This window comes from Balaenoptera borealis (assembly GCF_965194805.1).
Source record: "Balaenoptera borealis genome assembly, chromosome: X".
Classification (NCBI taxonomy): Eukaryota; Metazoa; Chordata; class Mammalia; order Artiodactyla; family Balaenopteridae; genus Balaenoptera; species Balaenoptera borealis.
In genome coordinates this window covers 108,285,327-108,429,505 of record NC_138881.1, presented here as the reverse complement: position 1 = coordinate 108,429,505, position 144,179 = coordinate 108,285,327, and the positions used below count along the sequence as shown (strand labels likewise).

The 144,179-nt window shown below is 45.6% G+C and overlaps 2 protein-coding genes across 5 annotated transcripts; one reads left to right on the top strand and one right to left on the bottom strand.

Moving 5' to 3' along the window:
- The first annotated feature begins 22,119 nt into the window (after nucleotides 1–22,119).
- Nucleotides 22,120–31,646, top strand: APLN (apelin). The gene is made up of 3 exons (XM_082376262.1): nucleotides 22,120–22,557; nucleotides 28,524–28,695; nucleotides 29,249–31,646. Exons 1-2 carry the CDS (start codon nucleotides 22,491–22,493, stop codon nucleotides 28,688–28,690), a joined length of 234 nt encoding a protein of 77 aa, XP_082232388.1. The 5' UTR covers nucleotides 22,120–22,490; the 3' UTR covers nucleotides 28,691–28,695; nucleotides 29,249–31,646.
- Nucleotides 31,647–74,796: 43,150 nt separating this feature from the next.
- On the bottom strand, nucleotides 74,797–139,374 carry OCRL (OCRL inositol polyphosphate-5-phosphatase). 4 transcript variants are annotated; one of them, XM_082377101.1, is made up of 25 exons: nucleotides 139,115–139,374; nucleotides 138,769–138,839; nucleotides 133,470–133,549; nucleotides 130,761–130,799; nucleotides 117,079–117,189; nucleotides 116,580–116,669; nucleotides 115,758–115,878; nucleotides 115,501–115,662; nucleotides 114,203–114,304; nucleotides 113,562–113,676; nucleotides 112,331–112,447; nucleotides 112,039–112,226; nucleotides 109,214–109,325; nucleotides 107,471–107,580; nucleotides 105,800–105,935; nucleotides 101,415–101,525; nucleotides 100,618–100,783; nucleotides 100,130–100,365; nucleotides 92,118–92,141; nucleotides 89,190–89,306; nucleotides 88,163–88,247; nucleotides 87,444–87,571; nucleotides 86,578–86,689; nucleotides 82,984–86,364; nucleotides 74,797–78,527 (listed from the first exon to the last, which is right to left on the bottom strand). In XM_082377101.1, exons 1-24 carry the CDS (start codon nucleotides 139,151–139,153, stop codon nucleotides 86,240–86,242), a joined length of 2,697 nt encoding a protein of 898 aa, XP_082233227.1. In that variant the 5' UTR covers nucleotides 139,154–139,374; the 3' UTR covers nucleotides 74,797–78,527; nucleotides 82,984–86,239. The 4 variants fall into 4 exon arrangements, with proteins under 4 accessions (XP_082233227.1, XP_082233229.1, XP_082233228.1 ...); XM_082377103.1 differs by having other exon boundaries at nucleotides 116,580–116,645; XM_082377102.1 differs by lacking the exon at nucleotides 92,118–92,141.
- Nucleotides 139,375–144,179: the final 4,805 nt, after the last annotated feature.

The window sequence follows — 144,179 nt, the reverse complement described above, 5'->3', positions numbered from 1 at the left end:
CCGATTACAGGTAATTAATTGTCACTTCCCTGTCCCCTTCCCATGTACACTTTAAATCAGATTCTTCCTAGCAGTCATCCAATCGTACATTTGCATTTATTTCAGTGGTTATTTGATTACTGTCCATATTCACCACTAAACTGTCAGCTCCGTGTCTGTCATTCACTGCTGAATCCTTACTAGCTAGCACAGTGCCCAGCACAATATAATGGCTCAAGAAGTATTTGATGATTGAATGAATGGCAGGTAAGATGAGGTATATGAAACCGTATGAACTAATTATGTCCTTTGATCACAATCTGAATTCCTAATCTAGGTCATGGACGGAACCCTACAGTTGGGCCCAGTATGGAATCAATATCCTTGACTACAGCCTAAGTCCCTCTTCGCAGCTACTTCCACAAGTGGCTCTCATTCCTGGCTGCCCAGAGAGAGAGAATAGAAAATAATGATCACATATTTAACAAATATGAAAAAATACAAAAAGAAAAATCCTGGCTGCCCATTATAATCACTGGAGAAGCTTAATTCAAAAAAAAAAAAAAAAAAGGCTGGCCTCACCCCAGACCATTTAAATCAGAATATCTAGGGGTGGGGCCTGGCCTAATTTGTTTTTCTTCCCCTAGCTTTATTGAGGTATGATTGACAACTTAAAATTGTGTATAGTTTGGTTGTACAATATGATGCTTTTTTAAAGGTGTGCATCACGATGATTTGATATATGTATACAATGCAAAATGATTACACAATGGAGTTGACAAATCCATCGCTTCACATAGTTACCTTCTTTTTGTGGCGAGAACACTTACGATTCCTCTCTTAGCGAAGTTCAAGTGTTTTGGGCCCCTCAGGTGATTTTAATGTGCAGCTGTAGTTGAGAGCAATGCTCTACCCCTTGCTCCCCCTGGTGTGGTCCAGGGCAGCAGCTGCATCACCCGGGAAGCTTGTTAGGAATGCAGAACCTCAGGCCCCACCCAGCTCTTCTAAATCAGAATCTGCACTTTAACAAGGACCCCAAGTGATCTGTCCAAGTGATAATGTCTGAAAAGCAATGTCAAGGAGCCAGGCAGGACGGTGTGGACTTCCGGATGCCCCCAGTTTCCAGGGGAGTGCGTGGCTGCCTGGGGGGCAGCACGTCTCCACTCCTCCGCAAGTCCACTTAATGGCTGCCTCAGCGTTTTGCCGGGCTGCTGGGTCGACATCCTAGTGTAATACTGTAAATAAGGTCTTAGCGTGGACAAAAAACCCATCCTGGATAACGACGGCAAAGCAGAGCTCTCCATTTCGTGGGGAAAGCTGGGACTAGCAGACTACGTTTGCTAGGAGCCCTTTCTGATGAGTGGGAACAATAGAATAAAGGACCATCCCTCCCGGTCCCGTCACGTCCCTGCACCCAGCTAACCGCGGGGCTGGGCCTAGCGACGACTGCTCGCGTTGCTTGCGCGGGGGAACGGCTCTCGAAGAGACAGCTGCCTGCAACTCTCCCCCAGCCCCCGCCCCGCCCCAAAGCGATCAAATGGGTTCTGAATGTCCGCTCTGTTTTGGCCAGGAGCCCCGATTCTCGGGATGGGCCGGGTGGGTGGAGCCGGGACCCCCTCGTCGCAGGGCTCCGGGCTTCGGGCGTCGGGGGCGGGACCCGGGGTCACGCTGCCCACGCCCACGCCCCCGCCCGGCGTGGGAGACTTGGGCCCGGAGCTGCGGCTGCAGCGCGGGGAACCGATCCGCGGCCCGGCGCGCCACGAGGGGGAGGCTGCAGGCCCGAGGGCGCCGGCGGGCGCTGCACTGGCCCCCGGGGACGGAGCGCGTGGCTTCCCGGGCTGGCTGGCACTGCTTGCGCCGCCGCCACCCGCCCGCCCGCCTGTCCGGGTGCCCAGCCAGGAAATGTCTTCTTACTGGAAAGACCGCTGCTGTCTGCTGCAGCGGGTGGCGGAGTCTGAAACCAATTTGCACATGCACCTGGTGACAAAAAACTTTGTGTTCGTTTTGGGGAGTGTTCCGCTAGAACCAGCGTTTTAAAAAGCCACCTGTCGGGTCCCTGTTCGTAAATGAGCCCACCCCCAACCCCACCGGAGGAGGATGAGAGTGGAGGAAGCATGTTCACGGTGAGGCTTAAACATCACTGGAGCCGCCGAGTCGCAGCGCCCAGGACGCAGCCCCTCCAAAGCCAGCTGTTTGCTGTGTAACTCAGAGCCCGAGTCCTCTGAGTACACTGGGGCCATTGCGTAAACACTCTCCTTGTCTCTCCAGCAGCTGGGGGAAGCCAGGGCACCCAGCTGTTGCCCAGCCAAAGAGCCAAGTTGCCTCCTTCCAAAAGCCACAGGCACTGGGTCCTTTCCTGGAGGACACATAGTTTCTGAGAAAAGCAGACTGTGGCCCCTTTAGGGGGAAAACATATCGATAAAATCCTGTGCCTGGATGCTCAACACTGGCTCTGGGGCCTGTACCCACCCGCCTCCATCTTGGCAGTGGTTCCCTGGGCATGGGCATGGTCTCCACTGAGAAACTGGCTCCCTTGTCAGCTCACTCCCACCCTCTGCCTTCTTTCTCCTGTTTCCTTAAGTTTTTCTTATTCTTCTCTTGTTGTCTGCAGCTTTCTTACTTCATCATCTCTCCCCATTCATCCCATCTCTCCTTCTCTCCCTTCCTCCCTTCCTTCCTTTTAAAAATGCATTCATCACGTATTAAGCACTGTAGTAGTCAGCTCAGGTTGCCATAACAACATACCATGGACTGGGTGGCTTAAATAACAGAAATTTATTTGTCACAGTCAGTCCTGGAGGCTGGAAGTCTGAGATCAGAGTGGTAAGGTCCTGGTGAGACTCTCTCCCTGGCTTGCAGACTTTTGCGCTGTGTCCTCATGTGGCTGAGGGGAGGGGGATATTTCTCTCTCTCTTCCTCTTCTTATTAGGCCACAGTACTATGGGATTAGGGCCCCGCCCTTATGACCTCATTTAACCAGATGTGACCAGTATTGTTAACAAAGTGTGAACAGAATGCCACAGGAGAGTGGAGGGGCAGGAGTGAATAGATGCCTCAAGAAATCAAGGAGGGCTTGACAGAAGAGCTGACTTTTGAGGTGGCATAAGAAGGAGTTTGCCAGACAAAGAAGGGAGGAACTATATTTCAGGCAAAGAAAGTAGCATGTGCAAAAGCATAGAGTTGTGAAAGGGCATGGCCTGCTTGATGCAGCGAAAATTTTTGTGGCACTGGAGATGAGAGTGTGTAGGAGGCGTGGCAGGGGATGCTGGAGATGCAAGTTGGAACTCTCCTGTGATGGGTTCAAGCAAGAGATGATGATGGCCCAAGCTAGGGTAGGGATGGAAAGTAAGAACAGAATGCAGGAGACATTGGCAAGACCAAATTGGCTGATTGAATGGTGGAGTGAAGAGGCAGGAGTGGAGGGTGACTCCCGGATTTCGAACTTAGGAGGCTGGCATCATTCACTGAGATATGGAAGGAGGAGTAGGTCTGAGGTGGGGATGAGCGTAGAAATAGTGACTGTGAGGTATCTCTAGGACATCCTGCAGAGGTAGGCTGGGTGCTGGGGGTGAAGTGGGGATGGAACAAACTCTATGTATGTTCGTGAGCATGTGTGAGGAAACTATCTGATGTTGGGGAGAGAACCACACCAAATGATTAGGGGGAACAGTGCTCAGAACTCACACAGGGCTGGGAATAGTGCCGGTTCCCAAGCAGCTAAAATTGAGGCATTAGGTAGAGTACACAGAAGGGTCTGGCCTTGGTATTAGGGAATAATTAGCCCTAGACTGAGCACTGCTCTTGTCTCATCTAACAAAGCTTAACAGCAAGACCCAAAGGAATCAAACAATTTCCAAGAAACTTAACTAAGTGACGAAAGTTCAAGAGTATTTATAGCAGGGTTTCTCAACTTCAGAACAGCTGACATTTTGAGCTGGATAACTCTTTGTTGTGGGGACTGTCCTATGCATGTAGGATGTTTACCATCACACCTGGCCTCTACTTACTGGATGCCAATACCACTGTTCAGTTGTAACAATCAATACTGTTTCCAGACAAACAAAATCATCCCTGGTTGGAAACCACTGATTATAGGAATGCAGGCCTGTTAAAGAACCCAACAAGGTAGGATTCACAATGTCTGGCATCCAATGAAAAATTACCTGGCATTGACAGAGCAGGAAACTATGGCCCATAAGAAGGTAATAAATCAATAACTGAAATCAAACCAGAACTGACACAGATGTTAGAATTAGTAAACAAGGATACTAAAACAGTTATTATAACTGTATTCCAGATGCATTCCAGATGTTCAGAAAGTTAAATAGAGCCATGGAAGATATTTTTTAAATACCCAAATCAAACTTATAGAGGAGAAAACTACAACATGTGAGGTGAAAAATACATTGGATGTGATTAATGGCAGATTAGACACTGCAGAAAAAAGCCTAGTGAACTTGAACACAGAGCAATAGAAAGGATTCAAAATAAAATATACACAGAAAAGAGAATGAAAAAAAAATGAACAGAACATCAGTGAGCTGTAGGAAAAATTCAGGTGGCCTAGTCTAAATATAATTGGAGTCCCTGAGGGAGAAAAAGAGACAGGAGGGAACAGAAAAATATTTGAAGAAATAATGGCCAAAAATTTTCCAAATTTGATGAAAATTATAAACCCAGAGACCCAAGGAACTCAGCAAACTCCAAGTAGAAGAAATATGAAGAAAATGACACCAAGGCACATCATAATCAAATTTCTCAAAATCAGTGATAAAGAGAACATCTTAACAGCAGCCAGAGAGAAAGGGCATTTTATGTACAGAGAAACAAAGATAAGACTTCTCATTGTAAACAATGCAAATGAGAATACTGTAGAGCAAAATCTTTTAAAAACAAAGAAAAAAAAAACGCTATCAAGCAGGGATTCTATATCAGGCAAAAATATCTTTCAAAAAGGAAGACCAAGGTAGTCCCTGGTGGTCCAGTGGTTAGGACTTGGTGGTTTCACTGCTGTGGGCCCGGGTTCTATCCCCAGTTGGGGAACTAAGATACCGCAAGCTGCCCAGCATGGCCAAAAAAAGAAGGAAGGCCAAACAAAGAAATTTCAGTTATACAAAAGTTGAAAGAGGGGCTTCTCTGGTGGCGCAGTGGTTAAGAATCTGCCTGCCAATGCAGGGGACATGGGTTCGAGCCCTGGTCCGGGAAGATCCCACGTGCAGCGGAGCAGCTAAGCCCATACGCCACAACTACTGAGCCTGTGCTCTAGAGCCTGGGAGCCACAACTACTAAAGCCTGCATGCCTAGAGACCGTGCTCTGCAACAAGAGAAGCCACCGCAATGAGAAGCCCGCGCACCGCAATGAAGAGTAGCCCCTGCTCACCGTGACTAGAGAAAGCCTGTGCGCGCCAACAAAGACCCAACGCAGCCAAAAATAAATAAATTTATTTATTTAAAAAAAAGTTGAAAGAATTCATCACCAGCAGACACATACTACAAGAAATGGAAGGAAGATGATAACAGATGAAAATATGGATCTACACAAAGGAAGGAAGAAATAGTAACTACATGGGTAAATATACAACATTTAAAAAAATTATTTAAGTATCTTTGATAGTGGACTGTTTAAACAAAAATAATAATAATGCAGTGTGGAATTTATAACATACATAAATGTAAAATGTATGACAACAGTAGCACAAAGATTGGGAGGGGAGAAAAGGGCATATACTATCCTAAATATGTTTTTAGAGTATAGGTTATGTGGTATATACCACTTGAAGATCAACTGAGATAAGTTAAAGATGTTTACTATAAACCTAAAAGTAATCACTAAAATAATAAAACAAAGAGTCATAGCTGATAAACAAATAAATGAGATAAAATGGAACCATAAAAAATATTCAATCAGTCCCAAAGAAGACAGGAAAAAAAAAAGAAAAAAGGAAACAAAGAACAGAGGGGACAAATAGAAAACAGATAACAAAATGATAGATTTAAACCTAACTATATCAATAATCAATTGAAATGTAAATGGTTTAAATATCCAAATAAAAGGCAGAGATTGTCAGATTGGATATAAAATCAAGAACCAATTATATGCTGCCTACAAGTACAGATCTTCCTCTACTCACTTTGGGGTTATGTCCCAATAAACCAATCATAAGTTGAAAATATTGTGAGTTGAGTTTGGGAAGGGAGTCTGGGGGAGAATGAATACATGTATACGTATGGCTGAGTCACTTTGCTGTGTATCTGAAACTGTCACAACATTGTTAATTGGCTATACTCCAATGTAAAATAAAAAGTTTAAAAAAAATGGAGACAAAAAAAAGAAAATATTGTGAGTTGAAATTTCATTTAATACACCTCACCTACTGAACATCATGGCTTAGACAAGCCTCCCTTAAACATGGTCAGAACACTTACATTATTAGCCTACAGTTGGGCAAAAATCATCTAACACAAAGCCTATTTTGTAATAAAGTGTTAAATATCATGTAATTCACTGAATACTGTACTGAAAGTGACAGGCATTATGGTTGTCTGGATACAGAATGGTTCTAAGTGTATCAGTTGTTTATTCTCGTGATCACATAGCTGACTGGGAGCTGTGGCTCAGTGCCACCACCCAGCATCACAAGAGAGTATGATACCATATATTGCTAGCCTAGGAAAAAATCAAAATTCAAAATTCGAGGTATGGTTTCTACTGAATGTGTATGTATTGCTTTACACCATTGTAAGGTTGAAAATCATAAGTTGAACCACTGTAAGTCAGGGACTGTCTGTAAAGCATTTTAACTACAAAGTTTAAAGTAGGTTAAAAAAGTAAAAGTATGGAAAAAAGATATACCATGCTAACACTAATCAAAAGATATACCATGCTAACACTAATATTGGAACAGCAGTATTAAATGAGATAAGTAGATATTAAGCAAAAGTTACTACCAGAGATAGAGGCCATTTCATAGCGATAAATGGGCCAATTCATCAAGAGGACATAACAATCCTAAACATTTATGCACCTCATAACAGAGCTTCAAAATACATGAAGCAATAGCTGACAGAACTACAAGTAGAATCAGAAAAGTCCACAATTATAGTAGAAGATTTTGACTCTCGTCTTTCAATAATTAACAGAATAAGTAGGCAGAAAATCAGCAGCAAGGATATACAAGATAAAAATAACACTATCAACCAACTTGATCTAATTGACACTTATAGAACATTCCATCCAACAACAGCAGAGTACATACTCTTTTCAAGAGCATACAGCACATTCACCAAGCTAGGTAGATCATATTCTGGGCCGTAAAACAAGTCTCAAAAAATTTAAAAGGATCCAAGTTATACAAAGTATATTCTCTGACTACAATGAATTTAAATTAGAAACCAATAACAGAATAATCTCTGCAAATTTCTCAAATATCTTGAAACTAAATCACACACTTCTAAATAATCCACAAGGCAAAGAAGAAATAAAAAATTAGGGAATATTTTGAAATGGATAAAAATGAAAACACAACATAGCAGAATTTGTGAGATGCCACTAAATGTCTATATTAGAAAAGAAGAAAGGTCTCAAATCAGTGATTTTCAGCTTTCATCATAAGGAACTAGAGAAAGATGAACAAGACTTCCCTGGTGGCACAGTGGTTAAGAATCTGCCTGCTAATGCAGGAGACACGGGTTCGAGCCCTGGTCCGGGAAGATCCCACATGCCGCGGAGCAACGAAGCCCGTGTGCCACAACTACTGAGCCTGCATGCCACAACTACTGAAGCCTGCCCACTTAGGGCCCATGCTCTGCAACAAGAGAAGCCACCGCAACGAGAAGCCTGCGCACCGCAACGAAGAGTAGCCCCTGAGTAGCCCCCGCTCGCCGCAACTAGAGAAAGCCTGCGCGCAGCAACAAAGCCCCAACACAGCCAAAAATTAATTAATTAATTAATTTAAAAAAGATGAACAAATCAAATCCAAAGTAAGTAGAAGAAAGGAAATAATAAAGATAAGAATAGAAATAGAAAAGAAATAAACAATAGAGAAAATAAATGAAACCAAAAGCTGGTTCTTTGAGAAGATCAATCAAATTGTTAATCTCTAGCCAGTCTGATCAGAAAAAGGAGAAAGAAGATACAAATTACCAATATGAGGAATGGCAGAGGTGATATAACTACAGATTCTACAGATATTAAAAGGATACTAAGGGAATGTTATGAACAACTTTCTGACAATAAATTTGCCAACTTAGATGAAATGGACAGGTCTCTTGGAAGACACGAAACACAAAAGCTCACTCAAGAAGAAATGGGCACTGTGCATAGCCCTCCATAAGGGAAATTGAATTTATAGTTAAACACTTACTACAAAGATAACTTCTTGGCCAGATGGCTTCACTAGTGAATTCTATAAAACATTTAAAGAAGTAATACCAATTTTATACAAAGTTTTCCAGAAAGTTGAAAAGGAAAGCATACTTCCCCATTAATTCTATTTGTGTTTATTATCAGCATTACCACAATAACAAAACCAGAAAAAAAATAACAAGAAGACTACAGACCAATATCTCTCATAAATATGATGCAAAATTTTAACAAATTAATGTAATAATATATATTAAAAAAAGAATACAGGGCTTCCCCGGCGGCGCAGTGGTTGAGAATCTGCCTGCTAACGCGAGGGACACGGGTTCGAGCCCTGGTCTGGGAAGATCCCACATGCCGCGGAGCAACTAGGCCCGTGAGCCACAACTACTGAGCCTGCGCGTCTAGAGCCTGTGCTCCTCAACAAGAGAGGCCACGATAGTGAGAGGCCCGCGCACCGCGATGAAGAGTGGCCCCCACTTGCCGCAACTAGAGAAAGCCCTTGCACAGAAACGAAGACCCAACACAGCCAAAAATAAATTAAATAAATAAATAAATTTATTAAAAAAAAAAAAAAAAAGAATACAGCCACGATCAAGTGGGGTTTATCTCAGCAAGGCAAATTTGGTTTACCATTAGAAAATCAAGCAATTGTAATTCACCATATTAATGAACAAAAAAACTCCACACCATATGATTATCTCAATAGATGCAGAAAAAGGGATTTGACAAAATCCAACATCTATTCCTAAGGAAAACTCTCAGCAAGCTAGAAATAGAAGGAAACTTCCTCAACTTGATGAAAGGTATTATGAAAAACCTACAGTTAACATAACCTTTAATGGTCAACTACTGAATTCTTTCCCTCTAAGATCAGGAGCAATATAAGGATGTCTGCCCTTATTCAACATTTTATTGGAAGTTCTAGCCAATGCAAATAGTCAAGAAAATGAAACAAAAAGCATCTGGATAGGAAAGGAAGACGTAAAACTTTATTTGCAGATGACATGATCATCTATGTAGAAAATCTAATGGGATCTACAAGAAAGCTGCTAGAACTAATAAGTGACTTCAGCAAGGTTTCAGACTATGTGATCACTTTATTTCTATATACTAGCAACAAAAATAATTGGAGGGACTTCCCTGGTGGTCCAGTGGCTACGAATCTGCCTTCCAATGCAGGGGACGCGGGTTCGAACCCCAGTCGGGGAACTAAGATCCCACATGCTGTGGGGCAGCTAAGCTCGTGGGCACCACAACTACTGAGCCCGTGCTCTCTGGAGCCCACGCGCCACAACTAGAGAGAAGCCCGCGCTCCTCAACGCAACGAAAGATCCTGCGTGCCACAACTAAGACCCGATGCAGCCAAAAATAAATAAATAAATAAATATTTTAAAAAAAAACTTGGAAACTGAAGTTTTAAAACAATGCTGTTTACAATTCAATGGGGGGAAGAATAGCCTTTTCAACAAATGGTGCTGGAACAAATGGGTAGCCACATGCAAAAGAATGAAGTTGTTCTCCTTCCTAACACCACACATAAAAGTTAACTCAAAATAGATCATAGATCTAAATGTAAGAGAGGTGAAACTGTAAAATTCTTAAAAGGAAACATAGTTGTAAATCTGTGTGCCCTTGGATTAGGCAATTGTTTCTTAGATATGACACCGAAAGCAAAAGCAGCCAAAGAAAATATAGACACATTGGATTTAATAAAAATTTAAAACTTTTGTGTATCAAAGGATACTCTGAAGAAAGTGAAAAGACAGTGCACAGAATGGGAGAAAATATTTGCAAATCATATATCTGATAAGGGTCTAGTATCCCACAATGTAAAATAATTCTTACAACTCAACAATGAAACGACAAAAAACTCAAGTAAAGAATGGACAAAGGATCTGAATAGACAGTTCTCCAAAGAAGGTATATAAATGGTTACACATGAAAACATCATTAGTCATTAGGGACATGCAAATCAAAACCACAATGAGATACCACCTCACATGCACTAGGATGGTTATAATAAAAACAAAAATGGAAAATATGTGTTGGGGGAGAATGTGAAATTGGAACCCTTGTACATTGCTGGTGGGAATGTAAAATGGGGCAGGTGCTGTGGAAAACGCTTTGGCAGTTCCTCACAAAGTTAATCATAGAGTTCCTATATGACCCAATGATTCCACTCCTAGGTAGATACAGACATGAGAGACCCGAAAACATGTTCACACAGAAACTGGTACACAAACATTTATAGCATCATTTAGTAGTCCAAAAGTGATAACGACTAAAATGTCTATCAACTGATAAACAAAAGTGGTTATGTCCATGCAATGGAATATTGTTCAGTCATAAAAAGAAATGAAGTACTGAAATGAGCTACCACATGGATGAACCTTGAAAACATGATGCTTAGTGAAAGAAGCCATTCATAAAAGGTCACATAGTATACGATTCCATTTATATGAAATGTATGGAAGAGGCAAATCCACAGATATGTAAGTAAATTAGTGGTTGCTAGGAGATGGAGGCAGGGGTGAACTGACTGCTTATATTGGTTTGGGTGAAAAGTTCGTTCGGGTTTTTCTGTAACATCTTAACATCTCACGGAGATGTTAAGATGTTACAGAAAAACCCGAACGAACTTTTCGCCCAACCCAATAGATACGGAGTTTCTTTTTAGGGTGGTGGAAATGTTCTGGAATTAGATAGTGGTGATGGTTGCACAACTTAGTGAATATACTAACAATCACTGAGTTGTACACTATAAAATGGCGAATTTTATGTTATGTGAATTATATCCCAGTTTTTATTTAAAAAACTTTTTTTTAAATTATTTTTTTGGCCATGCTGTGCAGCTTGCAGGATCTTAGTTACCCGACCAGGGACTGAACCTGGGCCCCAGCAGTGAAAGCGCAGAGTCCTAACCAATGGACCACCAGGGAATTCCCTATCCCAATTTTTAAAATGGGATAGATTTGAATAGATATTTCTACAAAGAAGATGTATAAAAGGTCAGCCAATAAGCACATTAAAAGATGCTCAATATCAGTAGTCATTAGGGAAGTCAAATCAAAACCACAATGAGATATCACTTTACATCGCTAGGATGGCTCAAATAAAAAAAGACGTAGAATAAGATGGCAAGATGAGGAAAAGTAGGAACCCCATGCACTGCTGGTGGGTTTGTAAAATGGGACAGGTGCTTTGGAAAATAGTTTGGTAGTTCCTCAAAAGGTTAAATATAGTTACCGTATGAAGGTAAAAGCTCATAGGCATATACCCAAGAGAACTGAAGACATACATATATGCAAAAATTTGTACATGAGTGTTCATAGCAGCATTTTTCACAATAGCCAAAAAGCAGAAACAACCTACTGATACATATGACACTATTAATGCATACACCAACATGAATGAATCTCAGAATAATTCTGCCAAGTGAAGGAAACCAGCAAAAAAAAAAAAATGCATACTGTGTTATTCCATTTATATAAAATTCTAGAAAATCCAAACTATACAGTAACAGAAAGCAGATCAGTGGTTGCCTGGGGACGGGGGACTGGGGAGGGGATGGAGTGAGCAATTACAGTGGGGCAGAATGAAATTTTAGGGAGTGATGGAAACGTGACAGTGGTGATGGTTTCATGGAGGTACATGTATGTCAGAACAGCAAATTGCACACTTTTTGTATGGCATGCAAATGTGCAGGTTACTGTATGTCGATTATATCTCAAAAAAGCTATAAACAAAAAAAGGAGCAGGTTTTTGAACAGATGAACTGCAAGGTCCCTTCCAGCTCTGGTTCTGTGACACCTATTAGAGGGATTTATCCTAAAGCCTTGTACCAAAATGGTGCTTTGTAATAGGATACCCAAATCTTTGAGATAAAACAGGATTTTGCTTGAATTACTGAGAGACAGGTCTTGTTCTTTACCTTTCTGGGACTGTGTAGACAGAGCCTCAAAGCCCAGTGGAACGACGGGGCAGGGAAGTGCACCATCCAACCAGTGGGAAGACGTCCAGGTCAGAGGAGGAAACTGGGGAAACGACAGCCTAATGAGCTCTGCTCTTTCCAATTTCTTTAAGTCTATGATTCAGAGGATCGGCTCGCCATGGACATTCCAGACCAGTGAGGCATCTCAGGGCCATGAATGCATAGACATCCCAGGGGAAAAAACAATGGAAGACAAGATGGAAATGAGAAATGGCCTTTTTAGGTCTCTTGACCCAAATGCAAAGACCTGAGAGGATATGGAGGAAGAGGTGGAAGTGTCCCTTCCCTGCAGGAAAGGAGATTATGACTTGACGGGGTCTGGGGAAATCAAATGCAAGACACCGAAGAGCAGGAATGTTAGGCCTCCAGCGATGCCTCCTAGATGGACGTGCCAGAGGAGCAGGAGGAAGGAGGTGATCCCCTCCCCGCCCGTTGGCAGTGAAAGCCAAGAAGGCAAGGAAGGGAAAGAATGAAAAGCTAAGAGGCACGCTTCAAAGTCATTTGTCAGCTGGGCAGCGCCTTAAGCCAGTGCCATGGCTGATGGATCACCTCGTGGAAAGTACCTGCGGAGATAGACCCAGCCCAGAAGGCTGTCACCTTCTCCTCAGCCTGCACCTGGAGCAGATGCTTTAAAAGAAGACAAACAAAACCCTAAGTGCCCTGGGTGACTTGGGGCAATATTTATACTTGAGGAGAGTGGCATTTTCTTTTGATCCAGAGGGTGATAAGTTAGGAGCTTCAAGTCTGAAGCAGAGGAATTGAGTGTGCTTGTAATCTTATCCTACACAGCAGAGTTCCTACAGGAGTTTCTTATCCGGAGGAATGTTGACCTCAAGGATCCTTTCTCACCTCCACCCTTGCTTCTCCTGCTGCCCCAGGCCCTCGGCAGTGTACTTCCCTGGCTCCCAAAAGGCTGATGACATCGGTCAGTATCATCATGATTCCTTAAATTAGTAAGCCATCTCATGGTTTATAAAGCTCCTTACCCCTCCATGATCTCATTTTGATTATTATTCAACCCTGTGAGATAGGCATTGCTTCTCTTATTTTTAGGAGAGGAACATGAGTGATCAGAACACAGATGTTTGGGTTAATTAACTAATTCATTCATTCATATAGTCATTCAAATAATGATTGAACACCTACTATGTGTCAGACACTGCTTAGGTGCTGAGGACACAGTGATGAAACCAGACAGCCACAGGCCTTGCCCTTCTGGAGCTTAGTCTAATGGGATTGGGGGACAGGTAGGTGGGGAGAGGCATTAATACAACGCAAATCTAACCGCGAACTATGAGGGATGCTATTACTGGGGAATCTCAGCTGGCCTGGGGGCGAGGGAAAGCATCCCTTGAGGAAGTGTTATTTGACCTTAGAGCTGAGCTGGTGCATGATGGATGTTAGCTGAGAAGATGGGGCGGGGTAGAGAGTTCTCCAAGAGGAGGGAAGAGTATTGAGAAGGCATTGTGGCAGGAAGGGACTTGGCCTTGCAGAGAGAAAGAGGGAGAGAGGCAAGAGAGGAGACTGGCGAGGTGGGTGGGGCCTTGCAGGCCACGGCCAAGAGTTGGGTCTTGACCCTCAGAGCCACAGAAGGCTTGCAAGCAGAGTGGGGCCGGCCTGACCATTCTGGTTGCTTTGGAGAATGATGTGTGAGGAATGACGGGTCTTGAATGAGGATGGGGCAGCAGAAACATAGAGAAGTGTACATATTTGAGAGATATTTGGAGGCAAAATGGGCAGAAAGTTCAGGCTCTTACGATTCCAGCGTGCTAGGGATGCGAACGGAGGTAGTGCGGTGCAGTGGGTCGAATGGGAGTGCCCAAAAGATGTGTCTGTGTCTTAACCCCCTAGAACCAGTGAATGTAACCTTACTTGGAAAAAGGTCTTTGCCGATGTAATGAAGTTACGGATCCCAAGATGAGATCATCCTGGATTATTCAGGTGAGCCCTAAATCCAATGACAATTGTCCTTACAAGAGAGAGAGGCAGAGGGAGGTCACACAGACAGAAGGGAAGGCCATGTGAAAACGATGCAGCCCCAAGCCAAGGGATGCCTGGAGCCATCAGAAGCTGAAAGAGGCAAGGAAGGACTCCCCCCTAGAGCCTTCTTGATTTCGGACTTCTAGCCTCCAGAGCTGTAAGAGAATAAGTTTCTGCTGTTTTAAGCCAGCCAGTTTGTGGTAGTTTGTTACAGAGGCCTTGGGAAACTAATATGTGGGATTTTGCTGTGAAGTGGCTACTTTTCTTTTACTTCTTTTTTTCTTTTTTCAAAAGTGTTACCTTTTTAAGGTTAGTACATTACTGGGCTCTCTCTTTATGTGTTCAGGAAATGTATGAAAGATGAAGGAGTGAGAAGCCAAGAAGATCTCAGTCTGTGGTCGGGGTTAAGACCCATGCGGTGATGGTGCCAATCTCTGATCAACGTAGGGGTACAAACTTGGATCTGGGATGGAGCAAAGCTGACCGAGGTGATCTCTCTGACTTAACCTCCTTATCTCAGAGCTCTAAGCTCACAGCCAGACTGGCAATAGACTCAACACCTGGTCCCCACCAGTCTTTACTCTGTCTCAGCACACAAAGGAACCAGATTTGAGATCATATAATATCCCACCTGATGTAAGTCCAGATTAGATTAGCCAGCAAAGCAAGAAGAAAAAAGGTTCAATGGTCCACTGGACCTTGGAGATAAACCTGCTCATTAGGGAGTGGCCATCCTAGTTCACAGGGCTTTGCTGCCTGAGGAAGGAATTCACAGGCCTCTCCTGGGGGACCAGTGTATTTATAGACCCTAGAGGAGAGGAAGGATGGAGGCTCCTGGGAGACGTCATAGAGGATGTTCAGAGGAAATGAAACTGCTCTGAAAGACCAACGGGAGGAACGGGGACCTGCGTGGCTCTGGGCGAGGCCAAAGGATCAGAAGGAAATGGGCAGGAGGCAGGGAAAAGGGGGCAACTCCGTGGGGCTGGGGTGGCGGCGGGGGCGGAAGAGCAGTTCTTTACCTTCTTGGAGGAGCCCCCTTAGGACCGATCCCTCTAGTGAACAGTCAACCCGTCAAAAACATTTGAAATATGGCTGGTTATCTGAATTCCATTGCCATAATACCTTTCAGGGACGTAGTTATGTGTCAAGTGAGGTGTATCTGTGAGGGAACCCCGGATCTCTTAAATATATAAGAGAAGCTGAGAATGTATGTAGTTTGCAAAGAAGCTGGAAGAAATGTATAAGTAGAATAAACATTTCCGGGACATTTGGAACCCATTTGGGAATGGCCGAAGTATGCCCTGTGGAAGGATTTAGCACGCTGGGGTCTGAGGTATGGTATTAAATGCCAGGGATGTGAATAGAAGTAGTGTGGTTATGCTGCAAAATGGCTACTTCTCTAATTTTTGCAAAAGTGATACCTTATAATGGTTAGTATTTGACTTTGCATGCTTGGGGAAAGGGCAGGTGTGAGAGGCAAGATCTTAGTATGTGGCCGGGGTTAGGATCCAGTTGGTGATAAGGATTGGGAGGCAATGGACACCAAAGCGAGGGGAGAATCATACAGCTAGCTGAAGAAGAAACCCCAACAATGTCCCCAAATCCCGACGACCAGGTTTCTTCCTCCAAATGGTCATTAGCGTCTTTTGATTTATAGAGCAAGTTTCAGGCTAGTTTCCATGTAATTAACATGATGGTCTCACACTCAAAGTGGGAAAGTTAATCCCTGAGGATGTCTTAAGCATCTACTCTATGGCAAACATTGTGCTGGCTGCTCTGGGGCATATAGATGAGTTAGAAAGCTCAGTTCTAGCCAATGGAATTCGAAAGACAAATACTTAGTAATGAGACAGTGAAAATTCATGTCCTCTGCTGGTGCTTAGCCAAGCAAAGATCATTTGTCAAGGAGCTAGTTAGTGAGGCATCAACCAGCAGCTGGCCTTTTCTGCTGTTTTTCAAGTTCCTGTTAAGTAGCTTCAGAGACAGGGGAAGCTTTGAGGCTCTTCTTAAAGACTTTTCACCAAGGTTGCTGCTACTGAACTTCTTTGATCATTAATTTAGCTTATGTCTTAGGGAACAAATTGGATGAGTGATACTGGGAAGGTTCATTATTATGATGTGATCCAGCAGGCCTGATCGTGGAGAGAGTCCATGCCTAACCACAGCCATTCTGAGTGCCTTCACAGTCAGCTGGGGCACTGCTCAGCAGCGACACCTGTATGCGGGAAGGCACTGAGGGAAACACAGGAGACAGGAGTTAATGAAACCTAGCTCTCTGTCCTGACTTTGCCACTCGCTTTCTGTGTAACCTTGGGCAAGTCACTATTCCTTTCTGGGCCTCAGTTTCTCCATCTGCATAATGAGGCATTTGGGACTCTTTCTGTTATGAGATTTCTGTGATTACCGACCAGGCTCATCATTCTCCGGATGTCCACTCCCCATTCAACTTTTTATATTACTCCAGTCAAAACAGCCACTACCAATTGGGAGCAGGGGGAGTTCCCATCTTTGTGTTATTTCTGCTAACTCTTGGTGTTGACCCATCTGAGCACCTGTTGGACAAGCTGTGATGATTTTACCCAAATAAGGATACTTGATATGTATCATAAACCCAGATTGACTATTAACATGACTATACAATTCCTTTCTGCATTCAATGAATATTTATTGAGTATTTGCTTTGGGCATTAGCACTGCTGGTGAGAACACAAAAATGAGCAAGACATAGCTTTACTATCTCATAGTATTGGTAAGACATACACAAGTACCTATGAGAATATATAACACTTATACAATGCTTGCCTTACTAGGAGAGCCAAGCACTGTACCAAGTACTTCCTAGGTATTGATTGGTTTAATCCTTCCAATAACCCAGTGAGCTAAGCCCCCCCCCCTTTTTTTTTCAGATGAGGAATCTAAGGCTCAGAAATCTTAAATAATTTGCCCATTTATCTATTTAGTAAGTGAGAGAGCGGCCTTATTCCAGAACCCATGTGCTTAACCACTGTGCTTCACTGCCTCCTAATTTGATTCAAGACAGTTTGAGTTCAGTATTAGAAGTGCAAATAAAGTGGTATATGGGCTCAAACAAGTGAGAATTTGCTTCTCAAGGTTCAGTGAGGGAAGTGTGTGGGCTTTCAGGTTAGGCAGACCTGGGAAAATTACTTAACTTCTGTTAGCCTCAGTTGCCTCATCTGTAAAATGGGGATGATGAGGAGTAGGACTACTTCATAGGTGTGAGGATTAAATGAGTTAATGCATGTGAAGCATTTAGAACAGTGCTTGACACGCAGCACATGCTCGATAAATTTTAACGACATCCTCCTCCTCCTCTTCCTCCTCCTCCTCCTCCTCCTCTATGGGGACAGGAAGAGAGGAATGGGCTGCAACAGGATTGCACTTTGAGTCTTCGGTGGCTGAACCTGCAGGCTGAAAGTTGGGTTTTAATGAAAACACTAATTCTAAGAGTTATGTGCACCCCACTGTTCATAGCAGCACTATTTACAAATGCCAAGATATGGAAGCAAGCTAAGTGTCCATCAACAGATGAACAGACAAAGAAGCTGTGATATATATAGACAATGGAATATTATTTAGCCATAAAAAGGAATGAAATCTTGCCATTTGCAACAACAGGGATGGTCCTGGAGGGTGTTACACTTAGTGAAATAAGTCAGACAGGGAAAGACAAATACTGTATGATATCACTTATGTGTGAAATCTAAAAAATAAATGAATATATGTAGCAAAACAGAAACAGACTCACAGATATAAAGAACAAACTAGCGGTTACCAGTGGGGGGTGGAGGGGCAAGATAGGGGTAGGGAATTAAGAGGCACCAACTACTGGGTATAAAATAAATAAACTACAAGGATATATTGTACAGCACAGGGAATATAGCCAATATTTTATAAGTTTAAATGGAGTATAACCTATAAAAATGTTGAATCACTATGTTGTACACCTGAAACTAATATAATACTGTAAATTAACTATACCTCAACAAAAAATTTTAAAAAAAAGAAGGTTCGGTTGTAAATTGCCAGAGGGGATCCCTTTTTGAGTTGACTTTGAAGCAAGGTGAGCTCTATGTAGCGCAGCCAAATGAAAGTCACTAAAATATCTCCTTGCTTGAAAGGGTGGCGCTTGATATTACTTTGGGGAATAGGACATACCTCATAGGACTACTATCATAATACCATAACTGGAAGGCAAAACCTCAAAGTACTATCATGCATTAACTCCCTGGATCAAGTGCATTCATCAGATTAGCCCCAGCAGAGATTGGTGCTTTGGGGGAATAAGATAGTGAACAGTTCTGATGGCTACTAAGAAGACAGGTGTAGATGGAACAGGGCAAAGACAGAGCCGTTCCTTCCTGATCAGTTCCAAGAGGTCAGAGGCCAGAGCCCAAAGGTGGGTGGGTGGGGGAACATATCAGGAAGAGGAGAAAATTAACCCTGAATGAGCAACTACCGTGGGCTGGGACCTGTGCTAAGTACTTTACGTGCATTATTTTGTTTAATCTCCCAACATAATAAGGTAGGTACTATTATTACCCTCACTTAGTAACTGAAGAAACTTAGGCTCAGAGAGGTTAGATAACTTGCCCAAAGTCACACAGCTGAGGACTGAGATTGAGGGGCAGGATTTGAATTCAGTTATTTGAAATTCCAAAAGTTGAGTTCTTTCTAATACACCACACTGCTCATTCAAACCCAGAGGACAGGGAGCCAGACGAGTCAACCAAGCAGCAGTGGCTGGTGGTGATGACATACATAGGACACGAAGCAGAACTGAATAGCTTGTGCACAGCGCCAATGAGGGCAACAAGTCACAGGCTGGCTTCACATAGGTCAGCTATCTCACCTCTGTCCCCAGCAGTACACTGAATTCTACCCCTTGTCCCCAGAATTGCCCCTGAACTTGACTGGAAACTGAGTCTTGCCCCTCACCACAGGCCTGAGCCCCAAGTGCAGCAAGGCACTTTACAGCCACTGCTGCCTCAGGGCAGGAAGGTGCGGATGGCTTCCTGCACCTCCTCCCCACTCTTGGAGACACACCTTTAAACGTTGATTCTGCTAATATTAACTCAACAGTGTCATCTTCCTGAACAAAAGACAGCACACAGTTCTACCAACAGTTACTTATCTCTTCAACAGGCAGTCTCCAAGTGCCAACTTTGTGCCAGGCACTGTGCGAGTTGCTATCATTCCTGTGACCTTCAAGTCTAGCGGGTGGAGACAAGTATAAAAACCGGTCATTTGAATATGCTATTGAGATATACGGGAGCCCACAGGGATTTCAGAGTGACCAATCAGGGTTGCATCCCTTGCCTCACAGGCCTTGGTTCTGGAATGGGTACCCTGGTGGTGGACGCTCTCTACAGGCCCACAGAACATGGCGTGCAGATACAAAAGTGCAGGCCAGAATCACTGCCAATGAAAGTTACAGCCATAGCTGTTATGAGGAAGACAAAGTCACCATGGGCAAGAGCAGCCTGAGAAAGGAGAAAGATGAGATCTTGGATCTAGGACTGGAAAAATGGATGCAGTTTGGTTAAATGGAGAGAAGGATTAGATTAAAACATAATTCTCCCACGTGGTCAGCTCTTTAAATCTTGTTTTAAATACATGCCTTCTGTTTACTAAGAGTTGCTTGCCGTAAATTTGTATTGGGTTTGCCTTTGTATGTTGTTCCCTTGCACATTTTGAAAACTAAGTAAGGTGGGAAAAAGAATTACAGAAAAAAGAATGACCAGGGTGCTCTCCCCCAGCACTGTCCAATAGAACTTCGTGCAATAATCGAAAGGTTCTATTCTGTGCTGTCCAATTCAGTGGCCCCTAGCTGCAGGTGGCTACTGAGCAATTGAAATGTGGCCAGTGCAGCGGAGGAAATGAAGTTTTCATTTTATTTTAAATGTTGTTAGTATCAGTCGTATTGGAAAGGGCAGCCCTTAAACCACTTAGCAAATAGCCCATGCACACCCTGGTAAAGGAGCGATTAAATATGAACGCTTCTAGGAACCTACTTATGGGGGCACTCATTTGCAAATGTATGGGCTTGTTCAGTCAGGGGGTGGAGGATCATGGTTCCTAAAAACCATCCCGCAAGGGTTGATACCTTATTTACACAGTGCCTTCAGATACATTATCCCATTCAATCCCATAACAACCCTGAAGGGGGTAGCTCAGAGATCATCATCCCCAGGAGATACAGCAAATTTAGGTGACAACAGCAAGGCCCTGAGGCAGGTGAGGGTGGAGACTAGAGGTCCGGTGTTTCTCCTCCTGGGTGGAAGACTCTTTCCAGGGGGCAGCAGAGGGGGAATGACCTCACGCTACTAATGCCCACTGCTCACCGCCTGGGCCTCACGGATGAAGGGAGGTGCTCTGCCTTCCATGTCGCTGCCTTTTTCCTACTGGACTGGGGCTAATGCGGACATAGGCTATGAACAAGAACCCTATTTATCCCCTTCCCACTACCTTGATTTAGGCAATAGGAATGGTTTTGAAAAGTTCATTTATATATTCACAACTATGTCGGGAGCGCCAACCATGCCCCAGACATTGGTCTAGTTGTGGGGATACAGCTGTGAACAAAGCAGAGACCCCCTGCTATGGAGACTGATAAAAAATTGTGCATATGCTGGATTGTTGTAACATTTCAAAAACATGTTAAGTCTACTGTGGTCTCTCACATCTTTAATGGTACACACACACCGTCCAGTGTATTTTTTGTGTAAATCTGGACTCGCACTTCAAGCAAACTGCCTGGCTGGCTGCAATGTGGAAACACCTTTCGATTCGGTCTTTTAACATGTGTTGAGTGCCACCTATGTGCAGAGCCCGATATTGGGGACTTTAGAGAGAGGCAGAAGAATGAGAAGACAAGGTCCTATCTCAGGGGGTTCCCCGTGCGGTGAAAGAGGCAGCTCCTTCTCTTGGGAGCTCCCAGGCTGTAGGAGCTGACAGCCTAGTCTGGGGAGGCAAACAACTTCAGGACCCACTTTCAGAGGGGAATCCCAAGTACATGCAAAATGAATCCAGCCTAGACTGTTTGGAGTTGGGTAAATGGTCCCTTGTGGTGATGATGGGGAACAAGAGAGGGGATGCCGTAGGAGCTGTTGCAGGTCCCGACAGCAAGGAGGAACCCAGGAGCGGCCTCTCCTGGATTACTGTTATCCTGGCAAGTCTTCTGGATGAGATGGGGTTGGAGGTGCTGCTGTAAGAATGAAGAACTCTGTGGAAGGATGGGGTGGGGTGGGGGCATTCCAGGTAGAGGGTGCCTCCTGGGGGATGGTAGGAGAAATGGGGGCGCTGGGCACAGTTCAAACCCAGCTGAAGATGCAGAGGAGAGAGGAGGGCCAGTGTGTGAGGGTCTTGGCCAAGTCCCTGCGGCTGCGGAGTGGCGGTGGGGAAGGACCGGGTCAGAGGTAGCGGGGGTGAGTGGGGGCAGCGCCCAGGTTTCTTGACAGCTGTTAAGGAAGCGTGGCGACAAAGGGTTAAGTGTGCCCCTCCACCGCCCCAAATGTTTCCTGTGTTTGAAATCCTTCAGGTATCCGAAACCCTCTGGCCCCCGGCCAGGCCGGCATTGTCCGGGGAGCGCTTGTGGGCTGTCAGAGTGGCCTCGCAGCCTTTGTTGTGGGACCACCTCGAGGTTCCCTCTCGCGCCCTGGCTGCGGCTGCCCAGTGCGCGCCGGGAGGGGGGCGGTGCGGGAGGCTTGCTCCCTCTCCCTCTTCCCGGCCCCCCCTCCAGCCCTCCCGATGACCACATGACCAAGTGGGCTCGCGGCCAAGCCACAGGCTACAAAATGCAGCCCCTGGAGTGAGCGGGGCGCATTCCCGCTGGCAGCCTGAGCCACGGGCCGTTGGAGCCGCAGCCGAGCCGCCAGCCACTTGGAACGAGCTCGCCGCCGCCCCCGGAGCCGCCGAGGCCAGCTGGGCGGCGCTGCCCCGCGGCGGGAGAGAGGAGGCTGCGGGAGAGAGGAGGCGGCGGCCGGCCAGCCCGCGGCGCGGCTCGGGGCGTACCGTCTCGCGGCCCGGGAGCCACGCGAGCTCCGCGCCCGCACGCACGAGCCGCGACTCGCGCCTCCCTCGGCCTCCGGCCTCTCCGCCCCCACCCCCGCCCCCTGGCCAGGGCCGCGCAGCGGCGGCGGCGGCCAGAGGAGCAGCATGAATCTGCGGCTCTGCGTGCAGGCGCTCCTGCTGCTCTGGCTCTCCCTGAGCGCGGTGTGTGGAGGTGAGTGCGCGCCCTCCCGCTCGCCCGCGGCCCCCTCGCCGCTCTCCAGGGCTGCAGCCCGCGCGCTCCCCGCCCTCCGCCCCGAAGATCGCGCTCTCTCCGCCTCCCGGGAGCCGGGCGCGAGCCGTGCAGGAGCTGCCACGCGCCGGGCCGCCGACGGACAGGGCGCCCGGGGCCAGGGACCCGCCGGCCGCGGGCACCGCTCCCTCCGGGGGGCTCGGCTCGGCTCGGCCTGGGGCATCACCCTCCGGCGCCTGGCCCCTCCCGGCCGCCCCTCGCAGTCCGAGGAGCTCAGGGCCGCAGGCGTGCGCCCCGTGTCCCGCGCCCCGCTCCCCACGTGGTGGAGGGTACGGGGGGGGGGACGTCCTGCTCCCCTCGTGGATCCTTGGAGGGAACTGACCTGAGGCCGGTGGGTTGGGCTCCTGCGTGGAAAGTTAGGGGCCGCCGCCGGCCGGTCCGTGGGCGCGGGCCACTGGGGGACGATGATGTGCCAAGATGCAGACGTGACACTTGTTGCATAGGCAGGAGCGCGCGGCAGGGGAGGCGGCGTGGAGCCCAGCTGTGGTTCCTTTCAGCCTGCAAGTGAGCAGAGGCAGCCTCCCCCGGGCCGGGCCGGGCCGGGCCAGGCTGGGTCACGCTGGCCTCCTCCCTCGCCCCCAAGTCCTGTCTGGTCTGCTCTCCTCCCACGCAGAAGGCTCGGCCTGCGTCCCACCCCAGGGACTTGGTTCCTCGAGATCCTGGCTCCGGTCCCCCCTCTGCCCCAGGCATGCTCATGCTTCACCTCAGTCCCCCTGTCTCCAGGCACCAAACCAGGAAACAGCGCCTGACCCGATACCTCCATGCAGCTGGCCCCCACCTGCACCACACCCCCACCTGGCATACTTGGCACTGACTGGTGCTCCCTTGCCCTCCCCACACCTGGTCCCCACCCACATCCCAGCAGTCCCAGTCCGGGCTGCCTGTCTTCTGTGCGTCAGTGTCTCCTGGGGCTGCCAGCTCCCACCTCCAGCTGCCACAGTCCTGTGATCTGGCTGTCACTGCTGCCTGCCAGGCAACACAGAATAGGAAGGCCAAGACCAGGTGGACTAATGCCAGTGCCAGGCTTGGAGTTACGGGGAGGTGGGAGCAGGGGGAAGGAGAGAGCAGGGCAGCAAGTTTCCTAGAGGAAGGGCCCAAGGCCCTACTTTGTTCCAGATCCTCCAGAACAGGATGCAGCCCGGGAGCCTCTGAGGGGCCTGGCAGGGCTTCCACCTCTCTCTTTGTAGGTCACCTCCTTTCTCTGCTCTTGCCTTTGGCACTGCCCTGGCCCGGGGAGCCCTGCCCGGCTTCTCGGGAGGGCGCATTGGCTGGATCTGGCACTACCTGCCTTTAGCTAGCTGTCCAGTGACCTCTCTCTTCAGGGCCCGAGCCCTGGCTGAGCCACCTCACTGGTAAGAAGGGAGCAGGCTTTTTCCTCAGGAACTCCTGTCAGGCAGGCAATGGCAGAAAGAGAGCAAAAGATATGAATGAAGGACACCGCACGGGGCTGCCCTCCTGGAGCCTGCCGTCCAGGGCATCTGGCGAGATCAGACACCCACGGGACACCACCACTGGCAAACAGTGGTGCAGAGAGGGCATCCCAGAGGAAGCTGGGCCTACCCGATCTGCACACTTGGGGCTCCCCCAGAGCCTACGGGGAGACCCTTGGCTAACTGACCAGCACTCGGACCCTTTCAGGGTCCAGCTGTTGGGGCATTACCGGTAAAGGGAGAGCCGGTTTCAAGGGGAGGGAACGCTGCATCTGGCTCAGACCTTACCACGTCCTGCTTCAATTAATCCTTTTGCATTAGGTCACCTATCTCCACAGCCTGATTTGGGTAAACTCGTTGCCCTCACATTTTGCTTAAGCCTAGCACTGGAAACTTCCAAAGCTCCCCCTGCCTCTCCACCTCCCCCTGCCACGTCCCCCCACCCCACCCCCGTCCTCTCCTGGGGCCAAGGGGGCCACCTCTGTGCAGGCGGCCACCAGCCCAGGGTCTGGGGACCCATGTCCTGCTCCTCCTGCCTCCTGTCCTGGGTCAGAAAAAGGGGCCTTTTCTGAACCACCTTGCCCTTGGCCCAGACTTGCATGCTCTCCCCAGCCAGAGTCCCCAGTCAGCTCCAGGCCTGGAATCCATGCTTCCTTCACAACACACCGTGTCCTGACTTGGAATGCACTCCCGCCACCGCACAGCAGACTCTTCCACTGCCTCCTGACCTGGGATACACTTTGCTCTTCTGAGTCTGAGGGCTGCTGGGCCAGGGCCAAGTAGCCCTTGGTCTTTGTCTGAGCACCTCTCTGTCTTTCCTTGTCCCCCTCCTGCCCTTCCCCGGCCCCAGCTGAGGCCTGCAGCCACAGTGACAGCGTGAGGACAGCCTCCTGGACCCCTCCCACTCAGGGAGGGGGCATCTCCACTCCATCCCCAATGCCTCAGAGCTAAGCACCCAGGTAACCTGAGTCAGGCCTCTCAGCGGCAAAGGACTGATGCAGGTGAAGCGGACGACCAGGCTGCCAGGGCGTGATGTGTCCACGGCAGCACAGCTGGCGTGCACTGGGCTGGGCAGACAAAGGAGGGGCGCTTCATCCTGGAGACACATGCAGGACCCCAGAGCAGTGGAGGGGACACAGCCAGTGCCACCAGGGCACTTGTGTGGGCTTTTAAAGCAATCACAAGACAGGCTGGACGGCGAGAGGAAAAAAAAAAAAAAGATGTTTCATTCCGAGTGAGGATGGCGTGTTCCTGAGAGGCGGCACACGCCTCTTTGTGAACTGGCAGGGCTGCAGTTCAGATTGTGTGAAAAGCAAGCCCTGTTCACCCCCGACTGCACTTCACGGTGAGAATGCTGTAGCTTCACTGCTGATGGCGCTTCGGTCCCTCTAGGCTCGCGACTCTTTGCGGGATTGCCCCCGCCTTCCTGTAAGTAGCAGATGCGTTAGAGGAAAATATTGAAGTACACTGGGGATGGCCCGTTTCTACAGGGGAATTCTTTTGTATAGCTGGGACCTCTGCAGTGATGAGAATCAAAAGCCTCTGATTTGTCCCTTTGGACAGGACAAAGCCAGGGTTTCAGGTGTCAGCTTATCTTAGGGTGAACCAGACTCAGAATCAAAAGTAGGAAACAGGTGGATGATGGAATCAGGGTGGGGGAGGAACTGCAGACTTCCGGCTACAAGGAGGACAGGGAGCCCCCCATCCAGTGGGATGCCAGGTGCCAGGGGCTTCTGGGTGACCGCTCTCCAGGGCCTGGCTGAGAGCTCGGTCAGCTTAGGTAGCTCTTCTCTGCAGCCCTAGAGTGTAGACGTCTCGCTGGCCAGAGTCTGAGCCCACCAGCCGTGTTCCTCATCCTGGCTCTGGGCCTCCCCTGTCTCTTAGGGACCCCTCCCCCCAACAGCCCTCCCTCCCTGACTGCCACCACCACTCACAGGCCTGGGTCTCAGCATTTGGAGATGATACCCTCCCCATCTGGGCACCGTGCCTCTCTTCTCATGCCTGCTCTACCCCTAGGGCCATAGCCTGTGCCATTGGCCATCCCTGCAACACAAGAACCAAGACCTCACTGACACCTTCAAGGCCCTTAGGGTCCTTCCTGTTGCCTGGCCACACCCTCAGCACAGTCCTTTTCGCACTGAGAGTTTCTCTGGTACCAGCTTCTCATCAGTATCATTCCTGTCCTCTTGCAGAGGGCAGAACAGCCTTGAGGGGACTCCAAAACACAAGGCAGAAGCTGAAGCAGCTGGAGTCGGGAGCTTAGTGAAGGGGCTTCCCTCCTCTCCCTCCCCGGCCCAGCCCCTTTGCAGATGGCACTCAGAGGGTAGCCCTATGACAGGCGAAAGCAGCCTCCTTGCCCCTGTCCATACCTACTGCCCCAAAGTGCAAACACAACTTGTGTTTTAATTTACATTAGGTGATGGGTTTAGGGGAGGAGCTGACACAGTAACCCACCCCCGACCAGAAGCATGAAGGGTCGCTGGTAAACGGAGAGGTCCTAATGGGCTTGTGACGTTCTCTCTGGGAGGGAGGGTGGAGGGCTAGAGAGTGTGTGCGTGCGTGTCTGGGCGAGAGAGCGTGGAGAGCAGCAGGCGCCAGGGGCCTGGGCAGGGAGGGCCCTAAGGACAGTCCTTGCCTGCGTTTGGCCCAAGAGGAGCATAAATGCCTGGAAATTGTGTGCAAGTGGAGGAGGAATCACAAGAGCCAAACAGCCAAGGAAGGAACCGGAGCGTGGGGATGCTGGAGGCAGGGGGGAAGGAAAGGAAGAGCCACCAGGGGTATGGCTGGGGGGCGAGCGGCCAATGGGTGGTTATATGGAAACTGTGAGCTAGTGGTGGAGACTCCTGGATGGATGGAAACAGGTTTCGAGAGACAGGGATATAGCTGGAGGCAAACCCGATGGTGTGGGGAGAGGGAGACTGGGATTCATGATCACTGGCCTCAGAAGCTGTACTTCTGCAGACCAGCCCCATCCTGGGCATTGCACAAGCACTCTGCCGGTCTGTCTCTTGCCCAGCACCATCTCATCTCCCTGCTCTGCTTGCCTCTGGCGGCTGGCTTGTCTGTGGAGTGCCAGCTCGCCTGCCCTGGCTGGACTGCAGCCTCCATGAGAGGTGGCTGAGAGCTCGGTCAGCTTAGGTAGCTCTTCTCTGCAGCCCTAGAGTGTAGACGTCTCGCTGGCCAGAGTCTGAGCCCACCAGCCGTGTTCCTCATCCTGGCTCTGGGCCTCCCCTGTCTCTTAGGGACCCCTCCCCCCAACAGCCCTCCCTCCCTGACTGCCACCACCACTCACAGGCCTGGGTCTCAGCATTTGGAGATGATACCCTCCTCATCTGGGCACCGTGCCTCTCTTCTCATGCCTGCTGTACCCCTGGGGCCTCATCGTGTGTCTTTCCCTCATCGCACCCAGGAACACCCAGCACCACTTGGATTCTATTGGCAGGGCTTGGTCTGGCATCAGGAGCCTTCTACTCTAAGCCAGATGTGGACAGATGTAGAGAAGAGCCCCCTAGAGCAGAAAAGGAGCCAGCTGGGATTGGAATGGAAGGAATTTGCATCAGGCACAGGATGGGGGTATGATCTAGGGATGAAAGGAGGTAGGGCAATGAGGGGGCAATACTAGCAGCCCACCCCCCTCCCGATGCACTTGCTGCTTCAGGTGACGTTCACTCATTTGTTTACTCATTCATTTGTACAATATTTATTGGCCTCTGAATCTGGTCACAGGCTGACTAGAACCCAGCATAAGGCACACAGAGTCAGAGATTCCCCCCCACCCCCTGCAAACAATCCCCCAGCCACACCCACAGGGAGGCCACAGGAGCAAGTGAGCCCCAAGATGGCCAAACACTGATGAGATGCCCAGGGGTGAGGTATGAGAGCTCTAGTACTCAAAAGTGGGTCACCTGCGTATCAAAGGATGTACAATGCCATCATGTTCCAGATTTGCTTTAAAATATCTCTGCAAAGAAAGAAACAGGGGAAGCAAAGCATATGTAACTCCATCTGGATAACCGTTGAATCTGGGTGATAGGCACGTGATGGGGGGAGTTGGTTTCACTGAAATATTGTGTGTTTGAAATGTTTTAAGTGTATCATTCACAAGGGTGCAGTGGGAAGTTATTGTCTGCTGTGCCCCAGCCTGAGTACAGGCATGATACCCCAAGCTGCAACCCCCGCCCCGATGGTGTTCTGAGCACAGAACATGTTTGTGCCCATCAGAAACATGATAGGACTGTCAAAAGGACATCAAGTCAGGGGTATAATTTGCAAATGTGAGTAGTGGGCTCTGTTTGCCCCAGGACAGTGTAAACATTGCAAATGGTTCATCGGTTCACTGATTGGAAGAGGAAAAACAAAAGCTCTGAGAGCGCCACCTCATGGAGAGACTGCCGCTCCTCTGGGGCCCTGGCCCATCTGCATCAGCCTTTGGGATGACAGGCTTTCTCCTTCCTGCAGGGCCCCTGCTGCAGACTTCTGACGGGAAGGGGATGGAGGAAGGCACCATCCGCCACCTGGTGCAGCCCAGAGGGCCGAGGAGCGGCGCAGGGCCCTGGCAGGGAGGTCGGAGGAAGTTCCGCCGCCAGCGGCCGCGCCTCTCCCATAAGGGCCCCATGCCTTTCTGAAGCAGGTACTTGAGCCTCTGGTCAGTGGGCGGCACAGAAAGGGCAGGGGAGGAACAGCCTGGAAGCTGGGTGGCCCTGCTGCTTACCGCTGGCCCCACGCATAACACCGGGGCTTACAGAGCACCTTCAGTTTAGACAGGAGACCAAGGCCGGAGAGGGGCTTGACACTCCGCAGGAGCTAGGTGCTGGCTTCCCTCCACTCTGCTGCCTGGGGTTGGGCTGGCTGGCCCAGCTGGAGTGTTCTGGAAGTCCTGGGGGGCCTTGATGAGCTGGGGAGAGGTGCCCCAGGGTATATGTGCGGGTGTGTGGTGTGGATCCTCACCGGAGGCGGGGAGGAAGGCAGGGAGGCTTGGGGGTAGCCGCTAGCAGAGAACAGGAAGAGAGCCGCCCGGAGATGTGGGAAGGAGAGAGCAGGGCCTGAGCCTGCCGCTGAGGCCTGGGGCTTTAGGTTCAGGCTTGTGGGCAGGGCGGGTGAAGGCCGTCTCGTCTCCTGTCCCAGGCGGTTCCTTTGACCTAGGACACGTCAATGACCCCTCTCTGGTCATTTTTCCTCTTTAGGACTGAAGGGGCCACCACGTGTCCGCCCCCCGCGACTCCTCCGTAGATCGGCCTGCTTCTCTGGAGCCCTCACATCCGTTCGCCTCATCCGGCCCCTGTTCTCGCTGCTGACGGTCCGGCTCTCCTCCCCCACCAGCCTCCCCGAATGGACTGGCGTGCTCCTGCCCCTAGCAAGGATCCGTTCAGTCCCCCTTCCTGACTGGGGCGACCCTGCACTGGAAGGCCGTCCTTCCTCTCCCCAGCCCTCCCCCTGCTCTAGTCTCTACCTCTTCTGTCTAATACCCTAACATCTAACCCTTCTCTGGCCCTTCCTGCCTCAGGTATGCCCTGGGGGCTGGGTGGAACCCGCCCTTCTTTAATGGGCTCCAGCAGATTCCACGTTTTCGCATCAGCACTCCACCCCCCCACCCGCCCCGCCCCGCCACCCCGGCCTCCAGAGGGGCATAGAGAGCGGAGCCATGAGAGACTCTAGGGAGAGGGACCGGGTCCTTGGGATGCAGACAGGGTGCCTTGGGGGCACGGGAACGGGGGCTTGGCGATCTGGCGAAGGGGGAGTGAAGCATTGGAGAAGAGGAGGAATAGCTACTGTGGCCTCTTCCTCATCCCCATGTTTGGCCCGGTTAAGGAAGAGGTGAAGGAGAGGGGCCATGAAGTACTTTGTCACTTCTCTCGCCTCACTGTGCCGCCTAAATTCCCTCCCACTCACTCCCGCCCCCCGCCCCCCCTCCAGCTAGTTCAAGCTCCAGCTCAGGAGGGGAGGGTATGCGCCTCAGGTGGCTCTGTACCCTCCCAGGAGCAAAAGCCAAGCAGGATGATTGGTTTTGCCAAGAATCACAGACGATCAGAGCCAAAAGGAACTTTGGAGTTCACTTAGCTCCACCTCCTTATGCAAACTCCTGCAAAAACAGAGGCTCGGAGAGGGATGGTGACCTGCTCAGTGTCACTGCAGAGCCAGAATGAGGGCCCAGGTCTCCGAACTCCCACGTGATGATGCCCTCTTCCTTCTTGATGATGTCTTCCAAACCCATTAAGTGCCTTTTCCCGGGGTTGGGGCTGGGGGTGGCCAGGAAGGGAGAGGGGGCCGGCTGCGAACTGCCCCACGGTGGGACGGAGCTGTTCCCTCCTCCCCGGCCTGCCCCTTCTGGTCCATTCCCCAGCCCGGCCTGGAAAGTTCCCTGACTGGCCAGCTGCCCCCATTCCTTGCAGCACTCCCAGACCCTGGGTATTTTTCACAGGGGCAGCTCAGGCACCGAGACTACCAGGAATCAGGAGGTGGCCTTAACCAATTGGACTCAATGGCTTTCCCTTCACGTTGACTGGACCTTCTTCTCCCAGTGGCCTTTCCCTGAGGAGGCAGGGAGTGGGGAGAAGAAGAAGGAAACAAAGAAGGAAGGAAGGGAGGGGGGAAGGAAGGAAGGAAAGATGGGAGGAAGTGTAGATCTCAGCAGGCTTTCTTCTCAAAGGCCTCGTGGGAGGGAGAAAAGGGAAGACAGGAGCCTGACGGCCACCTATGTACGTGTCGGGCAGGGGGGGTCAGGGCCCCCGGAGTCCCAGAACAACCCCGACGTTTGCCTACCCGCCCCTCCCCCTCCCCTCCTCTGCTGCTGCTGCTGCTGCTGCTTTAAGGCCACCCTGGGGAGCCAGGCTGGGCACCTGCCGCCCCCCAAACGCCCCTCAGCCCAGAGTGGGGGCTGGCCAGTGTCCAGAAAGCCTCTTCTGCCACGGATGTCCCCACTGGGGCTGGGCCTTCTTCCGCCTCTTCCTTTCTGCATCTCCTGTCGCATCAGTTGCCCAGCCCAGGGGGAAGGGCGGGGGTGGGCTGTGGGGAGTGGGAGAGGGACGGCTGGGAAAGTCTGGAGACACAGGGCAGTGGAGGTGCTGAGGGGCTGTCTTATTTAAAGTGGTTGTGTATGATTCTTATACTAATTTATACAAAGTTATTAAGGCGCTTTTCATTAAGAAATCGTCCCCTTCCCCTAATTGTGTTCACTGTGTTTGTAAAGATTGTTCAGTGTAAATATGTCTTTATAATAAAGAGTTAAAAGCTGACAATTCGCCCTTACTCTTGGAGGTCACGTTCAGGAGGGGCACACCTCTCCGCTGAGATCCATGGTCCTCCCCATGCCCATGAACTTCATGTGCAGGGAGGGAAGTGCCTGCCTCCTAAATCGGTTCCAGGTCCAATGGCTTCAAACTAATTTGCCACAAACTCACAAAAGGAATCTCTATGCTTAATGACCAGTTCACATAAAATGCAGTCCACTTTTAAGTGTTTTGGCATCTGAGTGTCCTAATTTTGTTTTTTTTTGCAGTGTCCTTTGAAGGATCTTTAAAAAATTTTATTTAAGAACATTCTGATTAAAGGTGGGATTTCTACTAAAAATTGTTTTATATCCTTGGTGTGTGTCTTCTTCTATTTTTATCTACTTTTGAACACTCTCGGGACTTTTTAGCCAGTTGCCTTTCTTGAGAAATGTTCTGTTTCCTGCAATAAATATATTTCGTAATGACTTTGTATGTATCATTTTATGTTTCACAAAGTAGAGTCGCTTGATGCACGAGATAGCCTGAGAAATAAAATGCAGGGAGTTCGATGCAGTTCTGCCCCATCTGTCTCACTTCTTCACGCTTGTTGTCAAAATGCCAACATCTTGGAGAACAGGAAGGAACATTGGGTACATGCTAATTTGGTTAATCAACTCATTAGGTGCACACAGGTATACACGATCCAGAGTAAAACCCAGCAAAAAGGAGACAGGAGTGATCCAAAAGGTGCATTCGATAAATCTTGTGGGAAATTCTACAGATTTGACAAGTATTCAGTTCTAGAAATACACAATTTGAAGAAAGGGTCTTCAGACACTTGCTAAAAAGTCATGAAACTGCTCAATGAAAGATAAAATAGAAAATGCCACCCACAAGCGTACACAACAATCTTATCATTGACAAAATGTTGCAGATTGTGACATAGTGATTTAAAAATATGACATTGTGTTGGAAGTGCCTCTTAGGAAAATTGGTACAAAAATGCCTTCTTTCAAAATTACTACTTTGACTTTTAGGCAAACTGGTTGTCAGAGGAACTGGTTTTAGGCAAGGAGGTTTTGGGTGGGCTGGCTTTATGCTGATTGGTCTGTTACCGCCCTAATCACCCCCAAAGCTCTAATTTCACAAGAAACCAAGGAGAAGGGGGCCGGGGCAGGGCAGGACAACTTAATACTGATCCGTAAGTGTGTAGCCCTTTAACAGTTTACAGAGCTCTTTTTTAAAAATACCAACTCATTTTATTATCCTAACAACTGGGCGACACAGATCCCCGTTTTACAAATGAGAAAACAGGCTAAGAGAGTTGAAGCAAATTGCCCAAAGGCTCACTGCCAGTAAGTGAATCTAAAATCTGGACTTTGAATTCTAGAATGTAAACTCTTTCTATGGTACTATGGAAGGTCCTCTAATTAGAGAGAAGACTTAAGTACAAAATGTACTTAAATCCCAGTAAGTGCACTGGAAATAGATGGCGTGGTGTGGACCGGTGGGATCCGAGAAAGCCTCACGGAGACACCAGCTTACACCGGCCCCAGAAGACCCAGTTGCCTTTGGTTAAGTTGGCAGGAGGATGGTGCACAGTGGACGTGGGGACAAGGAAGGGGAGTTGCCACCAGGGTCCTCCAGGCATATGTAGTCACTGTATGCAAGTGGGTGGAGGCAAGTCTGACCTCCTTGGGGCAGAGGATGAGGGGAAGGAAAGCTGGTGGCTTTCTGTAAAGATAATTAGACATCAAACCAAAAGAAGGCAGGACATATGGGTTGCCACCATTTGGAGATACCTTGACCAAATGAATACAATAGAATCAGAGTAGGGGGTTGTTTTTGAAAATACAGAGGGAAAAAAGAAAAAGGAGTTCACTTTTTGTTCACTGATTACTTCTGGACCAAGACCTGGAAGGGTTGGGGGGTGGGGTGGGCAGATGAACCTGAAAAACAACAGCGCTTCAAATCCACCTAGAAATTAGGCAGCCCCTGAAATGAAAGAGATAAGGGAGGCAAACAGACTCAGTCCACACACAAGGCTTTTCAGGACCCCAGGCGTGGTATAAAATGAGCCATAGCTACTTAGATGCCTAACGTTTCAGATTCTCCCACAAGTCCTGGCTGACTCAGTACCCTCAACTGCGGCTGGGCTCCTCTGTCGTCTGACCCAAGCAGCCATTCTGAGGTGCTTATAGAATTCTATTTTTCAGGCCTGAAGGTTATTCAGCTGAAATTTCTCAACCCCAGATTTCTGACCAGAGTGGGCCTGTACCAGCTGACTGCCAAAGGGAATGGCAGAGAAGACTTACCATCTTCTTTTCTGGTCCTAGAAGGGGCTACTGACTCAGCCAGCGTTTCTCTGGAACCCCCCAAATGGAAGATGTCTCCAGGGTTCCTTTGAAAAACCAGTTTTCTTACATACTGACCAGCGCTCAGAGAGGGACAGCCCCGGCTTGCGGCCTTGGACTTCAGTCAAAGGCTGGAGCTGCATCTAGGACATTTCCTTGGATGTTTCAAATCAGGGATCAGCAAGCTTTTTCTGTAAGTCGACTTTGCAGGCTGTGAGGTCTCTGTCCTAAGTACTGAAGTCAGCCATTGTCTTGCAAAAGTGGCCCTAGACAAAATGTAAATGCACCACTGTGGCTGTGTTTATAAAAACAGATGGCGGGCCACAGAACCCTGTCTCATGTGAAGCATCGGCAAGCCCTTCAGCTGAGCCCTTGAACCCTTGCCTGGGGCCCGAGGAGAAGACTTCCCTTCTGCAGCAAGGTCTAGAATTAAGAGAATTTAATAAACTGCTTATGAGCTGCCTTCTGTGCCATGCTATCTGACAATAATTATACTAACAGAGGGCTTTCCGTGGAAGGGGAAGTCTGGAGTCAGATCAGGGTTCAACTCCCAGCACCACCGTTTACTTCTCTGTGAGACCTGAAAGCCAGTGTCTCCATGAGCCCCATTTCCGCAGCGGGCAGGATACTCTGGCTGCTTCTGAGCGCTGCGGTCAGGACCAAATGCGATGATGCAGGTCAAGTGTTGGGCACGGTGCCTGGCCCACGGTGTGCGCTCCCTAGTGGGAGGTAATATTATCCCCACTAAGCCACACTCTAACCCTGAAAGGTGGACAGGGCAGTCATCATTGTCCCCAATTTATAGATGGAACAACCGGCTCAGGGAGGTCAAGTCACTTGTCCAGATTCACAGAGCCGCTAACTGGCTAGCGAAGCCTCAAAGCCGGCTCCATCCTCAGCTCGGGTCAGCTGCCCCGCTCCCGCTAGGAGTCTGCTTCCCCAATCCGAGGGTGCCTGGGGCACTGGAAATTTCCAGTCTCCTAGACAACCCACAGGGCCTCCCCAGGGACACATGGCCCTCAGCACTCTCCCCCGTTGCAGCGTTAGCTTGGGCAGCACCTGATCCTGGATTTTGGGGCCAGGCCCTTGTCCAGGAGACCCGCCTGGCCCTCAGGTTCCTTTCCACCCGAGGCCAGGTGCCCAGAAAGCTGAGTTCAGTCCTGACTCTGCTTCTGCCCAGGGCTGGCCGTGGAAGGGCCCCTTGGCCCCTTCTGGGTCTCAGCCTCCTCACCTGCCTGGCCGCCTGGAAGGTGTGGGTGGGAAGCAGCTGCTTGTGCACAGGGCTTTGCTGGGGTTCCAGCAAACAGTGATGCTGCTTCAGGCCACTCTCCAGAGGGAATCAGTGCTCTGGGAGAAGAAACAGAAGAAACCGTGGGAAACGGGACCCTTGGCCAGTGAGGAAGGCCACCACTGGGTTACGTGGGTCTGCCCAAGCTTCTCCTGGCCCCAGAGGCTGCTGGGACCTCCATTTCATACTTCCCCCATCTTGCAAACCAAATGCTTTCTGACCTTCCCTGAGTGTGAAAGAATTGGCAGGCTGCACAGCCCAGTGGCCTGAAGCTAGTGGCTCAGCACTCGGGATCCCAAACCCAGCTTGGCCTGTAACTGGCTGTGTGACCCTAGGCAGGTCAGTTCATCTTTTGGGGGTTCCAGTCCCCCCTCATCTATTTTCATAGGACAACAATCTCTGCTTTCCCTACCTCAGACTTACAGGATCCTAGAAGGGCAGAGCTGACAGGCTCCTGGGAGACCATTCAGTCTCCTGAGCCTCTTCATTTTTACAGACCTTTTACAGAAGAAAGCCGGGCTCAGAAAGGGAAAGTGACCCACTTAAAGGGACATAGCTAGACGGTACTGACAGACACGACACGACAGGTAGGGGGCAAGTGCTTCCTGTGTGCCAAGCACTGTTCCGAGCACATCGCCTGTCCTGGCTGAATTAGTCCCCATCGCAACCCCATTTTATAGCTGAGGAAACTGAGGCACAGAGAGGCTAAGTTCGTCTGAGGATCTTCTGTGGAATGTAATGGAATGAGGGGACTGAGGGGACCAAGTTGACATTGCTTTAAAGCAAGGTGAAGGCAGTACTGAAGTGCCAAGCAGTCACTCAAGGGCTGCCGTCCCCTCCCGGCTATGGCAAGGGCTTCACTCTGGCGCCCTCAGTCTCAGGGCAGCAAAAATGCTTGTGTCTGTGGGACCTGGGAGGCCGGTGTGGCCGGAAAGAAGCCCTGTTTCCATCTAGGCAGGGGTGTCTCTGGGTCCCTCCCCAGCAAGTGTGGGGATAGGAGCCGGTGACCCTGGCATAGTTTCATCCCCCTGTCTCTAGACCCCCAAACTTCCTCACAGCCTAGAGTCCTCTCACCTCCTTGGGAACTCCTAAGCCCTCAGGTGTGAGGGATGTGAAAAGATAAAGGAAGATAAACAAAGTGGGAGGGGAGAGAGCACACAGGGATGAGGAGGGGGGAGGAGGTGTCTCAGGAGGGAGGGCTCACCTCTTGGTCCCTTCCACCTCCATCACCTCAGAGATCTCGGACGCTGCTTTTCCCAGGAGTTTCAATCTCAGTTTCCTCCTACCCCACCCCAAGGCGACTCTGGGCTAGCCCCCAGCCCAGCTCCGTAGCCCTCTCCACCCCCATCCCTGCTCCCAAATTGCCTGTCAAGTTTCAGATCCCATGCCTTAATGCAAGTTTCAGAAGTAGCTCCACATCCCCTCGACCTAGGCTAACATTTTCAGAACCCAAGCACAAAAACAGGGTGTTCTGCCTGCACAAAGACCAATTCAAAAGAATCACTCTCCTGGACAATGAGTTTAAAAAAAAGCACCTACTCTGTGTAGGACAGTATGTGAGAGACAGCAGAGAAGACTCGCTCCTCACCTTGCCTCTGGGAGGCTCAAGGGACGGGTGCGTGGCGAGGGTATGACAGCCCTTGCTGCCTGGTGCCCTCTATACTGGTCCTGGCTGCTGCCCTGGCCCCAGCAGGAGTGTGAGGGAGTGAGTATCATATGTATCTTTCAGGAAGCAGAGGCTGGGAAAGCCTCAGCCCAAGCCACCCAAACCCCATTTCCCAGTGCACCTCTAGTCTCCCCAGCCTTCCCTTCCCTGGTTCTCTGCCTCCCCTAATTCCCCCAGTCTTTCAAGTGCCAGCTAAGGCCGCCTCTGCCATGAAGCCTTGCCGGATGCTCCTCCAGCTCTGAAGGTCACAGGCAGGTGATGCCCAGATGGGAACCCAGGCTTGTTCCCCCACCAAAGCCCATGTCCTTGCCAAGCATACACCTTCTTGCCAGACTGAGCATGGCCTTCACCACAATGGGAGTGACGATGCTCAAAGTGATGACTGACAGGGGAATCTAATGATCGCACCTTCGGGCCAGGGATCTGGAGGCTTAAGAATCCTGGCTCCTCCAAGTACTAAGCCTGGGTCACACTTCACCTTTCTGGGCTTCAGTTTTATTGTTTGTAAAATGGAAATAATAATCCTTAGCTTCCTCACAGGCTGGTTGTGAGGCTGAAGTGAAGTTTCTGAAGTGAAAAGGTTTGGTACAGTAAAGAAGTGATGCAGGTGTGAACAATGTCGACCTCAGAGGGTGCCCGGTTTGCATGTGAAAGTGCTTTGTCACCTGCAAAGGGCCATAGAAATTCATTTCTCAATATTCAACAAATGCCTTTGAGCGCCCACTCTGTGCCACATTGCTTACAACCTGGTGAGGGAGATCCGATGTTATTCAAAAGCCACAAAGGCTGGTCTGACCAGGACCGTGGTCAGGGCTCTGGGGACAAGCACAGGACTCTAGGCAGTTTATCACGGGGAGAGTGCATGATCCAGATGGGGAGGAGAATCAGAGAAGCTTCCCTGAGGAGAAGTGTGTGGCGGGAGATGTCAGGGTGAATAGAGGTAAAGCAGGAGAAGGGAAGTCTTAGGAGACGGACCACATAGCTTGGGTCCAAAGGCCAAGGAGGGAGTAGTGAGCATGTGTGATTTCTTCTTCTTCTTTTTTTTTTTAATGGAGATATACATATCTCCTTTTTTTTTTTTTTTTTTTTTTGGCCAAATCTCAGTTCCCCTACCAGGGATTGAACCCAGGCCACGGCAGTGAAAGCACCGAGTTCTAACCACTGGACCACCAGGGAACTGCCCATGTTCTTTTTTTAAAAAAAATATAAATTTATTTATTTATTTATTTTTGGTTGCGTTGGGTCTTCGTTGCTGTGCGTGGGCTTCTCACTGTGGTGTCTTCTCTTGTTGCAGAGCACGGGCTCTAGGCGCGTGGGCTTCAGTAGTTGTGGCTCGCGGGCTTCAGTAAGTTGTGGATTGCGGTCTCTAGAGCGCAGGCTCAGTAGTTGTGACGCGCGGGCTTAGTTGCTCCACAGCATGTGGGATCTTCCCAGCCCAGGGCTCAAACCCGTGTCCCCTGCATTGGCAGGCGGATTCTTAACCACTGCGCCACCAGGGAAGCCCTCCATGATTTATTCTTAAACCCATTCCACAGACAAGAAGTGGGGCCTGAGAGTGGCTATGACTCGCAAAATGAGAGATTCCATTCAACTCCTGTGTGCTGGCTGATTCCCTTCCGAGCTCTCGGCTGGGCAGAGAGACAGCCCAGCCCTGCTATGGTAACTAAAACATCCTCTCCTGGTAACTTGCCCAAAGCTCTATCGATTTCATCAGCTGGGCAGGAGGGGCTGAGGCCCCACACCCACGGGACCGGGTGGCTGGGTGCGCCTGGGCCAGCTCACAGGCTGGCTGGACACTTTACAACTTCTTAGATGTTCCACTTTCCTTGGGCTCCGCCTCCCTTTCTCCTCCAGGCCCCTTAGTCTTCCGGTGAAATTCAGTGTGGCGTGAGAGGCTGCCCCCTGCTGGCTGAGCCTGGGAATGGCAGGGACTTCTCACGGGCCACCTCGGCTGTCCTGTTCCCCACGAGGTGTGAGGAAGGGCAAAGACCAAGGTGTGTGTGGAGGGGCAACCGATTGGAGTTAGTCAAAGCTGACTCTTTTAGTTGCTTGTGCTGCAGGACTCTGAGTCTGTGAATGATGTTGTGGGTGTGAGTGTGGATGCCCCACGACTTGAGAGGGTGTCTATAGGTCATGGGCACATGTGGGCTCTGTGTGTGAACACCGACTGGGCAGGTATGTGCATTTGCTCCACGGCGTGCACTGTGTTTACAGCCTGTGTGCATGCTACCTGCTGTGCGTGGCAAGTGGCTGGGGGAGGAAGAGAGACTGCCACCCAATGTGCCGGGGTGAACTTCTCCAGCTTGTGGCTGCAAAGGGCAGCAGTCAGCTCTCTGAGTCCAGGCCAGGCCTTGTTTGCATCCTTACAAGACTTTCCTAGGCTGTCTGGCTCTCAGGCTGTCCCAAAGAGCATTTCCTTCAGTTCTACCACTTTTCCTCCTAGCAGGTACTCCCCGACACCCCCGCAGCTACTGGGGGAATCTCCTATAGCCTCTGGAGGCAACAGCAAACCTGATTTCTGCACGTGCTCCCGGGAGAGGCCCAAAGGAGCACCCTGACGCTTGCCAAGGCCCGCTCCACGGCTGCTCTTTTCCTGTGTGTGCTAGTGCAGACTTCCTGGGTGTTTCTGAACAGTCTGATCAGTTGGCGCCCATGCTATGCTGGTTATTAAAGATTTTCAATCACCCCTGTCCATTTCCTACACTCCGGGTAATATATATATATATTTAACCTAGAGCTTCAGGAGACCATGAGTTAGGGTATTACTCTTGTTCTCCAGCCTAACACAGTTTTTTTTTTTTTTTTGAACAGTCCTCTTCTTCATCGCCTCTCCAAATGGCATGAAAACACTAGTCCACCTTACTAGTCTCAGCAAGCAAAATCCCTTGGTCAGGCCATCAGCCATCAGTGAAATACTTGTGCCATTAGGTTGAGAACAGAAATGTCAGATCAGAGTCTAATGACTCCCTTGGACTTTGCCCAAACGCCCAGCTTTCTGAGTGAGATCAAAGGGATGGGAGCTCTGGAGGATTCAAGTTGAGGTTCCAGTAAGCACTCACGAGCAGGCCTAGCCTTGTCCTTTGCCCATGGGTAGTACGCACCAGCCACACCCGCGGCATTTCTAGGAAACACCCTCTGCTGCTCCCTGGGCTTTGGCCTCAGCTCCTCCTGGGAGAAAGGCAAACAGTGGGGAGCTGCTCTCCACGGGTTGGGTTACTGCCGGGCAGGGCTCCTCCTCTTCCCGCCCCATGACTCGCCCCATCCAACTGCCATCCTCCCCATACGGCGGCCCTGGGGACCACCAGGCGGTGTGATAGAGGGGAAGTTCCATCCCAGTTCTGCCACTTGGTAGCTGTGTCACTCTCCCCCTCTGAGCTTCGCCTCCCTTATCTATAGCATGCGGAGGATCATTGCACCTCTTGAGTTGTCTTGAGGCTCAACTGAGACACTGATTCCAAAAGCACTTTGAGACAGAAACCATTGCTAGAAGCATGTAAGGGGTGAGTGCTTCCCTCAGCCAGCTCCCCAGCCAGGCAGTCTCACCCCTGGCAGAATCCCTTTTTTATCCCCAGGGTGCTCAGGAAGATTTGTAACCAACAGTCATATGGAATCCTGGGGTTGTCAGGGACCTTAGTTGAGCCATCAGTAGATAATATAAGCTACTATTTATTGAACACTTATTATATACTAGGTACCGTTCTAAGTGCTTTACATATATTATACTCATTTAATCCCAACAACCCCACAAGGTAGAAGCTCTTATCATTCCCATTTTATAGACAAGGAAACCAAAGCTCAACAAGCTTAAGAAAATTGCCCAAAGTCACATAGTTAGTCAATTGGGCCAAGATTTGAAGGCTGGCAGTCAGCCTCCAGAACCTGTGCTCTTAATCATTGTGCTCTACAGTCTATATACAATCATCACGGAGCAGTTGTTTTGCTTCTGCTTGCATACCTCCAGTGACGGGGAGCTCATTACCTCTCAAGGTAGCCTATTCTGACTTCACACAGCTGTGGCTGCTAGAATCTTCTTGCATGTCTGGTCAAGCATTTGGTGAGCCAGTCCACACAAAGATCCCGATTTCCTGAAGACTCGAGCAGGGTGTAGGTTAAAAACAGGAGACTACAGAAAGCATATATTCTCCCTGTACCCCCGGACACACACAGACCCTCTGATTCCATTCCCTTTGGCATGCCAATACCTTCTCCTCAAATGGAGACTGAAGCAGGAAGTAGGATAGTTACCCCCATCTCATTAGTCTTCTTTCAAATGGGGTGAGTGAGTGAGCAGATGGTCCTATAGTTAGAGGCCAGGACCTACACAGAACTCATTGTATTAATAGGTAGTCAATAAATAGTGAATGAATGAATGAATGGACAAGTGAATGAGGCTCACAGCCTCCTTTCCCGCCAGCCTCAATCTCCTGGAAGAGTTAGTTTTGCATTGTGCTTTGAGATCCTTAAAAAGCACCATTTCCATGGTAACAAAGCATATAGATCTGCCACTCTGCAGGGCCAAATTCTTTCCTGTCACACTGACTCTGAGCTTGCCCCAGAAAAGATCCTAAACTACCTTCAGTGCCCATGGAGTGGGTCACTGTCAACTGGGAGGCCCGAGGAGTGGGCCTGCCATGGGCGGATCCCCCAGCGCACATCTCCTCGGGGAAGTTCCTGGGCTGATCGACCTTGCTGGGGTTTCCATGGTAACAACACTAGGCTAATGGGTTGCCAGGGTGATGGTGCGATACTGCTAAGATTGCACAGGACCGGACCACACAGGGCCACCGAGTTGAAAAGATGCTAATAACACCTTTCTGAGTCTCCATGGCAACAACACTCAAGCACCGGGTAGGCTTTGTCCCAAATGCAGATGAGGCCCCCACCCACCACACTCAGCAAGAACACCCTGGGAGGCAGGCCACTGGCCCAGTGTCCTGGGGCTTGCCTCCTGCTGTTTCCCCCAAGGGGAAGAGTCAGCTGGCCAGGGCTTGTTCCCCCTCAGAGGCCCCCTCTCTGCCCCAGGGCCCCTCACCATACTGCTTTGGGATGTCTGGCTGAAGCGGCCAGTGTTTGGGCTATTGGGACTGTCAGGGAGAAGGGCCAGGGCAGGAAGAGGGCTCGGGCTGGTTTTGCATGGGAGAAAATGGAGTCTGAGGCACCTTTGGGGTTGGGGACATCTGCTGGTGTGGCTGCTGCCACCCTCTGGGGCTGAGGAAGCAGCCAAGGTGCCATCCCCCCCCCCGCAAATCCAGGAGCGTGAGGCCAGAGTTTTCAAACTACTTTTAAAGCTGTGGCACATATGAATTCCATCAAAGCAGGATTGGGGGGGTGTCCCCTATTCAGTCTTATCCCTCTCCTTACCACAGTGTCCCCTAAGGCACCTAAGCTTCTGTGGAACATAATCTGAAAAACCTCTGGCTTAGGCCAGTCCAGATGGAAAGACTAACTGGGGACCAGAGAGGGCAGGTGACTTGCCTAAGGCCCCGCAGGGCAGGCCCCAGTCATTAGCCAGGGCTAAAACCCAGGGCTCTCCTGCTGGTAAGTCCACTCTCAATAAACCAGTGTGCTATGAACCTCTGGTGACCTCTAACTTGGGCTCTTTGAATTCTCAAGGACCGCTGGGGCTTCTGTCTTTCTACCTATTCATGGAGGTTATAATAAGGATCTGTGGAGACAGGCAAAATGTTTAGAATGGACCCTCCAAATTTGACATTTTTGAGCATGGACTGTGTGCTAGGCATTTTGCTGGAACATGTTTTCTGTGCTACATGTCATCTTATTTCTTTATAACAAACTATTTAGACAGGCATAATTCTCTTCATTTAGCAGATGAGAAAACGGAAGCTTCGGGGTTAACTGAAGATTGGGTCTATTAAACCTGGAGCATCTCTTCAGCAGGGACGCCGCCTTACTAGCTCCAGCAGGGGATTCTGGGATGAATGCTGACCACGGTCTATCTCTGGTGACATTGAGCTGAGGCAGGCGGATGCATTCAGAGCATTAGAGACCCCTTATCACTGCCCCCCCGCCAACTAAAACCACATCTAACTTTGCTGCATCAGGGATGACTGGACAGCAAAGCCAGTCTCAAAGGCCAGGCTGTGTTCTTCTCCACAACCCGACACAGCTGCTGGCCACAACAGGCAGAACATCTTGTGAGTTGGGATGGGGGTGGTGGTGATTCCTAGTTGCTATGGAAACTCAGGGGGAGGTGTCATGAGCACCGTGTCCATCACGTGGAAGGTCTGGGCAGCAAGCAGATGGAGTTACCTCCCCAGCTGGTGGCCAGGTGGGTGTGGCCCCCCTTTGTCTGCCCCCAGGAACCGCCTGAGTGTACGGGCTGCAGCCAGAGGCTTTCCAGGGCTTCACTGGGGCTCAAGGGGCACTGAGCTCTCTCAGGGGACACCCGTCCCCCTGGCCATCCTTTCCCTCCTTTGGACTCCGCCTCCTGGAGGATCCCTTTCCCTCCGACTCCGCCTGCCTCACACCTCTCCTCCATGGCACAACTTCCCTCCTTCGCTGGAGCTTGTCTGCATTTGCTCTTGCTGCAGTGGGAGCCTGGGAGTCTGAGCCCTGACTCTGGGTCCCAGCTCTCTGACTCACTGACGGTGTGTTCCCGGGCAAGTCAGCTGACCCCTCTGGGCCTCAGTTGCCCTCTCTGTAAACTGGGCTGTGGCAAGAATCAAACAAGGTCTCAGCTGAAAGAGTCAAGTTCTCGGGGAGACCTGCCCTGGCGCGCTAGACCGGGGATTGGACTAGATCTAGGTTTGGCCACTCTTTGGTGCCCCCATGGCCCCCTCACTGCTGCTCTGCTGGCCCCCGTCCCACGGTGGTGTCACTCCTGGCTAGCTGCTCTCCCTCTCTAGGCTGGGAGCTCTGTGACTGCAGGGACAGGCCTCTCTGGCCCATGGCAGTAGCCCCTGCCTCATGCACAGTCACATAGTAGGCGCTTCATAAGTGTTAAAGAAATGAAGGTAATGACAAACAGCCCTGTACATCCTGCTTCCTCTCCTTTTCACACTTTCCCACCCTGGCACCGTCTCCTTAGGGCGCTGCTGTCCCTACAGCCAGAAGGCTGTGTAGTCTAGCCCTTCGGAGCACAGGCATTGAAACCAGATGGTCACTATCCGCCGTGAGACTCTGGGCGAGGTCCTGAACCTCTCACGGCCAGTTTCCTGATCTGTAACATGGAGGTGTTGATAGTGTGTGTGTGTGTGTGTGTGTGTTTCTAATATTGCTCGGCACCAAGCAAGTGCTCAATAAAAATTGAAGGGAAAGCAAGGAGGGAGCTCTCCACCCCAGTTAAGGGTGGGCATCCCTCCCTGTAAACCCCCCCTCCTATCATCCCCACCCCAGTTTCTAGTCAGAGTTGTGAACCATGGGAAGAAAGCCCAACCAGGCTATTCCAGTCTCACTGATGTGAACCCAGCAAGACTCAGAGCAGGGCTTTTGTTTTGTACCCCTATGGCCCGGTCCTTCCCCTACCCCTGCAGCAAGAATCACTCATTTATGTACGATGCATTTGTGAAGCACCTGCTGCATGCCACTCCCAGGGCTTCTCAAGCATTGCTTGTATGAGCTCCTTCACACTCTGCTTAGAACTCCCGCCTTAGCTGCCCGAAAGTCTCTTCTCCCTTAGCATCGCGCCTCCCTCGGACTATGGCCCTCCCCCTCAGCCACTCAGCAGCTCGGTGGTCTGGGACTAAACCCCTCCCTCTCCTGTACCTCAATTTCCTTATCTAAAGGATGAGGCTCTGGAAGATCTCTGAGGACCCTTGTAGCCCAGGTGGTTCCAGATGGCGGGGTGTCATTGGCCTCTTGTCCCGGAGCCGGGGTGATTTGTGTGTGTCCTGGGGCTCACCAAGGGCAAGGCTTGGGTTCCCTGCCTGCTGGGAGAGACACAGCCCCCTGCCCAAGGTGCCCCAGGTCTCCTGGGAAAGGGCTAAGGCCACGGTGGGGAAGGGGGTGGGGCAGGAGGCCAAAATTCCCAGAGGGAGGCCACCGTCTCCCCAGTGAGTTTCCAAATGTAGCCAAAGTCTGGAGAGCCAGCTGCGCTGAGTGGCTGAGGGAGGAACTCACGGGGACAAGCCCTCCGCAGGGAGAGTCAGCTTGGGGGTCCTTGCTTGGCCCACGTTGACTCAGCAGCTCTCCTGCACACACTGCCTCACTGGGCCTAATCAGAGGCATAGATCTCACAAGGCCGCTCTGCAGGGTCTTCCCCGGTCCACACTCACACCCCAAAGGTGCCCAATTTGAGTTACAGCCCCCTTGACAGTCAAGGAATTCTTATTCCTTTCCATCTGTAGCCCATCCTGCCTTAACGGAAACTGTAGTCCTTTATTCAGTCCCCTTGGGGTGAGGAGAGCTCCTCAACTTCACAGGCACAAGGGAGCCAAGCCTGGTCCTGGAGCAGCACCGGACTTGAAACACTCGGAGATGGTACTTCTGAATTCTAGCCCTGGCTCAGACATCCCGTCTCTGCACCTGTTTCCTCATGGGTAAAATGGGGGTGATGCTATAACTTGCTCTGCCAACCTCACTGGGTTGCTCTGAGGATCAAATAAGAACATACATGGAAAAGCACCTGTAGCCTACAGTGCGCCGTGCAAATGCTCTGTGGTCGGTGACAAGATGCCCCTCCTCCTGTCCTAGGGGTCTGGCTCTACGCTGTCCCCTTCCCCTCCACCATGTGCAACATTCACCTTTCCACTGGCTCCTTCACCTTGGCCTTCAAATGTGCTAGGAACTTCCCTGTCCCTCCACTGACATGCACTTCACTCTCACTGCCAAATCTGAGATAAATGGCCTCTGTCAGATGCCTTCATTTGCTCAGCCCAGAGTCCGTCCTCCAACTCCAGCTCTCTGGCTCCGCCCACCCCCCCACCCCCCTTGGTGTCTCTGCAGGCATTTGGTCCCGTTGACCCCGCTCGCACCAAAGTCCTCTGGTTTCCGTGGTAGGCAGCCTCTCTGATAGTCCCCAGGATCCCCGCCTCCTGAGATTCCCGCCCTTGTCTAGTCCTTCCCCTGGCATGTGGCCTGGACCTAGTGACTCAATTCTCACAAATAGAATATGGCAAAGGTGATGGACTGTCATGTCCAAGGTTAGATTATAAGACTGTGACTCCTGTCTTTCTTGCACTCTCTCATCATCTCTCACTTGCTGGCGCTGTGGAAGCCAGCTGCCATGTTGTGATGCCCTATGGAGAGTTCCACATGGCAAGGAACTGAGGGTGGCAGACAGCCAGCAAGAAACAGAGGCTCTCAATTTAACAGCTAGTGAGTGCCTGAAGGCCCCTCCAACAGCCTCATAAGAGAGCTGGAAGTGGTCCTCCTCCAGTTGAGCCTTTAGGTGCTTGCACCTGGCCAACACCTCGACTGCAGCCTGTGAGAGACCCCAAGATGGAGGGTCCAGCTAAGCTGTACCCCATTCCTGACCCACACAAACCATGAGATAAAAATGCTTGTTGTCTGCAGCTGTGAAGTTTTGGGGCAACTTGAAAAGTTCAAGTCATTGCTGTTACTTTCCAGCACTTTGGACAACACGGCTAACCAAATATCATGAGGGAGAAACCTGGCTGGGCCCAGCTTAGTGAACAGGGTGCAGTAAAATCAACAGATATGGTTTATTTCCTAATGCCTGGGAATTAATGATCCCAGACACACAGATGGAGGTAAACAGAAATAGTCAATCGTTTAGTATCTGTGAGCCCAGCACTAGAAAGCATTGCACCGCACTCCATGGGATCAGAAAAAATATCTAGAAATTCAAACAACCTAAGCCCATGAATAGGGGAATGGGTCCATAAATTGGGGCATAATTGTACAATGAAATATTATAGAGTTAAATTGAAAGAACTGTATGTTTCAACATGGTAAATCTCAAATAGGTACATGGTATCATTTATATAAAGTTTAAACACTCATGAAGCAATCCTAGAAGTTGTTTATACACACAATGCATCATAAAAGCATAAAAAATGTGCACGGGAAAGGTATAGGTTCCTCTCCTGAGCTCCAGATTCATGTACCCAGCTGCCTACACGCCCTCCCCATTTGGACGTCTAATAGGCTTCTCAAACCGAATATGGCCACAGCCAAGTGTCTGATTCTCCCCCAACCCCCAAACCTGCTCCCCCTGCAGTAAATGGCAACTCCAAAGTGGGTCAGGTGGAAATCTTTTGAGTCATCCTTGATTCTTTTCTTTCTTTCACCTCCCACCCCTCCTGTCTTATCCAGTGGCAAATCCTGTCGACTCTACCTTCAGAATATATCTAGATTCTGCCACGTCTCACCCATTGTTACCACTGCGGCCACACCATCACCTTTCACCTGGATTATTTCAAGAGGCTCCTAACTGGTCTCCCTGCCTCTGCCCTGGTCCCCCTACATTCTGTTCTCAACACAGCAGCTGGAATAATCCTTTACAGTCTAAATCAGATTATGCCAGGCCTCTGCTCAGAACCCTCCAGTAGCTCTCATCTACCTCATTACAATGGCAAATAAGGCCCTCAGGATCTGGCCTCCATTACGTCTCCAGCCTCACCTCCTACTGCTCCTCCTTCCAGCCCTCCACTCCAAATACACTGGCTTCTTTGTTAGTCTTTGCTTACTCCAGGCATATTCCTACCACAGGGCCTTTGCACTTACTCCTCCCTTGTCCCAGCATGTTCTTCCGGATATCAGCATGCTCTACTCCTTCACATCCTTCAGTATTTGTTCAGATGTCATCTTCTTGGTCAACCTTCCCTACTCACTGTATTTAAAATTGCAAACCCTCTACTAGTCACTATTCCTCTTTCTTCTTTTATTTTTTATCCAATAGCACTCAGCACCATGTGTCATATTATCCATTTTACTTGTTTGTTTGTTGTTCTCCCCCTCCTCCCACTAGAACGTAAACTCCGAAAGGGTCGGGGCCTTGGTCTGGTGTGTTCTGCACCGTATTCCCAGTGTCTATGAGCCTGGCACACGGTAGGCGGGGTTTGGGGCAGCTTACACCCAGGAAGGTGTGCCTATCGTCCGGGAAGGCTTCCAAAAGAGTCTTGAGTCACATCCACAGCAAGAGTAGCTTCTGGCCCTGCCACACCAGACGGCTTCCTGGGAGGAATGGGTTGGACAGGGGTGTGTGTACAAGAGTATGTGCAGAACTGTGTGGAAGTGGTAGGACTGGGAACCAGGGCTGTGGCTGTGTGTGGTAACCGTGGGGTGATTGTGTGCTGAGGGAGAGAGGGGCCTTTAGGGTCAGCCCCAGAAGCAGAGACCTAGTTAGAGCCTCAGATTCGTCCTTGGCCTCCAGCAGGTGTACTTGTGGTGCGGCCAGCCTGGCCAGACCCTCCCCGCGGTGTGCTTTGAGGGGCCGGGAATGGTAGTGACTATTTGGTCAAGCATCTCCGAGGAGGTGCAGGGGAAGCTTCAGGCATTTCCCCTCCTGAGCCGAAGGAATGCCGGAGAAGCCCCGAGAACAATGGGGAGCCGACAGCCCCTAGGCGGCCCTGTGACGTGGGCCTCGAGGGGGACGCGCAGCTGCCGGCCAGAACCTGGGGATACGGAGGAGCCTCGGAATCCTTGAAGGAGGAAGCCGGAAGCAGCTGGGATGACACTGACAGGCATTTCCCGCCTCAGGATGCCCTCCCGCTTTCTTCACTGCCGCTGCAGCTGCAAAAGCAAAGATGCAGCTTCCCTCTGGCCCCAAATGGCCGTCCTAGAGGTTGGGAGCTGTCGGGTCCCACTCCCGGCCTCCCTCCCTGTCCCTGAGGAGAGCACGCAGCTCCCTCAACCCACAGCAGGGCGCCCCGTAGGCCTAAAGGAAAATTGGGCTGGTTTGAGGTGATTGTCTAGCTCTTTCCACGCCTGACCCCAGGCTTATGCTGCCTTTGCCAAAAGAGGGGCTGCTTCTGAGGGCTTTGGGGCCTCTCGTGCTTGCCCTGGGCCCACCCCACTGTGCTCTGCCTGGGCATTGCCGGCCTCCCCGTCTTCACCTCATGTCAGTGCCTCAGTGAACAGCGCTAGGCCGCAGGCAAATGCAGGCCTCTCACTCTGGGCAGCCTATCCCACCTGGGTTCCCAGTTCCAGGACTTCTCAATCTTTTTTGCACCGCAACTCACTCTAAGCATGCTCCCATTGACATACTTGAGTTGTGATAACAACCCCCCTACACACAGAAATATGCAGTGATCATGGCCACACCTGTTTATGATCCTCAATGGTTGCTCAAGAGCGGGAAGACAGGCTAGGGGTCATGCACGATTCCCAGCACGGAAGTTATAACCCCACCCTTTCTCTCCCATTTAAGAAGGCCTGGGACTTCCCTGGTGGCACAGTGGTTAAGAATCCGCCTGCCAATGCAGGGGACATGGGTTCGAGCCCTGGTCCGGGAAGATCCCACATGCTGCGGAGCAGCTAAGCCCGTGCGCCACTACTACTGAGCCTGCGCTCTAGAGCCCACGAGCCACAACTACTGAGCCCGCGCACCACAGCTACTGAGGCCCGCGCGCCTAGAGCCCGTGCTCTGCAACAAGAGAGGCCACCGCGATGAGAAGCCCGCGCACCGCGATGAAGAGTAGCCCCCGCACGCCGCAGCTGGAGAAAGCCCGCGCGCAGCAACGAAGACCCAACGCAGCCAAAAATAAACAAATAAATAAATAAATTTATAAAGAAGGCCCGCCAGTGTGAAAGTGACCTTGTTCTAGGAGTAACTCTGACTCCACTCTTATTTTAAAACAGATAATCCTGAATCCAGTCTCGTTTACCATAAAAAGGATACTCATCTGCAAACTTTGGTGCTTTATTATTAGTCACACACCTCACAGCTGATCTGCCTTAACTCCCTTGTTCACGGAAATGGCCCCATCCAGAGCCTTGCTCTGGAATTTTATTGCGTAAGAGTGGGTTCAATGAGTGGCCCTCCTCTGGATGTCTCAGCCAGGGTGGGTGTGACCATGAGTCCAGATGGCGGGCTGCACCAGGGGACCAGCGCTCGGGCTGTGCGCACGGCAGCAACAGCTTGGTTCAAGCCATGTTGAACACTGGAAATAAAAAGAGAGAGAGAAAAGAAAAAAAAGAACACTGCGAAGCAGCCTGCTCACCACCTCCAAGGCAAGCGCCACAGAGCTGGAGCCCATTCAGAGAGCGCCAACTAAACGATCCATCCAGGGACAGAGTGCTGTAGAGCCTGAAGACCAAACGTGAGGGCGTGCGTCAGGAGGTGCCTGGAAGAGATACAGACATAGGGAGCCCTTCAACGAGAGAGAGGAAAGGGTGCCGAGAGATCACATAGATCTCTGTTGTCCAAAACAGTCACCAGCAGGCACATGTCACTATGGAACACTTGAAATGTAGCTGGTGCGAAACAAGACGCCTCATCAGTGTAAAACACAGTGGAATTTGGTGGGGAGGGATAAATCAGGAGTTTGGGATGAACAGATACACACTACTATGCATAAAATAGATAAACAACAAGGACCTACTGTATAGCACAGGGAACTCTACTCAATATCTTGTAATAACCTATAATGGAAAAGAATCTAAAAAAGAACATATATATATATATATATATATATATATATATATATATATATATATATAATCGCATCACTTTCCTGTACACCTGAAACTAAGACAACATTCTAAATCAACTATACTTCAATTTAAAAAAAAAAGAGAAAAATACCACACTGGAATTTGAAAACTTTGTATTAAAAAAACAATGTTAGATACCTCATTAAAATTTTTCATAGGCAAGAACTACCTATGTTGGTAAAGACTTGATAAGTTCTTGGGGGTAGAAGGTGATATACTCCCTGACCGTCATTCGCACCCTCAATGGGTACCAAAGGCTTCAGAATTTGGAGCAACCTTAGAAATCCTGGAGGGAAAGAATAAGGAGCAGAGAGGAAGAGGGACAGAGGAGGCAGGGAGCTGGAGGAGGTCTGTGAGCTGTGTGTAATGTGACTCCTTCCCCAGGATTCCATCAGCCAAAGACCTTCAGTAAATTTTACTCTCATTTTCTTGGTGGGAAGGGTCTACGTTTCCTCTCTTGGTCAATATGGTGAAAGCACAGATCATGCCCAAAGCTCCAGGAACCTGGGTGGCACACAAGACCACGAGAATATAAATCTTCCCTATTCCTCCACCCCAAGAAATTCACAAATATCTTGGACAGGGCTCTTGACTTGCCTGGGTCATGGCACAGGGGTGGGGGTTGGAGGACTCAAAGCAATGTCATTCAGATCTCAAGGACCTGATAACTCAGGGATCCACTTGTATGGTCAGAATTTTAAAAGTTAAGAAGAATATGATCAGAGTGACCCTTAATTCAGCATTTGAACGAAAAACGGATTAAGGAAGCCTGTACTACGTGCAAGGCCAACCTTCACTCCCACCATGCTAGGTGCTGTGAAGTGTACAGAAAAGCCATGGTTGCTTGCAGGCCACAGAGAAGTCATTTCAGCAAGAGGTGGCACAGGCAATGAACAAAAATCCGAGTAGAGTAGTTAAAGGTATATGAGGGTGCTTGGGGCCACCAAGGAAACAGCTCTGCTCCCTGGTAGGGCCCAAGTCCAGCCCCAATGGATGATGGACCTGAGTCAAGGAGGTGTAAATGTGTCCATAATCGCTGGCCAGGAGGAAAAGCGGCTAGCATCTGGAGCCCAAGGTCAGCAGGAACTGGGTCAATCATGCAGGAAAGGGAGCAGTGGCTTGCATTCTGGGGGGAGGAAAATGTGTGGGGTTTGGCTCTGAGATCCTGATCAATCTGGCTGTACTGTAGACTGAGAATCCCAGGCTTAGAGGGCGCATAAAGCAGCCCAGATGTGGTCCAGGGTGCCTCGGCACTACTGTCAGGGCCCAGCACGGTGGAGGCTGCTGGGAGTATCCCTTCACTGTGTCTGCCGCCCGCCGTGCCCCAGCCTGGCCGCTGCACTCCAGGAGGGCCTGATCAAGGAGTAGCGGTGGATCCACGTGAGCCGGCCCCAACTGTCGAACACATAAGCCCCTGGTGATGGATCCTTCACCTTCCCATGGGGAGGCTGGACAGGGCTGAGGAGCAGCTGTGCTCTCCCCCTGGGTCCCATTATCACCCCTTCTCAACTTTATTCAATCATTCACCAAGGACCTATTGAGCACATCCTGGGTGTAAGGCCCTGTGGAAATTACAGGAGGGGTCCCAGCCCTCAGGTAACTGGGACCTGTGGATATCTTCTTATGATACCAAGTAGTTCCCCAGGACAGATCCAGCTAAAAGGCTATGGGAAGTTAGAGGAGAGAGAGAGAGTATTTCCACTTGGGTGGATCAGGAAGACTTCATGGAGGAGGTGGCATTTGAGCTGAACTTTGAAAGGGAGTAGGATTTGCATATTGATTCCTAACCCTTTGTATAGTGCTTATGATATACCAGATACTCTTCTATGTGCACTACAAAGAGTAACTCATTTAGGGCTAATCACAATCCTAGGAATAAGAGCCATTATTAACCCCATTTAATGGAGGTGAAAATGGAGGCACAGCGGCCACACAGATGGTAAGGAATGGAGCCCAGAATCAAACGTAGACAGAGTCCATGCTTGTCAATACTAGGCCATACTGTCTCTTGGATTGGCAGAAATGGGGTGGGGGCAGAGTGGTCCAAGGAACAGAATAAGCAGACAGTCAGGGATGCAAGAAAAGATGGCCCTCTCCTGGAAAGAAGAGATGCGTCTGTTATGACTGTGGTGTTTGGTGCATGAAGGGAGAAGTCCAAGGTGGGACAGAAAATGAAGGTGGTTTCAAGCTAAGTGGTCAGGCATCTGAGGGCAATGGGTGTCACGGCGCTGTGAGGGATGCAGTAGCACTCATCTTAGACCCAACTCAAGAGAGGGGGCACACCCCTCTGAAGCCAGGCCCACGTGAGACAGTGCTGTCCATTTCTCGGGGGGCCTTGCAGAGGTCCCCTGCCATCCACTAAGCCCTAAGGCGGGTGTTCATTCGGGGACAAGAATGGAAAATCCATCATGCTCAAGGAAGGAAATTCCACAGTGAAGGCCCCTTGAGCTGCATCATTGCAGCAAGAGCCATTGCTCATGCGAGGCAGATCCCGTTCCTGTTTTGTTTGTTTGGGGACTGAAGGTTGTTTTTCCCTGCTCTGCTTGTGTTTATGTCGGGAGACATTTGCCATCAAAAAACAAAGTCCAGGCAGCGCTCCCGCCAATGCAGCGACCACAGAGCCCTTCACTCCGGCATTTCCGGCTCGCTCCCACCTGATGTATTTCTCAATTGAACAACATCAAAGATCTCCTTTTCTGGCTTCCCTCTCATATTAAAGGGACTGGTGCTGAGAGGAAGCCATTTGACTCTGGAAGAAAAGCAATTTCTAGACTTGGCATCCTCGCCCGTCTCCAGCCTGGGTGAGAAGTGAAACAGGCTTGTTCCACAGCCCGCAGCAAGGGCACAGGAGCAGGGAACCCAAGGTCTGGGTCCTTGTGCCCCACATCCAGCCCGGGGAGCAACTGCAGCCCTAAGGCAGCAGCTCTTATTGAATCAGATTTCAGAACGGGCGGAATGGAACGCAGCAGAGGTGACACCATGGGTCTCCGACCTCCAGCGTGAATAGCTTTATTTGGCGGATGAAATAACTGAGAAGTAAAGGACGATGATGAGACCCAAAGGAGTGAGAGAGAGTAGGGGGGCAGGCAGAAGATAAAGGCTACAAAGAGAACAGAATGAGGGGTGGAGAGAAAGGGCGACCCCCATGGCCTCTGCGGCCATCTGGCCAAAGGTCCCTCTGTGCCCTTCTGCTGTCCCCACCTCTGGCCCCCACCTGGCTGCTCTACCCCTGGCCTGCGCCTGACCCACATCTCCTTCACTCCTCACCACCCAGCTGGTGCCTTCTAGTAGCCCTCAGATAGACAGTTGCATCCCAACCAGGCCAGAATTGAGTCCGCCCACCCCATCCCAATCCCTCCTCTCCTTCAAGGTCCAGCCCTAGCCCCACTCCCTGTGCGGCAGCTCTCCGTGCTCTCCCCACTTCTTCCACGGCATAAAGTACAGGCTGCAGAGTTTCACACTGGGCTACGGACAGAATGCCCGTTGGGTTTCCTCCCTCCCTCCCGCGTGAGGTGACACACTCCACGGTCAGCCAGGATGGAGACCAAGTCCTCTACTTTTTTCTCCCTTCCCCCTTGCCCTCCTTTTCCCTCCCCTCCCCTCCTTTCCTCTTGCCAACGGCACCCAACAACGGGCCACGCTCTGGTGCCTGGTTAGACATATTGATATGATCCCATGAGCCTCCCCAGCGACAAGAGGGACCCACTGACCACTGAGCCTAGTGGTGACTAAGCACGGGGATTGGGGAGTGGGAGATTGGGGGTGGGCAGGTGGCAAAAAGAAAAGGGCACAACAGATAACAGGAAGTCTCGGACAAGGAGAGGAAGCCACTTCCCAAGAAAAGGTAGAGAGTGATGACATGTTGCCTGTGCCCAAGAGGCTGAGGAGAGGAACAGAGAAATGGTGACCTAGTTACACGGGCCCTGCGCTGGCGCCCCACCCTGCCCCGTGCACAGCTGGAAACTTGTGCCAGCTCCACCTCCACGAGGGAGCAGCTCCCCGCGCCCCAGCTGCAGCTCCAGCAACGGTGGGAGGGTGGGCGATGCGGGTGTGGGTGGTCGGTGACTCTCTCTGGCCTGGACTCTGTGGGAGTCCAAGTGCAAGGTCTCCTGGCTGGATCCGGGGCCGGGTGAGGAAGAGAGCCAAGTTGGCCCTTGTCGGACTCATCTCTGAATCCCCCCTCCTCCTCCTCTCCCACACACAGCACACTGCCCGGCACACTGCGCGCGCCCAGCAAGGCCTTGCCAATGAATAGTAAGAAGAGCTGCCATTTCTGGAACACCTGCTATGTACCTGGCACTGTGCCTCACAAGGCTTATCTCATTTAATCTGGACAATGCGATGAGGAAAGTGCTGTGTTTTTGCCCCATTTTACAGATGAGAAAATGCACGCTCGGAGAGGTTACAAGCGACTTGTCTGAGGTCATAACACGAGTACACAGTTGGACTAGTATTTAAGGTCAAGTGTGTCTGATGTTAGTCAGGCTCATCACCCCATATTACACTGTGGAATGAAGGAAAGAAACTGCGATCACCACTTTGACCTCAGCAGTCCTGTGCTCGAAGCACAGCACATGAATTGATTAGGTGTGACGGTCTGAGAAACATCCCCCTTTCCAGCGCACACACATGCACACACACACACACGGGCACACATGCACACACACACACACACACACACACACACACTCCAGGCTTTGGGAACATCACTTTAGTGCAAATGTTGCAACCCCCAGCAGCCAAGATCAGTTACTGCAATCGGCACTCTTAAGGAAGGGCCTCACTGAGGTTCAAAGCTATTCATTCACATACAAAATCAATGAGAAAATTCAGGAGCGCTCTGGGTGCACACAGGTCTCCTCCTGCGTTGTTGTTTACCACAACTACCAGCACACAGGATCTAAACTGCAGTAGGAGCTGATGTAGCACTTCCTAAGCAACCTAGGTCAACAACGACCACAACAGAAAAAGGGGAATTCCCTGGCTAGTGACTAATAATAGCTCATTTCATACTCACTGGCTGGGCAACCTCAAGCAACTTACTTGACCTCTCTGAGCCTCAGTATCCTTGTTTGTAAAATTGAGAATGATAATAGTGCCTCCCTCATAGGGCCACTGTAGGGCTTAAAATGAATGAATAGATATAAGGTGCTTGGAACAAAGCATGGTACGTAATAAGCACTATATAAGTGTCACTTATTATTTGTATAATGGTGATGATGACGATGTGTCTTCCGTAGGAACCGCAAGCTCTATGAAGGCAGGCAGGGGCCAGGACTGCCTACAGCCCTAGAACACAGTGAGCACTAAACATACACAGTAGGTGCTCCATTGAATCTCATGTGTGACTTCAACCAGGGCTTTGGGAGCTCTCACACTATGTTAGGGCTCAGATATTCTTATACATGAGTCAGCAGTGCCCTTCCCTCCCATAGGGGAAACAAAGGATAGAGACACCGCAATCTCTGCTTTCCTGGGGAAACTCAGTCCAGTAGATCGAGCCCTGAGAAATCACTTGCAAGCCATTCAGAAGGAAGTAATCAAACAGGTAGGCACAGATAGTGATCATTGTTACCGAAGAAATAAACTGGCTGATGATGAAGAGTATCTGTCTATATGGTGACTGGGGGAGCAGGGGAGACCTCATGGCTTTATATGAGTGGTTGGACCTCTATGCGGTGGTGGCATTTGAACTTAGGCTTGAAAGATGAAAAGGAAGCAGACTGCAAAGATCTGGAAAAAGAACATTCCAGGCAGAGGGAACAGCAAACACATGTCCCAGAGCAGCCAAGGGTTTGGGGTCTCTTGGAACAGAATGGAGGCCAGTGTCCCTGGGTCGTTAGGCAGAGGGATGAGGTTGGAGAGGCAGGCACGGGCCCTGTAAGCCTCCATGAGGGAAGCCATGACCGAGACCTTCCCCTCAAACAAGCTGTCAGAACATATTGCTCAAATATCTAGTGGTTAAAGCAGGTTCCTGAAGAGTCCTCTGTGGCAGCCCTTTGTTAGCTCTCTTCCTATTGATATGTAGTGGAAAATGAGTTATCAGAAAATAAGAAAAAGAGCTTTGGGGAGAGAAATATGCAATATGTCAATTAAAAAAAAAATGAATCCAAAGTGTGGTCTCTGCCCAATTCATCTGAATTTCCTGAGTCCCTATTGATATATCTGTGAGGAAACATTTGTGTCCACATCCTGGGCAGGAGACATAGTAAACCTCAAAATATCCCAACCACAGGGACAAGTTTCCTACCCTCCCACCCCCAATCCCAAGAATCCTATTCAGAATCAGGTTCCAGGTCTTGGCTCCTTGAACCTGCCTGGAAGACAGTCTAAGGAGTGTGTGTTTCCTACCTTGTATCTCAGCGCTGTTGTTCTGACCCTCAAGATGTTTCTTCTTCAGCAGGCTCGGCCCAGAAGACCGTGTGTGGCAAAGATCGTGCTCAGCAGATATCCACTTGCTCCCCTACATTTCCCAGTCTCCCCTGCAGTTGTTTGGGCCACGTAACAAACTCTGACCAAGGGAGAGTGATGTACATCATTTTGGGGGCTGAGGTGCTTAAGAGTTGTTATGTGCTATGACTGAGTGGTGCCCCCCCCCCAATTCATATGTTGAGGCCCTAACTCTCAGTGTGGCTGAACTAGGGTTAAGGAAGGAATTACGATTAAATGAAGTCATGAGCGTGGGACCCTGATCTGATAGGATTGGTACCCTTATAAGAGGAGACACCAGAGAGCTCGCAGTGAGAAGGCGGCCGTCTGCAAACCAGGGAGAGAGCTTTCACCAGGAACCAAATCGGTTGACACCTTGATCTTGACCTTCTCAGCCTCCGGAACTGTGAGAAATAAATTTCTGTTGTTTCAGCCACCCAGTCTGTGGTAGTTTGTCATGGCAGCCTCAGATGACTAAGACACGTGCTTCCCCATCTCTCTCCCCCTGCTGTGGAGATCTTGGAGGCCGCATGTTCCAGACAGCCCAGCTACCTGTTGTCTAATCCGCATCAGACTTTGTGTGAACAAGAAATAAGCCTTTTCTGTATTAAACCACTGAGATTTCAGGGTTTCTGTGTAACTTCAGCAAACCTAGCTTCCCTTGAGCAATGCACAGAGAGCAATGCAGAGAAAAGGACACGGTATGTACCATGCTTGTCCAAACAATAGCAAAAGCAGAGGGGTTCCACCAGCACTTCTCCCTCTGGCCCAGCTTGCCCCTCATGACTTTGTGTGGACCCAGTGAGCCCTGGATATTCAGACAGATGCAAACTATGCTTTCTGGGTCCTGGGATTCAGCCAACACTGAAGATGTAAACTGCTCAAGGAATCCCACTGAGGTCTCAAGTGAGAAAACAAGAGCTCCGGCTGCTAAAAAGTTGGGAAACCCTGGGAGATAAGGCATTGTCTCCAAACAGCCCCCATTGAAATGCAGACCAGTTTCCTGGAAGGGGTCACTCATTTATCCACTGACAACCAGGAGGCACTTTCTTAGGGGTCGATTTCTCAGGGGAGGGCTGGAGGGACAGGCCCAGGGTCTCAGACCCTGGGTCACAAATTACAGGCAGACCACACAGCTTGGCCCAGGGTTACCCCTCCTCTACCCATGGGGAGGTTTGAATTTTCATCAGGAGCACGACTTCAGTTCCCCTGTGACTTCTCACTGGTATGCCCCTCTTGGGCCAGGTCACCTGCATGACCCTCTCTCTAAACCATCCATGAGAGAGGATGGAAGTGAACCTTGGGGCTTTGCTTTTATTCATTCATTCAAATGCTTGGCAAGACTTACCTACAAGCATCTTCTTCCATCTGACCTTCCAAATTCTTCCCCTCTTTTAAAGCTAAGCTCAACCCTAATCTCCCCTAAGAAGCCTTCCCTTACTCCCCCTTCCCTTTGTAATGTCTGCTGATCTCCTAAGAACCAACATTTATCGTATACCACTACGTACCAAGCCCTCCACGAGCCCATACTTCCTGTATGCCATCTCATCTGACCCTCTGGATCCTGAGGGAGGTGTGATCACCCCTACTTTAAATCTGAGGAAACAAGTTCAGAGAGGGGAAGTGACTTATCCAAAGTCACACAGCAGGTGGTCCAGTGGTTAGGACTCCGTGCTTTTACTGCCACTACCGAGGGTGCAGTTTCGATCCCTGGTCAGGGAATTAAGATCCTGCAAGTGTGGCGTGGCCAAAAAAAAAAAAAAGCCAACAAACAAAGTCGCACAGCAAAGCCTATCAGATTCCAGGCCTATCAGATTCCAAGACCCCTACTATAACCACCACTCTCTCTTGACCCCCCAGAGCTCAGTCTCCGTTATCGTCTGTTTCGAATTGCTCCCCAATCCCTGCAAGCTCATTGAGGGTAGGGACAGCTTCTTTTAACTGGTTAATAATTAGCTCTTCTCCTTGGATCAAAGGCCTTGTGGTCAGTGGGGGCGGCAGGTGTGTGAAAGTGTGGGTGAAAATGTGGGCACGGGGGAGTTGGCTGGAAGAAGTAATGGTCGAAGGGCTTCTCCCACCTCAGGAACTCTGCACCCAACTGAGCTGAGACTCCACAATGAACCAGTTACACGGTGCAAAACACCGACCCCGAAAACCTGCCACCCGTCTGAGCTTTCTTCAAAGAGCTCTCGCGGCCCTGGTCTCCTTGTGGGCCCTCTGGGGTGAGGCTGAGCCAGCAGCTGGAGGAAGGGAGAACAGGGTCTGGGGCTGGCACAGCAGCCGACCTTGACTCAGATGGGCAGGCCCAGAACAGACAGACTTTCCCCAGGGGGAGCCCAGATGAGGCCTGCAGCAAAGTTGCCGGGAAAGGGCATCCCCCCCACCCCCACCCACCCCAAAAGAGCCAAGCAAAGTTTTGTGACTACAACAGAGGTAAGAACACTGGAAAGGAAGGCTGGAGACCTGTGTCCAAGTCCCAGCACTCCCACTGAGTGACCCAGCCAGATGACAACCTCTCTGGGCGTGTCCTCAGGTGTAAGATGATGGTGGCCTCCCTCGCAGGGCTGCGGGACAAGGCAATGGGATCCTGTCGGCTAAGCTGTGGGCTCCAGGCCTCCTTGTGCCATTCACTTGCTGTGGAACTTGGAGTAGGTCTCCTAACTTCTCTGTGATTGATCTGTAAGAAAGCGAAGAATGTTTTTAACTATCTGAAAGCAGGTATTAAATGGAAATAGAAAGAGTTTTTTAACTGAAAGCAGAGGGCTGGTCTGTATGTTCTCTCAAGGTCCCTTCCTGCTCTGTGTTTCCATGATTTAAAAACAAAACAAAACACCAACAAAAACTTGGAACTGGAGAAGGGAGCCGAATGCCAGGGAGGCAGCTTTCTGAACCACTCCCTCAACAAGCCAAACAAAACTGAGGTTATTCCGCCTCCTGGTGGACCCCTCTACCACTGCAGTCACTGCCAGCGCCGGCTAGGTTTCAGGAGATCTAGAGTCACTTACGATCATTCACCCATTCATTCGTGCCTCACACATGAATTGAGGGCACCGCTCTGGGCCAAGCTCTACGCTGTACACTGTGGGTACAAAGGTGAATCACACTAGGACCCCTCCTTGAAGGGGGCTTGTTATGATGTGTTTTCTTTTGTCATTTTCTGTGAAACGCATAGGATCTAAGTTATGTTCAGCTATGTTAAGTAGTTTAAATGGAGTCACAGTGGCCAATGTGAACTTCCATATTAGTGGTTCTGAAACATCTGGTATAGGACTTCTAGTGTTTTAGAGTGTCTGAAATCAAAGAGTGTTACTTTAGATAAGAAGTTTGTTTGGCAACGTCCACAAAAAGACGTCACTGGAACAGGAGCAACTGATAGAGACAAGACCCCGTGGTGCATAACTGTCACACCCTACTGATGGACTCCTTACAAAGGGACCACTGAGCCGAGGGACTTGAAGGCTCCTTGATGGAGGACCAGCTCCACACTGCTGGGGGCTGTTCAGACGGTCGCGGCCCAAGGCCCTGTTGGAGCAGAGGGTGACTCCCGCCCTTGTCATGAGACCCATGTCTGGACCAGAGATCGTTGCTTGTGCAGAGATGTCTCCTTCCCGGACTCCTCCTTGGAGTGCTTCCTCACCTCCCCTTTCTATTTTCCCGACTCTGACCAACGTGTGTTGTGTGCTAACTGGGTGCAATAAACCGAGTGATTCATGAATTAAATATTGGCTATGTTTTCTATATCTCCAATCCTGTGGTTCTTACCTGGCCTCACCGCTGGGCCTTGGTTACAGGGCTGCAGTTTAGCAGGACAGACAGACACACAGAGAGATCATTTTGATACAGCTAAATAAGGGCTCTGTTAAAGGTCATTATGTATGGCTTGGGGAGAGGCAGGGGACATGTCAGGAAGAACTTGGCAAGAAGAGGTGGTGGTTGAGTTTGATGACGGACTTGGCGTTCTTTAAGGGCCTTCTGGACAGAGATGGGTGTGTGAAGGCACAGGGCATATGTAAGGGACAACAGAATGTTTCATATGCTGGGGCCACAGCGTGGGTTGGGGGGACAGTGGGAGATGAAGTTGAGAGCTGGCTGGTGGTCAGGGTGTAGGGGTTCTTGTGTGCCACGTGGATGGCTTGGATCCCATCCCTGGGTGATTGGGAATCCTTGAAGGGCTTTGAGCAGGGTACTGGCATGGTTAGATGTGAATTTCTGTGAGTTCATTCTGGCTGCTTTGTAGAGAATGGGCTGTAGGACTGTAAGGCTGGTAAAGCTCTTGGGAGGGTTGCCAGATTTAAAAACAAATCAGAAGAAAAAAAAATAAACCAGGATGCCTGCTGAAATTGACATTTTAGATAGAGAACAATTTTTAGTATAATTCTATCCCAAATATTGTACGGGATATACAAAAAATTATTGTTTGTGTATCTGAAATTCAAATTTAACTGGGCATCTCATATTTTATCTGGAAGCCGTATCTCAGAGTCATCAAGGAGAGATGATGGAGGCTTGGACTAGGGTGGAGGCAGTAGAATTGGATAGAAGTGGAAAATTCAAGAAGTATTCTGAGATAGAAATGGAAGAACTTGGGGACGACGTGGATGAGGGAAAATGAGAGGGACACGTCAAACATCACACCCAGTCTCAGTTTGGGCTGCTTGCTCTGTGTCGGGTCCTCTAATCACACCCCATCCCAGCCACCACACACATCGAGGTCAAGGGTCCTTGCTAAAACTTCCCTGAGAACCCCTGACCGCAGGAGCCAAGACATCCTGCAGAGCCCCGTCTGCAGCTCCTTCGCTTCCATACCTGCTTGGTTCTGCATTTTGGTCTCACCCCTTGCTCGGTCCAGCTAATCAGCCACGGGCTCATGCCTGGAGTCCAGCCAAGGCCGCTTTAGGCCTCTGTTCTTTGCCTCTCTGCTCCACGCTTCACAACGGCTGGCATGGGGTGCCCAGCCCAGGCCTCCATGGCTGACCAGGACAGATCTTTCCTGCCAGGGAGGAAAATCCCAAACATTTCCAGAAGGCCACACGTTTCCCTAGCGGCTTTCTCACCCGCAGAAGACTGGGACTGGAATGGTGGCCTGGCTTCTCAGAGCTTCTTGTGAGCCGGCGGTGCCCCCCAGTGGTCACACAGCACAGTGCGGGCTGAGGCGAGATGGGACACTGGCGTTTGGACTGGTTTCCAGGGAGATCTTTACAATCCCGACCTCTCCCCTGGCAGGGCCCAGGGGTCCTGCCCCTGCTGGTGGCCACCCAGCAGGGGTTCTGTTGGCACTCCTCAGCTCTCATGGATTTAAACAACACATCTGTTTGGTGGAGCTGCTGGTAGACAGGTGGCCCAAGATGACATCTGAAGAATCGAACAACTAGGCCCTGAGTTCTCTGTTCTTGGCCGGACTCAGGGAGACGCTCCGAGTCGAACTGGTGGGGGTCCCTTAAATCCCCAGCCTTCCATATTTGATAGAAACCACCGTACAAATAAAGGTAGCTGTGCTTCAGGATCCCCTTCCCCATACCTGCCTGTGGGGGGTAGGCGGGTCTCACAGATGGGCTCCCTCCGGTGGACGCGCTGCCGTAGAGGGTGGCTGTCCAGCTCTCCAGCACGCCACTGCCCTCTCTGGGGTCACAGCCAGTCAGAAAGAAACTAGCAAACGTCCCACCCGCTCTCTCTTCCACACCAGAGCCTGTGAGTATGTGGCTAGAGCCAAGGTTCTGGGCCCCGAGCAGAGGAGCTGAGAGACGTGGGGCCTCAGATGACCTCGCGGGCTGGAGTGCAAGGCTGGTCTGGAGGAATTGCAAACGTCTTCTGAGGAGCCCGGCTCCAGAAATGCAGCTCCTCCCTTGCCCTCTGTCTCCAGGCACTTGCCTGGGGGCCTGGGAACACCCCAGGCTGTGGCGGGGAGGGTGAGGTGACCACGGACCCAGCGCTATCTGGCGGTGATGGTGAACTACCCCTTAGGAATGGCACACCCTCTGCTTTCTAGCAGGTTTTGGCCATCAACCTTTGCCGTGGCCCCTGAGGGCCCTGGTCTCTATTTTCCAGGGCCCAGGACTTTGGAGAAATATGCAACTTATCATGTGCATCATGTGTAAAATGGGAATAACAATAATATTCACCTCAAAGCTACATGAGTTAGTACATGTTTTGTTGTTTTTGTTAAGGTGAATACTTCTCAGAGTCTGAGATTGAGTCTCTGCAAGGATCTAGACACCAGCTCGGGTCTAAAGTGCCTCAGGATCTCTCCCTTTCCCTTCCTCGCTGGGTCCTCCAGTTGTCCTCTTGAAAAATGAAACAGGAATCGTTCCATCTTTTCCATGGGCTGTGAGTCTCTCAGAATGAGGCTCTCTGGAGGCTCTGTGGATCGGGGCGGGTTGGCGGGGGGAGGCCATGGTCATGGTCATGGCCATTGAGTTGTGCAGCATCCCAGTTATCTTCCAGTAAGTAATGAACAACAGTTTGCCTGACCTCCGAGGCTGAGGGGCTGTGGTCTGCTTGCGACATCAAGATCTGCTCCGGAGGCTTCACCTTATGTGAGCTGCCAGCCTACTCTGTCCTAAACAGTTGCTTTAGTCCCACTTTCTGGTCGGCACTGAGAGATATGAATGTGGGAGGCCCAAGGTGGCCACCTTCTCTTCAGGCAAAGGGTCCACCTGCTGCAGACCAGCTCCATCAATGCGAATTCCTTGCCGTCACTGGGTTTCACAAGGCATCAGTCATCATTCGTGTCTCCGACCTGACCACCCGGCCAATGGCCTCCTCAGGCAGGGGAAGAATTTCTCAGTCTCTGATGAGGAGCATTTGTCTTGGTTTAGGTGTGAAGTATGGATCCAGCTGTATGGTGTCCCAACACGACTTATCACGCAGGGGGAAGCACGTGGGCATTGAGATTGAGGGAACAGCAGGCTCACGATTCCCATGTATGTCGCGCTCATCCGAGCTATGTGCTCATTGAGTGGTAGGGGGTGAAATCGCTGCACAAAACAGTGATTTTTATCTCTCTTTCTGGTCTGAGCACTTATATGTTAATTCCTACAAGTTAAATGCCATGTGATATTTACTTACCATCAGGGCCAACCTCCAGGTTTGTGAGTGCTTTGCTAACGGGCCCCGGCCTCCAGAGGTGGTGGGCTCAGATCACCACAGTCTAGAGCATGGCTCAGCAAATTTTTTCTGTAAAGGGTCAGATTTACATATTTTAGACTTTGTGGGCCATATGGTCTCTGTCGGCAGCCACAAAGCAGCCATAGACACCACGTAAAGAAGTGAGCATGACTGTGTTCCAATAAAACTTTATTTGCAAAAACAGATAATGGGCTGGATTTGGCCCTTGGGCTATGTAGTTTGCCAACCCTTGAGCGCAAATGAGACATAATTCTATAAGACTTCTCCAGAGATGAATTACGAATCAGTCACACAGGAGAGTGCCCTATGAAATATAGGGTCATCGAGGGTCTTCGTGGACATCTTAAATGGGCCTGTGTAGCTGGGTAGGTGGGCAGGGCATCTGGCTTGGGTCCCTCAACAGTATGTCCTGTGCTCATCCTCACAGAGCAGGCCATCTTGGCATTCTGGGTCTCCTAGACTGTGGCTGGATTAAGTCTAAATCTCAACCAGGTATGGGGATATATGTACACATATAGCTGATTCACTTTGTTATACAGCAGAAACTAACACATCATTGTAAAGCAATTATACTCCAATAAAGATGTTAAAAAAAAAATCTCAACCAGGGCCATTGCACGTAGGTAACTGCACCTTGACTGTGCCAGACTGTTTGTGTTAGCTCACTGGCTGATGCTAAGCACACCACTAGCCAACCCTGGGCCACCCCTCGCCCCGCCTGTCTAAGGAGAGAAGGGACGTGAGGATTGCCAGGGTGAGACGGTGCTGCCCTTCATGGAAGGCACAGGAAGAGGAGGTTTATGTGGTACGATGAGTTCAGTTTGGGGTATATTGATTTTAAGACAGCTGTGGGACATCCCAGTGGATGTATCCAGCAGGTAGTTTCCTACAAGCATTCATATACCTAAATTCAACTCTGCTCACGCTGCCAAAGAAAGAGACAAAATGACAATGGAAAGTATTCTAGTGATTCTACCTCCCCTTCGGCCAAGCAAACATGTGTTCTGGAATGCATGTGAGATGAAGAGGTGGGTTTGGTGGGTCTGCTGTTTCTTCAGCGGGTCTCAATTCTCCCATGCCTGTCATGGTAGGACCATCTCCCTGGGCTGAGGATGGGCTGTACATTTAAAGATGCCATTGCACATAGTGTTGTGTGTGTGTGTGCGGGTGTGTGGGTGTGTGTGTGTACGTACACATGCATGAGCATGCCATGCGTTCTGGGAACATTATTTCACTTTGGGGGTATTTTTCTGGGTATATTCAATTTTTGCCTAAAGTAATTGACTGTAGAATATAGACCTGAATGGGCTGTGACACCACTGTAAATAGAAGTAGAAGGTGGCGGGGAACAGCACTGCTTCGGAGAGTCTGGGGATTCACTAGCTCGTAGGTGGCAGATGGAGGAGTGAGTGGGGTTTGCAGAGCGAGGCTAGAGAGTAAGGATGTGCTGTCATTTAGCAGCGGGAGGACACCGAACCTGCGATGGAGCCTGAGACCGAGCGGCGGGTGAGTTGGAAGGGAGTATTCCAGGAGAAGGGGTGGAATGCTGCTGAGAGGTGGGAGAAGGTGAGGGCTGAGAAATGACCTTCGGCTTTGGTGACACAGAGGTTGCTGGTGACCTTGGTGAGAGCAGTGTCAGAGGAAGGGGCCAGAAAGTGGGGAGGGGTGAGTGGAGGCGAGAAAGTGGACACAGAGGGTGAAGAGGACTCTTTCAAGAAGTGTGGCTGTCGGGGGCAAGGGGACAGATTGGTAAAGCAGAAAGGTTTTCATCCTTCAGCTGCAACTCCTTTGTATCACGTCATCTAGTTCGGGTGGTGAGCTTAGGAATTCTGTCCATTTCTGCCAGCATCTCATTTGCCTCCAAGACCCTTGCCCGAAAGAGCCTAGTTTGCTAGGGCTGCCCTAACAAAGGACCCCAGACTGGGTGGTTTATTGTCTCATAGTCCTAGAGGCTGGAAGTCTGAGATCAAGGCTCCAGCAGGGTTGGTTCCTGCCAAGGCTGTGAGGGAGCATCTGTTCCAGGCTCTCCCCCAGCTTCCGGTCATCTGCTGGCCATCTTCGGCATTCTGGGGCTTGTCGATGCATCACCTGGATCTCCACCTTCATTTTCACATGGCGTTCTCCCTGTATGTGTGTCTCTGTGTCCAAATTTATCCCTTTTGTAAGGACATCATTATGTGGGAGGAAGGCCCACCCTACTCCAGTGTGACCTCATCTTACCTAATTACATCTGCAATGACCCTATTTCCAAATAAGGTCACATTCACAGGTACCTGGGATTAGGACTCTAAAATATGAATTTGTTGAGGGGAGGGGCACAATTCAACCAATAACCAGCCTTTTGGTCTCCTTTCTTTCCACTTCCTCTCCAATTTTCTGTCCAGAGATCATCCTGTTCCTCCCCATTCATGTCTCTGCATCCCCCACCTCTGGCTGCCTCACCACCTCCATCCCTCCTTCCCAGCTGACCCCTCTGCAGATAAGATCTAACTCTTCAGCTTGCAGTGACCAATTTACCTCCCCACTCTTGGGACCTTAACACCTCACTTACACCAATGGACAGATCATCCAAACAGAAAATTAACAAGGAAACACAAGCTTTAAATGACACAATAGACCAGATAGATTTAATTGATATTTATAGGACATTCCATCCAAAAACAGAAGATTACATTTTCTTCTCAAGTGCGCACGGAACATTCTCCAGGATAGATCACACCTTGTGTCACAAATCAAACCTCAGTAAATTTAAGAAAATTGAAATCATATCAAGCGTCTTTTCTGACAACAACACTATGAGATTAAAAATGAATTACAGGGAAAAAAACACAAACACATGGAGGCTAAACAATGCGTTACTAAATAACCAAGAGATCACTGAAGAACTCAAAAAATACCTAGAGACAAGTGACAATGAAAACACGATGATCTAAAACCTATGGGATGCAGCAAAAGCAGTTCTAAGAGGGAAGTTTATAGCTATACAAGCCTACCTCAAGAAATAACAAACATCTCAAATAAAAAAATCTAACCTTACACCTAAAGGAACTAGAGAAAGAAGATCAAACAAAACCCAAGGTTAGCAGAAGGAAAGAAATCATAAAGATCAGAGCAGAAATAAATGAAATAGAAACAAAGAAAACAATAGCAAAGATCAATAAAACTAAAAGCTGGTTCTTTGAGAAGATAAACCAAATTGATAAACCACTAGCCAGACTCATCAAGAAAAAGAGGGAGAGGACTCAAATCAATAATATTAGAAATGAAAAAGAAGTTACAACAGACACCGCAGAAATACAAAGCATCCTAAGAGACTACTACAAGCAACGCTATGCCAATAAAATGGACAACCTGGAAGACATGGACAAATTCTTAGAAAGGTATCACCTTCCAAGACTGAACCAGGAAGAAACAGAAAATATGAACAGACCAATCACAAGTAATGAAATTGAAACTGTGATTAAAAATCTTCCAACAAACAAAAGTCCAGGACCAGATGGCTTCACAGGTGAATTCTATCAAACATTTAGAGAAGAGCTAACACCCATCCTTCCCAAACTCTTCCAAAAAATTGCAGAGGAAGGAAAACTCCCAAACTCATTCTCTGAGGCCACCATCACCCTGATACCAAAACCAGACAAAGATACTACAAAAAAAGAAAATTACAGACCAATATCACTGATGAATATAGATGCAAAAATCCTCAACAAAATACTGGCAAACAGAATCCAACAACACATTAAAAGGATCATACACCATGATCAAGTGGGATTTATCCCAGGGATGCAAGAATTCTTAAATATATGCAAATCAATCAATGTGATACACCATATTAACAAACTGAAGAATAAAAACCATATGATCATCTCAATAGATGCAGAAAAAGCTTTTGACAAAATTCAACACCCATTTATGATAAAAACTCTCCAGAAAATGGGCATAGAGGGAGCCTACCTCAACATAATAAAGGCCATATATGACAAACCCACAGCCAACATCATTCTCAATGGTGAAAAACTGAAAGCATTTCCTCTAAGATCAGGAACAAGACAAGGATGTCCACTCTCACCACTATTATTCAACATAGTTTTGGAAGTCCTAGCCACGGCAATCAGAGAAGAAAAAGAAATAAAAGGAATCCAAATTGGAAAAGAAGAAGTAAAACTGTCACTCTTTGCTGATGACATGATACTATACATAGAGAGTCCTAAAGATGCCACCAGAAAACTACTAGAGCTAATCAATGAATTTGGTAAAGTTGCAGGATACAAACTTAATGCACAGAAATCTCTTGCATTCCTATACACTAATGATGAAAAATCTGAAAGAGAAATTAAGGAAACACTCCCATTTACCATTGCAACAAAAAGAATAAAACACCTAGAAGTAAACCTACCTAGGGAGACAAAAGACCTGTATGCAGAAAACTATAAGACACTGTTGAAAGAAATTAAAGATGACACCAACAGATGGAGAGATATACCATGTTCTTGGATTGGAAGAATCAATATTGTGAAAATGACTATACTACCCAAAGCAATCTACAAATCCAATGTAATCCCTATCAAATTACCAATGGCATTTTTTACAGAACTAGAACAAAAAATCTTAAAATTTGTGTGGCGACACAGAAGACCCCGAATAGCCAAAGCAGTCTTGAGGGGAAAAAACAGAGCTGGAGGAATCAGACTCCCTGACTTCAGACTATACTACAAAGCTACAGTCATCAAGACAATATGGTACTGGCACAAAAACAGAAATATAGATCAATGGAACAGGATAGAAAGCCCAGAGATAAACCCACGCACCTGTGGTCAACTAATCTATGACAAAAGAGGCAAGGATATACAATGGAGAAAAGACAGTCTCTTCAGTAAGGGGTGCTGGGAAAACTGGACAGCTACAGGTAAAAGAATGAAATTAGAACACTCCCTAACACCATATACAAAAATAAACTCAAAATGGATTAGAGACCTAAATGTAAGACCGGACACTATAAAACTCTTAGAGGAAAACATAGGAAGAACATTCTTTGACATAAATCACAGCAAGATCGTTTTTGATCCACCTCCTAGAGTAATGGAAGTAAAAACAAAAATAAACAAATGGGACCTAATGAAACTTAAAAGCTTTCACAAAGCAAAGGAAACTGCAAACAAGACGAAAAGACAACCCTCAGAATGGGAAAAAATATTTGCAAACGAATCAACGGACAAAGAATTAATCTCTAAAATATATAAACAGCTCATGCAGCTCAATAACAGAAAAAGAAACAACCCAATCCAAAAATGGGCAGAAGACCTAAATAGACATTTTTCCAAAAAGGACATACAGATGGCCAACAAACACATGAAAGAATGCTCAACATCACTAATTATTAGAGAAATGCAAATCAAAACTACAATGTGATATCATCTCACACTGGTCAGAATGGTCATCGTCAAAAAATCTACAAACAATAAATGCTGGAAAGGGTGTGGAGAAAAGGGAACACTCTTGCACTGTTGGTGGGAATGTAAATTGATACAGCCACTATGGAGATCAATATGGAGGTTCCTTAAAAAACTAAAAATAGAATTACCATATGACCCAGCAATCCCACTACTGGGCATATACCCAGAGAGAACCATAATTCAAAAAGACACACGCACCCCAATGTTCATTGCAGCACTATTTACAATAACCAGGACATGGAAGCAACCTAAATGCCCATCGACAGACGAATGTATAAAGAAGAAGTGGTACATATATACAATGGAATATTACTCAGCCATAAAAAGGAATGAAATTGGGTCATTTGTAGAGATGTGGATGGACCTAGAGACTGTCATACGGAGTGAAGTAAGTCAGAAAGAGAAAAACAAATATCATATATTAACGCATATATGTGGAACCTAGAAAAATGGTACAGATGAACTGGTTTGCAGGGCAGAAATAGAGACACAGATGTAGAGAACAAATGTATGGACACCAAGGGGGGAAAGCAGCGGGGGGTGGTGGTGGTGGTGGGATGAATTGGGAGATTGGGATTGACATGTATACACTGATGTGTATAAAATGGATGACTATTAAGAACCTGCTGTATTAAAAAAAATTTATCTCCCCACTCTCAATTACAATTTCTAAGTAACTGGGAAGAGGGATGGGGAAGGAGGCAAGGGAGGAAAAATGCTATTTAATTTCACCTGATTTTCAGCCAAAGGAAGGGCTTACACCTTCATGGACTTTAGATGATTACAATCCAGTCTTGAAAAGATGTTTTGGACTTCCCTGGTGGTGCAGTGGTTAAGAATCCACCTGCCAATATAGGGGACATGGGTTCGAGCCCTGGTCTGGTAAGATCCCACATGCCGCAGAGCAACTAAGCCCGTGAGCCACAACTACTGAGCCCATGTGCCACAACAACTGAAGCCCGCGTGCTCTAGAGCCCGTGCTCTCCAATAAGAGAGGCCACCGCAATGAAATCTTGCATGCAGCAATGAAGACCCAACGCAGCCAAAAAAGAGAAAAAAGAAAAAAGATGTTTTTGTTGATTTTTCATGCCATAAGTAAGAGATTATAAGAATAGTCAATCAAACTCCTCAAAATAGAAAGAAATGATCAGGAAATGAGAAAAGTCACTGTAGCTTTAAATATCTGTTTTACAACTGTGAACAATCATTCTCTGCCATCTACTGGCCACAGCTACAATCGGTAAATGATCCTTGCTCTTTGGAGCCAGGGCCACCGTTAGAGGTAGAGGAGTGGCCCTGGATCGCTGAATGGTCCTTTCAAGTGTCTTTGTGCGTGGACATGGCTTACAGCGACATGTCTTGTAGAGCCCCGAGGCCCACAGTCAAGATGGGACCCTGGCCGGCCAGGGAGCCCCACGGCTGCCTGGTGGTGCTCTGGTCTGAAGTGCCAGAAGCCAGAGGAGAGAAGGCTGCAGATTCGAAGGACAGAGCAGACCTGGGACGCAAGGGAGCAGTGGGCACTGGGCCCGGCTCCGTGCCAGAGAGGCCCTCTCCAGCCGCCTACAGTGTGCCTGAGCAGGACACTGTGTCCGTTCAGCCGACGTACAGACGTGTCTTTCTTTTATGAAATAATGTTTTCTTTAATCTTTCTCTGATATAAAAAGTAATGCATGCTCATTATAAAACATTCAGAAAACCAAACAAGTACAAAAGTAAAAAAAAAAAAAAAAAGCATTTAGGTTGGCACCAGAGGGTGGCTTGGGGGGGCTTTACCGTAATCTCCATCAGCACCCCAAAACTCACTGCAAATACATATGCAATTTAAGGAAAAACTCTGCTTGCTGGGCAGAGCAGCTTGCGGTTCAAGAGAAAGTCCCTGGCCTCTCTTTGAATGGCTTCTAAAGCTTCCTTTATAGACTTCCTGGAGGGTCTGCTGCCTGCAGTGCTACCACCTAGGGGTGACTGCTGTCTACCATTTTTGTGCCTGTGTGTTACCTTTTTAAAATTTATTTTTCATTGAGATACAATTAACATATAACAATATTAGTTTCAGGTGTACAACATAATGATTCGAGGTTTGTATATACTGTGAAATGATCACCACAATAAATCAAGTTAACATCCATTGCTGCACACTAGACTTCCCTGGTGGTCCAGTGGTTAAGATTCTGCACTTCCACTACAGGAGGCCCGGGTTTGACCCCTGGTTGGGGAACTAAGATCCCACAAGCCACGGCCTAAAAATAAAAAGTCCATCGCCATACAGAGTTCCATTTTTTTTTCTTGTGATAAGAACTTTTAAGACCTAGTCTCTTAGCAACTTTCAAATATACAATACAGTATTGTTAGCTATAGTCATCATGCTGTACATTACATGTCTTATCTTTATGTATTATCTTTAAATCTGATTTTTTTTAATTTAGGACATTCGGTACATACCTACTTATATCTCGTTTTCCACTCAATGTTACATCTTTGCATTTTTCCATGTCACCATTCCTCTGCAACATTATTTGTAAAGGCTGCATAGTATTTTATCCATAAAAATCTGCAATGTGTTGACCTACCTTCCGGTTTGGAAGGCTATGTAGCTTGTTTCCAGTTTTTTGCCCTAATGGATGACGCTGGGATGAACCTCTGTGGACTTCCACCTCTGTGCTCCTCTAGGATCATTTCCAAAAATCGGAATTACTACTGCGAATGCTTCCAGGCTCTTGATACACGTTGCCGTATTGCCTCTAGCAAGGTGATGCTCATTTACCCTTTGACAAGCAGCAGACATGCTTGTTTTCCCTCGTCTTTGCCAACACTGGAGTTATAAATGACATACGCTACTGGGTGCCAGGCAGTAGGCTATGTGCTAGAGACACCATAGCAAGGAAAGTTAAGAAAAAGAACGTGGTCTCTGCCTCCACAGAGTTCCTGAATTGGTGGGAGAGAGTGACCTTGATCAAATAATGAATGTATAATTACAAACTGGGATGAGTGCTCTGGGGGAGAGGAAAGGGTGTGAGGAGAGCTTAGCACAGGAGGAGTTGGCTCTGGCGTGAGAGCGGGCAGAGAGCAGTCAAGGACAGAAGTCCCATGTGGCTGAAGCCAAGAGAATGGGGGCGGCAGGACATGGGAGGAGGCTAGAGTCAGTGACACTCAGACCCACTGGGCCTTGTAGGTCCCAGGAAGAATTCCGGAGAGCCACTAAAAGTTTTAAACAGAAGGGTGGTGTTGTGGTCAAATTTGCCGTTTGAGAATCACTTTTTCATCTGTTTTTGGCTGTGCCGCGTGGCATGTGGGGGTCTTAGTTCCCCGACCAGGGATGGAACCCACGCCCCCTGCAGTGGAAGCATGGAGTCTTAACCACTGGACCAACAGGGAAGTCCTGAGAATCACTTTTTTTTAAATTAAAAAATGTTTAAATTGTGGTAAAAAGAAAACCTAACAGAAAATTTATCACTTGGTTAATTTTTTTTCTGCCCTTTTGAGTGGTTAATTTTTAAGTGTACGGGCCAGTAGTGTGTAACAGATCCCCAAAATGTATTCAGCCTGCAAAACTGAAACTGTGTCCCCATTAAACAACTTCCCATTTCTCCCTCCCCTCAGCCCCTGGCCGCTACCATTGTACTTTCCGTGTCTATAAATCTGACTACTCTAGGTGCCTCATGTAAGTGTAATTATGCAGGTTTGCCTTTTTGAGACTGGCTTACTTCCTCAAGCTTAATTCATATTGTAGCGTGTGTCAGAATGTCCTTCCTTTTAAAGGCTGCATAATATTCCACTGCATGTACGTACCACGCCCTTTTTCTTCATTCATCTGTCAGTGCATCCTTGGGTTGCTTCTGTGTTTTGGCTCTTGTGACTAATGGGGGTGTAAATATCCCTTTAAGTCCTCGTTTTCAATTCTTTTGGGTCTATTCCCAGAAATGGGATTGCTGGATCATATGGTAGCTCTATTTTTAAATTTTTGAGGAACTTTCAGATTCGCTTTTAGGAAGCAAATTCAGCAAGGCTGATTCTGTTGCCTACAAAGAAATAGAAAATAGTACTGGAGAGCTGCTGAAAGCTATTATCTTCTTGGACTAAATTAATATAATTTACTAGGTACATACACACATGTGAACTCCTCCAAAGGTAATAGAGCTCAGTATGAATAATTAAATGTATACACATTTCGGGAACACCCATTGTATACGGACTTGTGTCTTTAAGTGCTTTGAGGGACAATATTTGTTAACCAAATATCGTTGAGCACTTGGTGTCTGTGAGGCATTGTGGGGAAACCCAAAAGCTTCTAGTGGCAACAACACCCTTTGTTGTGTGGCGTTTTAAAAATAGTGGTACCAAGGGAAGGTTCTAAGTGTTCAGGGAAGGCATGAGTCATGGGGAAAGGCTTCCAGGAGGAGGTGACATTTGGGTGTGATAGGGTTTGGGCAGGTGGAGTGGTAGGGGCTGGCACAGGCACGAGAAGGTCAAGAGAGGGATATTCTGGGGGAGAGGTGAGCGGAAGAGACCGAGAGCTTTAATGCCAGGTTGAAGAATTGGTACTTCTGTGGTAAGCGGGGGTGAGGGGCCTGGAGTGGTTTTGATTAGGGGAATGACACCAAAGCAGTGCATTGGGAAGGTAAGTCTGGCAGTGATGTGTGTAGGATAGACTGAAAGGGAGAGGTACTGGCAGCTGAGAAATTAGTTAGAAAGGGATTAGGAGGGCTACCCCAGGCCTGAGGTAATGAGGGTTTGAATTCAGTGGCAAGGAGGGGCCGGATGGAGGAGACTGTGAACGACTTGATCTTGGCCTCTCTTCTGTGCGTGTCCCATCACACCTTTTCTCCCTTCCCCTCCCCTCTCCTCCTTCCCTCTTTTCTTTCTCCCTCTCTCCTTCTTTTCAAAAAAATATTACATATATCTTATCTTATGAAGACCAGTCTTACTCATTTTGGTTTCCTTCCGAACCTTGCATAGTGGTGTACACTTAGCAGGTGGTTGATTAATATTTGTTGTTTGCCATTGGTGACTGATTAGAAGTGGGGCAGGTACCAAAAATAACCAAGGATTCAAGCCTGGGTGATGGGAGATGGCAGGATGCCAGGGGAAGTTGGTCAGGGTCAATGTCAGGTTGAATCTGAGCTACTGGCAGGTTATGCAGCTGACTTGAAATCTTGGGATGTAGCTAGAAGAGAGAGAAATTTTAAGGCGCATCCCCACCTTCACCCCCACTCCAGCTGGGGCATGCTAAGCGGCTGCTTCCCACTAGCTATCTATTTTGCACCCTAATTCTTTCCTAATTTTCTCCTTTCCATTTTGTTTTCGCTTTCTGGACTCCCTTTAGTTAGATGTAGTACGTTCTGGAACGAACCCCTAACTTTTCTCTTTTCGCTCCCATTTTTCTACCTCCTGTTTGGCTCTGTTTTCTAGAAGATGGTCTCGACTGTATCTTCCAATACTTCTAAGGAAGGTTTGACCTATGACCTCACGTTGCTGCCCCTTATAATGCAGACACTCAGTAGGGAGGAAGGAGAGAAATGATACTGGATATGGAGCCTGCCTGGCGGGCCGCACTTTTGTATCTTTGTTTACATCCCATATCTCATTCCTAGTGTTATTCGCGCCTTCCTCTTTTCCTTGATGAAATCTTTAAAAAAAACCAATCATTTGCGGGGGATGTATTGGCAGATTGCGGTGGACATATACACACTACTATATATAAAACAGATAACTAACGAAGACCTACTGTATAGCACAGGGCACTCTACTCCATACTCTGTCATGGCCTATATGGGAAAAGAATCTAAAGAAGAGTGGATATATGTATATGTATAACTGACTCACTTTGCTGTACCCCTGAAACTAACACAACATTGGACATCAACTATAGTCCCATAAAAATGGTTTAAAACTCATTTTGGCTTCCTGGATTCTTTGTCTTGTATTTCTGCTATGCTTATTATTCTTTCCTTCTAATTCCTTTATCTTTGCTTACTATGAAATCTTTTTTATTGATTTTCCTTATTTTTTCTCCATACGTCAAGCACAGAAATTTCTGAAAACATAGACAAAAATAGAGAGTTAACAAAAGGCATAACGGCCAGTAATATTTTAGTGTAAGCATAATTTTGGCGTAAGCACTCTTCTGTGCATACACATGCCCAACGCACACACAGACATCTCTTTTTGGAAGAAAAAGTGTAATGTTAAATATAGTTTTGTAGTTGTCTTTTACCTTTCATTTGATATTATGTTGTGAACCGTGTCTCGTGTCAAATGCAGAGCCCCGACGTTTTCTTAAGCAGTCAGCAAAATCCTTTACCCCAAAGAAATCACACTCAGAGCCTCGAGGAGCAGAAGACATGTAGTCAGGGTCCCGGGTAGACGCCACTGCAAGCGGCTTCGGCCGACGCTGGGCGTGAATCTCGGGGGCGGGGACTCAGCGTTCATTTGCATAAGCAGAATGAAATGCAAACAATATATGTTCAAGTAAAGGCATAGTTTTCCTTTAAGCCTATTATTTCAAAGAATGAGACTTCAGTCACTTAACTGGAAAGAACTGTTGCAAGCTCTTGACCCGAGTTTACGTTCACCCTCACTGTACAAGGTGTCCCAATCTCCTTGGCATTGCCTCCCAAGACCCCTTGCGTTAGACACCGCAATCTGCTCCTCAGCATGGGTGACTCTTTTGAGTTTTTCAGAAGATTTACCGGCTGAGGAGCAGACCAGGCTGCAAATTGCCTAATTTTTGGAAGCCTTGCGTTAGTAAGCAAGGCTGATCTGTGTGTAAAAAGAATAGACTCAAAGAGAAAGCTGGTTGTTTGCCGAACGCGCGTCAGCCATGACATGCTGGGTGCAAAAGTTCACGGTTGTTTGGGATTCCGTTGGGCTCTCAGTAAAAAAGTTGCTCTGCGCGGGTCTGATGCGTGGGAAGTAAGGGGCTCGTTTGCGGCCTGGAAGCACTTTGCGTGCCACCACCATGACTCGGTGTAAGTGGAATTGAAAAGAAACCCGGCAAGAAGTTAACAGGGACTTAGAAGTTAGAGCGACACGTTTCTACTGGAAGCGCCGCGGGTTTCACCTAGGGTTCGCGAGGTGCACTTCTTTTTCTGCTTATGGGGTGGTTTATGTGGTGTTTGGAAAAGTGGTTTTTTTTTAACTCTGCAGCCGTAGTACTGGTTTTCGTGGTTCTTAACGTCCGGGGTTTGATTTTTCGTATGAGGTCGTTTGCTTGGCGTGTAAGGCTATGTAGATAGGTGTACCGGTTTTTTTGTTATTTTCCGCAAGACGTAATGATCGCGAGACCCACAGATGTTCTCGCGTTACTGTGGGTGCTGCTGCTCGGTGTGCTCCTCGGCTCATCACGGACTGTTGTTGTATTTCCGTTTTCCGTTAAGAAACGTTCGGCTTCAGTGCAGCCTGAGGTCCTCTGATCGCTATTGTTCTTGCACGTCCCACCTAGCTGGATGTGGGACATGACCTTTGATTCACCTCTCATTTTACTACGTAATGGTGATTTTCTTCCTAAGTAGTCATATCATTTTAGACTCCCTATGAGAAAAATTGATCAAAGTGTACAGTTCACGTTTCATTTCCGTAATGCCAATTTTTGCTTTTTTGTCCAAAGAGATTGTAGCAGCGTTCACTCGCCAGCACTATCACATGCTGAGCAGCTCCTGTTTTCAGGCTTTTACAGTTTTTTAAAAAAAATAAATTTATATATTTGCTTATTTGTGGCTGCGTTGGGTCTTCGTTGCGGTACGCGATATTCTCATTCCGGTGGCTTCTCTTGTTGCGGAGCTGGGGCTCTCAGCGCGGGGGCTTCGGTAGTTGTGTGGCTCACGGGCTCTAGAGCGTGGGCTCAGTAGTTGTGGCGCACAGGCTTAGTTGCTCCAGGGCATGAGGGCTCTTCCCTGACCAGGGCACGAACCTGTGTCCCTTGCATTGCCAGGTGGATTTCTAAGCACTGCGCAACCGGGGAAGTCCCTCGGGCTTTTTTACAAGTTTTGACCATCCGGTAGGTATGAAATCCGTCGTTTAAAGCACCGGCATGGAATTGCACTGTGTGGATTGAGCCATCACTTGTTCAAATCAAGGTTCCGGTCCAGGGCATGTAGATAGTTTTCCAATTTTTACATTTCATAACCAAAGCAGTGGTTGTCCAATTACTTCCTTAGAATAAGTTCCAGGAGTGGAACTACTGGACTGAATGTTCCCACACATTAAAATTTTTGATCCGTATTACCCAGCTGCCATTCGGCAAGCTTTTACAAGTTTATATTCCCATCTACAGTATTTGCATGCCTTTCCCCCCATACCCGTTTCAAAAGCAGCTTTAAAAAAAAAATCTAAGTGATGTATATACCTAATTTTAAAGGTCAAATGACACAAGGCTTTCAGAGGAGCAAAACTCCGAACTGCTTTTCCCCATCCCAATGCCCACTTCCCAGAAACCACCGTTTTACAGCCTTAGCAGTTTCATCTGTTTGCTTCTCTATCTCATAATACGCTTATACTGCTCTTTCTTCATTTTGTTATAAACTGTGGCAGACTCAGCTAGTTGCCCACCCTGATACCAATTTCTTCCTCAGCCTTCAGAGGTAGCTCAGAATTCCTGAGCCTTCCCAGGGTTCTGAAGCATTAAAATGTCCTGGTAATCACCTGGCTGCTGTTAGCTGCTCTCCTGTTTTGGGGGGTTTTTTTTGTTTGTTTTTTTAATAAATTTTATTTATTTATTTATCTATCTATCTATCTATTCATTTCTGGCTGCATTGGGTCTTCGTTGCTGTGCGCGGACTGTCTCTAGTTGCGGTGAGCGGGGGCTACTCTTCGTTGCGGCGCGCGGGCTTCTCACTGCAGTGGCTTCTCTTGTTGCGTGCAGAGCAGAGACCGTAGGCGCGCGGGCTTCAGTAGTTGTGGCACGCGGGCTCCGTAGTTGTGGCTCGCGGGCTCTAGAGCACAGGCTCAGTAGTTGTGGCGCACGGGCTTACTTGCTCCAGGGCCTGTGGGATCTTCCTGGACCAGGGCTGGAACCTGTGTTCCCTGCATTGGCAGGCGGATCCTTAACCACTGCGCCACCAGGGAAGCCCTGCTCTCCCCCTTTTGTCAATATGAATTTATCATTTTTCTTTTTATTCCTTTACTGTCATTTAGTGGGGTTTTGTGGATGCCGTGGAGATAAATGGATGTATTTAATCTACCATTTTCAACCTGAAATCCCAAGATCCTGTAGATTTCATTTCTTAGTTTATTATTATGATTTTTTTTTTTTTGGCCGCGCCGCACAGCTTGCGGGATCTCAGTTCCCCGACGACGGATGGAACCCGTGCCCCCTGAAGTGGAAGCTCAGAGTCCCAACCACCGGACGGCCAGGGAATTCCCGATACTGTAGATTTTAGAAAATTGAAAAGAAACCCTCTGAAAACGATTAGAATAGTATGCATTTTACAAAGGCCCCTCTGAAAACAGGATAACATTTGGGACACGGCATGGACCTTAAACCACATGCAATCCCACCCTTTTATTTTTCTAAGGACGCAGCCGAGCGCCCCCTCGTGGAGTATGTCGCCCAAGCCAGTCTGACTTGTCCCTCGGGCCTCTTTGCCCTGGGCCCAGAGCTCTTCACAATCCTGGCGGTCCACCAAGGGACTCGGGGAGTTTCTAAAAATCCCATGCCCAGGACTCCACCCTGGGCCAATTAAATTATTCTCTCACGGTGTGGGGATTGGGCATCAGCGTTTTTTAAGCTCTCAAGTGGTTCTCAAGTGCAGGATCACTGCCCTAGGCCAAGAAACTCACTGATTTAGCCCATTTGTAACAGCACGGTAATAATTGGACAGTAAGACGTCCAGCCCGTGCTCTTGTTATGCAGTTACTTTTGTGTGTTGTCCAGATTCTGAATGGTGTCTATTTTCATGCCTTAACTTCACAAGCCTGTATTCTGTTAATTTGATTAACACGGAACACTTTACGCTAACTTTGCTGGCGGCATTAATATCGCATTCTCGTGTGCCACACTCCTTTAGTAGAGGCATACGATTTAGCTTAGTCCTCACATCACATTTGTACCCTGCGGTAAGACTTCATGAGAGAGTGAAAATTGTCGAGTGATGCGGCCACTTTTCTGTATCTGGAGTTTTGCATTGTCGGAGTGCAGCAATGGCAGAGAATATTATGCACTTAATGGCTATTATTGTGATTATAATGTGGACACTGCAGTCGTAGTCACCAAAATCTGCCATTATGATGAACTGATCTAATATCTCTATTTAAAGTCACAGGCTGGGCTCCATTCCCCCCGCCCCACCTCCAGCGTGATTGAGAACAGGCTTAATTCCTAGAGGGGCTCGTCAGCCTTGCTGAGGTTTAGCTCTAGCCTGCAGATAGCATAGTCATCACTCATCAGGGTTATCAGAGGAAAACAAGATGGATCAATATATATCATCACTACTGGAGGAGGGGAAAATCCAACAGGTTTAGAGTAAAGGATGTGCTGAGGGGATTCCCCGATGGTCACGCCCCGGTGGCTGTGTTTCAGAACACAAATTTTGGTCTCGGGTCATATTCTGGTCTGCCACTAGCCAAGTACCAAGTTAGGTAGGCTCTCTGAGCCTCAGTTTTTTTCACCTGTGAAAGTGGGATAACGTGGTACCCTATAAGGTGGTTGTCAAGGCTAAAGGTGAGGTTAAGTGTTTTCGTACAGCATCTGGGATGAATGATAGCTATAGTTATTAGTTATTATTACCGTTATTAAGATTTGGAGAGGGAGCATAAATCATATGACTCCCGAATAAAGCCATCATGCCTTCCTGCTGCACGGCGAATAAAAGGCAGCCTCCTTCCCCGGGCTCTGTACGTGATCAGCTCCCTGCCTGCCTCTTGCCCAGCACGCCTCATACCCCAAACTGTGTTTTGCCTGGCTGTTCCCTGAACTCGGCAAGCTCCTTTGCTGCCTTAGGACCTTTGCATTTGCTCTTTCCTTTGTTTGGAAGGTTTTTTGCCAGATCTTGTGCAGCTAGCTTTTTTGTGGGACAGGTGGGTGTATATACTGTGTAATCTTCATTCAAATCAATATATGGGATCTTTTGGCTTCCTGAGATTTAGGTCTCAGCTCAAACATCACCACCTCAAAGCAACCATCCCTGACCAAGTCACCTTGCCGTGCCCTCTGGCACATCACCCTGCTTTATTCTCTCCAGAGCTCTCATCATGATCTCCAGTTACCTTGTGCACGGTTTATTTTTATGTCTGTCTACCCCATCCCGCCCCACCCTCCTAGAGAAAGCACCGAGAGAGCAGCCACTTTACTGTGTTTACTTCTATATCCTCAGCACCTTGAACAGCATCTGGCGCACAGGAGACACTCAACAAATACTTGAATGAATAGTTGATGTAGAAGATGCAAAAGGAGGGGTGATGGTGACAGGAGCACGGCCAGTAAGGGTGGGAGGAGGTGGGGTGGAGGAGCTGGCCTTGGCAGGGAGGACCACTTACTTCCAAGACAGGCGGGAAGGGGGAGGGATGAGGGGAAGCTGGAGACATTTTGATATGCAGCGCAGGGCTTCGAGAGGGCTGCTTCGGCTGACCGCTTTGACATTTTCACAAACGAAAGGGTGCAGTCACCTGCTGGGAGCTGAAGGGCAGCGGAAGAGGGGTCTGGCCTTTGAGGCTAGTAGAGGGTTTTGGAATAATTATACTAGCTGCCATTTATTTAGCACTTATGCACCAGGCACTGTTCCAAGCCGTTTAAACATATTAGCTGATTTCATCTCTTGACAATTCTATGAGGAGAGGCACTATCATTACTTCCATTTTAAGATGTGGAAATTGAGGTCCAGGGAAGTCAATTAACTTTTTCCCAAGGTCAGACATCTAAGATGTAGCAGAGCTGGGATTTGAACCCAGGCTGTCTGGCTGTTGGAGCCTGTGTGAAAAACCACTACAATTCCCTGCCTCCCTGGTCCCTGAGGTGCGGGTCTATGAAGGGTCAGCTAGAGATGAAGAGGAGGACTGTGGAATGAATGGTACATGGCAGGCCCAGGGGCCGCCAGCCAGCCAGCCAGCCAGCATGCTGTGCCAGGAACCCAGGAATGGGAGCAAAGAGAGTGAATGGGTCGGGAGAGGGGGGTGGTGGTGACTCAGGGTTAAGCATGGCAAAGACGGAGGCTGAGGCATTCTGAAGTGCGCGAGGGGAAGGGGTTTCTGGGGAGAGAAAACAGTATGTGCAAAGGCCCTGAGGTGGGAAAGAGCTTAGCCCATTGGGAGGAGTGAAAGGACAGCGTCAGAGTACAGTGGCAGGGGGCAGGGGAGGGTGGCTGGGAGGCATTCCAACAGTCCACGGTGGAGCCGAGGCATTGGTACTTTGTAAAGTACCCCAGGTTATGCAGCCAGAGTTGAGAACCACTGATTTAGACCTATTTCCAGGTGATGCTGGTTTGGGGCGCACATTTTGAGAAACATGCTCTAGATGATTCTAATGAGTAGCCAAGGTTGAGAACCATTCACTGAACAGCACAGAGCCATGGCTTCAAAGTGTGACTGAGGAACAGGCAAGGCCCTGGTCTCCTCTCAGGGAACCGGGGCATGGGAGTAGCTTCCACAGGACCGAGGTGAGGGAGAACGGAGCATTGGTTGGGAAAGAATGAACTTGGGTGAGGAGCAGCAAAGGTGGAAACTAAAGGGGGGCTTTATCAAAGGGGCAGGCGAAGGAAGAAGGGCTAGAAACCAGGCACTGAGGCCAGGGCACAGTGGCGCAGGAAGGAGCAAAAGGAGGCTGATGGGGAGAGGGGGGGACGGGCAGAACTGCAGGTGGGGTTCCCGAGGTTCAAGGCTCACAGCAGCCAGCTGTCCCATGCTGGTGGTGGCAGCTCATTATTCATCGTTTAGTTTACACTTCACCCCCACTCTCCAAAAGATGGGTGGCCAAACTCTGAAATACGGAAGTATGGAAGGTGACGCGATGGCGTGTGGTGGGGGAAGGGGGACAGGCTGAGCACGGGGTCAGAATTTACTGAGCTGACAAGGTTGTCAACATCAAGTGAGATCCCGAAAGCCTAGGGCAGTGCGGCAGAGCCAGGGTCATACAGTACGTTGCGGAGCTAGGGGCAGCGGGGACTGGTTAACGTCTCCCCAGCGCCCACTACGTGCCGGGTAGCATGCTTGCCACTTCCTTTCTTTCTCATTTAATAATGCAAGGCCTGGCGGGCCATGGGAAAGTTTGGATTTTCTTCTGAAATGCACTGGGAAGTCACTGGAGGGTTTTTAAGAGGGAAGTGGTGAGACTGACGTAGCTAAGTCATGTAAGATCAGTACTATGCCCACTCCATCTGACAGGCCAGGAAACTAGAAGTTAGCTAGTCCAGGATCATGCGTAAGGAGGCGGCGGCAGAACCCAGATTGAAACCAGGCCCCTCTGAGATAAAGCAATTCGGGTAAAGTGTTAACAGTTGGTGAGCACAGGTTAGAGGTCTAGGGTGTTCACTGTTCCCTTCTTTCAATTTTTCTATATGTTTGAAAAATTTTGTAAAAAAATAAGAAAAAAGAACCAGGTCTAACTCCAAAGCTGAAGCTCTTTTTTCCCACTATGCCATGCCATGTCACTAACCTAAGTGACATTAAGTCACTCATTGTCCCCTCTGAGCCTGACTTTGCCCATCAGAACAACGAGATTGGATCAGATCACCACCAAGTTTCTCTCCCTAACATTTCATGGTGATCTCGCCATGGCAGCATGTGGCTTTAGATCATTAGGCTACACTAAGAGCCAGGTCTTCAACCTGCCCTGCGGTCAGGAAGGCCCTCCCGGGTCTCCTGTAACAGCAGCCAGGGACGCGGTTTCTAACCTCTGGGAAGGCAGTCACTGAGGCTGCTCTGCCACACCGCCCGCTGCTGTGTACAAACTGCTGGCCGTCAGTCTCCGTCCACTGGGGGGAATCACTCGCAAAAGGAAACACCTTCTTCTGCCAAGGCTTCGGGTGGGGCTAGAAAAACCGTTCATGACAACACTGAATCAGCACATGCATCAGGGTCAAGTTCACAGTCAGAGGGGACTGGAAAAGGGCCCTGGTTGACAAGCAGCCTCCAGCTGAGGCCTCTTCAGTCTCGAAGGGAAAGGAATCAGAACGCCCAAATCCATACTAGAGATCGGCGGCGGCAGGGGAATAAGCACCATGCTCCAATTAGGGATCGCCTCTTAAAGTCTCAGAGTTCAGATTAGAGCCAAAAAAGAAAAAGCACAATTAAATTTATGGACTTTGTCACCCCAAGAGGTAATATAAGTTCAAAACTGATTTTTCAGAAGTTGCAAAATGAATTACGTGAAAACAGGCTCTTCGGGAGGCATGTCTACACTACGGGGGCTATGTTGCCAAGGCCAACTGGGTTCTCCCAAAATGTGGACAGCGAAGTTTGTCAGATTCCTGGGGCTGGCGCGATCATGGATCTGACCCAGTGTGACATTTATGGGCATTAAGAATCAACATCTTTTCTCCTAACAGTGTTATTTTGTTGCCTGAATCCCCAGGGTCAAAACAAGAATCCTTGGCTGGCCTCTGAAAGCACTGTGACTGCTTTATTAATCTCTGAAAATATGTGGCTTCTTCTCCTCTCCAAGGGCAAATATACTGAGAATTCTTACGGTATTTCCCTGTAAGACAGGAAATGACAGTCCAGGCGTAGCGGTGGGGACTGCAGCAGTCGAGTGGGACCCAGTGACATAAGCCTCCCTCCTCAGTTCTTCCTAAGATCACATTTAGGTTTTTCACACAACATATATTTATTCAGAAAAAAAAATTTGCAATAAATTATAATAAAAAAGATGACATGAAATACAGAATCCCACTAGCAGCTTTGCCTAGTGACCAAGACATTTGGGGGAAATACAACAAACAATTACAGAGTAAGAATCAGGAAACAGTGAAAGGGAGACTAATAGCAACATCACCACGTGGGGTTGAACTGCTTCTTCCCTAAAACGATAGATGCAGAGTCCTCCCCTACCAGCTGGATCTAAACTCCTTACTTCAGAGGCGCTAGGAAATAGTACATGAGAGGTACTTAGGAATTAGAGGGTGGGGCTGGAGTAGGCACAGCAGGGAAGCAGATTTCTTATGTCTGTGCTCTATTTCTTGTCCCCCCTCCCTAGAGATTGTCTAAAACCCTCAACCCTGTGTACATCCCAGGACCAGAGCTGGAAGGAAGGTTGAGGCAGGAAAGCAACTGAGTGCATCTGCCTTCTGGAGAGTGAGCCGGATGCCGCACACAGCCCCACTAACCACATCCCTGACCACCTGAAGGCCCCAGGTGGCAGCAGACTGGAAATGTGTCTAGGACAGGCGTTTCCCTGTCTGTGTGCTACGACCTTGCCCCAGCTTCTACCATCTGCCTCTCCAGCGACCCCTTTCTGGACTAATGGAGATGACAACGCTGTTCTGCTCAGTCTGCCATTAACTAAGCTCAACACCCAGCCCCTGGCCTAACAGATCTGCAGCTATTTGGCAACCAGTAACTTGACTCCTACTTCTGTAATTCCCAATCAGGAGAGGCTTTAGCCAGAATATCACAGGATACATACCTTTTCTTCCCCCACAGGACTCAACGCATAAGAGATGGGGGAATTGGAGAACCACTCATGGCGGTGCTTCCGCGGCTCTCTCCTTTGATGCTCTAGAAGAGTCAATGCCCAAGACCACACACAGAGCCTATACATGAGGCTCCTGGGATTTCATGTGAACATGTGACAGTGAGTCAACTCAGGGTGGTTTTAATGAAAGAAAACCAGGAGGAAGCTAACTGCATCAGGCAGTTTTGCAGTCAGTGGCTGGTGGCTGGTTTGCCAACCAACATAGATTATTTTTTTTTAAAAAGGGCTGCCCCGCAGGAGCTTGAGTAAATGACAAGCTCAGAGGGTTGTCTTGGGCGGGAGAGAAGGTGCTTGGTTCATCCTACTGCACAGTCTCTTTTACACAGCACTGGAGAAGGTGACTGGGAGCTAAGGGCAGCTGGTTGTAGAGCCCAGAGTCAGTCCTGATGAGGGAGCGGGTGCCATCTGCCCCTGGTACTTCAGAAGACCGGAGAGGGGGGTTCTAAGGGTTATCCTCAATGCCCCTGCTGGGGGAAGGAGCAGTTTTCACAGAGAGGCCCACTTGACTTGCAGTCTCCCTTTTTGACTGTGGTACAAGTGTTGCTCTGGAGGTGGATTTCTAAGTGGGGGATGGGCCCCACAGACACCCAGGATTGGTTCTCGTGTAAAATTTGAATAAGAACCAAAATGGATGGTAGGAAGCAGGACCTGTTGAGCATGAATATTCTCACTCTTGAAACACTCAAAGTGCTTCCACTCTGACTGTGATTCTCTCACATCAATGAGATGTCATCTCTAACAGTCCCTAACATTCTGCTACTAAGTGTGGTCTGAGACAAGAGAATATGGTTCCACCCATTGCAGATCCATAATAGGCCGATGTTAGAGAAATGTACAGATGCCATTGTAGTAGAGATGCACAAATGCATGTAACAACTACATGGAGATGGTTATCTCACTTTTGGAGACACCCAAGGAGTCACTAGCCTCACCCAGACTTCTTTTGACATGATAGTATTAGCAGAGTAGAGGGCAAAGGGGTGATAAGGGGAGGGGGTGGGGCCAAAGTGCTTTAGACGAAGGACTACAGACAAGTCTGAGCTACAGCAAGTAGTGCTTGTAGGCCTAGAATGGGAACATCTCAGAGTTTAGGCCTCGGGTGCTAAGGACAATCATGACAGCTGGGCAGGAGGGCAACAAACACATCCCCAGGTAAAGGAGTGTAAATACAGATTTCTTTGCCTTACAAAGAGAGAACACAAAAACACCAAAATATGGTAACTTTGGCTTGGCAATATAAGTCTAAAAGTATCTTGCTGCGTAGGATATGGTAAGGGAGGGATTAGGAAACTCGCTTCCTTTCGCACTAGAAACAGAACTTTTTCATGCCAACAGCCTCAAAATTCTGCAACAGACCCTTCCTGTGGCGTATCTTTTCAAAACATTCTGAAATACTTGGTGCCCAAGATCTTCCGCCTCTAGAATCTTGGAGAGTAGTAAGAGGAAAAGGCTTATTATTAGTCTTCATCACTCCCAAGCAGAAAACTCAGAAGGAACTGGGTAGCACGCTGGCGGTCACTTGGAGTCTGTCTTGCCATAAGGTTGGGTGGAGGCCTTAGGAGGAGACTAGTGAAGAGAGTAGCTAGAGGGCGAGAGAAAGAAAAGGGGAAAACCCTTGGTCAGACACAACCTAAGCGAAGCCTCAGGGATGGGGGCTGGGGGGCCAGGGAATGAGGGCAGTGGGAGGAAGTGACTGGCGCGGGCCTGGACACTAGGGAGGGAATACACGTGTGCACCGTACACGGACCGTCCCGACCAACGCCCCCGTGTGGCTGTTCTTGGGAAGTGCTCTTACCGATCATGTTGGCGCTGACGTTGTTGTACTCAGAGAATTTTAACAGTTCTCGAAGGAATGCCATCAAGTAACGAAAAACATTTCTGTGGCATCCTGGAAGCTGGGAAATCACCTGTTTTTTAAAAAAGGGGGTGGGCAGTGAGGATAACAGGTGGAGGAAGGGAGTAAGAAGAGCTCACAGCTGCCATAAAAGTAGTTTATAATCCAACCCTTACAGGACTCCTCCTTTATTTACTCATGACCAATATAGTACCTGTCAAATGATAACTCCTGAGGCAGAATGCTCATACTGTTTGGCCCCTGTCCACTCAATGAGCAGGTCACGCAGTTATCACACATTCGCATGCACGCCCTACCTCAGGAGCAGATGGGTGTTAGCCTAGTCTTTTCCCATCTCCCTAGGCAGGTGGCTGTGGTTTTCTCTGCAATGCCATTTAGCATGGGTGGCAGCACCTCCCAATACTCACTAGTCTGATTCAGAGGTATTCTCAGCTATTGTGCATCAATATCATTTCAAGATTAAAAACAAACACCAAGAAGACAAAAAGAAAGGCTCACAAGTGTCACCCACCCTTCCTGGTCATGTCATCCAGAATCCCATGTACGATCTGTTTCACTAATCTTACCCCAGAGTAGAGGTATCCACCCTACTCAATAGGTCAACAGGAAAAGGGTGGCAAATATAATAGGAAATAACACAACCTAAAATTTAAGGGTCCCAACTCTCAGTGCTGGTGCCCTGCCATGAACAACAGATCCAGACCCATCCTATCACATAGCTGGCTGCCCAGCTGGTTTGGTAAAACTCAATGATTTCTCTGTGGGGGAACATGCCTCAAACACATTCTCGGAGCAATAAAATTCACCTGTCGGCAGATCCGGGGATCCTGAGCAGAGTCGAGGCATCGCTGATAGAGCTCATAACAGATGACAGGCTCTGGCAGGGCTTCCAGGAAAATGAGCAGCGCCTCAGCCACTGAGTGATTACTGCCAGCTGGATTGACTCCCGTCAAGGGAAAGAGGCTCCAAGGAAAAGGCCACACTCAGACCCGATTTGCTCCCTTCCTCAAGCTCCCTCAGGGATGGTTTCCTTCCTCTTATTCAGAGCGCCCTGATCCTAATTGGGGTTTGATATTTCATTGGTCCAGGTATGCTGCAGCTGAGTTGTTACAGAATTGATCAAAGACTCTTGGGAGGTTTGGCCCAACTTGAAGGTCAAGGGAATGTGGCCTGCAGAATGACAGTTCACACTAGAAACTAGTCACCAACGTTTCCCATCCTCCTCCCTGTCCTGGTGACAGGAGTGATCATTGGCTTAAAGCAGAACAGCACCATGGCTGTGGGCCCTATGTCCCATGCCAATTAAAAGTCGTCATTATCTAACCCTTGATTCCTTTTAGTAAGAGTCTGATAAGGAGAGAGGTCGAAAGTTTCTGAGAGGAATTAACTGTATAGTCAATGATTACCTTATAATAAAAGAGAGCTACAAAGAAAATAAAGATGGAAAAAAAAATCAAATGTAGGTGGGAAGAAGAGTTTGGGCAAGTACACATCCAGCTTCCTAAGCCTTTGTCGAAAAGGATACGGATTGTCTTGGGAATGCTGGTATCCAGACAATCAATGATCTGCTGTAACTCCTCCTGCATTCCAGGGGTTTGGAACAGGTCCTCCTACCAAAGAGGTCACAATGAATGGAACATGGCAAAATGATCAGCACTAAGGTTCTGACGATCACCCAGGGCTCAGGAGAGCAGCAGGAAGCAAAGGGCAGGGTGAGGTGCATATTCGTGATTAGGAACACGAATATGTTCCTAATACATAAAAGGTGTGACAATGGCCCCTTTTCCCTTTATCATCTCTATAATCTGTCTGAAATTTTATTTCAAACTAGAAAATTATCTTCAAAGGTTTCAGCCTGCACCTGATATGGGACTAGAGGACTCCATGGGGAGACCAGGTGCTCCCGCTTCTAGCCTCCTGACAAGTAGAAGGCAGAGTCCAAACATGGAACCACATTCGAATACCGATACACAGAATGCTAGGGCAGGAGTAAAAGGGCATGTCCATACCAAACCTTGCCTTCAAGTTCTTCACTTTTCCGTAGGTAAGACAACATTATCTTTCAATTTAGTCCCAAGAAAGTTTTCTTTTTTGGAAGAATGGGTTAGGGGTGGCAGGTATTTTAGATAGGATTGAAAAGTGAGGACCAAATTAAAGAAATGGGCTTGAAGTTTGCTTTGGACTTTGAAATCTGCTTTGGACTTTGAAATCTGCAATGCCTCCATGACAGCTAAAGCAGGCGTTACAGATTCAGGTGCTCAGCAGTCCAGGGGAAAGCATGTGTAGCCAGGAGACAGGGGAGGAGTTCGGCCCTGCTCCGCCATTACTCTTATGCCGTGGTCTTAGGTAAATCACCTAGCTTGCATGCTTCAGCTCTCACATCTGTAAACTGGGATACTTCCATCTGCCCAGGCAATCTGATATGACAGTGCTGCTCTGCGGAGGTGGCTTGGGAAAGTTAAAAGCACTGTATATACTGACGTGAGGTATTATCATTTCCCACTGGACTCACACACCTTCCAAAGTTGCAGGGCAGGCCCACTCTCACTCACCTGGTGACAGGCGTGTCTGAATAAGTGATCTACCAGGAGCCAGATCTCCTTGGGGACCTTAAGAGGTTTCTCACTGGCACCTTCATCCAAGGGAACCATCTGCAGCAGGGATTTCTCCTAATAGATAAAAAGGGGTGAGAATCCAAAGGGTCTCAATGAAACCTTCTGTGTGTAACAATCTCCCTCAAATTCTGCTTATGTGGGTATAATCTCATCTTCACCTCTTAAGACTTTTCATATTTTCTCACTGGGACACTCCTGGTCAGAAGGCATTCGATACGGATTCCCACAGTTAAATGATCTCCTTTTCTAGATGTTTCACTTAACCGTTAAGCATTCCACTTGGGTTTATTATGTTTATCACATGGATGCATTGTGTGCTGTAAATCCTTTCAAGGGTGACACTGAGAACCAGCAATACAGTCACGGTAGAGCCCACACACCACCGGAGACTCATGGACCATTAAATTACAATTGTCAACAGAGCACTTTGAGAGAGAGCAGCATCTACTTAGGTTTTTGTTGACTTTTTTTTGTTGTTGACTTTTAACTTATTCTTCTTTCAGGTCTTACCACAAATATCAGAGCTTGCATTGTTGATTTAAATGAGGTTCTCTGGTCCTCAGGAATGAAAGACAATTCACATTAGACCTACATACATGAATATTTCAGGCTTGATAGAAGGTCTAATCTTAAGGCACTAAAACTCAAAGTCTTAAGATCCAAAAATAGTAAACTGAATACAGCATACCAAGAGCCAGAAATACCACGAAAAGTCTAGGCTCTGAGTCCAGAAGTTATTCTTTATAGTAATAGCTCAGCAAAGATTTCTTGGGGCTTTGACTCCTTTCACCTAACTTTCTACTCTATGTTAGATTCTCCTGAAAGAATCTCAGAGGAAAACCCAGAAGTGACATAAATTAGATCACTAACTATCTGAACTTGAAAATGGGGAATAAATTCAATTATCTTATGTTTATATAGTCGAATATAAATTATACCAAAAAGATATCTGAAATAGTTTAAAAGGCATCTGAAGGCAGCCTTCATAAAAAATCTAGTGGAGAAAATGGTGACGAATTTTTGGCATCTTCCCTCTCCTACACCTCCGGCTTAAGGTCATATATGATATATGTTCAAATTTAGGAAATGCTGTAAATTCGATCCACAACCCTTATTTAGCCGTGTCACTTTAAGAGAAAGAAGAGAAGCATTTCATTACTTCCAGATAGTGTGTACGCTAGAACAGAGCAGAGGGTTCTTGACGTTCTGTTCTTCAGTACGCACTGGTGACCTTTTAAAGCCACTGTGCTCCTTTCTAAGGGAATAAGGAAGAGAAGGCAGCATGACAGTTGGTTATCATTTAAAATCTATCTTCTTCACATTCGTTTTGCTTCCTTTCTTTCTTTCCCTGGGAATCTATCACTTGATATTCACGTTTCCTATAGTTGCCAGACCTTCTATCAGTGGCTCACCCACTAACTTCTTTCCAGTTGCAAGTATTAAATCCAGGCATCCAGATGATATCTGAGCCAAAACACTGTCCATAATGCACTCTGCTCACTTTCTGGACCAAGTGCAACACAGGTACAGATTCCTTAGCAGACACCTTCAAGCTTACCATATATAAATTATTCAGCACTGATTCATGTACTTTTTAAAAATCTGACATCCAATTAGCACTTTTCCTGTACTAAGGCATTAAGGCAACACAAGGCACTGTTCAAGATGAAAAGACACATGGCCTGCTATTAACAGGGAAGGGCTGGGAAGCAGAGCCGTCTCAATCCTCAGTGGTTTCAAAAGGTTAATAATATGCCAGTAGGTTATATACACCATCCACTATCCATTTTCAAATTCATGTGTGATAATATGAAATGTCATACTTGTATCTCTGAAGTCTAGAGAAAGATTATGCACAAGAAACAATACTTTTTAAAAAGTCCACAAATTATCCTGAACTCTAATTTTCAAAGGGAAACCAGGCATGCTTTGTCTTCTTCTTTCAATGGGACACATTTAGTGCCTGATAAGCTCACACTCTGTAACGTTAGCGCTATTAACTGAAGCACAAAAACAGTACACCATCTCCACCAACAAACTGCATTAAACTCCACCAAGTGGGGAGGTCACGTTAGATACTGTGTGAAAGTGCTTTAAGAATGTTTTCAAGCCCATGTTTCTCTACCGGATGGCCCTGTGCGGAGCCAGGCAGCCTCCAGCCTGAAGATGGAGAGGTGGCAAAGCACCGCAGAAGGAGCGTTCGCTCGGTTCCTTCACTGGGTATTCAGAAGACCCGGGTTCTAGTCCCCTCTGCCTCATGCCCCTGATGTCAGGAGCAGTATAACTTCAGCGAGGTTTTGAACCTTCTTGGGCCTTGGTTGTCTATTAGAATGGAGAAGACACCTTACCCTGTCTGAAGGCAGGGAGCTCTACCAGATGATCCCTTATGATCTCATTCAGCTCTAGGATTCTACTCTATGATCTATTTCTTGATCGTACCTGTGTATTCTTTCAGTAATTAATCACTATTATCACTTCCCCCAAATTACTCTTAATGCAACAGAAATTCACTTCTGCTTTTACTATCATCGGAAATGGAAAATGGCAAACGGTACCCTCCTCCATCTCACAAGCTTTCACATACATCAAGACAGCTCTTTAGTTACTTCTTATTTCAAAAATACAAATCTGGAACCCTGAGTCCTATTGCTTTTATGTACTGGGTCTCAATGACTTGACTGGTGCAGTAAAATAAATATCTTTCCTGTACTTCAGACACACTTAAAGACAGCTGGCAGGACTTTGGGGGATTCTCATGGAGTCAGAGGTGTCTGATGTGGGAAAGCCTCGGGATAAATTCCAGGGACCATGGCTAAATGTTAATCAAGCACAGGGAAACACAGAACCGCCAATGGATTGCATTACCTTTTCTAGGAAGCTGTCTTCTTCCTGAGAGCAAAGCAGGAAAAGAAAGTCATTGACAGATAGAAAATGATTAGAATTAATTAACAGAATTAGAAACAGATCAGTATTATTAGAATGCACTACCTCACTAGATACATATATTTTAAACAGCTTTAAATTCTTCAAATAAATCATGATTGTTGAAAATGGAACATATTCTCATATGCAAAGTTCTCTATCATGCATATTCAAATTTTGTGCAGCATATTGAGACTATCACTCAAGAAACATACATGTCCAGTCCTAGACTTTTGTGTCCTTTGGCAGCTGCCAGCTGAGCCAGCCAAACACCCACTGATATTTCCTTTTCCCGTGCTGCCTGGAGGCAGGCCCTACCGCTGTGCTGTGTGGCACCTCGCTCACCCTGACACCACTTCAGTGGAAGAATTTGGTTGTGAGCCCGACAGCGGTCATTCAGGAGATGGTAAGCTTCTCTCCTCTCCACTGCCATACCTCTCACCCTAGCTAGCCTCCCAAGCAGTATCTCACACTCCTTTCCATCGCCCGGTACCCTCTCCCCTCCTCAAGGGCCCCTAGAGTCCTCAAATATGGAAGTCCCTCTGAAATGCAAATTCATTTCATTTCAGACCTTTGTGGACCATAAGATCCATCATTATCCCCTACTGTGTTTTCCTATAGAGTATAAGAGAAAAAAGAGAAGCAGGGGAGAGGGAAGAAGGTACCTTTTTAATCGCCTCTGTCTTTTGTGCTATTATTACAATGTAACAATGACAACAGTGACAGTAACTACTGCCACCACTTAGGGGGCATCTGCCATGGAGCAGTAACTGCAATGTCATTTAGTCTGCACATATGCACAAAGTAGATATTATTCCCGTTTTACAGATGAGGAAACTGAGGCTCTGGGAGATTAAATCATTTGCCCACAGTCACACTATTATGTATTAAGTGGCAGAATCAGGATTAGAACTCAGGTCTGACTGACTCCCCAGTCATTACCACTATGCTCCCTTAGATAACTCAAAACGGATAAACTGACTGCTTCTTAGACAGAGAGGCAGGGGAAAGCTTGGAGAATGTATTCTACTCCCAGCAGGCTAAAGACAGTTATAAAGCAGCAGGGTTAGTGGAAAGAGTACAGGCATGGGTGTCAGACGGTCCTGGGTACAAATCTTCATGCTACCTCTTATTATTTCATACAGACTGCAGGCAAGTTAGTAAACTTCATAGAGCCTCAGTTTCTTCATCTCTAAAACAGGGATAATAACATTTACCTCACAGGGACAGGGAAGCAGTCTAAAACACAGGGGGTGTGGGGCGGTGGTGGCGCAGTATGCCAGCAGCAGGCCTGGTCTCTCAAAGCTCCCTGCACCTCCCCAGCAACTCCCAATCCCGCCATGGGCCGCCAAGAACTTGGATATAAATCCCACGTCTCGGTCTGAGAGTAAAAGGAAAAATCCTGATCTTACCGTCACAGATGTGCAGGAGGTTGGTGGTGGGGAAATATGTGTTCCCTGATACTCCAAGTAGTAACGCTGAATGCATTTGTCCCAAATGACTGTTATATATGCTGGGTAGGGTTTTTAGTATTATTAGGTACATTATGAATTAAACATGCTTTTGTAGGTTTACCTAGACTTTTAAATACCATATATAGAATGAAATAAAAATAATCAGAGTAACAGTGCTTTAAAAAGTATACAATATTCATAGTATTGTAATTATAACACTTTTTAATGTGGAAGTTAATTCTGAGTGCCAAACACCTAATTTAACTAAATTTTGGAGCACAACCTTTTTTAAAATTTAGAACTACTTATTAACAAATAGAGAATCTGCTTGTCTGACAGACTTCTCTATTTTCCCTCCTATGAATATGTGCCACATGATATGATGAGTAAAACCAGGCAGAGTTTTTATATACTAACCTGTCAAACCAAGCCCTCCAAAAGGTTTTCTTCAGGCATTGACTATCTACCAGTGCAAGGCATTGAGCTAAATGTCTTTGAGGGGTAGGGGGGGTATGAAAAGTGAGGCTACAGAGAGGGGAAAGACACGGTCCCTGACTCGGGTTTACAATTGAATTGGGGTAAGGATTCCCAGAATTTATGGCCTGCCACTACCGTAATTCACCAATATGAGTTCTCAATAAATGGTTAAAACAAACAAACAAACAAAAAAACAGGGGTTCAAAGGAAAGAGAGATGGCTTTCAACTGGGGCTGTCAGGGGACTTTTTCACAATGGTGATGCAACCTAACTAGCCCTTGAAAGATTCACAGGATTTTAAAGCGGAGAAATGGGGTGGGGACATTACAAGTGGGAGGGGACAGAAATAAACAAAGGTGCAGAGAAGGTAGATCACAAGGTGAGATTAGGGAAGAGTTAGTCATCTGGTTCATGGGGAGCAGGAGGGAATAATGAGAAAAATAGTAGGAAATAAATCTAAAAAGGTGTGTTGAAGTCAGACTTTGCTGGACCTTGAATGACAGGTAAAGCAATTTGGATTGTATTCAGCAGGCATGGGGGAGCCACATGTCTAACTTTAAGCAAGGAAGTGATAGGCCCCAAAGCTGTATTACAGAAAGATCAGTCCGACAGCCCTGAAGAGGGAAAATAGAAGGCTAGGGAAATAGAGGTGAAGGGAATCGTTAAAAGGCTATCGAGGTAGGTCAAGCAGGAGAGAGCAAGCACCTCAACTAATAATGGGAACATAATATCTTTTAAAAAATGAATGGGGCTTCCCTGGTGGCGCAGTGGTTAAGAATTTGCCTGCCAATGCAGGGGACACGGGTTCGAGCCCTGGTCCGGGAAGATCCCACGTGCCGTGGAGCAACTAAGCCCTCAACTAAGTTGTGCGCCACAACTACTGAGCCTGCACTCTAGAGCCTGCGAGCCACAACTACTGAGCCTGTGTGCCACAACTACTGGAGCCTGCGTGCTTAGGGCCTATGCTCCGCAGCAAGAGAAGCCACCGCAATGAGAAGCTCGCGCACTGCAATGAAGAGCAGCCCCCTGCTCGCCGCAACTAGAGAAAAGCCCGTGTGCAGCAACGAAGACCCAACGCAGCCAAAAATAAAATACAATTAAAAATAATACAATAAAGAATTATTTAAAGAAATGAATGGATACAAGAGAAAACTCTGAAATCAAAAGGACTTTGATACTGGTTGGAGGGGCAGCAGATTTACACTGAGAGTTTACTTCTCTGGTTTCAGGCATAAAGTAGGCGTAAATTATATTTATTTCAAGTCTAGGTTCAACTCTGAAAATAGAAACACCACTTAGCTCCCACTAATAAAGAGCATTCTCTTAAGGTAGTCCTAAGGTTGCTGCTAATCACTTAGTTCAACTGACTTGCCCACTCTCTGCAAAAGGCTACGTGTTGATCACATTAAAAGGGAAAAGCGTTCAGGAGTCCCCAGTGGGGCAACACTGGCATACTACAAATGCACTGCAAATCATTCTTCATCCCAGCATTCACCCTTAGAGGAATTTTCCCAGTAGTAAATGCAGCTAAAATCATGTAAAAAGAGTCATTTAGAGGCAGATTCAAATTTAAAAATAAAAAGCAGAAAACTGAATGGATACTGAAGTTCTAGAAAGGATTCGTTCATGTGAAATATAAAAAGAAACACAAACCATACACTTAACAGGATAAGAAATGGGTCGCTAGATCAGTAAGACAAAGTAAACACCTACTTGGAGAGATCACTGGGGACAATTAATCACCAAGTTGTTATTCATGTTATTTCAAATTTTTGATATTGTTCTCCTAATAGACATGTCCCCACGCAAATACAGCTGGTTCCCCCATCCCTCAACTTTTTTCACCTCTGTATTTACAAGCCAAACCTTTAACTGGTGGGTTCAAGCCTGGCCTCCTCTCTACTAGTCCAGTCTACATGCAAACCAGAATGTTCCTCCAAATGTGTCCATTTACAGCCACATACAACTCATTAAAGACTTCCGGTGGATCTAGATGCCCTCTGGCTCCAGTATAAACTCATCTGCTGACTTCAAGATTCTCTATCCCCTGGGACTTCCCTGGTGGCCCAGTGGGTAAGACTCCACACTCCCAACGCAGGGGGCCTGGGTTCGATCCCTGGACAGGGAATTAGGTCCCGCCTGCATGCCACAACTAAGAAGCCCACATGCTGCAAGTGAAGATCCCACATGCCACAACTAAGACCCGGTGCAGCCAAAATAAATAAATAAATAATAAATACTCAAAAAAAGAGCAAAAGTGTTAATTTAAAAAGAAAAAAAGGGACTTCCCTGGTGGCGCAGTGGTTAAGAATCCACCTGCCAACGCAGGGGACACGGGTTCGATCCCTGGTCCGGGAAGATCCCATATGCCATGAAGCAACTAAGCCCATGTGCCACAACTACAGAGCTTGCACTCTAAAGCTCGCGAGCCACAACTACTGAGCCTGCGCGCCACAACTACTGAAGCCTGTATACCCTACAGCCCGCGCACAGCAACTACTGAGTCCATGCACCGCAACTACCGAAGCCCACACGCCTAGAGCCCGTGCTCCACAAGAGAAGCCACTGCAGTGAGAAGCCCGTGCACCGCAACGAAGAGTAGCCCCTGCTCACCACAACTAGAGAAAGCCCGCGTGCAGCAACGAAGACCCAATGCAGCCAAAAATAAAATAAGTTTAAAAAATAACATAAAACAGAGTAATAACATATTTAAATATTTTAAAAAACCTCTCTATCCACTGCTCCCACCCTACTTAACCAGCTTCACACACCAAAACAGGCTGAATCTGAGACTGATTTTCACAGAGATTAGCTGGTCAATCAATAAGCTTTTATAGCATATAAGGGCTTGAGTAAACAGCACAGGAAAGGAATCTATTGTTGATACAAATTACAAGCTCCACAACTCTCATTCTAAGTGACTTTCCAAAATATTGACTAACTAAACACACTGGACATGAGCCAATAAAGGTAGTTAATGTTTAGATTATCTGTAACCAAACTCCCTACTAACCTCGATTTAGAATTTAGCCATATTGTGCACACAAGTAAACTTTCTTAAATTATAAGAACCCACATAAACTCCATAATATTTTGCATCCAATGTATAATGAATAAATATTGACGATTATATGCTACTTAATATGCTAATTAATAAACCAGAAAAATCTATCTTAATTCTGGAAAAGAATAAGGATAATTACAAACAGATTCTCCTCTGTTTGCCACCTGTGCTAATCCCAACAGTTCTAGTAGCGGCAAAGTCACTATCAGGCAGAATGAAAAGGACTTTCGCCAGTTACCTTATTCTGCATTTGGGGGGAAGAGCATGTGGCACAAGAATCTTTGTGAAAACAGTACAGGGAGAGTCAACACAGGCACTGAACTCATTTCTGGTTTCACTCAAATTTTAGAGTAAATAATACAAAAAAGGACAACAGGTATCATTATTAATAGCCTTGTCTCATGGGATTTGAAATATCATCTTGGGTCTTGGAACAAGCATGAATAAACAAACCTAAGAAAGCATTTCAGAAGGTCAAAATCAAGCCAAAACAGAGTGGGAAGGTACTACAAATGGGGTACAGATAATCTTAGATTTCTTGTTTACTGCCCCACACTAATATGGATAATTTCCTCATCAATGAGATCCAGGAATTTATTAAATGCAACAGGCTGTGAAAAGAATCAGAACCCTAAATCCTACAAAATAAAAGCTTTAACAGAATAAATGGTGACCACACACACATACAATTTAAAAAGAACTCAGCAATTTTGTAATGAAAAATGATCCGGGTTCTATTTTTTAAAACTTTGAATCATGTGTGCACAAGAAGAAGAAAAAAGGCTTCCTACAGAGCCATTAACTCCACTAAAGATTTTGACTACTTCCTATTCATGGTCAAATGTGGTTGAATTACTTGATAATATTTTAAATAAAATAAACATTTTTAATGCTGGTTGAGTCTCCTTCTTGTCACTTTAATTAATATGGGACAATTGCAGTAAAGGGTAGTATAATGTGTCTGCCAACTCTGACCAAATAGTTCCAGTTTATAGGAAATAAGGTGGGAGGAGGGAGTACAAAAAGACAGGTTTAAAAATTACCAAGAGGAAACAATCAGACAGATTTAGGAAATGGCAGACCCCTGACTGGACAACTGTCCTGGACTCTTAAAAGGCAAAGTCATTAAAGAAAAATGGAAAGGACTGTTCTACTCTAAAAGAGACTGCAGAGACCTCACCAAATGTACTGCGTGAACCCAGATCGGATCTTGGCTTTACAAAAGCTATGAAAGAAATTATTGGGACAACTGGAGAAATCTGAATACCGAGTAGCTAGTTTTCTTAGGTGCCATAATGGCATTGTGCTGATATAGAAGTTGTTCTTTTTCTTAAGAGAGGCAGGCCAAAGTGTTCACTGGTGAAGTGACACATCACCACTTAATTTCAAATGGTAGAGCAAAAAAAAAGTATATGTCAGTATATGTTTATAAGGCATGTGGGTGTTGTTCACTGTACTGTTCTTTCAATTCTTCTGCACATTTGCCATTTTCATAATAAAAGTTGGGAAAAAGAAAGCTGGGAAATGGTGTCTGGGATGGAGGCAAGGGGTAGGAAAAAGAAAGGGAGACAACTTCATTTGGAACATATCCTAAAAGGTGAAATAATACATTCAAAAGATAGGAATATGGTGGTAGAAGAAAAAATAAGTAACATGAAAAATAACAGAATGTCAGGATATGAATTTCTGGAAAAAAAAATGGTTGTCTCTCAACCAGGGCTAATACACTCAGTCATGAGGGCTCTAGGGAAACAAGCATAATTCCAAGAAAGAATGCTGGGACTGAACTCAAGGGTTTTAATCTGCCATCTGAGTCATCGCTAAAACAATTCCATGGCAACAGAACAGATCACACTCCGACAAGCCAGCAGCCTGCCCGCCGGTCTAGCCCTCCCCGCTAGATGATACAATCACTGCTCCGGCTAGGCCAAAAGGATCAATGTGAATACTAATGGTAATGATAACATACGGCTGTCACGCCATCTAATTTTCTTTGGTAAAAGACCAAGAGTATACTTTCATAGCCCAAAGATGTCTGCACACAAATCCAACAATATTTTCACTTAGAAGAAAGGTTCTTAACAGAATGAACTTGTTACTAAATTAATTTACGTTCCTGAAGATAATAAGCATTTCCTCCATAAGGACATTGATATTATAGCTTGGTGTCAGGAAAGAGAAATCCTCCTCCTTTCTTTTCTTGAGTGAGTCACATTAAACTTGTATCAAACTTCAGTGCATGTTATAATCATCCAGGATGCTGATAAAATGCAGATCCCCAGGCCTCGCACCCTGAGATTCTGATTCCGTTGCCAGAGGTGAGTGGGGGGAGGGGCCTGCACTTGTGTAAGGACCCCTGGGGGTTCTGAGGCAGGTACTCTGAGGTTCACTTATGGCCTGGGCTCCAACAAGCAGCTGAGTCTGACTTGGATTAGATACGATGATATAGTGAGGGGCTCTGGACTGGGAGTCAGAAAATCTGGGCGACAGATTTGTCACTATTTGGGCAAGTTATTGTCTCTGTGCCTCAGTTTTCTCATATATTTAATGAGGATAATACCACTCCCCCCCCCACCGCCCCGTTACTGGACCTCACATACATGCTAATTTATATAAAAATAACTTGAAAGTATGAAGAGCATAACAAGTAAGCATATCTTTATAACTCAAAGATATAAATCTTTGAGAAGGGAGGCTTTAATCTAATTCAGTGAACTTCGTATTATCTCATATTCCTGACAAGAGCCAATTACATATTACCTTCTCCTCTTTCCTTTTAGGCTTAATCCAATGAAACGCGTGTTAAAGTGACATTCTTATTCTTATTTATCACTTGCCATCCACCCCCCACTTCCCCTGCCAGCCCTGACAAAACAGGAAGCACAGAGAGAAGGAGGACATCAGTTAAGCACTGCGAAAATTCTATCTAAAGGAGATGCATGTCTTAGGATGCCTCTTACCAAGTCTATGAGTTTGGTAACAGGAACTTCTCGGATTGGTCTTTTCATTCGGCACAAAGCCTCTAAGGATGTACCAAAACAACTTGGGAAGTAATTTCCACTGATGGTCAAGAAGTAATCTTTGCCTCGATCCAGGTGAAGGACAAGAATATCTTCAATCTTATCTTCCCCTGAGTTCAGGATGGTCACAGAGTCTTTGCTGACATACACATCAAGGGAAATGTCCACGGTCTCATCTGAAATGTAAGAGATGGTACATGATAACAGAAACTTCCAGTGGAAAAGCAAAAAGGGGATGAGAACCAACAGAAGAAGTGTCCTCTAAAAAAATCATTAAGTGATGAAGGAGAGATGGGACAAACGGAAGAGGGAGGAGCCCCAATACAATGACAGTGAAGGTGAGAGACGTATGGTTAGAAAACAAGAAGTTAATCAAAGGGAGGGGATGGTACATCGCGAGCAGAGACAAGGGTAAAGGGAAAACTCACTTGGCTCCAAGTAGCCCTCACAAGGTTCAGCCCGAAGCCATGGTTTGCAGTACTGGCTGTCATTAAGCTTAGGGATGAAAGAAAAATGGCAGGGAACCTGTCCATTGTTGCTGATCTGGAACTTCTCCTTTTGTAGTTGCCGAAACTTCACATTCTCAAACACAAACTGGGGAATAACAGACAGACACAAACATGCATCACTAGTAGGGGAAGAAAGTCAGTTGGATTATTCCATAGAGAATATGAATAAAGAATGAGGTCATTATTAACCATTATTAACTGCTGGGTGCACTCGCCAAGCGAGCCAGCTACCCACTGTCCCCTCTCACAACAGCAGAGAAGGAGCCAGGCAGCTCTTGCTACTTCTCTAGGCTACTCTGATTGTTCCTAGGATCCTAAGAGTATAACCCCACCTTGGGTCAGGGCATGCATCCCATGACCAAGTCCTGGTTCCTGAGATATGAATTGGCCAGCAACTCTGAAATATTAAATAAGAGCAGCTAACATCTGAGGGCTTACTTTGTGCCCGGCGCTGTTTTAAGGGCTTTGCATGTATTAACTCGGGTAATCCTCACAACCTCCCCTTTATCCAAAAAAGGAAACTGTGGCTCTGAGAGGGTAAGACGCTCGCCCACGGCCACACGTCTACTAGATGGCAGTGCTGGGACTGGAGTGGAGGCAGTCTGCCTTCAGCTCACAGTCTTCATGACTTTGCTGTGTTGCCTTCTCCTAGTAACATGGTTTCCCCTGTGCGACCACGATGGGCAGCAGATGGGCAGGCGTGTGTGTTTGCTCACCTCCCTCCGGCTGAGTTCTAAGGAAGGAAGGAAGTCATTTTCCATTCTGTCCATGATGCGTACAATATCTTCAAACACTTTCCGGTACCTCCGTTCATCCACAACCTTCACCTGAAAGAAAACGAACCCTCTTTTCAGTCTTACATGCGCGTAGCTCATCTTCCTTTCAGATTACCTAACAGTTTAAAACCAGTCATTATAGCAACCATTTCGAATAAACTGTGGTGCAAACAACATCCTCAAACACTTTCTGAAATCTCGCTCCATCCACAACTTTTACCTGAGAAAAACAGACAGATCCTTATTTTAGTCTTATGTGCTCTCAACTTATATATCTCTAAGAGTCTAACCATCTTTAAAAAGGCCACTAAAACAAACATAAATTATGGGATCACACACTGTAAGGTAAAGGTGAGGTTAATTGGTTAACTTCTTGGAAAAGTTAAACCTCTGTGCTACGAAGCTTGGCAATAATAAATATTTGGGAAGAATATTTTCTTGCTCCATTGTTAAGTAATTTGGTGGTGGAGAAAATGTGATGATTGTGCTAAAACTTTTTTCCTGCACTATACAAACTGACAGTGTCAAAACATACCTATCACTATTTCTAACAATGATCATAAAGTGCTGAAACAGCAGAAAAAATGACTAAAGCATTTAACTCTATTAGCTGTTATGCACAATGCCAAGAATCATAATACCAATATAATATAATATCAATGCTCAGATTATATGATGATAAAAGTATGTTAGTAAATAGATCCTATGGCCATTTTAGAAAACGGCCGATACAAAATGTCCCAGATCAGAGTAAAAGCATGACGATAAACAAATCATCTTGCCTAATAGATCGAAAAAACTCCCATCTGACACAGCACTTTCGGCTTCCTGACACAGCTGTGCATTTTTTTTTTTTACTATTAAAACTTTATACAAATCGATGCCCAAAACAAACATAATTAACATAGCATTTTCACTTATTAAGGCCCCAGTTTCTTTTTAGAATAGAAAACTTCACAAATTCAATTTAAAAAAAAAGATTGATGTATGCAGTAGAGGCTGTAAAGAAAGTGTGGAAAATAAGAACATCAAAGCTGAGTCTCAAAGACTGTGGAGGTTTTTACGTATCTGAACCATAATGATTAGAGAACTTAGGAGTAAGCAATCACTAGCGTCACCAGGGTGCCTACTACAGTGTTATATTAAGAGGAATTTTATACTTTTTAAATTCTTTTTCAACATTTTGCAACTTAAAAAATTTTTTTTATTTATTTATTTTGGCTGTACCGCACAGCATGTGGGATCTTAGTTCCCGCAGGGATCGAACCCGCGCCCCTGCATTGGAGGCGCGGCATCTTAACCACTGGAGCACCAGGTAAGTCCCTTTGCAACTTTTTATTTCAAAAAGTATTTTACATATGTCATCTTATTTTCACAACAACCTGTGAGGCTACCAAAGCAAGGATTATTCTTCTCACAGTTGAGAATATCAAGGTACAAAAAGATCAATTAAGTTGCTCACTGCCACAGTTAATAGCAGAGGTGATATCTGGACCTCTAGCGTAAGACCCTTTCCAAAATACTGGATATGTGACAGGACCAACTTGGGTATGTCTTTTTTTGGGGGGGGGGGCGTAGGTCTTAAAAACACAGATGCCCCAGCTCACTGATTGCAATCTCCAGGGGGCGGGGTCCATGCATTTTGAAGCTCTTTAGGCAATTCCGATGTCCACCAAAGTCTAAGAACCAATGCAACAGATCCCATTACCAAGTGCAGGGGTGGGAACCCCATCTCAGCTTAATCTCAGCCAGCCCACAGCAAGTCTTCTGAAATTAATTGGCCCCTTAGCACTTGGTCCCTTTGTTAACAGTCACTGATGTGAATGGTGGTAAGAAATACAATGTGGTTCTTAAAGCCTCTAATCATAGCATGCCCAAGAGTCCAAAGTATGGGGTGGTTACCCAATAAAATCAAAGCTCTTCTCAGTGGGTTATCATGATCATAACCCTTAATGCACAGTAAGGATAATGAAGGGGAAAATGTTACCACAGAGTGTCACCACTTGATACATCCACTTTAGAAAAGGAAATTACCAATAAAATGAGGAATTAAGAAATATGTACAATGAGCTAGATCTTTATGTAATAACACGGATAGCTCTCCAAGATACACCACTGAATTAAAAAAAAAACGTTGCAGACCAACACATATAGTATGAGACCATTTATGATATATACACACCAACACACAAAGCACCACCATATTGTGTATGGGTAAACAGAAAAGGTCTAGAACTGTGCTGTCCAATATTATAGCCAGTAGCCACATAAGGACATTCAAATTTAAATTACTTCAAATTAAATAAAATTGAAAGTTCAGTTCTCTCAGTCACACTTCAAGTGATCAATAGCTGCCTGCAGGTAATAGCTACTGGATGGGACAGGATAGATCTAGAACATTTCCATCATCACAGAAAATCTATTGGACAGTGCTGGTCTAGAAAGAAATAAATTCATAAGGGTAGTTGGCCTGGCTAGGGAGTGGGGTTTAGCGCAAAAGTGGGAGTAGGGGATAGAAGAGGCATTGAAGACCTTCAGCCTTATCTGTGAATTTTGCTTACTTTTATTTTTATTTTAAAGAGAAAACCCATTTTAATTCCTGTGTGATTTTAAAAGTATTAAAAACTAGAAAGGTAGACCTTTATTAAAGATACACAAAAATACACAGAAAGCATGGAAAAATTGTAAATATCCTGCTAGGAGCTCTGAATTAATATGTATGGAGTATTACAAATATTCTGAGGTTCTGAAAAGAAATACAAACAGAAAAGCTAAGCATAGCTGATGAAACCAAAAAGGTTAGTGTCTGGGGGAAAGACATCCTTTTAAAAATGGATTAAGAGAACTCAAATGAAGAAAACAGGGTAGTCCACAAGCACAAGCTAGAAATTAGGTGGGTTAAAAGTAATATCTGAAGGTATATCTAGTCAGTAAGTTCTCTGGAACTCTGCAGGCATTGTGGGGGTAGGAGAAAGAACACCTATAAGTTTGGGAATTAAACAGGCTTAAGATTTGAATCTCAGCTCTCCTTCTAATTGCATGCTCTTAAAGAAGTTTATTTAAACTCACTGGTTCTCCACTTGCTCATCTGTTAAATGAGAAATATTTAACTCAAAGCATTGTTGTGAGGAGTAAATGAGATGGGTGTAAATTGCTAGTACAGTCTCTGGCACGTACTAGCTACTTTTTGAGGAACACATACTATTATTATTCATTATTTTTTTAAAATTTCAAAATGGATAAAAGTCAAGACATGATTGCCTCAATAAAATTTAGCATCTATTCTAAGATGAAGAACAGATTCTGTACATAAAGGAAATGCCCCAAAGTCATTCCCCTCTAAGACAGGAGCAGGAGAAGACATATTGGTGAGAACCTATCTCAGAAGCCAAAAAAATCAACATACACACAGAGGAAAGAAATCTACCCTACTGTGCTCTTCGCATGTCTTACCTCATTAATCCTCTTAAGTAGGTACCATTGTTATTCCCATTTTATAGAGGAGGAAACTGAGGCAGAGGGGTGTTACATAAATTTTCCATTGTTACAGTTAGAAAGTGGTTGAGCTGGGAGGCAAATTTAAGCAGTCTAGCTATAACGTCCATTCTATCAAGCACTGCCCGATATAGATTCTGCCAGATTACATGACTGCAGGTCTGGAAAAACTACAAGAAATAATCTAAATGTACTAGCTGTAATAAATTAAGTCAACAAGATCCCAAGATATAACTTGCATGCTAATAACACACAGCTAGAAAACAAAAACTTTACTCACAACAGAGACAAAAAATTAAACAACTGGCCATTAATCCAGCCCAGGATGCAATAGAGTTAAAGAGAAATTTAAAACCTGTGCTCCTGGACGGGAAGACTTCACTATCTTAGTTAGTAGAACTAACAATATGCCTCTTAACATTATATACAGATTATGTTGTATTCTGACCGGTCTGTGCCTTTGTTCCTGCTGTCCCCAGCCCTCTACCTGGAACCTCTCTCCCGGTGCTTCCACTCCTTACTATTTATCTGATGAGGACCTACTCATCCTTTAAAACCTAGCTTTGAACTCTTCTTTATGTATAATGACTTTAGGAGGTGAAGGGTGCTACCCAGCCATTATGCAGCATGAGAAACATCTGTGTCACTAAAAGGCCATATGGACAGCATTTAGGAGGGTCAAGGGCACTAACTTCTCAATGCTGCAAATGATTATTTGGTTATGAAAACATTTATGGCTCACTGAATTACTGATCCGTTCTGAGTCTAAATGATGCTCTAAGAACAGATACTTAACACACAAACGACTGCATGAACAAACAAGTGTTTACCCCAATGTGGAAGAGAGCGCTAACAGGCTTGTGGTCACTGGTTTTCAGTTCCATGTGACTCCGGTAATGAAGCTGATTAACATTAATTCCTCTCCAGAGAATTCGGTCACACCAGGCTGGAACCCGACATTTCCCACTGCAAAAAAAGTAAGGAATTAGAATAACATACCACACAAGAACGGAATACCTACCACACTGGTTCAGACCTGAGTTAGGCCCTCTTGTTATCTGCTTCTCCTTCCCTAACGACTCCAACTATTATCTTCCCTACTATATATTGCAAGCTCTGTGAAGGGACTGTGTCTGCTTGTTTGTCACTGCATTCTCAGCCCCTAGCACAGTATCTGATGTAAAGTAGGTGCTCAATGAATAGTTATCTAATGAATGAATAAACGGTGCTCCTAAGATTAGGATTATATCGTCAATAATGTTGCCCCAGGGGAAAACAGAATAGCACCTTCTTAAAATACCCTCAGAAGGACAGGATTATATTCAGAACACTTCCTCTTCGTTTGCTCTATCAACTGCAATGATGCTTCACAACAGATAGACAACTAATAAAATCTAAAAATCCAATCCTATATTCCTAGACTGGGCTTAATCACTGGAGATGGGTAATAGTAGAGATTTCTTTAAACCTGGACTTTTATGGATAAGTCGAGCTTCTTCTAATAAAGATGAACTAACACCTAAGCATGCAAGTCTGAACAAATAACAGCCCATAAGAATACCAAGGGGAGGGAAAAAGCCTATTCATCATTCTATTAAAATAAGCAACACCTGTACACCTGATCCAGACAGTGACACAAATAAAGTTCTTATCAGTAGCTCTTCAGTTGACTCTCAAGTCAGGTGAGTGGAATAAACAAGGCAATGTGCACAAGATGTGTGAGAGTCACTTTCCACTTGCTGAGCAGCTCCCTCGGAGGACGGAGGACGGAGGACGCAGAGACAGGCTCCTCCCCACCCCGCCCTGGCGCTCTCGGAGTCTAAAGAAGCTGACTATACCCAGGCATTCTTTTTTCTTTCAAACTTCTGGGCTCAGCCAGGTAGGAAACCATAGGAAACGAAGAAATAGTAGGTAGAAGACAAACAGTCACCAGGCACATACTGACAGGGGCACTTTACTAGGGGTGATCGGGAAATCAACAGGCCCCCTAGACAGTGATTCTCAGCTTTCTCCAGCAGTCGTGGAGGTCGGGCCCAGGCACTGGTATTTTTAAAAGTCCGGCAACAGAGTCTAATGTGAACTCAGGATCGAGAACCACCGTGCTGGAAGAACCTTTCATGGCTCTTTGTTTTCACCTCTGGTATCCTGAGTTAAAGAGTTGAAAAAGAGTTTGGGAAAAGAGCCAGAACAGGGCAACAGGTAAGGAAATAGGGGTAAGATCAGAAGGGCAAAAATCTAATAAGCAAGTCTGCTGAGGTGAGAGAAATAAGGCATCGCAGGCAGCTCGTAAAACTTCGACAGCCTGACAGAGCAGTTCACACTCTAAGGTGAGCTCACCTGTGAGCACACACAAGTTGAAACCTCTTCTGTAATAGCACTGAGCCATTAGGTTTCTCTGTTTCTGGCAAGAACTAAAAATTTCCCAGCCCTTCATCAATTCAGAGAGACAGAAATAAGATCAGGGCTTAACCTATTCCATGAGGAGGTTCTTGTTATTTTACCTGGAATCCCATCGGTCTGTTTTAGAATCATACTTATACGTGGGGATAAACTTGATTTCCCCTTCCATGAAGTCAGCAAAAGCTTTTTTCTGTGTGCGCTGAATATTTAGCTAGAGGTAGAAAAACGTATCACATAAGCAGGGTAACACCATCTTAACAGAAGTGATAATCGGGTTGATCAGCCATTTTTAAGTATCTAAGTTCCGTATCTTTTGCAACTGTCGGAGCACATACATAAAATTTCTGTGCCTTATGAATTAAATTTTGACATTCCAACAGCATCTAAGCTCACCCACAGACAGGATGCTCATATGAGCATGTCACTAATTTTTTATTGCTAATGGTGGTCAGGGTAAAATGGAAAAATGAAACCTGAATAATCATAAGTTCCCTGATGTTAGCCCAGGTTTTTTAAAAATTTATTGAAGTATAGTTGATTTACAATGTTGTGTTAATTTCTGCTGTATAGCAAAGTGACTCAATTATACATATATATATTCTTTTCCTTATTCTTTTCCATTATGGCTTATCACAGGATATTGAATATAGTTCTCTGTGCTATACAGTAGGACCTTGTTGTTTATCCATCCTATACGTAACAGTTTGAGCACAGTTTTAATTTTTTAAAAGAGCGCACAAATTTTGATTGGATAATTCCAAAAGCCAAATTCAGTGAATAGTTATATTGGGTTGGCCAGAAAGTTCATTCAGGTTTTTCTGTAACAACTTGCGGAAAACCCGAACGAACTTTTCGGCCAAGCCAATAGATCGTTTTGAAAGTTACCCTCACTCAAATATTTTACCAGAATTACATAAGATTCAGAACTTATTCCAACTGTACCCCCTTTGGAGGCAGGACAGAGGAAGAAATGCAAAGTTAGCCAGCCAACCTCAATGTGAAGGTAGACACAGCCAAGAAAGGCTCACTGTAAAAACCATTCTGCTGCAAAACACCGGAATTTTGACTATGTCTGAAGGTCAAAAGTCTCACGTTAGGATTTAAAGACATTCAAATCAAGTTGAAACATTTTCTTCCCTCAGTAAGAAGCATTCACTTTTAGCAGCCAGTATCCATATGCTAAAGTAAAAATTCAAGTCCTGTGCCAGGTTCCAAGGCAAATTTACAGAAAACTAGGTTCCTCAATATCATTTTATATAAATGTTACCATATCAATGCTTCTCACACAGGTTTTAACATCTATAAACTAGCAAGCCCCAACTTCTCAATCAGTTCCCATTAGACCACAGTCTGTGCTATTTGTCCCAGACAAACTTCTCTTTTGTGCCTCCCAATCCCCTCACAGGGCCTCCCTCTTTTACCTCCAAGCTGTTGCTGAGCCTGCCAAGTAATCATAGAGCAGCTTTCCCTGTTCCATCTGCCAAACCACATCAACATAGCTGAAGGCCCACTTCCTCCAGGAAGTGTTCTCCAATTAACCCCACCCATTCTCCAACTCATTTATACAAATCTCTGAAATCCCTTCTTGATAAAGACTTAATGAATAAATGTTATATTGACTTTTTATCACTAACCTTATCTCCTCTCCTCCCATGCAAGCACTTAATAAAAGCACTACAAACCTTGTGTGTATTCACTGCATCACTAGTCACAATGTTTTCCCCAGACAATGAGACCTTTCCATCTACTTCTAGAGTAAGACACAACTCCCATGGGTCTAACTCATAAACCTAACAATTTCATCTGCTGTCTAGGAAAGTACCTATAAAATAAAATTTTATTACCTGGTCCAATTTCAAGAGTCTCTGAAGGTCATTCTTATTAATAAGACTCTTCACTTCATTGGCATCAGGCATGCAAAGTCTGTAGTTCAAATCTCCCAACCAGATGACAACACTGAGGATAAAGAAATACATGAACAGAAATAGCGGTAATTAGCATAAAAATCAATCAGAGGAGAATGGAGAGAAGGAAAATGGGGAGATTATTGATAAGCATTCATTTATCACTATCTGACTAGGGGTTTAAGCTATAACTATCCTTTGGGGGCGAGTACTATCAACACCTGAGAGGGCTGAGGGATTACAAATTAGGTGGGAGGACGGGCACTGCACACATGAGGAACAAAGACAGGGAAATACGGTGTATGTGTGGGACTCAGAAACCAAGGAGTTAACTCCCTGAGAGAAGCATGTAGTTTATTTGCTGGACTAGCTTCAAAATTTCACCTGGCTACTTGCCAGGTCTCTAGGGGAAGAGAGTCTGAACGTTTTCTGCCTCTCTGAGCCCTGATGTTCTGCAGGCTCTCCACTAGGGTCTGCATGGTCTGAATGACAGCTCTCTCCGGCAGGGCCCACTAGCAAACGTAGGTCCAGGACTTTCTGCTGTAGCCAGTCTGTCTACCCCTGCCCCAGAACCGCAGTCCAAGTCCCAGGCAGGAAGGAGAATGGCAGGCCACGGAAGCCTCAGGCTCCCAATCACAGCAACAGACCCCCAGGTGTGCTGAGAGCCGCCCAGGGGAGACCCTGAAATTCCCACACCAAAATGGGTTCTCTTGTGAGCTATCTCAAGTTCCAAATGGGTCTCTTTGCCAATCTTTAAGGTCCCAGGTAAATAAATTTATGGAATTTCGGGGCAATTTTATGATTACTGATGTCAAGGCCTTGTTTTACCACTGTGAAACAGAATTCTATATGATCTTAATTGTTGAGACAATATGGAAAGAGGCCAACATCACTACCTTTCCCTACTCTTTCCTCAATTACCCCACTCTCTACTGATCCTAATACCCCCAAATTATCTTTTGTTTTCCTACTAATTCACATCTCAAACCACTATTCCAAATCTCATCACCCTCTCAGAATTTCAATTACTAGTATTAATTTCCTTACAACTAACCATTTTCTACTAACAATCCATTCCTCAACTGATTTTTGTTTCTATCCTTATTAAGTCCCATTCTTCACTAACCTTCCACATTATCCATTGGTGTCTTTAAATCTCCACAGCCCCTTTTCTTAATGATTCACAGCCAGTAAAAAGAATAATGTAGATCTATATTTACTGGCTTGGAAAGAGATTCACAATAAATAGGATAATACAATCCTATATAATGAGTATTTGTGTGTTTGTATGTGCATAGAGAAAAAGTCTATAACAGCACTATTCAGAAGAGATAGGGACTTCCCTGGTGGCGCAGTGGTTAAGAATCTGCCTGCCAATGGAGGGGACTCGGGTTTGATCCCTGTCTGGGAAGATCCCACATGCCGCGGAGCAACTAAGCCTGTGCGCCACAACTGCTGAGCCTGCGCTCTAGAGCCTGCAAGCCACAACTACTGAGCCCACGTGCCACAACTACTGAAGCCTGTGTGCCTCAAGCCCGTGCTCTGCAACAAGAGAAGCCACCGCAATGAGAAGCCCGTGCACCACAATGAAGAGTAGCCCCTGCTCGCTGCAACTAGAGAAAGCCTGCATGCAGCAATGAAGACCCAACACAGCCAAAAATAAACCTAAATTAAATAATTAATTAAAAAAACAAACAGAAGACATAGGACGCACATCACAAATGTAATTTTCAATTGTCTAGTAGCTGAATGTAAAAAGTAAAAGAAACAAGTGAAAATAACTTTAACAACAAATTCCAGGGCTTCCCTGGTGGCGCAGTGGTTTAGAATCCACCTGCCAATGAAGGGGACACGGGTTCAAGCCCTGGTCCAGGAAGATCCCACATGCTGCAGAGCAACTAAGCCCGTGTGCCACAACTACTGAGCCTGCGCTCTAGAGCCTGTGAGCCACAACTACTGAGCCCGTGTGCCACAACTACTGAGGCTCGTGCGCCTAGAGCTCGTGCTCCGCAACAAGAGAAGCCACCACAATGAGAAGCCCATGCGCCACAACGAAGAGTAGCCCCCGCTCGCCGCAACTAGAGAAAGCCCGTGTGCAGCAACGAAGACCCAACTCAGCCAAAAATTAAAAAAAAAAAACCCAATGCCTTCTTTAAAAAAAAAACAAATTCCATTTAACTCAATATATGCAAACTTTTGTCATTTCAACATGTAATCAACACTTAAAAAGTTGAGATATTTTACATTTTTTCCCTCCTAAATTCAGTGTATATGCTCACAGCACATCTCAATTTGGACTAGCTACTTTCAAGTGCCCAACAGCCACCTATGGCTACTGGCTGTCATAATAGACAGCACAGATCTGGAAGGATACACACTGAATTGTCCACAGTGTTTTTCTTTGGAAGGAGGGACTGGCTGGGGAGAGCAGAGGTAAGAAATGAGGGATTTTTTACTTTTACCTCTTATTACATTCACAATGAACATTTCTATTTTATAATAAAAAATAATAAAAACTGATGTCAATTGACAGACCCCCTCTACCATTACCCTAGATGCCCACTAACAGAACTAACCTTTCCTCTGATAGCAAATCTAATTCCTCTGACTCAATGCATCTGCTATTCCTCAAACCCGCCCCCTTCTTTGTGACCCCAATCCCTAAACAATAATCTCTTCACTCTTCACATTTCTATAGCTTCTCACCACGTTTAGTCTCTTCTCACCTCCACTATTCAAAGGCTAAGGAAGACTTAACCACTCACTCATGTTTCATGATGTTCAGCTGCGGGAGGGTCTGATTTGGGACCACAAAACTCATTCGTGCGCAGATGTCCTTATAATCTTGATTCCTTCTCTCAAAGTCCTCCACGTGGGCAGCCAAGTGGGAATTGACAACGCAAAAGGTAGTGTTGTGAAATACAAATCTCACAGCTACCCCACCTTTGTTTCCCTGTTAGCAAGAGTTATTATTCACAGTTAGTACAAAGACGCAACTAGCACCTGAACTTCACATGGACATAAATCATAATTGAGCTCATTTCCAAAGTAACTCACCATCTTCCCCATGATTCCAGTCCCAACTGTTTCTGTAGCAACATCACGGATATATCGCCACTGATCCTTTCTGGCAAATATCAGGAGCATCATCCCAACAAGGCGGACCAGTTGAACCTATGAGTTGCAGGGAATTAGAAGAGGTTCATGTTAATACCACTCTTTGCCACATATCGAATTCCCACAACTAATTTTCCACCAAGAAGATATAACCATGCCCTAATCTGAATCCAAATCCTCTAATTTCCCAGTGGACCTCATAAAGAGAAAACAAAATTTCTCTGGGAAAGCTCTAATCTGGCTCTGACCAGTAGGAGTTAAAAGTCTTTGGAGACAACGAGTACACTCAGCTCTAGATTCATTATTTTAATCACTTTTTAGCCTACCATGAGTAGGCAGCATTAAAAATTTGAATAATAATGACAAAGCCTCTATCCCAGCTTGTTCCTTTTGCCTCTTCTTCCTAGTTTCTGATTTACAATTTCCTAAGAAATTAAAATGTATAAAATAACAATCCTTTTTACTTTTAAGTCTGTGAACTAGAAATATGTCTGAAATGTATATTAGTCTATATGAGAGGAATAACATCTTCAGGAGTCTCATCACCTACATCAGCTGTTAGAAGATGCAGATGAAAATTACTTAGACAAATGACTCCTTTTAAAGGGCTTGGTATGGTAGCCCCATAATTAAAATAACTCTTCTGGTAGCCTCTACCATGTGCCTTCTAGAGACCAACAAATTGGGCCACCTTGCTAAAGTCAACTATATTCTTGACTTACAACCAAGTTTCGAGCTCATTTAAATTCCACAACACTCCTGTTCTTGCTCCAATTCCAAAGCTTACCCTATGCACCCACATGCTTCAAACTGCTTTTCTGTAAAGCATCCAGTTCTGACCATGTCAGCGAACAATTTCAATCTTAAACTCTCATTGCAAAAATCACTTACCTTATGTGTCATCATCTGAGTTAATTATTGCTATGAGAACAATAAAATTCTTCTTTTCTCCTAAAAACTACCTAAGCAATGAAACTATAAGATCGGGAAACTTAGGGAATTTTTTTTCTAGGAAATAGGAATAAAAAGGATTAGTCTGCCCTATTCCAGTATTACACATGGGGAAGAATTCAATTAAACCACTCTTTTGGAACAAGCTATAGATAACAGAGTAACTTCTAGTGAGTTCTATTTAGCTGTATACTAAAAAAGATAATTAAATACGGCTTACTTTCTTATACTTGGCTTTGGAATGCAAACCCCTCTCCACAGCCAAGGACCACTCTTGTTCCTTCACAGATTCAAAGTAGAAAAAGGCTTCTGTGCTCAAGTCCAGCTCTTGGAATCTGAGAAAACAAGAGGATGTGAAATCTACACACATCCCATAATTATCTCTGACTACCTCCTGTCCCATTTTCTGAGACATTAGATGAAAAAATGGGGAAGAGATAAATCTTAGAGAACTGCTCTATTGACTCAGGTGCTCAGTAAGGACAAGTAGTTTTCTTTTCAAAAGACTCCCTGCCACAAGTATATGCACAGGCTATGCAAAACACAAACAAAAAAACCTCCATAAGGGATAACAGTAGAGCTTTGCTTATATATCCTAGAAATAGTCACTGTTAGAATTAACCTCAAATCTCAGTTTCTATGAAGTATATAGTTTTCTATGGGTTTTGAGAGGATTAGATGCTTCCTTACACAAATTTAGGTATCTGTTCCTTTATGATCTCACAAATTTGACCCACAAGTTAACTCTCACATATAGTCTACAGTGGGTTTTTACAAATGGTGGGGGGAAAAAAAAGTAAAATGTCACATAAACTAACACCAAACATACAGCCAAAATGAAATTCCAGACGTGTATTTTACCCAATGCAGTAGATATCAGGAGGATTCGGATCACAGTTCAGCCAAGGTTCTAACCCACTATCTGGAGACTGGCCATTCACGTTCCATGTTCCAACAAAGAATCTAATACATGATACCAAAAAATAATTTAAAAACAAAGGTCAAATGTGAATGTTCACAATAAGCAACATAATTTCTCAAACTGTTTTGCCACACACACACACAAAACCCTCCTGCATGTAGAAGACAAAGGCAGTGGGCTTATTCTCTCCAAATTTTACATCAGGTAAACCTACAGAAAGGAACCAAGTCTCTATTTAAAAAACACAAATTTAATTGCTCTACCACATTTCCTTTCTATTACATTCCATCCAAACTCATATTTGAAGGGAGAGCTTGTGGATGGGAAAGAGGTATCTTCATGCTATAAGGATGTCTAATATGGATAACTATTCCATAAGGAGTTGTAGTTAAATCCAAAAACTCACTTCCCGAAGGATTACAAGGACATCTGTGTAGGAAATTCTGTTGAGACAGATATAGTATTAAGGGGGAAAGCAGAAGGGAAAACTCATGACTGTCTTAACTGTTTACATACAAATATAAGCATCACGGGAAATCTGAAGATCTGGAGGTTTCAGCATAGGGATATAGTCATGACTGAATTAGAATAAATGAGGCATAATGGGATAGCAGATGGGACTGGAATCTTGGACTAAAAGGGTACATGCTGTTCGAAAATAACAAAGAAAGTGTTGCTGCTTTGAACATCGGGATACAAGACACACACCACACATAGTGAGTCCAGAAAAGAGGATATCACCAAGATGAAATGAAAAATATAATAGAGGAAAGAATCCAAGATAGACCTCCCAATCAAGATGATTGGGTGAAACTTCCTTCAGTTAACTTCCCAAAGTAGGTAAATTAAAGTCTAGTGGTAATGGCAGACTTAATTTTCCAATATTGGCAAGAAGAAATTCAGCAGGTCAGACAAACACACTTGCTTATGGAATGTACTAGGAGACAATTCTCTAGTACTTGTGAACTTGACTTGGTTCTCTAAGAGTGGATAGAAAGATTAGTAGATGTGGTATCATTAGTAATTAGAAAATCCAAGGGAAATTGTAGCATTTGCATTATTTTGGATATGTATGTTATTGACCAGCATAAAGACAGGGGCTTGAATCAGCTCACCATTCTTTTCTTTATGCTTTTATTCTGAATTAAGCTAATTAAACTAATACCTTAAATACCAAAAGACCATTTTTCCCTATACCTACTAACGTTTAGCCTCAGTAAGAAGAAGAGAGACTAACCTGAAAGTCTGAATGTTGACATATTCTTTCTCTCGCTTTGCCAGGATGTGTTTGATGAGACCCTCCCGCTGCCCAGACTGGGTGTTTGGTACAAAGAGCTTCCGCATGGTATTGGTCACTTTGGGCTGTTCCTTGTTAGAAGCTTCTTTTTCACGTGGAAGCCTAGCAAATAAATGAGGAATTCAAAAGTGAAATTGCCTTAAACAATTCCCATGTGTGTCTCACACATGGGAAATCTGTTTCAACATAGGACTTACATTCTATTCACTGAAGACGGTGGGGGTGGCGGTTCCCGATGAACCCCTGTAGGCTGATTCTGCAAATTTATTTTCTTGTCCAAATTCAAAGATGAAAAATTATCCTCAAATCCAAGAAGCCCTGAAGGACACAGAACCCAGAGTGGAAGGGGGGAAAAGATAACATCCAACTTATCCAGGATTGATAGGACTTTGCTTTGATCAGCGGTTTTGGTTTGATCACTATTTGCTCAGTGGCATTACCAAACAGAAAGGTATAAGAGTAGTGATAACGTAGATTGGGGGAAGAAGCACATCTGTCCCTGAAGCACTGACATATTAACTAGAATGACAGTAAGTTACGTTAACTTAGAACGTGAATAATAAGAGCTAGTATTTATAGAAGACTTTTAGCACAATGCCTGGTTGATAGTAAGAAATTATATCATTATCTCACTTAATTGTCTCAAAGACCTCATGAGGTAGGTGCTATTAAAAATCTTCCTATGTTACAGAAAAAGAAACAGAAGCTCAGAGTTGTCAAAGTAATTTGACCAAGATCACATAACTAGTAAGTCAGAGAACTGGGATTCAAACCCAGGTAGTCTGGCCCCAGAGCCTGCACTTTTTACCCCTCTGCTAAGCTGGCACTGAAAGAGCTAATGTGCCACAGAAAGGATCAGGAGTGAACATGAGTCAGTGGGTACGGACTTGATAAAACCACTCCATAGGAGAAGGTATCTGACACTGACATTAATCCACATTATCTTATCTGCCCAGATAAAATCTATTGACTCTGCAATAATCATAGCAACCAGGGAAAAAAAAGAATCTTTTCAGTACCTGAAAAAACAGAAGAGTTGTCCTTAGTGTCTAATTTCTGGTACCAGCTGGATGAGTCCTTTTGCTCTGTAACAAGAAGTTGTGACTGCGCTGGAGAGATAAGGGTCATAGTCAGAATGGAATGACTATTCCATTGAATGGAATATACCATAACCAAAGGCCATTCACTCAGCACTCAAGTGCAGGGGCCAGCGCCATTCTTGAATACAAAGGAAGAGACTAAGAAAATGAGGGCAGCTCTGGGATCATCTGGGACCAGAGGAGGATTACAGTCTGCAGTAAGCTGTCCAAGGAATGAAACTGAAGATTCTGGAAATTGACTCAGTGTCCTTAAAGCTGAATAGACTTATTCCCTAACCTATCCCTGGGGCCATTCCTGAAGGAAAAAAAAATCGCCTATCAAGGCTCTAAGGGTGAGGTACTTTGCTAATGGCCACTTGCCTCTGTACAGCATGTCCCATGCAAATAGTAGAAAGAAAACTGCTGAGGCTTGAGTTACCTTCCTGAGCAGCAAGGACCTCTGAGAGGAACTTCAGACAGTGTTCCTCATCAGGGATTTCAAAGCGGCGCTCTCTGGTCCAGTCCCCCTGAATCCGAATTTTGCAGCCACCTAAAAAGAATGGAAATCCATGTACATATAGCTATGGAAAATAATGTTTTCTTGGGATATTTTCAACTTACCAATTTAATAGGAGAAGGTCCAGATTGCAAATATTCCAGACCTCTAACGTGTGAAGCATGCCTATAAGATCAAGGGATTCGGTGTGGTGGTGGTGCTGGGGGTGATGCACAGAGGAAAATCTAATGAAGGCTGGTAAACTGTGTAAATGAGCAGCCCAATATAGTGATATGATACATACTGAAATCACAGTTTCCTACATTCTGATATATCGCTCAAATGTCACTGTAGGAACCTCCAAAATCTAGCAGAAGATCAATTCCTCAACCACCCTCCTCCCATCTCCTAGCTGGAAATTCCTACCATTTCAAATCCAAATCATATAGTAAGAGTCTCTGAAGTGTGAAGGGAAAAAAGGAAATATGATGGTTTGTTCCTAGGTACAGATTGTACCCTGGCAATTGAATTTATAAGCTAATTAAAAAAGAAAAGCATAATGGGATTGGTTTGAATTATTCTGAAAAGAAGCATCTATACCTCATTTACCTCAAGTGAAAAATGTATGTCTTGAATAAACTCACAAAAACAATATAATGACCCATGTCCAGGAGTGGTCTGGTTCAAGTACAGTCAATTGGAAACCAGTATAATTAGAAGCAAAGTTATCTGGGACTTTAGTTTCTTATGTATATAACATACTGTCTCCCCTTTTCTAATGCCCTCTATTTACCATCAACTGTCTGGATATGGTGACCCAGGAAACCCATGTCCTTGTTTACATTCTTATTTTAACTGATTTATTACATTTATTGCTTTCTCATGGCCCTGGAAACTATAAGCTCCTTAAGGGCAAGAGGAGCTTGTATGCAGGCTGCACATACCGGTTATCCAACACAACACTCTCAATGGTCTCCCGGGGTTGTTTGGGACAGAGGGGCTTCTCAGGACTCAAGACTTCCAAAGCTAAGACAGGGAAAGTCCCAGGCAAACTGGGCTCATCGGTCACTTTATTGATAACAATGACATCAGACTTCACAGACAGAAGAAGGCATTTAATGACTACCAAACTGGACTCTTTCACACTTGTAAATAACAAAGAGATGAGAAAATAAAATGAAAATCGTAGTTTCTTATGGTAGAAATCCACTTCTGAACCTTTGACTCTCTCTTTCTTTGCATTTCTTTAAGTTTCTGTATTCACAGATTTAGTGATCAGAAGACAAGAGATAAACATAGAGGAAAAAAATGAAAAAGAAGGCACCCAAGAGGACCAGCAATAAGAAAATTAATGAGGGTGCCACTGTAAGGTGGAGAAAAAAAGAGGGGGCATGAATAAGGACTGTCAATTAGAGCAGCCTTGAAGATACGATGGGAAAACCTCCTTCGGGGCACAAGTAGTCCTCTCTTTCTCAGATAATTTATATTAAAAGTAGAAAAAAAATTTAAAAAGAGCAGTTTCTACCTGATACAGACTTAGAACAAGAACACATATTCTCTCTGTCCCACAGTCCTTGAAAGATATATTTTAGCAAATATAAAAAATAAACTGACCCATTTAACGGACAGAAGATTCCAGAAATTGCTTACAAAATAACACTAGATGCTCTCTCACCATGTTGCATGGGAAAGAGGACAAATTACCCCCACCACCCAACCTTCTACTCTCCTCCCTTCCAGCCCCTATGGCCTCTTTGTGATCAGCAAACACTCCTCTATCTTCAACTTCTCCTCTGAATACTCCCTGCATCTCTCAGTAGTTCTCAACTAAGCGTGCATTAGAATTACCAGAGGTGCTTTTAGGAAATACTGACACTTGGGGCCCCATCCCAAGCCAAGAAAACAGAATCTCTGGGGGTGAAGCCCAGGCACTGGGAGTTTCTAAAACACTCCTCCAGGTGATCTAGTGCATCCAGACTGAAAATCAGAGTCACCTGCAAACTGGCTGGCCCCTGAGACTAGCTCCCCCTGCGGCCCTCTGAACTAGAGGCTATTTATAGTCTTTCACACCCTATGCAATTTAAGACTGATGTCCTTATTTGTCCTAATGCCATCTCCAGACCATTCCCTCTCCTCCTCCCTCATGAAAAATACCTTCTCCTTTGAGGCTCACCCACTGGACTATGCCAGCTTCTTCCCTTCCCTCCTCCATGAAATCATGTACCAACTTCCCAGAAACTTCCAAATCCAGGCCTGATTAAGACTTCCTCTCCACTCACACCCCTGCTTTAATTTTGCGTCCCTGCAAAATTAGCACAGAAAGCTCAGTCAACACCTTCAACTTCCTCATCCAACGACCTTGCCCCTCCACCTCAGCCACCTACTCCCTCAGTCCCTACTGGGACTGCCTCAGTTATACCCTGAACCTTTCATCACAGAAACACCATCACCTCATAAATCTCTAATTCAGATATCCCACTCTGAACTGTTACTCCTTCCAGCTTACCTGCTCTTATGGGAACCTCCAGCGCACTGATCCCTCCACTTTCTCAGTATCCATTCACTTCCTCCTGCTTTCACTTCCCTTTTTATCAAACAGATGCTATCATTTCACTCTGTTGCAAAAACCCAGAACTGCCTTACCACTCTGTTCTGGCTAACACCTACATGGCTAACTCCCAACCCTCAGAAATCCAACTAACTGGCTTCTCTGTACTTATGTCTGAGGGAGTAAAACCACACACACACACACACACACACACACACACACACACACACACACACACCCCATTATAAATTGACCGCTAAGCTCAACGGGGCCCTATATGATAGGAAGCAATCTAAGTTTCCATAGTCAACTTGTCTCCCACTACTATTTGGAACCACTATTCACACCTTCTCATTTATCCTCAATCTTTGGATCCCCCTCTTCTCAAGCTCTCTTCTTCATACTTTATGAGCTTTACCTCATACTTCAGAGGAAACAGAAGCCATCACATGGAAACCTACCTGTATCTGTACTCATCTTCTCCTTTCTCTTCTGATGCAAGGAAGAAGAGTCCTCCTATCAAAGGCCATCTTCTTTCTGAATTGCAACCCCTCAGGTTCTCTCAGGAATCTCACAATGATTCTCTAGACACCTCCCCCAAGTATCTTTAACCTCTTCCTCACACAGGCTCCTTCTCATCAGCATTAAAATAAATCATGTTCTAAATCCTCCTCATTTAAAAAACAAAAAACCTTCCTGGACCCCATATCTCCCTCCAACTCCGGTCCACCTCTACATTCCCCCTTTGCAGTCAAGCTTTAAAAGACACACAGTTGCTACTTGCTCACCTCCCATTTCTCGCTTTAATCCACTCCAATATGACTCTGGCTCCTACCACCCCTCTGAAATTGCTTTGTTAAGGTCACCAATAATCTTCATATTACTAAATCCAATGGATACTCTTCAGTCATCTTATCAGACCTAGCAGCAGAAATCAACACTTGACCCCTCCTTGAAACAGTCTCTTCCAAAGGCTTCTATGATACCATGCTCATCTATTTTATCTCTCTCTTTGGTCACTAATTTTTAGTGCCCTTTGAAGCATCTCCTCCTCTATGTGAACTTTAAAAAGTAGAGTGAGTTCAATCTTAAACCTTTTTCTCACTGTGTATCAGCACTGTCCAATAGGACTTTCTGTGATGATGGACATGTTCTTTAACTGCACTGTCCAATATGGTAACCAGTGACCTCATGTGGCTAAGGAGTATGTGAAATGTGATTAGTGCTGAGGAACTGAGAAACCGATTTTCTAATTTCGTTCTAATTAATTTAAATAGGCACATACGACTAGTGGCTATGGTATCTGAGAGCACAGCTCTATATACAGTCATATCGTCTCTCATGGTTTCAAATACCCTCTATGTGCTAGAGACCCAGACTTTACTTCTGAGCTTCAGATGCATACATTCAACTGCCAATTTATCACCTACACTCAGATGTCTCAAAGAAATCTCAAAGTAAACATAGCTAAAACTGAATTCATGACCCCTACCCCAGGAAAACTCATTCCTCCTGCAATGTTCTTATTTCTGCAAATGGTATCACCATCCACATTCATGCCAGAAATCTGGCATTCATCCTTGACACTTCAGCTCACCCCCTACACCCACACCAACCTCTGTTGATTTAACCTCCAAAAACATTTATCAAATCTGTCCACTTCTCTCCATTCTTACTGCCACCACACTCTCTAGCTTAAACTACTGAAGGAGCCTCCTAACTGGCACCCCAACATAGGCATAAAATCCTTCATATTCTTTCAATTTTTAAAAATCTGAAAATCCAGATTCCTTATCATGGCTTACAAGACCCTACTGGATCTGGTCCTAGCCTGTCCTACCTTGGTGTCTGAGCCTTATTTCAGGCATCCTGGCCTTCTTTCATTTCAAAGAAAGTGTCAAGCTACTTCCAATTTGGGGCCTTTACACATGCGGTTCCTTTTACCTGGAATACTCTTCCCCATTTTCACCTGTCTCTTACTTATCCCCTCTGGTCTCAATTTAAATATCACTTCTTCAAAGAGGCCTTCCCTGAGTACCCTGCCTAATTTAGTTAGCACTCTTATAAACTCTCTGTATTTCTCCTTGATAGCATTTATCAAAACTGCAATTATGGGGAATTCCCTGGCGGTCCAGTGGTTAGGATCCTGGGCTTCCACTGCAGAGGGCCTGGGTTTGATCCCTGGTCAGGGAACTGAAATCCCACAAACCACGCGATGCGGCCAAAAAAAAAAAAACCCCAAAACAAACCAAAAAAACCCCCTGCAATTATACGACTATACCTTATCAGTTTAAATTCTGTTTCCTTCACTAAGTTTCATGAAGTATCATGACTATATTGCTTTCTGCTATATCCCCAGAACACAGTGCCTGGCACATGGAAGGTATTCACATGTTTATGGAATGCACTAATGGATTATAGGCATCTACGTGACACTAGTATCAAACAGCACAGAAGCAAGAACCAAAGCTGGAGGAGCAACCTTATCTATGTTGTTCTCTACTGATTGTGCAGCACTTAGAATAGTGCCTGGCAAATAGAAGGCACTCAACAAATACTTGTTGAATAATGAATAAAAGAGGGTTTAATATTAGGGAATTAGTGTAATACAGTCCATCAATAGGTCAAATAAGGAAGAACAATATAACCATCTCTATAAATACAAAAGACGTTTGATAAAATTCAATATACATTCACCATTTTAAAAACCACACAAACTTGAAATAAATGCAGTTTCTTAACATGGTTTTAAAAAACACTATCAAATCAACAGGCAATAACATCCTCAACAATGAAGCACCACTTGAGGCATTCTCACTGAAATCAGGACCTAAACATAAATCATCATTATTTAACATTGATCTCCAAATTCTTATTGGTGTAATGAGACATAAAGCAAAACTAATAGTTATAGCTACTAGAAAGAAACAAAACTACTATTTGCAGATGACTAGGGCTGTCTATCAAAACCAAAAAAGAAAATAAACAGCCCCCCAAAAATAAAAATAAATTTCTGTAAAGTGGCTGGATAAAAGATAAATATCTAAAACTCAACAGCTGCTCTGTATACTAGTAATAAGCAATTAGAAGATAAGAGAAAAAAGGTTCCACTGACAATAGCAGCAAACAAATAAAATCCATCAAAAAATAGTTAACCTACAAATGTATGATAGCTATGAAGAAACCGCAAAATGTTACTGAGAGATATAAAGAGAAACTGAGTAAGTAGAGAGAGATTTACCATGTTCCTTGACAGTGACTTAATTTTATAAAGGAGTTAATTTAATAAAATTTGGTGCATAACTATGGTGAAATATTAGCCATTAAAAATCATGTTTTTGGAGGAAACAAGATGGCGGAGTAGAAGGACGTGCTCTCACTCCCTCTTGCGAGAACACCAGAATCACAACTAGCTGCTGGACAATCATCGACAGGAAGGCACTGGAACTCACCAAAAAAGATACCCCACATCCAAAGACAAAGGAGAAGCCACAATGAGATGGTAGGAGGGGCGCAATCACAGTAAAATCAAATCCCATAACTGGTGGGTGGGTGACTCACAGACTGGCGAACAATTATACCACAGAAGTCCACCCACTGGAGTGAAAGTTCTGAGCCCCACGTCAGGCTTCCCAACCTGGGGGTCTGGCAATGGGAGGAGGAATTCCTAGAGAATCAGACTTTGAAGCCTAGTGGGAATTGATTGCAGGACTTCGACAGGACTGGGGGAAACAGAGACTCCACTCTTGGAGGGCACACAAAGTAGTGTGCGCATCAGGACCCAGGGGAAGGAGCAGTGACCCCAGGGGAGACTGAACCAGACCTACCTGCTAGTGTTGGAGGGTCTCCTGCGGAGGCGGGGGGTGGCTCTGTTTCACTGTGGGGACAAGGACACTGGCAGCAGAAGTACTAGGAAGTACTCCTTGGCAGGAGCCCTCCCAGAGTCCACCATTAGCCCAACCAAAGAGCCCAGGTAGGCTCCAGTGTTGGGTTGCCTCAGGCCAAACAACCAATAGGGAGGGAACCCAGCCTCAGCCATCAACAGTCAAGTGGATTAAAGTTTTACTGAGCTCTTCCCACCAGAGCAACAGTCAGCTCTACCCACCACCAGTCCGTCCCATCAAGCCTCTTAGACAGCCTCTTCCACCAGACGGCAGACAGCAGAAGCAAGAAGAACTACAATCCTGCAGCCTGTGGAACAAAAACCACATTCACAGAAAGACAGACAAGATGAAAAGGCAGAGGGCTATATACCAGATGAAGGAACAAGATAAAACCCCAGAAAAACGACTAAATGAAGTGGAGATAGGCAACCTTCCAGAAAAAGAATTCAGAATAATGATAGTGAAGATGATCCAGGACCTCGGAAAAAGAATGGAGGCAAAGATCGAGAAGATGCAAGAAATGTTTAACAAAGACCTAGAAGAATTAAAGAACAAACAAACAGAGATGAACAATACAATAACTGAAATGAAAACTCACTAAAAGGAATCAATAGCAGAATAACTGAGGCAGAAGAACGGATAAGTGACCTGGAAGACAGAATGGTGGAATTCACTGCTGCGGAACAGACTAAAGAAAAAAGAATGAAAAAAAATGAAGACAGCCTAAGAGATCTCTGGGACAACGTTAAACCGCAACAACATTTGCATTATAGGGGTCCCAGAAGGAGAAGAGGGAGAGAAAGGACCCGAGAAAATATCTGAAGAGATTATAGTCGAAAACTTCCCTAACATGGGAAAGGAAATAGCCACCCAAGTCCAGGAAGCACAGCGAGTCCCATACAGGATAAACCCAAGGAGAAACACACAGAGACACATAGTAATCAAATTGGCAAAAATTAAAGACAAAGAAAAATTATTGAAAGCAGCAAGGGAAAAACGACAAATAACATACAAGGGAACTCCCATAAGGTAAACAGCTGATTTCTCAGCAGAAACTCTACAAGCCAGAACGGAGTGGCATGATATACTTAAAGTGATGAAAGGGAAGAACTACAACCAAGATTACTCTACCCGGCAGGGATCTCATTCAGATTTGATGGAGAAATCAAAAGCTTTACAGACAAGCAAAAGCTAAGAGAATTCAGCACCACCAAACCAGCTCTACAACAAATGCTAAAGGAACTTCTCTAAGTGGGAAACACAAGAGAAGAAAAGGACCTACAAAAACAAACCCAAAACAATTAAGAAAATGGTCATAGGAGCATACATATCGATAATTACCTTAAACGTGAATGGATTAAATGCTCCAACCAAAAGACACAGGCTTGCTGAATGGATACAAAAACAAGACCCATATATATGCTGTCTACAAGAGACCCACTTCAAACCCAGGGACACATACAGACTGAAAGTGAGGGGATGGAAAAAGATATTCCATGCAAATGGAAATCAAAAGAAAGCTGGAGTAGCGATACTCATATCAGATAGACTTTAAAGTAAAGAACGTTACAAGAGACAAGGAAGGACACTATATAATGAACAAGGGATCAATCCAAGAAGAAGATATAACAATTATAAACATATATGCACCCAACATAGGAGCACCTCAATACATAAGGCAACTGCTAACAGCTGTAAAAGAGGAAATCGACAGTAACACAATAATAGTGGGGGACTTTAACACCTCACTTACACCAATGGACAGGTCATCCAAAATGAAGATAAATAAGGAAACAGAAGCTTTAAATGACACAATAGACCAGATAGATTTAATTGATATTTATAGGACGTTCCATCCAAAAACAGCAGATTACACTTTCTTCTCAAGTGCGCACGGAACATTCTCCAGGACAGATCACATCTTGGGTCACAAATCAAGCCTCAGTAAATTTAAGAAAATTGAAATCATATCAAGGATCTGTTCTGACCACAACGCTATGAGATTAGAAATGAATTACAGAGAAAAAAACGTAAAAAACACAAACACATGGAGGCTAAACAATACGTTACTAAATAACCAAGAGATCACTGAAGAAATCAAAGAGGAAATCAAAAACTACCTAGAGACAAATGACAATGAAAACACGACGATCCAAAACCTATGGGATGCACCAAAAGCAGTTCGAAGAGGGAAGTTTATAGCTATACAAGCGTACCTCAAGAAACAAGAAAAATCTCAAGTAAACAATCTAACCTTACACCTAAAGGAACTAGAGAAAGAAGAACAAACAAAACCCAAAGTTAGCAGAAGGAAAGAAATCATCAAGATCAGAGCAGAAATAAATGAAATAGAAACAAAGAAAACAAGAGCAAAGATCAATAAAACTAAAAGCTGGTTCTTTGAGAAGATAAACAAAATTGATAAACCATTAGCCAGACTCATCAAGAAAAAGAGGGAGAGGACTCAAATCAATAAAATTAGAAATAAAAAAGGAGAAGTTACAACAGACACCGCAGAAATACAAAGCATCCTAAGAGACTACTACAAGCAACGCTATGCCAATAAAATGGATAACCTGGAAGAAATGGACAAATTCTTAGAAAGGTATAACCATCCAAGACTGAACCAGGAAGAAACAGAAAATATGAACAGACCAATCACAAGCACTGAAATTGAAACTGTGATTAAAAATCTTCCAACAAACAAAAGTCCAGGACCAGATGGCTTCACAGATGAATTCTATCAAACATTTAGAGAAGAGCTAACACCCATCCTTCTCAAACTCTTCCAAAAAATTGCAGAGGAAGGGACACTCCCAAACTCATTCTATGAGGCCACCATCACCCTGATACCAGACAAAGATACTACAAAAAAAGAAAATTACACACCAATATCACTGATGAATATAGATGCAAAAATCCTCAATAAAATACTAGCAAACAGAATCCAACAACACATTAAAAGGATCATACACCACAGTCAAGTGGGATTTATCCCAGGGATGCAAGGATTCTTCAATATACGCAAATCAATCAATGTGATACACCATATTAACAAATTGAAGAATAAAAACCATATGATCATCTCAATAGATGCAGAAAAAGCTTTTGACAAAATTCAACACCCATTTATGATAAAAGCTCTCCAGAAAGTGGGCATAGAGGGAACCTACCTCAACATAATAAAGGCCATATACGACAAACCCACAGCAAACTTCATTCTCAATGGTGAAAAACTGAAAGCATTTCCTCTAAGATCAGGAACGAGACAAGGATGTCCACTCTCACCACTATTATTCAACATGGTTTTGGAAGTCCTAGCCATGGCAATCAGAGAAGAAAAAGAAATAAAAGGAATACAAATTGGAAAAGAAGAAGTAAAACTGTCACTCTTTGCTGATGACATGATACTATACATAGAGAATATCCTAAAATGCCACCAGAAAACTACTAGAGCTAATCTATGAATTTGGTAAAGTTGCAGGATACAAAATTAATGCACAGAAATCTCTTGCATTCCTATACACTAATGATGAAAAATCTGAAAGAGAAATTAAGGAAACACTCCCATTTACCATTGCAACAAAAAGAATAAAACACCTAGAAGTAAACCTACCTAGGGAGACAAAAGACCTGTATGCAGAAAACTATAAGACACTGAAGAAAGAAATTAAAGATACCAACAGATGGAGAGATATACCATGTTCTTGGATTGGAAGAATCAATATTGTGAAAATGACTATACTACCCAAAGCAATCTACAGATTCAATGCAATTCCTATCAAATTACCAATGGCATTTTTTACAGAACTAGAACAAATCATCTTAAAATTTGTATGGAGACACAAAAGATCCCGAATAGCCAAAGCAGTCTTGAGGGAAAAAAACAGAGCTGGAGGAATCAGACTCCCTGACTTCAGACTATACTACAAAGTTACAGTCATCAAGACAATATGGTACTGGCACAAAAACAGAAAGATAGATCAATGGAACAGGATAGAAAGCCCAGAGATAAATCCACACACCTATGGTCAACTAATCTATGACAAAGGAGGCAAGGATATACAATGGAGAAAAGACAGTCTCTTCAGTAAGGGGTGCTGGGAAAACTGGACAGCTACAGGTAAAAGAATGAAATTAGAACACTCCCTAACACCATATACAAAAATAAACTCAAAATGGATTAGAGACCTAAATGTAAGACCGGACACTATAAAACTCTTAGAGGAAAACATAGGAAGAACACTCTTTGACATAAATCACAGCAAGATATTTTTTGATCCACCTCCTAGAGTAATGGAAATACAAACAAAAATAAACAAATGGGACCTAATGAAACTTAAAAGCTTTTGCACAGCAAAGGAAACCATAAACAAGACGAAAAGACAACCCTCAGAATGGGAGAAAATATTTGCGAACCAATCAACGGACAAAGGATTAATCTCCAAAATATATAAACAGCTCATGCAGTTCAATATTAAAGAAACAAACAACCCAATCCAAAATGGACAGAAGACCTAAATAGACATTTCTCCAAAGGAGACATACAGATGGCCAAGAAGCACATGGAAAGCTGCTCAACATCACTAATTATTAGAGAAATGCAAATCAAAACTACAATGAGGTATCACCTCACACCAGTTAGAATGGGCATCATCAGAAAATCTACAAACAACAAATGCTGGAGAGGGTGCGGAGAAAAGGGAACCCTCTTGCACTGTTGGTGGGAATGTAAACTGATACAGCCACTGTGGAGAACAGTATGGAGGTTCCTTAAAAAACTAAAAATAGAATTACCATATGATCCAGCAATCCCACTACTGGGCATATACCCAGAGAAAACCGTAATTCAAAAAGACACATGCACCCCAATGTTCATTGCAGCACTATTTACAACAGCCAGGTCATGGAAGCAACCTAAATGCCCATCGACAGACGAATGGATAAAGAAGATGTGGTACATGTATACAATGGAATATTACTCAGCCATAAAAAGGAACGAAATTGAGTCATTTGTTGAGACATGGACGGATCTAGAGACTGTCATACAGAGTGAAGTAAGTCAGAAAGAGAAAAACAAATATCGTATATTAACGCATGTATGTGGAACCTAGAAAAATGGTACGGATGAGCTGGTTTGCAGAGCAGAAGCTGAGACACAGAGGCAGAGAACGGACGTATGGACACCAAGGGGGGAAAACCATGGTGGGGTGGGGTGGTGGTGTGCTGAATTGGGCGATTGGGATTGACATGTATACACTGATGTGTATAAAATTGATGACTAATAAGAACCTGCAGTATAAAAAACCAAACAAACAAATAAAACAACTAATACTAAAATAAACAAACAAACCATGTTTTTAAATAATTTTAAATGACATGGGAAAAGGTCACAATATAATGGTAAATGAAAATGCAGGATAAAAACTACATATGAGGATTCCAATTATGTAAAAATATAAATAAAAGACTGGAAGGAGATACATGAAAATGTTAATTACAGTGGTGATCTCTAAGTTGCAGGAGCATAATTTTAATTTGATACTTCAAACTTTTCTGAATTTTCCAAATTGTACATAATGAGGATGTATTACCTGTATAATCAGAAAAAATTTTTTTAAATGTTTAATACTAACATCCAGACAGTGGGAAAATACACAGTTACAGTAAAATCAGGCCTGCTTAACAAACCCAAGGTCTCCCTCCAGCAACATACTGTGTACTCTAAAGGTTTATATATGAAGCCTAAGGATCAAGATAAAAATCTAGTTTCAGTGCAAATATTAATAAATGGGCAGAAATAACAAAGGATTTTATTCAAGTGGTAACTTAACTACTTCCCATATGATCCAGTGACTTGAACTCTGGACAGAGCAACACATGGTTAATTTCTGTGTAGGAGAGACCAACAAAACGAACGCTATAAATTAGGTGTTTGTAAGAGAAAAGGCACAGCTCAGTTTAACTTTTCAGCTTTGGATCAAATACCTATTTCCACACTAAGAACAGGACATTTAGGTATCTAATTTCAGCAGATTTCAGCAGCAATGTCAGTCACTGCTGAACAAACTTTGCTCAAATTTTGCTTTATTAGTGTTGTTCTTGCCTTCTGCTTTTTCTGTACAATAAGACATAGCTATTAAGTTATTTGCTCTCTTGGATATCTGCAGTAGAAGCTAGAAGCTGGAAGTGCTCAGCCTTTCAGGATCAACCCTTAAGACTTCCAAAATCTATGACCAAAAGAAAGAATTAATAAAACCCAAACCAGAAAAAGTCTATCTAAACTTTGCAATACAAAATAATAGTGCCAAGGACAGGGACTGTGTCTAAGCAAAATTATGTATAAACTGATAGTCCCAAGCTAAGGGCCAAGCCCCACTCATCCAAGGACTCAGCCAAGAGATAAGGTAACCCATTTGATTTAGATTCATGTGGTCATATACTCTTTCCCACAGCAAACACAGAGTAGATACAGTAGCTTTCAAGTGCCCATTTTCTCCTCCCCATGTTATCAGAGTACAATTTTAGATGATAAATGGAGAACAGCTTGCACAGAAAGTCAGTGATGATTTGCTTCAAACAGATAAAAATGAGAGAACAGAAACAGTGAGAAGGAAGACCATGTTCTCGCTGATAAAGAAATGCCTTGAGAGGATGGGCTTAAATAAAAGACCAAAATTATTTTAAGAAAAAAAAAGGTATCCCTGGTACAAGAGGGACTCTGTAGTCTCCCCAAATAATATAACAAACAAAGGAAAACATTATGATTTAAAATGCAAAAATAAAAAATGGATGAGGGGAGAAAAGCTTAAAACATAACAGCAGTTAAAAAAAAAAAACACTCATAAACCTTATGTGCTTTAAACACTTTCTGGCCCTTCCTACAATTTTCAGTTCCACAGCAATGACTTAACTGATAGCAACAATACTGGTAGTTCAAAGAAGTTCAGCATTAGAAAAGCAGATCATACTTTCAACTTTTTAAAGATTCTTGCCAGCCACCTGCTTTTTCTTAAGCTTAGGCTAAATGTTTTTGGGAGGTAATGCTAATTTGTATGGCTGCCTTAAGAAAATGGAGAATACAGGATAAAATGGTAAGATAAAAGTTGTGTAAAAAAGGTGTCTTAAATACAGTGGGTATTCAAGTAAATATTTGTTGAATGAAAATCAACTCCATTCAGAAAGATACTCACTGTTTGAAGCTATGTCAATCAAAAGAGTTTCTTCCGCTTCTGAAGGAAAAGAAGAAAGAACAGAATCAGGGAAGAGAAAACCATTCATTACAACCAAAAGAAGTATACACCTAACTAAATAACTACTTCTCTCAATCACCACTCCTAGGTTTTAGAACACATGAAAAAAATCCTTTGCTTTTTTGTTTAGCATTTTTCAAAGGGGATTTTAATAGCACTACGTTCTAAAGACTATGAGCAATTCAACTAAAAGAAAAATTAACAAGTAACCACATGGAATGCCTCAAAGCAAATCAAGCAATGACCATAGTAGGGAATATAACATGTGAATCCAAGTGAAGGTGGTTAATTCCCCTCAACTATAACACACTAATTTAATATAATCTAACTGTATCACTTAGGTAATTCTTATAAAAAGCCAAGAAAGTGACCCCAAAGGCCTAAAGGTGAATTACCTTCTTAACTCAAATCTAGTCTCTGAAAATTTCCCAGGGACCTCATTACCTCCACCCCTGTCCCATATAGGAGCAGAGAATACTTGAAGTTCTTTATCTTCAGTCTACCATTAACACTTGTGGATCCAAGGCTTACCACACCCAACAAGGAAGTATAAAATGGGCCAAAGCACAGTCTCCAAGTTCAGAGTTCTCTTTTCTCTCTATGGCTCACCTGGACTTCCTTCCTTACCTCTAGTGTCTAGACCCAACCCATCTCTTCCTCTCTGACTTTCCTGGATTTGGCCAACGGCACCTGCCAGACCCTCCTGGCTAGTTAAACTCTGGGTACTGACTCCTTGGGATTCGTTTGGATCTACCTTGGCCAAATGGAGTAGGCTCAGCCTTTTCTAGTTCTCTCACTAGCCTGGACTGTATATTTGGCTCCATTACACAGGTGCAACAGAAGCAACTGATAATTACCTAAGTTGTCTAATATCAGAGAATAGTCTCGATACTTTTACTAGCATGGTGAATGAAGCAAGGGACAACAGTGCATCAGGGCATAGGTATTACATGTTCACAACTGCTATTTGATAACTTTAATTCTTTAAAACCGAAGTACTTAGAGACTTTTCAAAATAGATGTACAGGTTGGGAAACAAAGGATGTGAAAACTCAAGGAGGTAACTGTTCCTTTTGTCATGGGGAACTACTGTGTGTGTGCACACATATTTTCCTAGATTCCAATCTAGCAACCTGCCATCTATTTCTTATTAAAAATAAGACTAAGAGAAACAGGGTAAACAAGACTCTAGAAGTATTGATAGCACAAAAAGGTATAGAGTTAATAGGATACTAACGTCATGTTCTTTGGCTTTTCTCCTCCTTAAAGGGCTGAGCATGTAACAAAGAGTACTACACTATGAAAAGTGAGGTGACCACAGTAACTTACTATAGCATGCAGGTGCCTCGTTCAATATGTCTCTCTCACACAGGGCAGGCTAAATGGCTAAATAAAAGACTTCATTCTTCTATACAATGTGGATTCTATTCACTGTGGGTATTTTTAATTCTTAATACATGCTCTCTTAAAAAGTCATGCCCACTTAGTATTTCTACTTACAGAGATAAATCCTAAGGAAATAAGAGACATGCAGGAAGATTCATTACTTATTTATACTAACAAAAAATAACCTGAATGTCAAACACAGGGAATAACTACAATATAGGCCATTCATAAAATGGAATAGTATACAGCTATTAATAGCATGTAAAAGCACTTATAATACGATGGCATGTGGAACAGACAAAAAACTACATACAGTATGAGTCCCACCTACCCTAAAAGTTACAGGTGTAGAAAAAAGGAAAATGTTAGGTGTTTATCTCTGAAGGATGTGAATTTACTTATTTCCTTTATAATTTTCTGTTCTTTCCAAACTTTTTACAGTATATATATATTAGTTTTGTGATTAAAAAAAAGTTGAATGTAGTTTAAGAAAGAAGCCATGCAAGGTAGGATTCAAGTTTTCCAAGAAGCTACAGCTGACACAGAATGCCTGTCTGATGAAGGCAATGAACCCACTGGCAACACAATGCACTTGTTCTCTAATAATCAATTTCCTTTCTAGAGCAATGTGAAATGACAGAAGCAACACCTCCTACACAAACCTCCCAATTTTTGAGTCTCATTGTAGCAGATGAAACAACAGATTTTCTGTTCTCTTTCCCCAAATTTGAAGGCAGGAAGCCAAATATTTCCTCCCCAGAGTCGATTTTCTTATGATTCACCAATGCAAAGGTTTGAGAATCAGCACAATTGAGTGTAAGGTATTACAATCTGGCAAGGCTTGTTGCCAAATGTTTTAATTTCAGATAGTGTGGGGAGAAAGTGCTGAACGCATGTGAATTCAAGTGACCTTGATACTTTACAATGAGCAGTGTATCAGTTAAACCCAAGAATGTGATTTAAATCCACATATAGGTTCATCAGCATAAAAGACTACCTACATAGGTAACAGACTACATACATCTCTAACCCCAGCCAGGGTAGCAGGTAAGAATATATATATTTCAGTATAATCCTTCAGGGCTCTTAAACAAAGCACTTATCATCTTCTCAATGGTAGATTAGTAATGTTATCTTTTTGCACAAAGTGTAATACATTTCATTTTATGTGCAGTGACAAATTTAAATATGTATGGTATTACACAAAGCAATAATGACCAAGGAAAAACATTATAAAACTAGCTAAGCAATTAAAGCTAGTACCTTGAACACATCTAAAGTGGCTATTTATAGGAATGATATCTTGAACATGCTGTTCCTTCTTGTGCAACCGGATTATTAGCCTAGGAAACAGAAGAATGCATCAACGAATAGCTACTGAAAAACTCAAACATTTAACAACAAAATACATTGCTGTGTTGTATACAAATCTAGTCTGTATTTATTAGACTTGCTGTATCTTGTTCCCTAGATCTGAGCATCATGATAGATATTGCTTTAGGTCTAAAAGCGTATTAGTGGTGATCAGTATCTGAATACCCACAATTCTATGCCATAGAGAACATAAAATAGTCTATGTCCTAAAAACAGTTTACAAACTTAAGAGCATGAATTACAGTGCACACACCTTCAGATTACGCATACCAGAGAGAAGAACTAATAGCTAGGTGTGAAGTCCTTGAGGGCAGGGACTGGCTGTCTTTTCACCACAGTATTTCTAGCACCTAGTACAGTACCTGGCACATAGTAGTCACTCAAGTTTGTTGAATAAATGTATTATAAATTTCATCAATCAGCTTTCTGGGTATATTCCCATGGCTTTTATCAAAGAATGATTCTATCTCTTCAAACAAATATACAGGTTCATGGAGAAGTAAGAGGAGGTGCCCAGCCAGCTGAATCAGTCAAAATAATCCCAGTGACCAATAAGGTAGCAGATATCACAACCAGATTGCCTTTACATCCCTTGTGTTTTTACCATGGTTTCTAATTTCATGCTAGTACTTCTGGTAAGCATGACTGAACTTGGCCCCCCAGTATGAAATGCAAGATTTCTAAATTCCTATGTACTCCTGAAATACTAATTTTCATTTACTACTTATTCTTAGTGGCCCACAGTCAAGGTATAACCTACTGGTAAATGGCCATTCTGAACATCTCCTACCTTCCCCCCAAATCACTCTTCAGGTGGTTCTTTTTGCCAGGAACACTCTTCTTTTCTTCCTGAGACCTAGCTCAACTATCACCTCCTCTGTGAAACTTGGCCTCATGCCCTTTGCCTGCCCCTCAAATAGAGCACCTTAACACACTCTGTTATAGTTACATTTATTTCCCTCAGATTTGAGCTCCTTGAAAGCAAAGACCCTATTATATTCAGTTTTGTCACCTACTTAATAGATGCTCAATAAATATTGGTTGAATAAACAAACATTTAATTAAGCTATAAACAGAGATGAATTTCTAAATACACCTGTTCAACATGTGATATTAGAAGTCATTGTTCTGAAAGGTTTGATTTCCATTTTGTTGTCTTTTGGGGAGGCTTATCGTTTTAGCTTTTTGAAATTTTTTTCAAATGTGTTAACTTTGAAGGAGTTAACTTGGGGAAAGGAACTGCTTAGACAGGACTAAGGGAAATAAAAGTATTAATGCTGTCTTTCTGCTCTGATCCTGCTTGCCTAATTTGCAGGGGTTTAATATTTTAAGATGGCTACAAGAATATGGGGCAGGCCCTTTTCAAACTGCAAAGTTCATGAGTCAAGCAGAGAATCCTATAAACCCAGATGGAGACCAGAAAGCAGATAAGACTGACAAAGCAAGGGTCAAGGAGGAAGAGCTTACTTTGAGGAAAATGAACACAAACCAATATAATTCCCAAGTAACATAGTACAGAAATGGTGTTGAACATCAGCAGTAAAGATTCAACTGGATTGTATTGTTAAAAACCATCACAAAACAGACAATGACATGGATGGACCTTGGGGGCATTATGCTAAGTGAAATAAGTCAGACAGAGAAAGACAAATATCATATGATCTCACTTATGTGTGAAATCGAAAAACAAAAACCAAAAATACTGAACTCATAGACACAGAGAACAGATTGGTGGTTGTCAGAGGCAGGGGGTGGGGGGGATGAAATGGGTGAAGGGGGTCAAAAGGTACAAATTTCCAGTTATAAAATAGATAAGTCATGGGGATGTAATGTACAGCGTGATGACTATACTTAATAACAGTGTACTGTATATTTAAAAGTTTTTAAGAGAATAAATCTTATGGACCTAGTTGCAGGGCAGGAATAAAGAGGTAGACATAGAAAATGGACTTGAGGACACGGGGTGGGAGGGCGAAGCTGGGGCGAAGTGAGAGTATCATCGATATACATATACTACCCAACGTAAAATAGTTGGCTGGTGGGAACCAGCAGCATAGCACAGGGAGATCGGCTCCGGTGCTTTGCGATGACCTAGAGGGGTGGGGTAGGGGGGATGGGAGGGAGGCTCAACAGGGAGGGGCTATGGGGACATATGTATGCATATGGCTGATTCGCTTTGTTGTGCAACAGAAGCTAACATGGTATTGTGAAGCAATTATACTCCAATAAAGATCTATTTAAAAAAAAGAGAGTAAATCTTAAAAGTTCTCATCACAACAGGGCTGCCCTGGTGGCGCAGTGGTCAAGAATCCGCCTTCCAATGCAGGGGACACGGGTTCGAGCCCTGGGCCAGGAAGATCCCACATGCCGCGGAGCAACTAAGCCCGTGTGCCACAACTACTGAGCCCATGTGCCACAACTACTAAAGCCTGCGTGCCTAGAGCCCATGCTCTACAACAAGCGAAGCCACCGCAATGAGAAGCCTGCGCACCACAATGAAGAGTAGCCCCCGCTCGCAACTAGAGAAAGCCTGTGCGCAGCAACGAAGACCCAATGCAGTCAAAGATATAAATAAATAAATAAATAAATTTATTAAAAAAAAAGTTCTCATCACAAGAAAAAAATTGTTAACTATGTGTGGTGATGAATGTTAACAAGAATTATTGTGGTGATCATTTCACAATATATACAAATATCAAGTAATTATGTTATACACCTGAAACTAATACAATGTTATACATCAATTATTTCTCAATTTAAAAAAGAAATGCAACCTCCCCCCAAAACAACCCATCACAAAACATAAACTGGGAATTTAAGTCAATTCCACAAATATTTATTTAATATCTACTACATGTTAGTCACTAAATAAATTGTAACAAGAGAGTAGGGCTAAGAATAAGAATAAAAATTCTACCTAAATCTAATCATTCCTTTCAGCACAGAAAGGTGAAAAATAATAGGTATATGGCAAAAAAATGGAAATCAGAATTTGGTAGTTGGAAACAGAAAAGAGTAAAAAATTGTGAATGCAGACCCAGCATTATCCCTAGGAAATACTTTGATTTGTTCAAGGAAGGTTAAAGATGAAACAACAGGTGGCATCATAATCCATTTGCCTTGAAAAAATGAATGTTAGTGTTTGATTCCTTGTGTGCAAAAAAGCCTTACCTTTAATTGTAATTTTAGTCTCTCAAGTAAATTTCTCCTATGGTTGATAGCAGGAACTACAGAACTAAAGAATGCAATAGGCTTCAAGTTCTAGGATAAAAAGGCCCAAAGTAAAAAAGTTCTGGACACTCAAGTCAGAGAAGGCACCCAAGAGACAAGGATTTGAGGGTTATATATGGTTTGACAGTATCAGGTGTCTCCAATAAATGATTTCAAAAGAAACTTCTCAGACAATGTAATGACTCAGACAAATGACTTAACCTCTCTGTACCTCAACTTCTATATCTAGAAAAGGGGGATGATGATGATGATATTACAATTTCACAGTAACCCTCACATGAGGGTTAAATGAACTAATTCATGAAATGCTTAGAAGAGTACCTGATACACATCAAGCCACTGAGTGTTAGTTGTGCTATACCCTTAACTTTTACAGAATTGGAATACAGAATTTGATTTCTCTATGGGGAGGACACAAATAATCAGGAGAGCTACCACTGCAAGTTTAAAAGTTCTTCCAGTACAAGAGACCAGATAGAATAAGGCATTTACCTCAAGGCCAGCTGCTCACTCCCTTATCAGCTGAATAGAGTTCCAAACCTACCAAACCAAGGGACCAGATCCTGGGATGTGGTCATCTCAACAATGTAGCTATTTTATTTAATCCTTATAATTTTGTTTTTAAGAAGAGGAAACCGAGGCGCAAAAAATTTACTGATTTGCCCAAGGCTTACATCTTCCCACCCTATTCTTGCCTTTGGAAGTGGCAGTGGTGTTCCACTTTTCAATTCACTTTTCTGTTGAATTTACTTTCATTAAACTGGTCTTCCAGGGTTTGATGAAATCTGGGAAAAATAAAATGAATTTATCACTTCAACAGAACTGACCAAGCAGGATCTAGGGAAGAGCTACCTCCATAGAACCAGTTGACGTCCAGTTGAGAGTGACGCCAAGAGCCTCAGAAAAGGGCAGGCTAGGCCAGTGTGAATTTCTTCTCTGTAAACTGGACAGCACAGATAAAGATTGAGTCTGGACAATCTAAAAGCAGGGACTGAGAAAAATTGTTTTTAAGCAGAATCCAATGTTGGGGGATGGCAGGATTTAAATGATCAACAATTAAAAAATTTTCAGCGATCAACAATTCTTCACTGGTGTCAAGAAACCAGTGAACAACCAGGGGAGGTGGCTTGGGCACACGGCGATAGGGACCTACCTATGATATGTGATGGTCATCAGGGATACTTTAGATGAGGCATTAGTGGCAAGGGAGATCAGCAGTATAGTGATGGCTTATCAAAATCTTTTGATCAATCAGTCAACAGTCTTTACTGAGCTCCTATGTGCAAGGCAGGGTGGAAGGTAACACACTCTGATGAAATGTCAAATGTCGTTTACATTTCTACACATTTCATTACTTTTTCTAACTGTCAAGTCAATAAGTGAGGCAGTTACTGGCCTACACAAAACCATTACTGAATTAATGAATATGCCTCCAAGCACATGGAATAAGGGGGTGGTGAGACTGGAGGAACCAGCTGAATGAGGTTAAGAAAAGGCACCTCTGTAAGGTTAACAATGAAGCGTTTCTACAGTACTTATACTTTTTGTAAACCACTTTCGCATTTATTATTCTCCCAGTTAAAACTCCAAAGGCTATAAATTAAAGCAGTTAATGTTTTTATTAAACTGATGAGGACACTAAGGCCCAGAAAGCTTTATTGACTAGCCCAGGATTACACAACCCATGTCAGTTGCAGGGGCAGGAACTAAGAACCCAGGCTTCCTGCTTCCCCGCCCATTGAGTCCTTCCACTGAGCCACACGGAGAGGAGCAATCAATCCACCGGCTTGGAAGCTGAGGACAAAGCTCGGTGGTTAGAGCACTGGCACGTCACACCTGGGCCCGAACCTGTTGCCTGCGCGGCCTCAGTGGGAGGAGGGTGGGTGGCTTGTCGCGGTTTGGGGTTGGGAGGTAATGGGAGGCTCCCCTCCTCTGTGGGTATCAGGTGGTTACTTACTCATACTGCCCGTTCCTCTGGGCTAGGGTTAGGGCACAGGGCTCCCGGACAGGACCCTTCATCTCCATACCCTCGATAGTATGCAGGCGCTAGTCAAGGGTCTCTTCTAGAAGCGCTGCCCGGAAGGGGACCCGCGGTGTGGGGTGGAGGGAGGCTCCCGCCCCTCAGCCCACCCTCCCTCCCCAGGGTCGGAGACAGCGCCTCCCGCGCCGGCCCCCCTCCCCCGCTCAGCTCGGCCTCGGGTCCTGACCGCCCCCTAGCCGCCCCTCCGCCGCGATCCGCAGTCCCGCGGACCCCCGCCCCCGCCCCACGCGGCCTCCCCTCCCCCCTTCTCTCAGGCGGATACGGCAAGGGGCTGGACTCCAACCGGGAGCGGCGGCTCCATCCCGGCAGCTTCCAGGCTCGGCGGGGCTGCGGACTGCGGGCGGATCCGACGACACTGCCTCCCGCGTCCTCACACCCCCTCGCCTCGGCTGCGCGTCCTTAGAGAAACGGCTCCGTGCCGGGCACGGGGTGCCGGGCGCGGGGAGCCGGGCGCAGGGAGCCAGGCGCGGGGAGCCGGGAGCCGGGAGCCGGGAGCCGGGAGCCTGACCCGAGAGAGAGCGGCGCCTCCCGCCCCCGCCAGTTTTCCAGGCCGCCGCAGATTCCGCCCCCTGCGGCCAACCTGCGGAACTGCAGGGAGAGACCCGTCGGACCGGGGGCGTCTCCCCCACATCCAGCAAGGGATACGCTTTCAATGCTGCCTGTGACAACAGACTTGCTCTGGTGACTTTGAAGATTGCCATAGAAACAAAGCACAGTCATACCAATGAGGGAACTCAGAGGTGTTGGGGCCACTAGGACCTACGTCATCCATTCAAAAAATCCTTGTTATGGTTAATAGAATGCACCGTACTGATTATCATACCTCTCAGATGTCCCCCCTACTTCTTCCTTCCACCACCTAAATAGGGAAAATCCCCAAAGCTCAGACCTTTGCTTTCTTTGGTCCCCCTCTAGGTCACCTCTAAGCAGGCAAGGACCAAATACATATCTCTGGCCCAGATCCCTTGCCTCATATAACCCATTGTTACCAAAGCATTGGATGACAAAACTAACTCATCGTTATTTCACACAGTGACCCAGGCTTGAAATTTCAAAGCCATATGCTTGCTTCCTCTCTCCTAATTGCTCTGTAGCCAATCAGCCAACAAATCTTGTTAATATGTTCTTTGGAATTACTTTTAGGTTCCTTGTTTTCTCGCCATTCACACTGCCATCACTTTAGTGTAAGCCCTTGTGATATCACCTTTGACCATTTTACTCTGTTGACAGTCATAAGAATATTCTTCCCAGAGTAATGTTTCAATTGTGTTATTCATTTGCTCAAGAATCTACCATGACCTATATTTCAAGACTGATTTAAACCTATAGTAATTAAGACAGTGTGGTATGGAGGTAGACAGACCAATGGAACCAAATACAGAGTCCCAAAACAGATCTACACATATATGGAAAGTTGTTATGCAGCATATTTGACATTTTAAATCAGTGAGGGAAAATGGATTATCCACTAAATGGTGCTGGAACTATTGATAATCGACATGGAAAATTATAAAATTAGATCCCTATCTCACACCATAGAGAAAAAAAAATCAATATCTGGTGGAATAGAGATCTAAATGTGAAAAGCAAATCTTTACAACTTTCAGAAGAAAATAGGAGAATATCATTATAACCTTGGAATAGGGAATGAGAATGATTACTTAAGACACTAAAAAGCACAAACAATAAGGGAATTGATTGACACATTTAACTACATTAAATTTCAAAATGTACGCACTTCGAGATAACATAAACAACTTAAAAGACAAGCCACAGACTGGGAAAATATGTTTTCAATGCATATAACTAACAAAGGATAATCTATGAGGTTCTACACTCTAGCTGTCATCACCTCTCTGACTTCCTCTCCCACCACTCTCTCCAACTCACTCTGCTTAATGAAACACTGCTCCATGCTATTCCTAGGACTTGCCAGGCACACTCTTGCCTCAGGGCCTTTGCACTTGCTGTTCACTCTGCCTGCACTCTTACCTTCTTCAGGTCTTTGCTCAAAACTCACTTTCTCAGTGAGGTCTTCCTAGAGAACTTTACTTAAAATTGCAGTTCAACAATTTCCTTTCCCACTCCCATACACACATGCTCCCTATCCCTCTTCCCTATTAATTTTTTCTCCAGAGGATTTATCATTATCCATTATTCTATCTATTTTACTTATCAATTGTGTTTATTGTTTACCTTCCCCTACTAGAATGTAAGTTCCATGAGGGCAGGGATTTTTATCTGTTTGGATCATTCCTGCATTCCCAGTGCCTAGAACCATTCCTGGAACAAAGTAGATGCTAGAAAAATATTGATTAAATGTTTTGGCTTTTTGGCCACAAGGCATGTGGGATCCTAGTTCCCCGACCAGGGATCGAACCCGTACCCCCTGCATTGGAAGGTGAAGTCTTAACCACTGGACCACCAGGGAAGTCCCATGATTAAATGAATGAATGAATTCGTATCTAGAATGTATAAGAACCCCTACAAATCAGTGAGAAAAAAAGGAAAGAAACCTAGTAGAAAAACTGACAAGATATATGAATAAGCAATTCATAGTCAAGGAAACCCAAATGGGCCAAAAGGACATGAAAGGGTGCTTCACCTCATTACTACTCAGGGAAATTAAAAATTCAAGCCATTGCAGCAACACGGATGGACCTAGAGAGTCTCCTACTGAGTGAAGTAAGTCACACAGAGAAAGACAAATATCATATGATATCGCTTATATGTGGAATCTAAAAAAAAGGCTACAAATGAACTTATCTACAAAACCGAAATAGAGTTACGGATGTAGAAAATAAACTTGTGGTTACCAGTGGGTAAAGGGAGGAGGGATAAATTGGAAGATTGGGATTGACACATACACACTACTATATATGAAAGAGATAACTAAAAAGGACCTACTGTATAGCACAGGGAACTCTACTCAATACCCTGTAATGGCCTATATGGGAAAAGAATCTAAAAAAGAGTGGATTTATGTATTTGTATAATAGATTCACTTTGCTATACACCTGAAACTAACACAACATTGTAAATCAATTATACCCCAGTAAAAATTTTTAAAAATTCAAGCCATGAGATACTATGAAACAATCATTGCTTTGACAAAAATGTAAAAATTCAGACAATACCAAGTGCTGTTGAGAATGTAGAACACATAGAACTCTGATCACTGCTATAAGGAGTATAGGTTGGTAGAACTGCTATGAAGAGCCATTTGACATTGTATAATAAAGTTGTATAGGCAATACCCTTCAACCCAGAAATTCCATTTCTAGCTACAGACCTGGGCAAAATTCTAACCTTTGTGCACAAGGAGACATGTAAAAGAATGCTCATTGCAGCATGATTGGTAATCTCAAAAAAAAAAAAAAAAGGAAGCAAATTGAATGTCCATCAGTAGGTGAATGAATAAATAAATCATGGTATTCATGAAGTTGAATACTATTTGGAAATTAAAATGAATAGCTCAAGCTACATGTATGAACAGAGTAAAATCTCAAAAATATAATGTTGAGCATAAAGAGAAAATTACAAAACATGTACAGTATATAAAGTCTGAAAATATTACCTGTTGCTTATGACTACATACATACAATAGTAATAATATATAAAATATGAAAGGTCAGGATCATCACCAAATTCAAGAGAGGGAGAGGATTGAAACTGGGGAGGGGCATACAAGAAATATCAACTATATCTGAAATATTTATTTCTTTAAACACAATCTGAAAGTGGATCTGGCCAGATTTGATAGAACTGGGTGGAGGGTACATACACTGGTTATGTTATTCCATGTACTTTCCTACATTTGAAAATGTTCGCAATCAATGAAAATGAAAAATAAAGAATTAATATGGAGGTGAGAGTTAGCAGTGTCAAATGCTGAAAACAGGACACGGAAAATGAAGATTGAGAGACTTTCTTTGGATGTGTCAAGGAGTTCACTAGAGACCACAAAATAAGTGGTTTTGATAAGTGGTCAGTAAGAGGGTAGCAACAAGGTTACAGGGAATTGAGGAGAGATGATATCCTGAGGAAACGGAGACGAGAGACCACGTATTGAAGAAGTTTGGAAATAAAAAGGAACAAAATACAATTTTAATTAAATTAGTTAGAAGGGTTGAACAGAAATTCTTGACAAAACATGAAGCCTCTTTAAAGCAAAGGAGAAGGAGCCAACGAAGAGGGGGACATTTAAGATACTAGAAGAGGGAGGCAGAAAGGTTGCAAGAAAAATCCCTTGGTGATTGGGAGGGACAAGGATCCAAGGTGCAGATAGAGGGATTGACCTTAGAGAAGAGAGATTTCTTCCTCCAAGGCTCCAGTATCCCAGCACCTAAAACAATGCCCAGCAGACAGTGGTGTACTCAAATATTTATTGTAAAGAATAAGAGGTTGTCAGGAATTCCCTGGTGGTCCATGGTTGGGACTCCCCACTTTCGCTGCCGAGGGCATGGGTTCAATCCCTGGTTGGGGAAATAGGATCCCACAAGCCTCTCGGCCAAAAAAAAAAAAGACTTCCCTGGTGGTGCAGTGGTTAAGAATCCACCTGCCAATTCAGGGGACACGGGTTCGAGCCCTGGGCCAGGAAGATCCCACATGCCGCGGAGCAACTACTGAGCCTGCGCTCTAGAGCCCGCGAGCCACAACTACTGAGCCCACGCACCTAGAGCCGGTGCTCCGCAACAAGAGAAGCCACCGCAATGAGAAGACTGCGCACTGCAGCGAAGAGTAGCCCCCGCTCACTGCAACTAGAGAAAGCCCGTGCGCAGCAACGAAGACCCAATGCAGCCAATAAAAAAATAAATAAATTAAATAAATCTTAAAAAAAAAAAAGAATAAGAAGTTGTGAAGAAATGGAAATATACCGAGGAGGTGAGGACATTAAAAACTGTGGTCTCTCACAAGGGAGATGATGATTTTCTCAAAAAAAAAGAAAAAAAAGAGTAATAAGTGGATGTATTAACAGTAATAACAGCAATAATAATCCTGGTGGCTTAACACTGTACTCATGTGACAGATACTCTTCTCATGGTTTCACATAAGTACTTTTACTTAATTATCACTAAATCCCTTTAAAGTAGTAATATTATTGTTTCCATTTTCAAGATAAGAAAACCAAGACTCAGAGAGGTTTAGCAACTTGCTCATTAGCTAGTAGATGGCAGTATCAGGATTCAGACTTAGGTTTGTCTGACTCCAAAGCCCGAGCTTTTAATCCAACACATTATGGCATTCATTCAATATTAACAGTCATAACAGTACGTGTTTTATTTAGAACCCTCTATGTGCCAGGCACTGTGGTAACTGCTCTACCT

Excerpts from the sequence above, each read along its gene's own strand:
- APLN (XM_082376262.1), top strand. The coding sequence starts at position 22,491 with ATGAATCTGCGGCTCTGCGTGCAGGCGCTCCTGCTGCTCTGGCTCTCC. Across the intron at positions 22,558-28,523 it reads CCTGAGCGCGGTGTGTGGAG|GGCCCCTGCTGCAGACTTCT; the intron begins GTGAGTGCGCGC and ends TCCTTCCTGCAG.
- OCRL (XM_082377101.1), bottom strand. The coding sequence starts at position 139,153 with ATGGAGCCGCCGCTCCCGGTTGGAGTCCAGCCCCTTGCC. Across the intron at positions 113,677-114,202 it reads CCTGATATCTACTGCATTGG|ATTCCAAGAGCTGGACTTGA; the intron begins GTAAAATACACG and ends TTGTTTTCTCAG. Across the intron at positions 100,366-100,617 it reads TGAGGGCTACTTGGAGCCAA|ATGAGACCGTGGACATTTCC; the intron begins GTGAGTTTTCCC and ends CTTACATTTCAG.